The sequence below is a fragment of the Balaenoptera physalus genome, assembly GCF_965194825.1.
Source record: "Balaenoptera physalus genome assembly, chromosome: 17".
Taxonomy (NCBI): domain Eukaryota; kingdom Metazoa; phylum Chordata; class Mammalia; order Artiodactyla; family Balaenopteridae; genus Balaenoptera; species Balaenoptera physalus.
The window spans coordinates 29685841-29830019 of record NC_138895.1 but is presented as its reverse complement, the minus strand read 5'-3'; the positions used below and the strand labels follow the sequence as shown (position 1 = coordinate 29830019).

Sequence of the window (144179 nt, the reverse complement as noted above, 5' to 3'; positions counted from 1 at the left end):
CCAACACCTGAGGGCACAAGTGTGTTCATTAAAGAACATTTTTAATTAGTAAAAAATTGAAAACAACCTAAAAATCCACCAATATGGAAATAGTAAAGAATTTAAGTTGCAGTTATATAATGGAATATTGAAAAATTTTAAAGATAATTAGATGGCTGTATATGTACTAATATGATCAAGATGTATTGGAAGGTGAAAAAAGCAAGATTAACCGTGCAGGTGCACACACATACACACACACACACACAAATACATATATGTACACATATACATACCTCTCACAGATGCTTATATATGCATAGAAAATTTATGAAAGAGTATCAAAAAAGATGTTAACAGTAGTTACTTCTGGGGTGTGTGAATGAAGGATTGGCAAAGAAAGGGACACTTACTTTTTACTTTATGTGTTTCGGAGTTATTTATTTTACTTTTTATCAAAAACATATATAATATAATTTTTTAAAGAAAACAAATGACATAAGGAAAGGAATGAAAAAGAAAAAAAAATGACTTGTAAGATAGAGATAAAGATTATACAGCAGAGCTGAACTAGAACCTCCCCTAATTATAACCAACCAGGTTTGTAAAGGATGGGAAATCAAAGGAGAACAAGGGCTTCACTACTGGAAAGAAGTATTTCTGAAATGTGTCTGAAAATGGAAAATGTGTGGAGATATGACTTTTCAGGAGGAATAACCAACAATACCTTACTTAAAATGAATATTAAGTGAGGCAGGAGACATTTTAAAACAAGACCCAATATTATAGAATAACATTAAAGAGAATAGTGAAAAGAGCACTTGAGGCTATTTGAAAGGACTTTAAAAAATAGACTTTAAAGAACAGGAACCACTGATGATATTTCAATTTCATCATATTGAAAATATTTTACTGTTTGTTATAAGCCAGTATGTTGACGTGTTGGAGGCTCCCCTGGAAAACAACTTTGCCATAACCCTGGAGGACCCCTACCCCCAGGGACACAAGATCGTGTTGCACTCTTTCCACTGAAAAACTGAGAATTTTTTTTCTGAGTCTGAATGATCTATCCTAGCTTATATATCCTACATAATATGAATTGGATTCAGATAGGTTCTCATAGATAGTGGATAATTGTTTTCACTGATGCCTTTTATATCTACTGACTTATACTGAATTAGCGTTCATAAGATCTCTTCACCTTTAAGTAAAAAAATCACAATATTCTCTAAAGATTGGTCAATACCAAGGTTTCTCAATCTTAGCACTAGACATTTTGGACCATATCATTTTTTGTTGTTTTGTCCCATGCATTGTAGGATATTTAACAGCATCCTTGGCCTCTACCCACTAGATGCCAGCAGTAACCTCCTACCTTCTCAGTTGTGACAACCAAAATTGTCTCCAGACTTTGTCAAATGACCCCCGAGGAGCAAAACCACCTCCCCTGAGAGCCCCTGGTCTATAGTTTAGGCTAGTGCCCAAATGTCATAAGTATTTTAATCTGTGTGTAATTTATTTTCCCTGTCTACATGGTTTATTTTTATTTCTGTTAAGTATTTCAAATTGCACCATGATATGGGAACTTTGTGAGTCTCATTCCTGTGTCAGCAGCATTGCACCGTGATTTTTTTCACTCTGACTGTAATTATCAGCACTCTGTAAACTAGTTTTAGTTTAAGCACTCACTCAATCATCCATTCAACAAAATCAATTTATTTCACAAGTATCATTGAAAATTTACTCTACGTCTGTCACTGAATGAAGTACTAGTTTTATAGAAAGGAAATGATCTTTGCCCTCAAGAAGTGAAATTCCTCATCTATTGGGGAATACACATACAATAATAACTGGTTTGACAGAGCTAAAATGGACACATGCATAAGGAAATAAAGAGTGAAATTAAATGAAATTCAAATTTTTAATGACTTTTTAAATGTCCTGCTTTTATTTAAAAATAATTTTTAAAGTTTTATCATTCTCTTTTTAAATATATTTTCTTGTGTTCTGGTTTTTCTGCAGATGCTGTGGCTATCACATGGACTGATAGAGTTATCCCCTCATTAACATGGGTTATTCCTTTTGGTATTTCTGCCTCATTATTTAGCAACCTTCTGATTAACGTATTTGAATCATCAAGAGTAATATACATTGCAGGCCAAGAGGGCCAGCTGCCTTTGTTATTTAACATGCTTAATATTTACTCCTCTACATTTATATCTGTGCTACTACTTGTCATTATGGCGTCCATTGCGGTTGTCTTGAAAAACCTAATTGATTTGATAAACTATCTTTATATTGTAGTTTCTATTTGGTCTGCTTTATCAATGACAGGAATACTAAAACTGAGATACCAAAAGCCCAATCTACCTCGACCTTATAAGGTAAAAGTGAGTTTTCTAATATTTTCTGTGTGAAATCAAAGATACTGGGTGTAAATATATTGGAAGACTATATTCAGAATGTCTACATGTAAATCTTTTTATTACTAACAAATTGTGAAGCATGTACAGATAATTTGGTCTTAGATTTAATTTTGATTTTTATTGGGTAGATTTTACTCAATATAAAGTCTCCCAGGTTCTGTTCGGTTTATTAGAGAGAAGGATAGTCCTCTGGACTGTCAGACAAATCATTATGAGTCTTTTCAGCAGAGATTACTTTGTTTACTTCTGTAGCTAGCTACCACTGCATACCAGTATCTTCCACAGTCAGGGTCAGATTTAGCAGGTGAGAAATAAGAAGAGGCAAGTGCTGCTGTGGGGTCACAAGTTATAACATCTCCTGTCCTGAAACGTCAGCTTAACTTGATCACCAACAAATTCCATCCTTTCAATTCTACTTACATTTAAACTTACTTTCAGTCTGGATGAAGAAGGGTTTCACAGGAGTGCTCTTTAATCATAGAAAAGGAAAGAAGAAAAAACTGGACAGCGTAAGGAAACTATTGGAGAGAGGTGGCCTGATGCTTTGATTATCAGAATAGTAAAATAGTCTTGGTTGGCTCAGCATCATGTTAAAAGCTTTGCTTGGATTATCAAAATTATTTCTCTCAGTAATACAGAAGACGGATACTAGCGTTATCCCCATTTTACAGATCAGGAAATAGGTCTATAAAAGTTGTCACTTGCCCAAGGTCACACAGCATGGAGTGGAGCCAAGATTCAAATCTAGGCAGTCTCTTTAGGATGTTTGTCTCTCACTTAGTACAAAATATAAGAAAGAACTCTGGGAGGAAGCAATGTTCTAATCATCAGCTTTGGTTGACTTACAACCATCTTTTCTTTTCAGTTCCTTCTACTTCCATCCAACCATCCCCTAATTATATCAATTATTAAGAAGCCACTATGATTTGAGTACCTTGCTAGGTATTCTGGGTGCAGAAAGGAATAAGACTTGGCTTCTGCATTCAGGCAGACTATAATCTATCTAGACAGTCAGATGAACCAAAACCATCGTATGATCATTGCTACATGGTGGCCTCCAGAGTATGCTCAGAGAGTACATAGGGAAGGGGAATCTTCTTGTTTTTTAACCACTGATCCTCAGTGTCTTCAGACTTAAAATGGGAATAAATAATGCTTACCTCCTAAGAATGTGGGATGTATTAAATGAGCTAAGGCATGCAAACAATACAGAGCCACATTGATAGTTATTATTATTTATATTATTATTTGATATTCATTTGCATCAAAAAGGAAGGCAAGGGTAACCATAACGTAAGTGGTTGAAATTTGTCTCTAATGCCCACATGAATGCTCTTCTCTCCTCTCTCAGTTTTTGGATAACTGATAGTAAGCTCTGAGATGATAGGTTATCTTTCTCAGGGGTATTTTACCCATTAAAAGGAGCTTCTTAATGATTTAAACCTCAAATGAGTGACCCTCTAATTAAAGGGTTTAATAAATTGTGACTAGCTGTGTTATACTTTGGAGGTATAGATTCATATCTATCTCTTAAATACATTGCAAAAGTGACTGCCTACTGAATTTTCTCCCTAGGTGGGGTAATGTTTGGTGCAAAACACTTGCAATCCTAACACAAAGCAAGTGCCAAGGATAGGGATTCAAGGTTTTTGGCAAAAACAGAAACCAAAAATATCCACAAAAAATAAGGAGAATTGTTTTGGCCAAAGTATTTATTTTTATTTGTTTTGTTTTTAATATATTGAGCCTACAAAGCCATAATATTTACCTGTCAATATCTACTTGAGTAACATAGGGTCTGAGGATACTCTGTGTTATTGACGTGAATTTCCTACTGCCTTGAGATATTTTTCTGGGAAAATTGTTTTGACTTCCTTTGGGCCTTAGGAACTCCCTCTTAAAGAACTCATGTCTTCTAGACCAGAAGATGTTTATCCTACTGGCAAGTGGTCATGATTATTTTCACTCATGAACAGTCAAATGCTAGATGTTCATTCCCTACAGCCAACACCCTAACAATATGAATTTTCAGCATCTTAAATAGTAAGCCAGATTTATCTAAAGTCATGGATAATTTAGCCCATTTTCTATCAGTAACTTATATCTTATTTTTTGTTTATGTAAATAGGTAAGTACCTTAAATGGGTTTTCATATCTAATTTTTTAAAAAAATTTTGCTCTTTTCAGGTGTTTTTGTCATTTCTATTGGCAGCAATAGCCATCAGCCTGTGCTTGGTTTTGATACCTTTGGTGAAGTCTCCACATATGTATTATATCTATGTGTGTCTCTTTATTCTCAGTGGACTTCTGTTTTATATACCTTTAATATATTTTAAATTGAGGTTGCTTTGGTTTGAGAAGATGACGTGTTATTTACAATTGCTGTTTAATATTTGCATCCCTGAAGTGTCTGATGAACAGATGTCAGAAGTAGAAGTAGGAACTGTGAAAAAAAAAAATAGCCTTCTAAAAACACACCAAGTTCCAAATAAAGATTAAGCACATAATGGAACATTAATGATAAAGTACCTATGGTAACTTTCTTTCTCAAATGAGACAATATATACAGAAGTACACAAGACAGTACCTATCTTTAAAAATCACACAGAAATTGTTATGTGTAATGAAAGCTCTGTTGTTTTGCAAAAAGCTTAAGTCTTGGTTTGCATTGATATATTGATGATGTCTCTCCTACTCTTCCATTTTTTCTGCACCCCACCCCTTCTTTACTGAAGTTGTGGTTGTCTTGTAATAAAAGTTAACAGTTAAAAATAAAAAAGCATGGGAGTTCTCTGGTGGTCTAGTGGTTAGAATCCAGTGTTTTCACTGCTGTGGCTGGGGTTCAATCCCTGGTCAGGGAACTGAGATCCCACAAGCGGTGCTGTGTGGCCAAAAATAAAAAATAAAAAATAAAAATAAAATAAAATAAATAAATAAATAAAATAAAATAAAATTAAAAACCATTCTCTTCAACTTTCCTGAGTCCTTCTTTTGGTGCTGATTTGAATATAAAAAACAAACCCATTTGGAGAGGGGGCGGAGTCAAGATGGCAGAGTAAGAGGATGTGGAGTTCACGTCTCCTCACAAGTACACAAGAATGCATCAGAGCAATTCTTGCAGAGCACCTACTGAGCGCTAGTGGGGGACCTCAGACACCCATGGGGACTGGAGGAATCTCTGTGCAACTGGGTATGACGTGGAGGGAAGGAGGGGGAAAGAAAAGTGGAGGCAGGACAGGACTGGCGCCCCTGAAGGGGGGCTAGGGAAGAAAAGAGATTCCCACACTCAGAGGGCCCCACTCATGGTGAGGGGATCAGTGGGGACAGAGAGGGACCTTCAGGGGATTGGGGGATCAGAGGAGAATGTGGCAGCTGGTCTGTGGAGGGCGGGACAGAGTGGGACCTATGAGTATGGTCTGTGTCGCAGCACTGTGCACCCCAGCCTGAGTTGTGTGTGTCCTGGTGGAGAGAAGGGCTGGGTGCCGGAGAGTGAGGTTTGGAGGGTGGACCTGGGGAGGGGATGGCTGTTGGCGGTGGGGAGGCAGCCTGGGGCAGCAAGAGGGAAGGGCTTCACAGCTGGGAAGGTTGGCAGAGGAAGACCGGGCCACCAGGGAAGTGGGGCACCATTGTTAAGTGATGAACAAAGGGCAGGGCTGCCATTGCAGTGCCCTTCCCCACCTGCTGGCCTGGCCTCCTTGGGCAGTGGGCACACCTGAGTGGGCTCGCCCACCCCTCAAGTCAGGGTATCCTCCACCCACTCGGGCCCCAGTGAGCCTGCTAGTGTCCCGGGTCTGAGCCCTTCCCTGCCAGGGCCTCCTCTGGCTGCATGGGTCCCAGTGGGCCTGAGCACTGGCCCCCCAAAGCCTGCAAGGACCAGGCGGGTCCTGGCAGCCCACGCACCACCCCAACAAAGATTCCTCTGGACGTGTGTGTCCTGGGCCTGAGCACCGCACCCCTCAAAGCCTCCAAGGGCTGCACAGGCCCCAGGCCTGTGTCCCACCCCCACCAAAGCCTCCTCTGGCTGCGTGGGTACAGGTGGGAAGCCTGTGTCCCAGTTGGCCTGTGTGGGCACATGTGCTCTGGGCCAGCTTCAGGAGCAGATGCTGGTGAAAAGAACACACGCAAAGGTGGGGCTGACACAATGGGTTCAGAGACCTACCTAAAGGTCCTGGAGGGCCTCCTGGGGAAGTGTGGGTTTCACGGAGCTCACCATGGGGGCAAGGGCACTGATGGAAGAGGCACCATGGAATCCTTACTTTTATTTTTAAAAATTTTAAATTTATTATTTATTTATTTATTGATGTGTTTTGTTGTTTCATTTTTATTTTTTCTAACATATTTTTTATTTTTCTAATTTTATTTTACTTTTTCTCCTTTGTTATTATTCTGCTCTTTTTTGTTTGTTTAGTTTTTGTTTTTGTTTGTTTTGTGTTTTTGTTTTCTGTTTGTTCTTTTGATATTTTTGTGTTGTTTTGTTTCATACTGTTTTTATTTTGTTTTGTTTTTGTCTTTTTTAAAATTTCTTTTATTTTTTTATTTCTGTTTTTGTCCTTTTTGTGTGTTTGTCTTTTGTTCTCTTAGCTTTTCTTTTAGCTTGTCCTTTTGGTTTTGTTTTATTTTTTGTTTTCTGTTTAGTTAGTTTTGTTTTTATTATTGGTTTTGGTTTTTGGGCTGTCTTGTTTGTTTGGGTGTCTTCTTATTTTTTAATTTCCTTGTGGGTTTTTTTTGTTTTTGTTGTTTGCTTGTTGGATTGTTTTTTGTTTGCTTGGATTTGTTTTTGTTGTTTGTCTTGGGTTTTATTTGTCTGTTTTCTTTCCTTTTTTTGTTTGTGTGTTTGTTTTTGTTTGTTCAGTTTTGCTTTATTATTTGCCTTGGGCTTTGTCTTTTTTTTTTTTTTGCCATGTGGCTTCTGGGGTCTTGGTGTCCAGTCTGGGGGTCTGACCTGAGCCCCTGTGGTGGGAACACCAAGTCCAAGACACTGGGCTAACAGAGAACTGCAGGCCCCAGGGAATATTAATCAGTGTGAACTCTCCCAAAGCTCCTCATCTCATCTTGGAACCAAGACCTAGCTTCACCCAACTGCCTGAAAACTCCAGTGCTGGATGCCTCAAGCCAAACAACCAGCAAGACAGGAACACATCCCTACCCATCAAAAAAAATGAGATGACAGAAAAATACATTAAACATGAAGGAGCAAGGTAAAAACCTATAAGACCAAATAAATGAAGAGGAAATAGGCAATCTACCTGAAAAAGAATTCAGAGTAATGATAGTAAAGGTGACCCAAAATCTTGGAAATAGAATGGAGGCATGAATCGAGAAAATACAAGAAATGTTTAACAAGGACCGAGAAGAACTAAAGAATAAACAAAAAGTGATGAACAACAAAATAATTGAAATGAAAAATACACTAGAAGGAAACAATAGCAGAATAACTGAGGCAGAAGAATGAATAAGAGAGCTGGAAGATAGAATGGTGGAAATAACTGCCATGGAGCGAGTAAAGAAAAAAGAATGAAAAGAAATGAGGACAGTCTCAGAGACCTCTGGGACAATGTTAAACACACCAACATTCAAATTGTAGGGGTCCCAGAAGAAGAAGAGAAAGAGAAAGTGTCTGAGAAAATATTTGAAGAGATTATAGTGGAAAACTTCCCTAACATGGGAAAGGAAATAGCCACTCAAGTGCAAGAAGCACAGAGAGTCCCATACAGGATAAACCAAAGGAGAAACACACAGAGATGCATATTAATCAAACTAACAAAAATTAAATTCAAACAAAAAATATTAAAAGCAACAAGGGAAAAGTAACAAATAACATACAAGGGAATCCCTGTAAAGTTATCAGCTAATTTTTCAGCAGAACCTCTGCAGGCCACAAGGGAGTGGCAGGATGTACTTAAAATGATAAAAGGGAAAAACCTACAACCAAAATTATTCTACCCAGAAAGGATATCATTCAGATTTGATGGAGAAATCAAAAGCTTTACAGACAAGCAAAAGCTAAGAGAATTCAGCACCACCAAACCAGCTTTACAGCAAATGCTAAAGGAACTTCTCTAGGCAGGAAACACAAGAGAAGAAGAAGACCTACACAAACAAAACCAAAACAATTAAGAAAATGGTAATAGGAACATACATATTGATAATTACCTTAAGTGTAAATGGATAAAATGCTCCAACAAAAAGACACAGACTAGCTGAATGGATACAAAAACAAGATCCATATATATGCTGTCTACAAGAGACCCTCTCAGACCTAAGGACACTTACAGACTGAAAGTGAGGGGATGGAAAAAGATATTCCATGCAAATGTAAATCAGAAGAAAGCTGGAGTAGCAATACTTATATCAGATAAAATAGACTTTAAAATAAAGACTGTTACAAGAGACAAGGAAGGACACTACATAATGAACAAAGATCAATCCAAGAAGAAGACATAACAATTATAAATATTTATGCACCCAACATAGGAGCACCTCAATACATAAGGCAAATGCTAATAGCTATAAAATGGAAAATTGACAGTAACAAATAATAGTGAGGGACTTTAACACCCCACTTACACCAATGGAGAAATCATTTAAACAAAATTAATAAGGAAACACAACATTTAAAAGATGCAATAGACCAGATAGACTTAACTGATATTTTTAGGACGTTCTGTATGAAAGCAGCAGAATACAATTTCTTCTTAAGTGCACACAGAACATTCTCTAGGATAGATCACATCTTGGGTCACAAATCAAGCCTTGGTAAATTTAAGAAAACTGAAATATTATCAAGCATCTTTTCCAACCACAATATTATGAGATTAGAAATGAATTACAGGAAAAAAGAAACTGTAAAAAACACAAATACATGGAGGTTAAACAATATGCTACTAAATAGCAAGAGATCACTGAACATATCAAAGAGGAAATCAAAAAATACATAGAAACAAATGACAATGAAAACATGATGACTAAAAACCTATGGGATGCAGCAAAAGCAGTTCTAAGAGGGAAGTTTATAGCAATATAATCTCACCTCAAGAAACAATAAAAATCTCAAATAAACAATCTAACCTTACACCTAAAGCAACTAGAGAAAGAAGAATAAACAAACCCCAAAGTTAGTAGAAGGAAAGAAATCATAAAAATCAGAGCAGAAATAAATGAAATAGAAATGAAGAAAACAATAGCAAAGATCATTAAAATTAAAAGCTGGTTATTTGAGAAGATAAACAAAATTGATAAACTTTTAGCCAGACTCATCAGGAAAAAAAGGGAGAAGACTCAAATCAATAAAATTAGAAACAAAAAAGGAGAAGTAGCAACTGACACTGTAGAAGTACAAAGGCTCATAAGAGACTACTACAAGCAACTTTATGCCAATAAAATGGACAACCTGGATGAAATGGACAAATTCTTAGACAAGCACAACCTTCTGAGACTGAATCATGGAGAAATATGAGATATGAACAGACTGATTACAAGTAATGTAATTGAAACTGTGACTAAAAATCTTCTAACAATCAAAAGTCCAGGACCAGATGATTTCACAGGAGAATTCTACGAAACATTTAGAGAAGAGCTAACACCCAACCTTCTCAAACTCTTCCAAAGAGTGTAGAGGAAGAAACACTCCCAAGCTCATTCGATGAGGTCACCATCACCCTGATACCAAAACCAGACAAAGATATCACACACACAAAAAATTACAGACCAATATCCCTGATGAACATAGATGCAAAATCCTCAACAAAATACTAGCAAACAGAATCCAACAACATATTAAAAGGATCATACACCATGATCAAGAGAGATTTATCCCAGGAATGCAAGGATTCTCCAATATATGCAAATCAATCAATGTGATACACCACGTTAACAAACTGAAAAATAAAAACCATATGACAATCTCAATAGATGCAGAAAAAGCTTTCAACAAAATTCAACACCCATTTATGATAAAAAATTCTCCAGAAAGTGGGCATAGAGGGAACCTACCTCAACATAATAAAGGCCATATATGACAAACCCACAGCCAACATCATTCTCAATGGTGAAAAATTGAAAGCATTTCCTCTAAGATCAGGAATAAGACAAGGATACCCACTCTCATCACTATTATTCAACATAGTGTTGCAAGTCCTAGCCCCAGCAATCAGAGAAGAAAAAGAAATAAAAGGAATACAAATTGGAAAAGAAGAAGTAAAACTGTCACTGTTTGCAGATGACATGATACTATACATAGAAAATCCTAAAGATGCCACCAGAAAACTACTGGTGCTAATCAGTGAATTTTGTAAAGTTGCAGGTTACAAAATTAATGTACAGAAATCTCTTGCATTCCTATACACTAACAACGAAAGATCTGAAAAAGAAATTAAGGAAACAATCTCATTTACCATTGCAACAAAAAGATTAAAATATCTAGGAATAAACCTACCTAAGGAGGCAAAAAACCTGTATTCAGAAAACTATAAGATACTGATGAAAGAAATCAAAGATGACACAAAAAGATGGAGAGATATACCATGTTCTTGGATTGGAAGAACCAACATTGTGAAGATGACTATACTACCTAAAGCAATCTACAGATTCAATGCAATCCCTATCAAATTACTAATGGCATTTTTCACAGAACTAGAACAAAATATTTTACAATTTGTATGGAAACACAAAAGACCCTGAATAGCCAAAGCAATCTTGAGATAGAAAAATGGAGCTGGAGGAATCAGGCTCCCTGACATTAGACTGTACTACAAAGCTACAGTAATCAAGACAGTATGGTACCAGTGCAAAAACAGAAATATAGATCAATGGAACAGGATAGAAAGCCCAGAGATAAACCCATGTACCTATGGTCGCCTAATCTATGACAAAGGAGGCAAGAATATACAATGGAGAAAAGACAGTCTCTTCAATAAGTGGTGCTGAGAAAACTGGACAGCTACATTGAAAACAATGAAATTGGAACACTCCCTAACACCATACACAAAAATAAACTCAAAATATATTGAAGACCTAAATGTAAGACTGCACACTATAACACTTTTGGAAGAAAACATAGGCAGAACACTCTGTGACATAAATCACAGCAAGATCTTTTCTGACCCACCTCCTAGAGTAATGAGAATAAAAACAAAAATAAACAAATGGGACCTAATTAAACTTAAAAGCTTTTGCACAGCAAAGGAAACCATAAACAAGACGAAAAGACAACCCTAAGAATGGGAAAAAATACTTGCAAACGAAGCAACTGACAGTCAATTAATCTCCAAAATATACAAACAGCTCATGCAGCTCAATATAAAAAAAAAACCAAACAACCCAATCAAAAAATGGGCAGGAGATCTAAATAGACATTTCTCCAAAGAAAACATACAGATGGCCAAGAGGCACAGAAAAGATGCTCAACATTACTAATTATAGAGAAATGCAAATCAAAACTACAATGAGGTTTCACTTCACACCGGTCTGAATGGCCATCATCAAAAAATCTACAAACATTAAATGCTGATGAGGGTGTGGAGAACAGGGGACCCTCTTATATTGTTGGTGGGAATGTAAATTGATACAGCCACTATGGAGAATATTATGGAGGTTCCTTAAAAAATTAAAAATAGAACTAACATATGACCCAGCAATCCCACTCCTGGGCATATACCTAGAGAAAACCATAATTTGAAAAGATACATGCACCCCAATGTTCATTACAGTATTATTTACAATAGCCAAGACATGGAAGTGACCTAAACGTCCATCAACAGAGGAATGGATAAAGAAGATGTGGCACATAGATACAATGGAATGTTACTTTGCCATAAAAAGGAATGAAATTGTGCCATTTGCAGAGACATGGGTGGACCTAGAGACTGTCATACAGAGTGAAGTAAGTCAAAAAGAGAAAAACAAATATCGTATATTAATGCATATATGTGCGTTCTAGAAAAATGGTACAGGTGAACCTATTTGCAGAGCAGAAATAGAGACACAGACATAGAGAACATACTTATGGACACGAAAGGAGGAAGGGTGGGGTGGGATGAATTGGGAGATTGGAATTGACATATATGCAGTACTATGTATAAAATAGATAAGTAATGAGAACCTACTGTATAGCACAGGGAACTCTACTCAGTGCTCTGTGGTGACCTAAATGGAAAGGAAATCCAAAAAGAGGGAATATATGTATACATGTAGCAGATTCACTTTGCTGTACAGCAGAAATGAACACAACATTGTAAAGCAACTATACTCCAATTAAAAAAAAAATACCATTTGTCTTACTAGATTTCTCTGCTAGAAGTATTTATTCAACTTAAAAGTCGTTTTAGAAGCATGAATTTTTAGGTTATTTTCCTTTGTGCTCCTTTCTCTAAATTCTGAAGTGTCTTAGAGGGACAAATTTACTATGTCTTTATTTGATTAAAATCTGACTTATCTACAACTTTGTAGTTATGTGTATAAAGTGTAAGAGATGGCTAAGTGGATAGTATCCCGATAGTGGCACCCATCCAGTATCATTCAATATAAAAAATTCCTCTACTCAGCTTATTTTTAAAGGATTTGGATTTGGAGTTGTCCTTTCAGAAAGACAGAGGCAATGTGGGAAGTTGTTCTTGACCTTTGTTAGTCAACTCTGCTCCGCATCTCCTTTCATCCCTCATAGATGGTGGCCACAAATGTCAAAGGACTTGTTAAGTATGAAGAGCTATCCCTTGGTGTGATGAATAATTTTATGTGTCAATCTGCCTGGCCACAGTGCCCAGATATTTGGTCAAACATCATTTTGGATGTTTCTGGGAGGGTGTTTTCTGGATGACATTAATATTTAGATTAGTGGACTCTGAGTAAAGCAGATCACTCTCCATAATGTGGGTGGACCTCATCCAATCAGTTGAAGACTTTAATAGGAAGACTGACTTCCTCTGGTCAGGAAGGAATTCTGTCAGCAGAGGGTCTTTGGACTTGAACTGCAACATCAGCTCTCCAGGCTGCCAGCCCATCTTGCAGATTTTGGACTCACCAGCCCCTCTAATGGAGTAAGCCAGTTCCATAAGGGAAATCTCTCTCTGTCTCTCTGTCTCTGTCTCTGTCTCTCTCAATCTCTGTCTCTCTCTCTCTCCACCCCCGCTTTCTCTCTATGTGTATACATACTTTTGAGATATTGTGGATTCTGTTCCAGACCACTGCAATAAAGCAAATATAACAATTGAATCAGATGAATTTTTTGGTTTCCCAGTGAATATAAAAGTTATTTTTACATTATGTTATAGTCTTTTAAGTGTGCAATAATAGCATTATATCTAAAAAAAAAACCAAAACAGGGTACCTACCTTAATTAAAAATAATGCTGTTGGAGAGCTACATGTAAAAGAGTGAAATTAGAATATCTTCTAACACCATATACAAAAATAAACTCAAAATGGATGAAAGATCTAAATGTAAGACCAGATACTATAAAACTCTTGGAGGAAAACATAGGCAGAATACTCTTTGACATAATTCACAACAATATCTTTTTGGATCCACCTCCTAGAGTAATGAAAATAAGAACAAAAATAGGACCTAATTAAACTGAAAAGTTTTTGCACAGCAAAGGAAATCATCAACAAAACAAAAAGACAACCCACAGAATGGGAAAAAATATTTGCAAATGATGAGGCCGGCAAGGGATTAATCTCCAAAGTATACAAACCAGATGGCCAAAAAGCACATGAAAATATGCTCAACATTACTAATTATAAGAAAAATGCAAATCAAAATTACAATAAATGCTGGAGAGGGTGTGGAGAAAAGGGAACCCTCTTATGCTGTTGGTGAGAATGTAAATTGATACAACCACTATGGAGAACAATATGGAGGTTCCTTAAAAAATTAAAAATAGAACTAACATATGACACAGCAATCCCACTCCTGGGCATATATCTGGAGAAAACCATAATTCGAAAAGATACATACACCCCAATGTGCATTGCAGAACTATTTACAATAGCCAGGACATGGAAGCAACCTAAATGTCCATCAACAGAGGAATGGGTAAAAATGTGGTACATATATGTACAATGGGGTACTACTCAGTCATAAAAAAGAATGTAACAATATCATTTACAGCAACATGACTGGACCTAGAGACTGTCATACAGAGTGAAGTAAGTCAGACAGAGAAAGACAAATATCATATGATATCACTTATATGTGGAATCTAAAATGATGATACAAATGAACTTATTTATGAAACAGAAGGAGACTCACAGACATAGAAAACACACTATGGTTACCAAACGGGAAAGGTGGGGGCGGGGGGGAGGGTAAATTAAGAGTTTGGCATTAACATATACACACTACTATATATAAAATAGATAATCAGCAAAGACCTACTGTATAGCACAGATAACTCTACTTAATATTCTGTTAATAACCTAAATGGGAAAAGAATCTGAAAAAGAATAGATATATGTATAATTGAATCACTTTGCTGTATACCTGAAACTAACACAACATTGTAAATCAACTATAATCAAATAAAAAAATTTTAAAAATGCTGTTGGAGAAACAATGATGATACATTTGCTCAACACAGGGCTGCCACAAACCTTCAATTTAAAAAAATGCAGTATCTGTAAAGCACAATAAAGTGACGTTCAATAAAATGAGGTATGTATGTGTGTGTACATGTGTATATGTGCATTGCCAAAAGGTCTCACGTGAAAAACCATCACAAAGGGGAAAAGAACATGTTGTATATGCTTAAAATAAAGTATTAAGTAAAAATATTGCATTAAAAAACCTTAAAAGAAAGGGTACAAACTTCAGGATGCTTTTATGTCATAGACTGCGGTGTCTCCCTCTTGGCCTATAGTGCTTTGGGGGATCATCTAGTAGAATAATATATATATATATATCTATACAGCTCCTATTGGGTGTGTTTCTGTGTAGAACCCCAATTTTCTTAGGTAACTCAGATGCCCTATTTTTTCTTCCTAAGGACAGCTTCCCAGTTCTCCACATTCCATCCCTTTTTGGCATACTGATAAACATTACTCCAACTTAAACAATAACATATTCAAGTAAGAAGGATAGATACATCAACCGAGTGCATGGCAAAATAATTCTTGGGCTTTAGTTCCAGAGAAGTCATTTGCATGTTGCAGACTGAGGATCAGAACTTCAGGTTCTGGAGACCTGGGAAATATTTAAATTACAAGTAAGAAGAACCACAGATTTGTTTAACATTAGATTTAGAAGAAAGCTTAAAGGTCCACATCACCACCACCCCCTGCAAAGTAACACCTCTGCCTATGCTTGTATACTCCCTGGGGTAGAGGGGTCACTACTTGCCAAATATGCTGCTCCCATCTTTGGACAGCTTTGCCTTTCTAAAAGTGCTTCCTAGTATGAAGCTGAAATGTAACCTCTAACTATTGAATAAGTCTACCCTGTTTCACACTACATCCTTTCAGATTTTTGGTGATAGCGATCTCACGGCTCTGCGACTTCTATTCTTTAAATCCTCCAGTATTCAAGAGTTGTTGCTTTTGAGAACCTTGACCTCTCCATCCCTCACTAGGCATTTTTTATGTAAAGATATCCCTAAATTTTTATGCTGCACACACTGCAGACTTTCCAGATATGGTCTGACTACAGCAGGGTAGAGCAGAGTTGTCATTTCCCTTGTTCTAAATATTGTAATTTTGCTCACAGTTTTGGCACCACACTACACTTAAACTTCTTGAATCTTTCCTATCAATTATGGCTGAGACATGCCTATTCTAAGACTATATGGGGTACCCACTAGGCAAGTATAATAGATCAATACAACTTCTCAGGGAAATTTTATTTCACAACAAGATAAGAAAAAATTGGCTGATGGTAGCAAAAGCCAGGGTTTAAAAATTTGTCTTTCAAGGAAAATTGCAGAATGAATTTTTTAATAGTTTTTATACTTCTATATATATATATATATGTATATATATATATTTGAAAATAAGGCCTTCTAGGATATTTGTATAGCAAATATTCTGCTTTTTAATTCCCTTTGTATCACTACTGACCATCAGTGTTTTACCTTCCCTTAAGAAGACTAATATTTTCTTTAAGAAGAGTCTGTTTTGAAGCCATCTATCAAGAATTCCTTTGATGAACTTAGGCAAGGGGCTTATTTGCTGTACTCTGAAGTGGAGTTAATGACACTTACTTATTTGACCCAGGTGTACCATGGAGGCCAATCAGTTATATATGAACATACTTAGAAATACAAAAGTAATCTCACCTGTGTTGTACATCTAGAGCCTCAGAGATATGACCCCTTGTTCACTTCATAAATTTGCAAAGCAATGCCACTTGAGAAGCTTTTACTTCCCCTCTATCCAGAGTAGGTTTAGAATAGCTCTGAGAGGTGTATTAGTTTCCTGGAGTTATCATAACAAATTATCACAGATTTAGTGGCTTAAAAAAAACCCAGAAGTGTATTCTCTCCCTGTTCTGGTGTCCAGAAGTCCAAAATCAAAGTGTCGGCAGGATTGGTTCCTTCTGGAGGCTCTGAGGGAGAATCCATGCCTCTCTTCTAGTGGCTGGCAATTGTGACACTCCTTGGTTTGCAGCTGCATCACTCGAACATCTGCCTCTGCCTTCCCCCCTGAGTCTCTCTGTGTGTCAAATCCCTCCTTTGTCTTATGAGGAGACCAGTCATTGGATTTAGGACCTATCCTAAATCCAGGACGATTTCATCTTGAGAACCATAGCTTAATTACATCTGCACAGACTTTTATTCCAAATAAGGTCTCATTATGATGTTCCAGGTCTGTATGTCTTTAGGGGGCCACGGTTCAACCCACTAAGGCAGGTCTTCTTAGTTATCAAATTCAACTCCCAGTTTGTGTGGTAATCTCTTCCAGCCACAGATGCTTTTTCCTGAAGACCACCTTGATTTGCCATCTTTCTGTGGGTACCAACTCATGTGCATGCTAGAGTTGGAACTAAGTATGCAGTCTGGAAGGATCTCAAACACTACCCCAGGAAGTAGTGTGTGAGCTTCCACATTAGCAATGTCTCCTGAAAGGATGGGACCAGAACTTCAAAAGAAACTATAAATTAGACTTGAAGATAATAGCCAGGTAATCTCTAGAGCTGGATTATTATGATCCTGATGTCAGGGCGTTCCACCAGACAAAAAGAGCCCTGAGAAATCTTGACAAGCAAGAATCTTGATGTTGTTATTTATACCATGTTTTGTTGTGTTGACTAATGATGTGGCTGTGAAGGAAATAATTGTGCTTCAGTGGCTCTGCTGGTGTTTTTCCATTAGGCCTAGAAGATGGACTGGGAATCTCAGAGAGAACATTGCTTTGGAGTTGCTGCAGATTGCAGCTTTGTTCAATTTCTTGTACATGAAGCCAATAGGAAGAAAAGAAAAATCACTTTGCTTAAGTGTCAGCTCTATGACAGTGGGTTAGGCCTGCTGGGATATTTCCCAGAATATAGAGTATCTGCTCATTTAGAAGCATGAGAAACAAAACTGCCTGAATGTAGAGAAGTCACACAGTAATTTCTGCAAGGAGCAAAGTTTCAGGATTATATTTCTAAGTGCAATGTCAAAAGAACTCAATTTAGTTCTTTTGGACCATTTGAAGGCCCATTATGCTCATTCAAACTATTCTAGATAAGAGTCTAATCTTTCCATCTATTTTCACTTTTACTGACATAGCATTGATTGGACAACCCTCTTTTCTCATTTCTATATCTGAATGTCTCTTAATTCAGTGACTCCAAAACCTGACCTATTGTTCGAATCATGAAGATTTTGAAGAACATAGATTCAAGGCCCCTGGAAAATTTAATTTAGTAGGTCTGGAGTGAACCCCACAACCTTATTAGTATCTTTTCTTAAAATTTAAATTTATTGAAAAAGTAATATATTCTTGTTGTAAAAGATCCAATTATAAATAAATGTCTACAATAAAATGAGTAAGGAATTAGGAAGTCCTCTTCTATCCAGAGGTAAAATTGGTGAAAATATGTGGCATATAAACTTATAGTTCTGTTTCTATAAAATTAGGCATATCTCTACATTTTTACACATATATTCAATTTTTTAAATAAAAAGGACCATATTATTTGCAATACTTTGAAACTACTTTCTAATCTAATAGTATGTTATAACATAGACATTATTTAGTGATTTGTTTGTTTTTCCTCAATTCTGAATTTTGGAGATACTTCCTTGTCTTCATATGCCACTATGCTTTATTCTTTTTAGTGGCTGCTTAATATTCTGAACTATAGTTTTTTCATTATTTTTTAATAATTTTAATTATTAAAAATAATGCTAAAATCAGCAGCATTGTACACATGTATTAGCAATTTTTGTGGTGGGATAGATTTTTAGAAGTGATGTTGCTCAAAGTATAATATTAATTTTGAGATACTGCCTAATCAACTTGCAATAAGACTTTACCTACCCACTTAACTCTCATACTGATGTGCAGGTGTCTTTTTTACTCTAAAATTTAGCTACTCTGGAAATAATAAACTATCTGAATTTTGCCAAGCTAATGGCTCATATATATTTTGCATTTCTTTGTTTATTAGGGAGGATGACTATTATATATGTATACACTGCAAAGATTTCCTGCAAGTCTGTGGCTTTTTGTTTTCTTTTGTTTGGTTTTAGTTCATTGTTTGAAAAGTCTTTTCTTTATATGAATTGCTTACATTAAGTTCCTAATATTTTATGGGTCTGTTTCTGAATGATTTATTCTGTTCTATTGATCTATTGATCCATTTGCCTATTCTGTAATAGTATGCAGTTTCTAAAAATTACAAAGTTTTAGTTTCTGTACTAGGTTGAATACTGTCTCCCAAAATTCATGTCCTTCCCTGAACCACAGAATGAGAACTTATTTGGAAATCATGTCTATGCAGATGGAGTTAGTTAAGATGAGGTCATATTAGGTATAGGGTGGGCCCTTAATCCAACATGATGATGTCCTTGAAAGCAGATGAGCAGAGCCGTGCAGAGGGAAGATGTGTGATGGCACAGAGAGAATGTCATTTAACTACCGAGGCAGCGGTTAGAGTAATGCATCTGCAAGTTGGGGAAGGCCAAGGGTGGCCAGAAGCTTGAACCTTCAGAGAAGGCATGGCCCAGCTGGACTTCTAGTCCACAGAACTGTGGGAGAATAAATTTCTGTTTTTTTAAGTCACCCAGTTTCTTGTACATTATGGCAGTCCTAGGGAACTTACACAGTTTTTAATGCTCTTAAACAAAAACAGTGTTTGGTTATATGGTAGGGCATGTCAATTTTCATTGGTCTCATAAAAAATGTCTTAGTTATTATGCTTTTCATACACCATAGCAAATTCTGTTGGAATTTTTATTTTCATTACTTGGTTGTACTGATTAGTTCAGGAAGAACTCACATCTTTCCAATATTGAGCATTTCTCTTCAAGAAAATTATATTGCCATTTACTAAGTCATCTTTATGTCTTCAAAGAAGTTTTATAATTTTCTTTATAAAGATCTTACACAGTTCTTGTTTATTCCTGTATATTTCATGTTTTCTTTCTTGTTTTGGACAGAAATTATGAATGGGATACTTTAATCCCTCATTATTTTTTCCAACTGGTCATCGTTGGCATTTAGGAAAGCCATTTTTATTGTATATTGATCCTGTATTTGGTTACTTAATTGAATTCTCTCATTATTCCAATTATTTTTTAGATGAACATTTCTCATTTACTAGGAAGATAATTGTCATCTTCCGAAAAAGAATTTTGTTTCTTCTACTTTAGTTTTTAGATATCATTGATATGTTTTACCTTGTGGCAATGACCAATACCTCCAGAACAAGGTTTAAAATTGTTGTGTTAGTTGCATCCTTGTTCTGATCTTAACTTCAGTGGAAATAATTTTAATGTTTTAAAATTAAAAGTGACTAATATAAGTTTATACATGTATAAAAGCACATAGGAGAATTCTTATTCTAGCATATTTTTCTTCTACATTGCAGTTTACAGTGATCAGCTTTTGTTAAGTTGTTGGTTAAAAGAGAGACATGAGGCTTTAGTGTAACCCTTAATAGTAGGAACACATTTCTTCACTATATCATCTTTCTATCTCAAGCATTCCCATCATCACTGTGGACTCATAGAAAGAGATGATGGTTCCAGTGACTTTCACTGTGGTTATCTGTTCACTCTGGAGGATAAGATGGCTACAGATATGGGCCATTTCACTTTTCCAAAATATTTTCTAACATGATCCACCTGGGATTTCCTTTGCCAGTATTCTGGGGATTCGCTTTACCTCCCCCTGTTTCTTTTGTTCCATGTATTTCTCTTTTTCAGCTTATTCTTTTGTTTTGGAAGGGCATATTATTTTGTAACTTCATGAAAAAGGTAATGGGAGGCAAATATCATGAGTTATTGTAAGTATGTAAATGTTTATTTTATTTCCTCACTTAAATAGTTTGCAAGTAATAGAATTCTTTGGAAATAATTTTCATTCAGAATTTTGAAGGTATTTTTCCACTGAATTCTAACTTTCAATGTTGCTGTTGAGAATTTCAAAATCATTCTCATTTTTAAAATTTCTTTTTCTTGTCTAATTGCTCTGGCTAGACATTGTAGTATGTTCTAATTCCTAATCTTATATATGTGGTCAAAGACCTGTTTTTCCTCCCATCCTGAAAATTTTTAGGTTACTTTTTTGGTCTCCAGTATTTTAAAAATTTAATGGTAATGCATTTTTATGTGTCTCTATTTTCACCTACTGTGTTGGTCCTTCAGTGAGCCCTTTCAAAATGGAAAATATTCTTATTTGGTTTGAGGAAATTTTCTTGGATCATTTCATTGATAAATTCCCCCTTTCTATTTCTGTTGCTTTTTCTGGAATTTTCATTATTTTTGTGTTGAACCTCCTGAACTCGCCTTTCGATTTTCTTATCTCTTCTCTCCTATCTTTAATCTCTATTTATTTGTTTGTTTGTTTTTACTTTTACTCACTGGAGATTTCCTTATGCCTCCTTCCTCCTTTATTTTAATTATCATGTTTTTAATTTGTAAGGCCTTATCTGTATTAATTTTTAGTACTGTATTGTTTTTGGCTCACAAATGCAATATCTTCAAGGGTATTTCTATTTTCCATGTAGGATTAGAGGCTTTCCTCAGATGTCTTGTAAGCCTTAACTGTCTGCTCATAATTAATAATAAGGGACCAAAAAGTTGAGGGGAAACTCCAAATGTATGCATGAGGTTTACAGACTCTAAAATTGACTACTATATATATGGTGATGTGGGTGAACCAATTGTTAAGGAACCCTCAAAGTCAGAACCTGTAGATCTTTCATCTTGGGCTAGTCAGGTTCCCCAGAGAAGTCTTCTAAATCTCCTTAAAGGGCAGGACTCTGACTGCTGGGTACTGAGAGCTGAGCTGGGGACTGGGACTAGAGTGTGCAGTCTCGGCATTTAGTTATCAGTGTATATAAACTCATTAAATCTCTTATTTTCACATGGTACCTAGAACTTCAACTGTGCTGGTGTCTCCCAGAAATTAACCTGCAGTCTTTTGCTATGGTAGCGCAGGAGCAGTTCCCTAGGGGTTAAGGGTAGAACTGGGAATCTAGAAAACATTTCCACTTATGGAGTAAAGTAATCCTCTTTACTCAAGTGCTGTAACTGCCCCTGCCCCAATTGTGCTTAATTCCATTAATTTATATGATGCTTTTGAGCATTCTGTGGAGTAAATCATCTTGCTTCTCTGGCTTCTTCTACTTTTAGTTCAGAGACCCACATCTGCAATGCATCTTTAATGCATTTGCTTTCCAGTTTCCAATATTTTGTTGCTCTCCTCTTCTCCCCTTCCTCATGAGGTTATTTATTTTAAAATTTTCTTTGGTGTAATTTTACTGGGATTCCAGAAGAGGGGCTTAAATAGACATTTCTTCAGTGTGACATCTTAACCTAAGAATTTAAAAAAATGTGTTGCAAAGATTTGTTTTTACAAATATGTCAGTCAAGAAATCTGAATTGATAAGACAAATGCTGAATAAAGTTTAAAGGAAAGGCACTGAAAGAGATTTGACTTAAAAATCTTTGTCTCAGTGATTTTTTTAAAACAAAAATATAATTAGTCTACATTGTCTTGTTTCATGGTGTAGTGCAATATTTTCTTCCCTTTTAACGGCTGGCCTCATTCTCCGGCTAAATTTGGTGTCAGTAAATTTACATATGGCAGACAAGGCAAAAATCTCACAAGATGTCCTATAGTTTTATCGCTCTCCAGGTCCACATATTTAGGTTAATGGCACATTCAAAATATCTATCTTGGTTAAAGTCTTATGGAGGATGCTGTGTCTAGTGGCAAGCTAGAAAATTCTTTGTTACCTGGACTCTATGAACACTTTAATGTACAAGGGAGATCTGATAGGTTGCCCTTCTCCCTTGCTAATGAAAAGCTAATTTTATTCAGTTAAAAGGCAGAATCATACTCATCTTCAGGGAATGAATCATAACTGATCTTGGCCAATCCCTGTAATTTCATGCTTCTTGCCTGTGATTTGTTTAGGGATGGGTGAGACCCTGTTTTTGCCAATGAAATGTAAGGGAGAGTCTGATGGAGTTTATGAGAAAGATTGTTCTCCCTGATTAAAAAACAGAAACCAGAACAAGTTCTCTGCCCTTTCCTTTCTTGGATTTTGTCATGTAAATGTGGGATGCTTGAAGCTGTGCTGGCCATCTTGTAACCCTGAGGTGAAAGTCAGAACATGGAGAAATGGAACACTCATATGGTGAAGCTGAAAAATTAACCAGTTCTAGAACTGCTTGCCTCCAGACTTATTTTTATGTGACTTAATTTAATACACTTATGATTTAAGACAGTTTTACCCAGTTATTCTACTTTAAGACAAAAATATTTTAACTGGCAAAAGTGGTAAAACGCAGGGTGTTTGGTGGTCATCAAATGATGAGGTGGTAATCAATATCTTTAAACCTGTTTTATCATTTACAAATTGGAGTTAATACCCACGACTTAGGTTTTTTATGAGAATTAAATGAGGTAGTACATTTAAAATGAGGTAAGGTGATTTTTCTCGGTTACTGGCACCTGGTAAACTCTAAATAAATAGTAGTTAACATTATTTTAAATTAATTAAGACCTTTACCTCCTTTCATTTTAATAACTTTCTTAATAATACTCATTATTTGGCCTAATGAGACTATACACTTTGGAGGCAAGCACAACCTTATATGTATTTTTTCACGTCCAGTATAAGGCACATGATAAATACTCCAAAAAATTAATAAAACAAGTGAACATAGTAGGCATATGATACATTCATTAAATTAATGAATAATTCATTAAATTAATGAATAAAAGAATAAATGGGAGTGAGTAAACTGGTGAGTGTCAATTGTTTATAGTGACTATTGGTTGCCCTAAAATGTTAGAAGAAATGGTGACATGGTATCCAAATAAATTCTGTGAAAAATTTGATAAATACATTTCCTCTAGAGAACTTAGGATAGCACGATAATGTGAACTCTTCATAGAACACTGTGTCGTGTCTCTTACCACTGATAAAGTAGTTCATTGCATCATGGGGAATTATCCGGGAGCTCCTCATGGGAAATCTCTTTGAATTGTGTTAAGGACAGACCTTGTCTCTCACTCTATCTGGAATTTTATCAGAGAATCTTACAGGCTTATGTAGCATCAAATTTCAATTTATATAATACACATTTAGCATTTTGCCATAAACAGATCTCCTTAAAACAAATGGAATGTACCAGAGAGGTTTCCACAGAACAAGGTGTTCCTCATAAAAGCCTGTGACCTCTGTAATTCTCCTCCCTTTCTGAACTAATGGGCTCATTCTGGGCACCAAGCAGAGTTCCAACTCCAATGTCATCATCTGCTGGTCCCAATCTTATCACAACAGTTTGTATTTTTAAAGGAAATACATAAAATTGAAAGATAATATTCTTTTCTTTTGCTCACAGGAAACATGTATTGTGTTTTTCACTGAAAAATTCTGGCTCACATAATTCTTGACATCACAACTGATCTCAAAGCCCATTCTTGTTTTGGAATTTTTAAAAAGCTTGATTGCAAGTTCTGCAGAAATCATAATGTAAAAAGCAAGAACTCAAAACTTCATGATGTTTTTGATGCTGGTTCAACAGAATCCAAGGTACCACAGGTCAAAATAAAGGAAATGACTTAAACCAATGATTAAATTTGTGTAAAGTCTTCTGGAAAGAAGTAAGTGGTTTATGTCTAAATATTTTATGAACCTAAAGGCTGAATCTGAGAGAAATACCTTTGAAAAACCAAAGTCATCGAAGAATTAATGCTGTAGTTTCTTTGGTTGCTCTTCTGGAAAGCCATTGAAAGATTATGGGCATACATCTGTGGTTAAGGGAAAAAAGCCACTAATGGGACAGTGCCATACGATTTCTTCATCTTGTAGATGAGCTGAAAGATGGCACTTGTTGAGTCTTTAAGCCCCAGTCGTTGGAAGACTCATCTTGTGGTCTGATAAGGACAAATGTCTGTTCACAAACTTGTGAATCAGTAATGACAGAAGGGAGAGTGTGGTTGATTTAGGTAGAACCTGACTGCATTGAGGAAATTTTCAGTTGTGGTAAAACTAGTACAAGGAGGGCTTAAACTCTAGTGTGAGAGAATATTCAGCTGAAGAGTTTGTGAAGCAGGGTATGCAAAACGTATGAGAATGACAGTTTCACTCTCTGTATTGTAGTTGGAGATTTTGTTTGCATGTTCATGATGGAGGTGTGCATGACAATATCTTATCCTCCTAAAATTGTTGCAAAGCTTTAAGTGAAATTATGTCTATCATAAAGACTCAGTAATTGTCATTATATGTGCAGCAAAAATAGTTATTCTACAGAGGCAATTATTTAGATTATCTTTGGATCAGACAGCTATGAAAGGAGCAAGTCAGCCATTCTATCTCAGACATCGCTGATTTACTGATTCTGATTTTTATAATAAGATAGAATGATGAAAGAATGCTGACATTTAAAGACAGAATTATCTTTCATTCCACATCTATCAAGGCTTCTTTAAAAGCACTAGAAAATGTTCAGCAAAGTTGAAGACAATGCTGATCATTAGACTTAGAGTTCATTGCCATATAGTGCATCTGAGATTGTGCAGAAGTTACCTGGTGGCCTAGTCTGTCTCAAAAACTCTCCCTTCCACTCTTCTCCTCCCCATTACATCTTGCCATCTTGCATTCTTTCAAAATTTCCAACAAGGATTAGGTATGGTTGGCTACTTGAGAAAAAGTTGAATATATTAAAAGACATATTATTTTCAAAATTTGAAGGGGTACATTTTAGACAGAACACAGAAAAACAGAAAGAAAAGAAAGTCTTTCAAAGTTGCATGGAGGGGCACAGGAAGATATGAACCCATCTTCAGAAACAGGAATATAATTAACATAGCACAAAGACAAAAGCATCATCTGGGCCCCAAAGTCAAAAATAATACATTTTCTGAAAAAATATAAAGGTAAGTCTTTCAGGGACTCATTTAAAATTTATATTTTCTTCTTATCTTGGGAATGACTATTTTCTCAATTTGCTTTCTTAGTGGTGAAAATTAATTCCAAATGCTTGACTTTCTTTTAAAAGTTATCTATCTGATGGAGAGGACAAAATGTCAATGTGTCCCAAAGTTTTATTTCGTTTGAGCCAATCTCAAGAAGCAATTCTTTCAATCAGTATAAAATTCTCACCTGACTGTACCCTAATATTTCCATCTTCCTATCTGAGCTGTTGCATTTGGATATTTTTACTGGTATTTCAAACTCAGCATGTACAAGATTGAACATCTTCTGTATCAACTCTTCTCTACTTTTACCTCTCGGTAAGTGGCATCAATATCTTTCCAGCAATGTAGACTCACACTTAAGAGCCATCTTTGAGCCCTTCCCCTTCCCTCCCGCATATTCAATTGGTTATCTAAATTCTATTAATTCTACCTTGACAGTGTTTCTCACATTGCTTCTTTCTTTTCCGTTGCCACATCTACTTTCCTAGTACAAGTCCTTAACTTCTGACCACCAATTCTAGGGTGTTTTCCAACAACAAATTCTTTTTTTTTTTTAGCAGTTGCTGCAATATGCTTTTGTGGTATAATAGACAGATATTTGGTCGTTGGCCCCCATCCCTGGCACAGAGCTCCTAAAACCCTTGGAGTTTCCTGAGTGATAAGAGTAAAAAGAAACTTCTTTTGTTCTAATGAGGTGACTCTTAGAGATTCCTAGATACCTTCAGGATGGAGTTTGGTCATCAGAAAGACCAAGCCATGATTAGAAGCTTAGAACTTTCAGCCCCACTTTCCTAGCCTCCAGGGAAGGAAGGGTCTGGAGATTGAGTTAATCACCAATGGCCGATTTTTTAATTAATCATGCTTATGTAATGAAACCCCTAATTGATGGGGTTGGGAGCACATCTGGGTTGATGAACATATCCATATGCCAGAAGGATGCATACTCCAACTCTAAGGTGACAGAAGCTCCTGCACTCAGGACCCTTCTGAACCTTGCTCTGTGTGCCTCTTCATCTGGCTGGTCATTTGTATCTTTATAATATCTTTTATAATAAACCAGTAAACATAAGTCAAGTGTGTTTATTTATGAATGGCAAATAATTGAACCTGAGAAGGGGGTCATGGGAAGCCCTAATTTATAGCTAGTTGGTCAGAAGTATGAGAGACCCAGAATTTGCGACTGGCATCTGAAGTGGGAGTGGTCTTGTGGGTCTTGTGGGTCATATGGGTCTTCCTGCTAACACTCAGGACCCGAATGAAAGGGCACCCAATAGGGTCTACTGACCATTTCTAAATCTTTGAAAAATTTTCCACATATTATCCATCTTCATTTCACATAAAATGCCAAGAACCAGCACCCTGTGAATATCAGACTGGAAAACGATATACCATTGAATATGTATTATTGCTGCTGTACAGAAACTATAAAATAAATTAGAAATCTGGAAAAAAGCCATAATTAGATAACCCCTAAAAGTGTATTTATTATATATTCTACTAAATCTAGGCCATATATTGAATTCTAAGCTTGTCAGGCCTTTAACTTTTTTAGTAGCATTATTTGAAAATCCTTTTGGTTCCCTGGAATAGGCAAACTAAGATCATCTGGTTTTAATTAGCTTAGCCAAGACATAGTGAGTTAAGGTGGTCAGTGAAAATTAATACCAATTTTTAGGGAATAAAATAAATCATACTCTGGTCCTTTCCAAAATACCTTGTTTTGATAGTTATGACCGCAAACAAGCTAGTTTTCCTAAATGATTCAGTAAATAAACTTGATCTTACTCAAAGCTTCTCAAAAAATTTTAACCATGGAAATCCTTTTAATTGTACTGCTTATTAAAACAAATGATATAGAATTTGGAAACCCTACACATAAAACAATAAGTGAAAAATTTTGTCTTATAAAGTAAAGAAGAGACTCAGATGATTTTTTTATTCAAGGAATGTTTATATGCCCACTATTTGCCAGGCAAAAACTTTTCAGGACTTCAAATGTAATCTAAGGATGGAAATGGGAAATAATCTGATAAATAGGAAGCTACAGCATCAGAGCCCATTCAACATGATTAATCCTGTCTACACAGTGTTGCTTTCCTTGTACCTGGAGGAAATACCATGAATCAGTGTAAACTTTACATGATACAGTTTCAGTTGAGATTAAAGACAGAACTACCAAAGAGACCAGGTCAGCATTGTACATGTCATCATGTACAATGTCATGATGGTCCCATGTCATCATGTAGGACCAAACTTATCTCTATAATTGGCCCAGTTAAAAATTACTTAATCAATGAATATACTTAATATATTTATAAAAAGAGAATCCAAGGTTATTGACTTTAAGCTTAAGAGGAAAACTCAGATTAACTGGTTTTAGGTTCAAGAAACTTTTCACAACTGACTTCCCGCCAAATTGTTAATGAATATGCAGACCTGATCAGATACAAAAGTAGTGATTTTTCTGTGCAACTTGGTTTGCATTTCCCTGAATGTTAACAATGATGACATTGCACTGATTCATCTATCTTAACTAACCATTTTTTGGGCCAGAGAGCTTTTCAAGGGATGGGACCACATGTCACCTTCACAAGCAAGAGTCTTGGGAACTGTTCCTAACTGATGTTGATGGTGGGGTTGCAGAGGTGCTCCAGCCTTGCTAGCAATCCACTTCCAAACAGCAGCTGAGGAGCTACAGGCAGGGCCCTCCTTACAGCCCCTTATGCTGATTGGAGGAAGCTGTGGGAGAAAGCTTGGAGCAAAAGGAAGAAATGTGTAGGCTGATGAGGGGCAAATTCGACTTTGGAAGCCTTGAGATCTCATCATTGCCACTGGAATTCTGCCGTGGGGGGAAAATACATTCCTGCTGGATGAAAGAAAATGTTGAATTTAACTCATCTTAAATCCTACATTACCATTAGCATGGTCCTCATCAATGTGTAATCATTCAGTGCCTACTGGGTGCATGCCCTTTAACTAGGGAATATGCAGCTCTTATAAACCATGGAAAAATGATGGAGAATTTTTAGGAGACTTAACAGAGAAATGAGTAGTCACATATTAAGCATAAAAATTATATGTAAATACACACATCCATGTAAAATGAATGAATATTGATAGCCAAATGGCTATTTTGGCTTTGAATTAGTGTCCAGATTTGAAATGACACGTTCAAATTGAGAACAAGTAATCATCAGTTTATAGTTAAAGCAATACAATATTTTTTTAAAATTTAGTAATCTTTTTCAATAATTACTGAACTAATTACTGTTACATTAAGCTTAAGAAATAAATGCTATTTAATAAAGATGAGTTTTGAAGCTATTTTATGTCCTCATAGTGCTATGTTCTTTAAGTCCAGAGCATTATTATGATACTTTCTTCCCACCAGTGGTCCCATGAATCTCTGAGACCACTCCGATAACAGTGACAAACACAGTTGGTTAATATCTGTAGGCTCTCTGGCCTCTTACTTACAGGCAAACTCTTTGGAAATGGAAATACTAAGGACAAAGTGAACTATACTTATGGTCCCCTCAGAATTCTGGTTTCTAAACTTCTCGGCAAGTTAACTCAAATAAGATTCAAACAAGGAGGAGGTTAGAGAAAAATTATATGCCTTTTGGGGAAGAGGAGCTGCTTTCTTTAATTTGAAATCTTGCCTCCCCTCTGTCTGGGAGTTGTCCCCTTGTAACACCCCTGCCCTCCTCTGGCTCTATCCTAGGCCTGGTTAAAGGCCGTGGGCCTCTGCCAATGGTCACCAAGGTAGGTAAGTTTAACTAAGTGCAGGCTCACTCTTCTTTACTGCCACCCACCATTCAATATAGAGAATAGTTTTCTCAAACCTTGTTACACAGCTCGGTGTAATTTAAGAATGTTGCCAAATACACACCAAATATGACTTTTCCCAAGATCCAGAGAGATAGCACATAAGAAGCTAAAGCATTCCTGAAAGAACCCCTCTTGGACACATTCATGTTCCTCATCTGGCTCCTTCCATTCCATGTTTCATTTTTCTGACTTCTGCTTTGCAAATATATACCCTCCTTTTAGGAACCGTGCCTCTTAACCACAGAGGTCGATCTCCTCTCACAATCCATTCTTCTCTTCCACAGAAGTACATTTTTTTCAAATCTGAGACATTCATTTCAAAGTAACATTCTTGGTGAGTTGGGAGAGAGAGTCAATGGTCTGTGCTGACATTTACTAAGTAGCTTGGCAACAGCCAGGATGGGCATGAGTCCTCCAGGACCAGTCAACCTGAGAGAGCACTGTGAGTCCATGGAATGGCAGCTTCTTTTCCCAACTGTGCAGTGAGGAATATTTAAAACACTCACACACACACACACACACACAACCTCCCAAAGCACATCTCAATTCTGATAGATAGTGAATTTCAATTCTACAATAAAATAGAGAAATATTTTTCTCATTCATGACCATACTTCACAATTTTTTAGGCTAAGCAAAAAATACTATTTCCCTTCTTCCATTGTTTTAATGACTAATGCCTTTTCTTCACAAAGACCCTACCAAAGCTCAGAGATTTCTTCAGGTTTTCCTGGGGGTAGAGAGGAGGTTTTACTCTTCAAGTTACCTTTTATTTTTCCAGTTACATTTTTAGCACAATAACTTAGGAGATTCATTAATTCCTCACTCATTCATTGATTCATTCAACAGACATTTGTTGAGCGCCACTATGAGCTACTTGGTACTTGGGGGAAATATAAACATAAACAAGATATGCTTTCAGTCCACAAATAGCTCACAATGTAATTAACTATAATACCATGTGGAAAGTGCCATAGAATGTGCTAGGTGGGCATGGAGAAAGTTCCAATTAAATTTTCCTTGGAGAGTCATGGCCGTATTTCCCATTTATTTTCATTTGATAATGAGAAGTAGCAATTCATTTGTGAGAGAAACATTTCTTTTTTCATTATTATATATTCGTACTGCACTATCTCTCAGAGTTCATATCTGGATTTTGGAGAGGTATGTGTGTTCCCTTCAACAATCCTCTGTGTTCAATTGGAAGAAGAAATCGCCATGCCTTCAACTTAGAGTGACGGGTGATGCTGCAAAGGATGACTAGACTCGAAAGACCCCAGTCACCTGGGTATATTCTGAAACTTTTTCATTTCATCTTAAGGATTAATGATTCTTACATCATAAGTATCTGTTAATTTCATCAACTTCACGCTTGCAAAAAGTTGCTTCCTGTGGTGCACATACGACCACTCTCTCATTACTGTAACTCTCCTAGGCCTCCTGCTTTTCTTCTGGATCCACAGCTTTCTCAGGTTGGGAGAGAGGAAAGGATCAAATATGGGGAAAGGTCAGTGATGGTGTAAATGTAAAATCCATTCATCCATTTATCCATTTATCCTTTGAATATTTGTTAAGTACTTGCTATGGAGTGGGCACTGTGGTAGGCTCTGAAGATATAATGTTCAGTAATAACAAACACAGATAATGTGGCACACTGCTAGTTGTCCCCCTAGATTTAATCTCCCCTTCTTTCCTAGTATAGGTGGTTGCTAGCTAAAGCCTACATTTCTCAGATTCTTTTGCAATTAGTAGTGACCATGTGACTAAGTTGTGGTTGATAGGTTGTGAGCAGAAGCAAAGTTTTCTTCTTTAGGGAATCTCACCCATTAAAGTACTATTGAATGTGTGCTGCTCTGGTTCTTTTCCTCTTCTAATTGACAGAGAGATAGTAAGAAATTGGCAGCCCTTGAGTCAGAGATGGAGGCCTTGTGTTGAGGAAAGCAGAGCTATCCCACCACCTCCTGATTGCCTTCGTCTGGAATGTTATACAAAAGAGAAATAGACTTGCAACCTGTATAAGTTGCATTATTTGTGGTTCTCTTTGTTAAAGCATTTTAGTCTTTTCCTTAATTAACACCATCTCTGCCTTCATGGAGTTTACAAACTACAAGGAAACTTAGACATTAATCAAGTAATCTCAAAATAAACATATACTTACAAACTGAGATAAAAATTATGAAAGAAAAGAAAGTAGTATATAAGAACACATAATGAGGAGATTTGACAGTCTGAAGGGGTCAGGGAAGATGCAAGAAAGATCAAGAATGGAGTGAACACAGTCTGAATATTTAAAAAATAGTGATTTTACATTAAACCAGCTTTTGAAGGTCATAACCTAAATACTTTTCTGCATGAATTTTTCTGCCTGATGTGGTCTTTGGATTTGAGGGAGCAATTACAAATGTATATAGAATAGTTAAGTAAAGTAATGCAATAAAATGAAAAATTTTTAGCGTCTTCTAAGATACTAAATTAAGATGAATTATCAAACAACAGTGTATAGGTAAGTTGTATAAGCTATGTCTTATGAAAAGGAAAAAATTCTGAATTCTGAACAGAAAAACATTATTAGTATTTAAATTACAATGCTCCACTTAAAAAGAAAAAGCAGAGTAAAATGTTTCTATAAGGTAAATCTACATGGGCAAACATATGAGGATGCCTGAAGTACACAGAAAATCCAATAAAAAAAACTACAAGTATTTCTCTTATTAAGGAACAGAATGAGGTTATTTTTGGTCTAAGTTTTTGGCTTATTGTCTACAATGATCAAATGCACTGACAAACTGTGCAACTTTCTGTTCCTTTTGTGCAGACTTAGAGCCAGAGACTAATTACAACTCATAGTGTGTACAGACAGGGAAGCTGGCATCAAATTAGGACACTGCTTCATGGGAGAACAGGAAACACTTTTTGAATGACAGACACACAAACGACTTTAGTAAGGTAATGCACAGTTATGCAGTTTTACAACCAAGGGATATTGTATTGCTGGATGACATCAGACACAAAAATAAGAAAACCAGTGACCAACTCATTGATTAAGAGTTGAGCGTATCTGATTTTTCTAGTTTAATTCCATTGTGGTGTGAGAGCAGACACTGTATGATTTCTGTTCTTTTAAATTTGTTAAGATGTGTTTTATGGCCCAGAATGTGTTTTATCTTGGTAAATGTTCCATGTGAGCTTGAGATGATTATTCTATACAGATTTTTGTTTCTGTTATATCTAACATGTGGATAATTTGGACTTGGAAACAGAGGGAATTCACTAGATCCTCAATATTAATCTAGAACATATCTGCTTAATCACATTTGGTCCCCAAATTTTAAAAAAACCACTAGTCATTATGATAAAGAGTAGCTATTTACCCCATATTACTTTTATATATTAAACTGTTTTCCCATTTTACTCCATGATGGAGCATCTTCGTTTCACCGGATTAAGAGGTAATTGTGTAGAAGAAATAGATATGTCAAGTAAAACTGACTTTGGTAAAAGTATTGCCTTGGCTAATTAGTTCACATGCTAAATTAAATATGATTTTCCTTTAATGCTCCTGGGACAAAAGAAAATATTCATTGGGAGGAAGAGAGAAGCATGAAAAATATATGAATAGTTAAAAGTATTGATGTCGAAATAGCAATGAACATATTTATTTTCTGTATAAATGGAAAATTCTACCAGTGAATATAATCTTAATAATTATGATGATGATGCAATTTTCATTTTATTAGAAGTTACTGGAAGTGTTTTCCAAGAGAGTTCTGGTCATTTAAACAAATTTCTTTTGAGAAGAAATAGTTTAACAGTAATGTTAACTAACATAAGTTTTAACTACTCCATTGTAAAAGGAGGAATAATATGTGTTTCTGGAAAGCTAACTTTTAAAATAAGAAAGAAGAAATTTCAAAGAATTCATTGTAAATATCACCCTCATCTGTTCTGCCATAATTTTTTTATGATAGCAAAAGTCATATCTAATTCAAGTTAAGTAACATTAATATCACAGTTCAGTTATGACTATTTCACAGAAATAAAAATTCATCATTTTGGAAATGAATTGTGATACTATCTCAAGTGGAAAGTAGAAAAAACTAATAAAAATAGAAAGAAATACATTTGTTCAAGAAGCAAAACATATTTTTATACACTCAGTCATATTGACATATTGTTTTATCATTTTCGAGGCATCCTTATAGGCATCACATTGTTTTGAGACTTATAAAATCCATGTGAAAGCAGGTGTTTATTCAGTGGGTGCTTATGGAGCACCTACTCTGTGCCAGGCACTGCTAGGCATTGAAAATATGATGTTGGGTCAACAGAGTCACTGATATCTTGGAGTTTGTAGGAAGGAAGAAGAGCCAATATATTTGCTAGTTCTTAAATCGAAGGAAGTATGACTTATTAGAGGAGCTTAAAGTTGGTCAGTGTGGTTGAAGCACAGAGTGCAGGAGGGAGTCTGAGGCTGGAGAGAGGAATAGGCAGTGGTTTGATGGTAAACTTGTTCTCTCAGAAAAAAAAAAAAAAAGCTCTGCTTTGTAACATTAGCCAATTTCCATAGGTTACTTGTTCCTACCACATGCAACTTTAAAATACCAGTGGTTCAACAATCGGTTTGCAAAATTCCAGAAAATTTAACCATCTGCATGCTAGTGCCAGCCAGTATGAGCCAGCTCTGACACACCCCTTTTCTCATACAGGGGCAGATCTTTGAGGTCCTTGTATGCCATGATAAGGAGTTTATTGTCTTAAAAAACACATAAAGCCATAGAAGGAATTGTATTTTTTAAATGTAACTTTGGCAATAGTATGAAGAAAAGATTGGCGAGAAATAGGATAAGATGTAATGAAATAAGTTCTGAGGCTGTTGTTGCAGGGGCCCAAGTGACAGAGGATGATGGCTTGGACACGGGTGATCAGGTGATGGAAATGGAGAAAGAGAAATAGGGAAACTCAAAAATGTTTGAAGGTAAAATCAACAGGACTTAGTGATAGATTAGGGTATTAAAGAAGAGGATGGTGTTTAGTATAATATATAGGCTTCTGACTTGCAAAATTGGATGGGTGGTTTGGTGGTGAAATCAAGACAGAAAACCCTGGGGGAAAAGATCATGAAATCAATTTTGGATCTGTAGGTTTTGAGTTGCCTTTCAGATCTCCAAGTAAAATGTTGAGTGGGCAGTAAGATATGCATATTTGGAGATTAAGGAGAGGTGTGGGCTAAAGATAACCTTTTGGGAGTCAAGGGTTCAGTTAGATGATAATTGATACCACGTGCTTTTATTATTGCCTAGGAAGAAAATATAGAGTGAGAAAAATGAGGGTATCTAGGAATAAGCCTTGAGGACTTACAGCATTTGAAGATCAGGCAGAAGAGACTGAGCCAGCATGAGGGACCCCCATGGCCAGCAGAGTAGGAGAAAGGCAGGAGAGTGTGGTGTCACAGAAGCTGAGATAGAGACAAGGCTTCAGGATGAACGGAGGGAGCAATATTGCTGAATGTCGATTGAGGGAAAAACTTGTCCAAACTCACCCTGGGGAGTGGGAGCCAAGCATTCTCACTCTGTGTTAGCCAGGAACAAAATCTCAGTATAGTTAGGCCAAATAGAAAGAGAGATTATTACAAAGATACATAGATTTCATTAAGAAATAAAGACAGAATCTGGAGGATTGTTGGGAAATGAAACTGGAAGCTCAACTTTTATTATATGTCATTTTATCTTATTAGAAATGTTAAATTATATTTAATATATTACATATAATTATATTAACATTAATTGTTAGTTTACTATGGGTCAGACACTGTTCCATTTTACAGATGAGAAAATTGAGTTTTAAAGAGGTAAAGTAACTTGTGCAACGTCACGCTAGTTGATAAAGAGCTAGGGCTTGAGCTTAGGTTTAAATGATTCTGAAGCTCATACTCCTGAAGAGTATACAGGTTGGCATGAATCAAGGTAGCTACTCACTCCATTGCCCTCTCTTTCAGGGGTCCACAGTCACTTCTGCTTCTCTCTGTAGGAGTCCTCCAATCTCTTCTTTTTGATGGCTGGCTTCCTCAGCATTAGCTAGCACATCACCCATCATAGTCTCAGCCCTGACTCTTCATGAACTCAGTCTCTGCACAACTAAATTACAAACCCCACAAAAGAATAAGATCAGACCAGCTCATCTAGGATATAGAAGGAAGCCAGGTGCCCTTTCATGAACCAAACAGTGTGGCCAGGGATTGAGGTCACAGAACAGTAGGGATTTTAGGCAGGGACTGTTCCTTCAGAAGAGAGCCATGGGCAAATAGAAACAAGATTGTCATCGGAGATACATTCTCAAGTTCTCAGTCTTTTGGTATCTTCAACCTTTCTTTTGGCTTTCTTCCTGAAACATATAAGCATGATGCTCTCAGTATTAATTGAACACTTTTGATGGTAAATGACAGAAACCCAGCTAGAATTTACTTAAGCAGGAAGGGGATTTTTATTATAAGGATCTTGATAATCTCACAGATCTCAAGGGAAAGAATGTTGCTGGGTCTCAGGAACAACCAGAAGCAAGAATCTAAATGTTGCTGGTACACTGACCTTCTTTCCTTTCTTTCTGTCAATCTTTAATCTCTATATTCCTCTTAATCCTAACTTCATTTGTCTTTCTTATTGCAGGTTGCTTTTCAACGCATGATGAAAAACGTGGCTGCCAACTTATTTTACAGCTTATAGTTTCAACCGCTGGAATGAAACTGACTTGCTATTTCTCTGGTAGGAAACCTAAACCTCCCATGGTAGGGATACTGTGGCTCACTTTAGTAAATTAGCCACTCCTCATTCATACAAATGATTTGTGGGGTTGAGTTCTTTGGATCAAATTGGATTAGATTTACCCTTGACCAATTAACTCTGACCATGAAATGGGTTATATAAGAACATGACATCTCAAAAAACCCCCATAAAAACCAAACTGCTTTGGGAGGAGATGGGAAGAGGGAACAGTTTTCAGGAGAAGAAGTTTTCTCCATTGTCATGTTTCTGATGGGTGCCTCCCTCTGCTGCAGCTTGCACATGGCCCATCAAAGTCTGAGCCCTGACCCTTCATGAGCTCCATTCCCATGACAGTGCTGAGCTGACTGATTTCACCTCTCACCTTCACTTTCACAGCCCAGCTTGTTGAAAGCAAAATCTATATTCATATTCATTTCCCTTATCTAAAATCAGTTTTCTATCTACTGTAATTGGACTTATATTTTCATCACTCCAAGAAACTACGTTTGCCAAGGTTGTCACTGACTAATTCAATGAATACTTTTCAGCCCATATCTCACAAGAACTCTCTTTAGTTCATGTCATTGTTCACCAACTCCTGTGTGGCAGAAATTTCCAGTTTGCTTTCAGGATCTGTTTTCCCCTTCTTAGTAAAATAGGGCTCTATTTTCAGCTGGACTCATGGTTGCCCAGAATTTGATGTACATTTCCCAGCCTCCTTTAAAGGCAGATGTGGCCATATGGCAAAATTCTGCCAATAGATGGAAGAAGTGTAAAGTGTAGAGTAATGTCTTTCAAGGGAGTGGTGCTCCCTTCTTCAATGTGTCCTCCTTCCCCTGAGATGAATCTTGAGGAACCAAGTTGGACCATCAAGATGCTGGGCAGAATGCAGAAAGAGCTGGATTATAATGGAGCCTCCATACTGGTACCAGCTGCTTAGCTCCACACCTAGTTTATGTAAGAGAGAACTGTAACCTGCAGCTAAGTCTCTTCCTAACCAATATGTACTCTTCCTTGAAACTTTCTTCTCTTTCCTCTGTTTATTTTCTGTTATATCTGCTCTTTACTGGTCTTCCTCCTATTCTTTTTTTTTTTGAATTTTTGAATTTTATTTTATTTACTTTTTTATACAGCAAGTTCTTATTAGTTATCCATTTTATACATTCCTCCCATTATTCTTGATTTTCCAATTCAGTCTTCTTTTCCTTAGTCCATCCCTTAATTATAGTCTCCAGGGTTCCATTCTGAGGTCTGTGCTTATTTGAAATATTCTATGTATGAAACCTCATCAATACCCACACTCTGAATGGCTATCTTATGCTGTTGACTCAGAAATATCAATGTCTCTCTTCTGACTCCAGACTCATGTATGCACTTGGCCTCTGAATGGCTTCAACATTCTCTTCAGTTCCTCCTCCCAGTTAGTGACCCCACCATTTAGTCTGCTGCTTGAGAAAGAAGACTGAATTTCCCTGGACCTCCCTTTTCTGCTCTATTGCAGCTTCCATGTAGCAGATCTTCTTCTCTTGTTCATACTCTTTTCCACCTACTGGAAAAGACCAAAGTGGTCATTCTGAAAACAACATTGACATGTCACTCCCCCAAATCACAACTCCTTTACTGACTCTCTGTTGCTTAAAGCATCTGGTACATAGACCTTAATATTATATAATAGGAACTTCAGGGACGTGCCTTTTCCTCCAGACTTATTTTCAGCAACTTCCCCTTCAGATTCTCAAACTCCAACAATACTGAATTATTCACATCTCCCCAGTGAGCCACACTGTCTCTTACTTCTACCCTTTGTAAGTATTGTATGCTTCAAAATTGCGCTTTTTCTGTAGGGCATGCCTCTCATCTCCATTTCATAATGAATTCCCACTTATCCTTCAAGACTCAACTCATAACCTATAATGGAAAATAATCTGAAAAAAATTTATACATATAACTGAATCACTTTGCTATAAATTTGAAACTAACACAAGTAAATCAACTATATTTCAACTTTAAAAAAAAGACAACTCAAAGATTCTTTCCTCTGAAAATCTTTCCCTGACATCTTCAGGTATGTGTAGATTGATACTTTTCTTCAAAGCTTCTAATAATTTCCTAAATATGCACAAGCCTGAATTATATCTGTTATGATGCTAATCATTACTTACACATCTGCAGCTCTTACTGGAGAACTTACCTTTTTATTTTTTATTTATTTTTTAATAAATTTATTTATTTATTTATTTTTGGCTGCGTTGGGTCTTTGTTGCTGTGAGCGGGCTTCTCATTTCAGTGGCTTCTCTTTGTTGTGGAGCCCGGGCTCTAGGTACATGGGCTTCAGTAATTGTGGTACGCAGGCTCAGTAGTTGTGGTTAGTTGCTTAGTTGCTCTGCGGCATGCGGGATCTTCCTGGACCAGGGCTTGAACCTGTGTCTCCTGAATTGGCAGGCGGATTCTTAACCACTGTGCCACCAGGGAAGTCCCAGAACTTATCTTTTTATACCTGGAGTTTTGTCTTCTCCCTGGCACACTGTAGGTATTTAATAAAGTGTTGAAATTATTCATTAATTTAAAAAGATAAAAATATAGGAAAACCAATTGTCTGTTTATAGCTCCATGAATGTAGAGCCTGATTATGACATCACCAATAACAGTAGATGGAATGGGGTTGCTGCTCAGTGCACAATGATTCTCTGAGTGACCTTGACCATATTCCCTTCCCTTTCACTCTCTACGCTTTATCCTTGGCAGTGGCTGTTAATCCAAGGGTAGAGATGCTAACTGTGCCTGGGCCAGTAGGATGTTCCTTCCTCAGACATTTGACAGTGAATGGAGATCTGCAGACACTGAAGCTTCTCAGAGTAGAGTCACCTGATGTGAGTCCTAAGAGAGGAATTTCGTGAGCAGCCAACCTCGGTGATTTCCCTGGATCTGCTCTGATTTCTGTCCTCTGCAAGGTCTGCACTGCCCTTCCTTTGATTTTGTGAGCACCCCTTTAACACACTCTCCTAATTCATTTGGATTAGCTAGAGTAGGTTTCTTTTGCTTGAAAACGAAAGAATCTTAACCGAAGTGCCAACTATAAAAGTACTGAAGGACGGCAAACATGATTGGCAGGTCCTCTGTTCCGTGGGTTAATGATTAGGTTCTTACAAACCCACACAGTGAAGCTCTTTGAGCAGACAGATTTTATAGCCCTCTAAGAGATTAGATTTAGCAGAAACAAAAGGGGATAAATACCCAATAATCTTTTCCACAAACCATAATCAACTCAATTTAAATCATTTTTTCCTTTTCAGGTGTCCTATTCTCAAGTTTTTCATAAAAAGAATATATCTTTTCCCCTTCAAGAAGCTGACTTTTCACTTCAAATTTAAAACGTCGCATCAAGTTAGTAAAGAATTTTGGCTTAAATTGTTCCTAGAGATTAGGTCTACTTTCCCTCAATGCCAGTTAAAATGACATAGTCTGACAGAATGTAGTATCTGATGTTTCCATAGCAGCTGGCACTAAGCAGCTTTGCTTACTAATTAGCCTCACAGTACAGTCTGAAATACCCTCTACCCAAAGACCAGAGGTTAGAAGATACAGCCTTTTTGTAAACATAACTTTATATGACAGGAAACCAAAAAAACAAAATTTATCCGGACAAAACAGAAAGGGGAAATGTGCTCAGCCAAAGTGTTAAATTCAAGCGGAGAGTTGGCAGAACACTGGGAAGAAAATATCCTCTCCTGATTTGTTATCACACACATACTCAGTGGAATACTTAATAATCAGAAGGAATTAAAGGCTTGTTTTTGTAATGCAGTTTGGCAGTTGGCATCTCCAATACCCGAGGTCTTTAAATTTTGTCACAAGACATGATTTAACACTGATTTAGAGGACATATCCGTCTGCTGGTTCAGCGACACCACTTCCTGTCAACAAGAACACTAATATTATAAAACTCTTCATGTACCCAGTGGTTATTTAACAAAGTAAGCTCAGCTCTCAGGAAATAGAAAATAATCCATCAAGCCAAAGGGCTTAGTGAGAATTCAAAGCTGCATCATAACACCCAGGTACTTAAGCTTACCCTGAGCTCTATTACATATCTTTTGGACCCAAAAGATTGGTATAAAATTGGTATAAAAGTATAGTTTTATTGCTCCCCTTAGGTGAGCAGCAAATCAGATATGATAGAAAGAAGCTAGAGAAAAGTAATAAAAAATAATTTCTATTGCACTGACAGTGAGAGAAGGGGCAAGAAAATTATAGAAAAAGCAATCATAAGACTACAAAACATGGACTTGTCTGGAGTCATTTCAAAGAAAGGCAAATGGGCTTATTCAGCTTAGTAGCTCCCAAGGCAACTCCCAAGGTATTATTATTGTTTTTGGCCTTTTTTTTTACCCCTTATTATATTCTGAAATTATAAGGAAAGATACTTTCTAACAATAATAATTTTAGAATGGCAGCTGTAAATTTAACTCCTGGACATAAGTACATACTGTGCACTGAAAAAAAAAAAATGCAACAGCACCCAAAGAGAGGGCTATGGAGAGAATAATTGCACTTGGGTGGGCTCTGGTGTGAGGATGTGCCTATAAATATCAGGTGAGAGGGTTGGGGCACAGCAGAGCACATTCCAAATGCTGGCTGCTCTGTGGATGCCCTCACCCTTCCTCGTACAAGGAGGTGTTCTATGTCCTTGGAAACTAAGCAAGGGCAGGACTCCAGATGTCCAGGTGCCCTGGGACCTCTCTTCATCTCAGACTTTGTGACCCCACAGATACTTTCTAAAAAAGGTAAGTCATTAAAATATAAATTGTGAAGACAAGACAACAAAAAAAATGGAGAAGCAGGTGGTGGAAGGAAGGATCTCAAGTCACTGAGAAGAGTTTCTATCCAGTGTGGAGGCTTCTACTTAAGAACATAGGGACATATTTATGTAACTTTCTATTAGAATTTATTGTAAGACTGAGTTGAGGCATGGGGAGGGAAGGAGACTAAAAAAAGAAGAGCGATGAGTCCCAGGAAACATAATAGGTGACATGACTACGTACTAACTGGTATTGCAGCAGACATGCAGTGAAGGACTTGGAGAGCGAAGTGCAAGGAGAGCTGGAAGCAGTAACTGGAATTGCAAGACCAGAACACGAACTGCTCTAGGATTTGGGGGAAGGGAGTCCATGGACTGGAACCAGAAGAAATTACTGTACACGAGAGACCATATAGTGTTGTGCAGGTTGATATGGACGGTGACGGTCCTCACTTATTAAAATTAATTAATCTGGGCTTCCCTGGTGGCGCAGTGATTGAGAATCTGCCTGCCAATGCAGGGGACACGAGTTCGAGCCCTGGTCTGGGAAGATCCCACATGCCACGGAGCAACTAGGTCTGTGAGCCACAATTACTGAGCCTGCTCATCTGGAGTCTGTGCTCCGCAACAAGAGAGGCTGCAATAATGAGAGACCCGCGCACCGCGATGAAGAGTGGCCCCCACTTGCTGCAACTAGAGAAAGCCCTCGCACAGAAACGAAGACCCAACACAGCCATAAATAAATAAATAAATAAATAAATAAATAAATAAATAAACCCAAAGTTAAAAAAAAAAATTAATTAATCCGCAGCCAACCTGGGAATTAAGTAAAATTATTTTGGTCATATATCTGTATATGTCAATATCCAGTAGCAAAGTTTGATTTTATTTAAAAGCGTGTATGATTGATTTTAAGCAAACATTGTGTCGTGAACTAATGGAGACACAAAAGCAATTAAGAGATGGTGCTTTCAACCTGGTGACTGGGACAGTCACATGCACAAGTCATTCAAATGCAGGTCTGTCCAAAGGGGGTACGAATAGGACATTTACTGAGCTCCTACTTTTTGCCAGGTTGTGTACTAAACATTTAAACATATTATTTAATCTAAATTCCATAGCAATCTTAAGAAGTAGTTATAATTCTGTCACTTTCACAGAAGGGGAAACAATCTTAAAAGTTCAGTAACTTGCCTAAGGCCAAGAAGTTCTGGAAGCTAGGGAAGATATATTCAAATTCATGAATCTCATACTCGTTTACTCAAAGGTTTTTCTGCTCTAACCAATTAATTTCTTAGAGTCTAAGTGTGTTTGTTTGATGCCTAACAAGATTGAGACATGTATTTATGAGACTCTTGTCTGCTGTGCTCTGTCTAGCAGAGTAAAGATCTCTGTTTTGGAGGATGGCGCAATGATATAAAGAGGGAAGGACCTCCATGGAGGACAGGCCCCTCTCTGTTATCCTGAATGGTGACTATAGAGGATGAAGCTCACCTCTGAAATCATTTAAAACTTTGGTTTTTTAAACGCTCACTGCTTGCTGCCAGAAAACTACTAGAGCTCATCACTGAATTCAGTAAAGTTGTAGGATACAAAATTAATACACAGAAACTTGTTGTATTTCTATACACTGACAATGAACTATCAGAAAAAGAATCTAAGGAAACAATCCCATTTACCATTGCATCAAAAAAGAATAAAGTGCCTAGGAATAAACCTCCCTAAGGAGGCAAAAGACCTGTACTCTGAATACTATAAGACACTGATGAAAGAAATTGAAGATAACACAAAGAGATGGAAAGATATACCATGTTCTTGGATTAGAAGAATCAATATTTTTAAAATAACAGTACTACCCAAGGCAATCTACAGATTCAATGCAACCCCTATCAAAATACCAATGGTATTGTCACAGAACTAGAAAAAATAATTTTAAAATTTGTATGGGAACACAAAAGACCCTGAATAACCAAACCAACCTTGAGAAAGAAGAATGGAGCTGGAGAAATCATGCTCCCTGACTTCAGACTATACTACAAGGCTACAGTAATCAAAACAGTATGGTACTGACACAAAAACAGACACATAGATCAATGGAACAGAATAGAGAGCTCAGAAATAAACCCACACACTTATGGTCAATTAATCTATGACAAAGGAGGCAAGATTATACAATGGAGAAAAGACAGCCTCTTCAACAAGTGGAGCTGGGAAAACTGGACAGCTACATATAAAAGAATGAAATTAAAATATTCTTTAACACCATGTACAAAAAAAACACCTCAAAATGGATTAAAGATCTACTTGTAAGAACAAATACTATAAAACTCCCAAAGGAAAACATAGGTAGAACACTCTGACATAAATTGCAGCAATATTTTCTTGGATCTCTCTCCTAGAGTAATGGATATAAAAACAAAAATAAACAATTGACCTAATTAAACTTAAAAGCTTTTGCACAGCAAAGGAAACCATCAACAAAACAAAAAGACAAGCTACAGACTGGGAGAAAATATTTGCAATGATGCTACCGACAAAGGATTGATCTCCAAAATATACAGATAGCTCATACAGCTCAATATCAAAAAAGGCAAACAATACAATCAAAAAATGGGCAGACGATCTAAAGAGACATTTCTCCAAAAAAGACATATAGTTGGCCAAAAAGCACATGAAAATATACTCAACATCACTAATTATTAGAAAAATGCAAATCAAAACTGCAATGAGGTATCACCTCACACTGGTCAGAACGGCCATCATTAAAGAGTCTACAAATAACAAATGCTGGCGAGGGTGTGGAGAAAAGGGAACCCTCCTGCACTGTTGGTGGGAATGTAAATTGGTACTACCACTATGGAGAACAGTATGGAAGTTCCTTAAAAAGCTAAAAATAGAGCTACCATATGATCCAGCAATCCTGTTCCTGGGCGTGTATCTGGAGAAAACCATAATTCAAAAAGATACATGCACCACAATGTTCAATGCAGCACTATTTACAATAGTCAAGACATGGAAGCAACCTACATGTCCATCAACAGAGGAATGGATAAAGAAGATGTGGTACATATACACAATGGAATATTACCCAGCCATAAGAAAGAATGAAATGATGTCATTTGCAGCAACATGGATGGACCTAGAGATGATCATACTAAGTGAAGTAAGTCAACAGAGAAAGGCAAATATCGTATGATATCACTTATATATGGAATCTAAAAAAAAAAATGTTACATATGAACTTATTTACAAAACAGAAATAGACTCACAGACAAAAAACAAGCTTATGGTTACAAAAAGGGAAGGCGGGGGGAGGGATAAATTAAGAGTTTGAGGTTAACATATACATACTACTACATATAAAATAGATAACCAACAAGGACCTACTGTATAGCACAGGAAACTATACTCAGTATTTTGTAATAACCTATAAGGGAAAAGAAACTGAAAAAAATAGATATATATGTATGTATAATGGAATCATTTTGCTGTACACCTGAAACTAACACAATATTGTAAATCAACTATACTCCAATAAAAAATTGTTTGTTTTAAAAAAAAAAACCCACTCCCACATAGTATCAAAGCAAATAATGCTCTTTGAGGTATCCTTGTCTTAAAATAGTTCTCCATAACGGTGAAGTAAGTTCCGGAGAAAGGACTTCAGACAGATGGTCAGAAAAGCAACTAAATAATGAACAGGATGTGCAAAATATCTTCATCTTGATTACTTTCCTTCAACTAGGGCTGTATTTCATGTCTTCCTAAGTTTCACTAAGTTCAAGTATTAGGACTGTTGAACTGGTTTATTTGGGGAGTGTCTCTTTTGGAATGACGCATTTGAGAAACATTGGCAGATCAGATTTATTGTTTAAGCACCTAGGAGGAGCGGGTGTCATTGAGGAAACACAATGCTATTCCTCAGTGAGTGCATTTTCAGCATTCCTCACCTCGAAAAAGAATTGCATAAGGACAGAGGTTTCATGAGGTTTCATAAGGTTTCATGAGATCATGCGGCTTTTAGTCTGTGTTTGGGCATCGTTTACCTAACTTACACCTGAAGAAGACTGCTGTGGAACAGCCCTCCTTCTCTCCCCAAAGGTTCCACATTTAAGGAAAGAAAATTGTTTGTTTGGAACAGATGCCTAAATACCACCTAATATCAGGAAACTATACTAAGAGTATGTAATAAATGTGAACCCCCCAAAACAATTATTTCCAAAATCTCAGCTACTCCTTTAGTTGAAAGTAGCCTTCTCCGAGTGTCTTTCTGTTCTTGATGGGATGAATGGGGTGTGGCTTGGTGCCTGGTGGACAGAGAGACACTCAGTAACGTTTCAGTCATGTCGGGACTTTGCAATTAACCTTAAATTCCACCTGCAGTTGTTTGAGATAATTTCCATTCCTCTCCTTTTTCTAAATATCATTCATCTTTTTCCCTCTTAATATACCCATTAATTTTCATCACTAAAGTGGAATATTCTATGCTTTTGCTGTTATCTTTGAAGGAGAGAGATAACATAATTAGTTGAATAAACACACAGTGCATGGCAGAGTAAACCTCGTTTGATAATTCAGTCTAATTGTTTTCTCTTTTAATATGCTGCATAAATGAGGGAAATAACCAGTTCTTTATGTATTGTAAACCCCTGTGAGTTTCAAGTTAGATGTTAAGGGTAAGAGCAGGCAGGCAAATTGGACTGAGAGTAATTACCCACATTTACCTCAGTGTTCAGGCAACACCAGGGAGCAATTTTGGTTAATTTACCTGTTCCTCTGGTTTGTCCTTTGTGGACACCTGTGTTTGTAAGCCACAGGAGGTAGGCTCCATTTAGTTAAGCAGTTCTTGGCTGAAGTGTATTTCTGTGATTGAACTGCATTGGTTTCTGCTGTGGTTGCGCCAAATGTGACTGTAGGCAAAGATGGCAATCTGGCTGCTCTGGCTCTCAGCGCATGCTGTGCTTGGTGTGGATCCTGGGTCAGTTTCTCCCCTTTTGTTGCAAGGGTCAGGGGTGGATACTGATGCAATACCTGCCCCGCATATGGGTTTATTCATCAACAAATATGTGTTAGATGCCTGCTATGTACTGAAGATCTCACTTTGGTCCAGAGGAGCCAGCAGGGTCACCACCTTTGAGTGTGTTTCTGTTTTCACTGATTGAGGAGGTGACAGTCTTTCAGACTCAGATGTTTTGGCTTTTCTATCTTCCTGGGCACTGAAAATATCTGTGCCCCAAAGGAAATTTATGGATCCCTGGCCTAGTTATATTGTGGCTTTTCCTACTATTAAATTAAGTACACAAGGAGGACATTAGACTGAGATGGTCCTAATACCTTAGCAGCCTTTGTAAGCAAACCAAAATTTAGACGTGTAAATGCCTCATGGTTAAGAAATGAAAACCTGAGGGCAACGCATCACAAACAGCCAAATAAGCCTTCCCAAACAAGACAGACACATAAGTTATAGCCATTCGAATAATTTCCTTCCTTTGCGTCAGCCTTTTCTCTATAAGTCTTTCTCCTTAGCTGCTGTCAGTGGAGCATGCCTAATTACTTCCAGTTTGGAGCTGCCCAAGTGAAATCGATTTTGCTTAAATAAACTCTTAAAATTTTTAATATGGCTCAGTTAGTCTTTTAGCAGTTCTTGCTTCGAATCTATGAATTTTGCAGGTGGAAGAATTCATTCATTCATTCATTAAACAAATATCTATTAAGGGCTGCCATATGCCAGCCTCTGTGCCAAATACTGAGTATACAGCAGTGATCAAAAAAATAAATATCCTGCTCTCACAGAGCACAGTTGGGTGGGGGGGGGGACCAACATTACAAAACAAACAAATACATTTATGGTTACAAATTGTGGTAAGATTTAAAGGTAATGAACAGGGTGTTTTCAGAGGGACAATACAAGGTACCTCCTTAAGATTGAAAGAAGTCTTTGAGAAGCTGAATATGCATGATGGTTGTGTACTGGTGGTTTTCACAATTCCAAAGATATGAAAGGTGCCCACTGGAGCTGGGCAACATGGAAAAATATGATGCTAAAACCTGAAGGAAAGGAGCAAGCCATGTGAGAATCCAGTGGAAAAAGATTCTATGTAGAGAGAAGAACATGGTAACCCCCAAAAGAGGACAAGTTCAGGGTATTGGAAATCTGAAAGAAGGCCAGTGAGCTTGGGATAGTGGACAGAAGGAAGTCAATGGGAGAAGAGAATGGTAAAGCAGCAAACACCTGACCATTCTGGGACTTGTAGGTCGTAGTAAAGTTTTGATTTTATTTCAAGTGCAATGAGAAACAATGGAAGAGTTTTTTGTTTGTTTGTTTGTTTGTTTTTTAAAAAGGGTGATAAGGTCTTAGGTCTCTCAGTTGTAGTGGGGATAATGACAGACTAGAGACAGTTACAGGTTTATGGACCTAATCTATACAAAAGATGATGAGGGATTAGATTTAGGTGGTGGATTAAAGAAATATTTTTCTTAGTAGAATTGGGAGAATTTACTTACGGGCTGTATATGATGGGCGAGGGAGATTAAGATGTCATGATATAACTTAATTATTAACATTTTTATTTATTTTCTTTAATTTTTTGGCTGCGTTGGGTCTTAGTTGAGGCATGCAGGATCTTCCGTTGTGGCACAGGCTCTTCATTGCAGCACGTGGACTTCTCTCTAGTTGTGGTGCGTGGGCTCCTGAGTGCATGGGCTCTGTAGTTTGCAGTATGCAGGCTCTCTCTTTGAGGCACGTGAGCTCAGTAGTTGTGGCACTTGGGCTTAGTTGCCCCGTGACATGTGGGATCTTAGTTCCCTGACCAGGGATCAAACCCGTGTCCCCTGCATTGGAAGGCAGATTCTTTACAGCTGGACCACCAGAGAAGTCCCAATTATTAACATTTTAAATTTAAAACCTTAAAAAACCAAAGCTTTCATAACTAGCATTCCAAATAATTTTACGTATTTGGCACTTAGTGTTGAACGATGGCAAAATTATTTCCAAAATTACCCTGGGCATGATATGGCCTGGTATTCAGTAAAGGCTCAGTGCTTAAACGATTAAATGATTAGGTAAAATAGGTAGTGTCTCTACTATTCTAATAATTTATAAAAGTAAATAAACAAATTTTTAAAAAATGCTTCCTCTTTTCTCAAATATTAGTAGAATAACAAAAATTATAATTTCAAACGTTTATGTGAAATGCCTTGGCAGGTCAGTTGCTGTCAAATCCAGAACATTTGTTGCTATTGGACTAGAGGAACAGTTTCCGCTAGGCTGGGTAGCTGGTGCAATGTGACCCAGGGCTGCTGCTGGTCACCTCTGACCCCACATGGGGAAGAGAGAGAAACATTTTTTAATGAAGTCTTTGAAGCCCTGGGTCCAGTTCCATGAGCTCTTCAAATTCCCAAAGGCATGAGATGGTAAGTTTCCTTTTTGTATTTTAAGCTAGTTTGACAGGATTTCTGTCATTTTTCACAGAACATATTTGGACCAAACAGGAACCTCAGTCTTAAACTGGAGGCTGTAACTTAAAGAGAAAATAAAAAATGAAACCACCATGAAGAAATACATATATATTTATATTAAAAATATATTTATAAGATGGAAGAGACAGGACACTTGAGACCTAGTTTTGGCTCCTCTACTCTTAGCTCTTCTGACTACAGTTTCCTTACCTGGAAAACTAGTGTCCATTCTAGTTCAGTTGACTATACTTATAGGTCAGCAATTATTTTCAACCAACCTGCAGAGTTTTCACCTACTTTACTTGCAAAAACCCCAGTAGCATTATTTAATGTATTTGATGGATATGAACATCAATAGTTTTAAGTAGGGTTAGATGCTTTAGCCTATAATGAGAGCAAACTGACTGTGACCCCTGTCCCTCCGTCATCTCCACGATTGCCTTGACTGAACTTGCTGGCCAAGAGGGGAGCCCTTTCCACCACAGCACCAGTTTCCATCCCAAAGTTACTTGCTCAGCTGAACAAGATGCCCTTCTAAGAGATGAGAGGTGTACATGAGTATCTATATTTTATTCATCAAATTAAAATCCTTTCCCATCTATTACTTTCTAACCTGTCATTTTCATTCCTCAGCCTATGCAATGGAGGTTTCTAATCTGAGTTTATAGACTTCTAGGTTGCTCATGAGTGAATTTTACAGGATCCATAGTCTTTTCATATACTATGCAAATTTTTAGGTGAATGTGTAATGTCTATTATTCTAATGGAAGGTATCCACAGTGTTCATCAGATTCTTAAAGGGTTATTTGAACCCAAATGATTAAAGCCACTGTTAACAACTCATGTTAAATTCAGTGGCTCAGATAATCCTGGTGTTTCACAGAATTACCTCCAGCACAGGGAACAGTTGTACTGTGAACTGCTAATTCCTTATGATATGATTTATGTTTATTTATTTGTATGTGTGGATCTTGCATGACTTTCCTCTGATCTTTCTACTGAAAAGCCGTTCAGGCTCTGAAAGATTTATTCAATATAAACCACTCATCACACCACCAGGGTGAATCCTTGCACACAACAATGTGATCTGGACCCTGGGAGCTGGAATTGATGGTCACCCACCCTTCCATGCCTCCACACATCTTAAGAAATATATTATTTTTTAATAGATCTTTATTGGAGTATAATTGCTTCACAATACTGTGTTAGTTTCTGTTGTACATCAAAGTGAATCAGCCATATGCATATCTATGTCCCCATATCCCCTCCCTCTTGAGCCTCCCTCCCACCCTCCCTTTCCCACCCCTCTAGGTCATTGCAAAGCACTGAGCTGATCTCCCTGTGCTATGCTGCTGCTTCCCACTAGCTAACTATTTTACATTCAGTAGTGTATATGTCGATGCTACTCTCACTTCGCCTTAGCTTCCCCCTGCCACCCCTTGTCTTCAAGTCCATTCTCTACGTCTATGTCTTTATTCCTGTCCTGCAACTAGGTTCATCAGTACCGTTTTTTAAAATATCTAATCATGAAGATCACTAAAATATTAGCCATACATTTCCTTTTAATTTTCACTTACATTTGGAATCTAAAGAAAAAAAAAAGTCAATCTCATTAGAAGCAGAGAGTAGAAAGTGATTACCAAGTGCAGGGAGTGGTACAAATAAGGAGAGGTTGGTAAAAAGATACAAACCGTCAGCTGTAAGATGAATAAGGTCTTAGAATCTAATGCATTACATGGTGGATATAGTTGATAACACTGTATTGTATAACTGAAGTTTGCTAAGAGAGTAAAACTTAAATGTTCTCGCACACACAAGAAAAATGGTGTTAACCTGATGGGGGAGAATCCTTTCACAATGTCTATGTCTATGTATGTCAAATCATCATATTGTACACTTTAAATATCTTATAATTTTATTTGTCATTTATACCTAAAGGAAGCTGAAAAAATAAAAATTCCTGATGTTGCAGAAATAAACTGTAATATATTACTATTTCACTCATATTTAAATAAAAACCAGAAAATTAAAAATAAAGCCCAAACTGAAACAAAGCAAAAATTTTAAAATGGTGAACATCTTACACAATGAAATATGCATCTCAGCATTAACAGTTAAATAGAGAATGAACTGCTTTAATTTAAAAAAATCCTACAAAAGAAGAATGTATAAATGATTTAAAATCTAAAACTGCTATTTGTTCAAAAAATGACAAATGTTATAATGGTGTCACCTCTGAAGAGCTAGATTCAGTGTCAGTGAACCTGTTGCTGCCAAATCTTATTGGAAAACAAGATGCCACATTGTCACCTGGAGTTGCTTGTTCATATCTGGCCCTGAGGATGTCATTTCTGTCTCCGAATGGCATAGAGGTAGTCCCTCCAGGCCAGAGTCAAGACTCATTTGTAGGTGATATGTGCAGAAAACCACACCTGCCCCGACCACCTGCAAAGATGGCTGGAGAGTGGATGACTTAGGCAGGCCTTAGAAAGGACTTCAGAGAGGCCACAAAACCCTGTAGGACACATGCAATGGATGACTGCTGAGCACCATTGTTCCATTTGTACTACTGCATGAAAGTATCCCAAACTCAGTGGTTCAAAACAACTCTTTTATCAAGCTCAAGGATTCCATGGGTCAGTAATTAAGAAGGACTTGTCTAGATAGTTCTCACCTGGGATTTCCTATGCAGTTGCAGTCAGGTATTGGGTTTGGGCTTTAGTATCTGAAGGATTGACTGGGCCAGACATGGCTGCTAGTTGATACTATTGGTTGGAGCTCTCCTGGGACTATCATATTTGTCTATACCTGGCCTCTCCATGTGGTTTGAGTGTCTAAACTTGGCCTCTCTATGTGGCTTGGCTTCCTCACAGAATGGGAGCCTCAGGGAAGCTGGACTACTTACGTTGTAGCTCAGGACTCCAAAATCCAGTAAGCAAAGGAAACTGCATTGCCTTGGAAGTCATACAGCACTGCTTTTCTGGATTTGGTTTGTTGTGAGTTAAGTCACTAAGGCCAGTTCACATTCAAGGAGGAGGGACAAAGACCCCATCTCTTGGTGGGGGAGTTTTAAAGAATGTGTAGACATGTAAAGCCACTGCAACCAGTCTCAATGATAGCCCTCTCTATTGATTGGGAGCCTAGTTCTTGCTACCTGAAATGGAGACCTAATACTTTCTTATTTCTTTATTTAGTTATTTATTTTAAAAACTTGTTTCCAACTTTGTCAATAAAGGAGCCACACTGGCTGGAATGTTAACAACATTCCCAGGGATATCAGAAGTCTGCAGAGAGCTACTGATATACTTTTACAGCTTGTCAATGATCCTAGTCTTTAAATGACATTTTGTGGATCTGGTCAGAGTGATAATTCTCTGGGGACAATTCCTTTCTAATACATTGATTGACACTAGTTTCAATGTGCATCTTCTTAATGTATCTCTTTTCTTTCCAAAGAGAATTCCAACTTGACCAGCTGGATTTCAATTAGTGATCAAGCTGGTGGTGGAAGTGGAAAACTGCAGCACAAAGTGACTGAGGAGAAAGCGGGAGGAGGGTGGAAAAGTAATTGATGGGAGGCCAGATAGAATAATGAAGATGTAAAAGAGGAAAAACAGGATGGGAAATTGCTCAGGGCAGGTGGTTTGGCCTTTATGATAGTTTCTGCATCCTATTTTCATATTTATAAAGCTTATAGATTTTGTGACTATGCAGCAATCCAAAATGTCATCAAAACTCCTAACATCAGCTCTTGTGAGACATAAGGGATGAAATCACTAAGAATGATATGGTCTGCGGAACCAGCACCTCAGGATGAGTAAGGGAGCAAACTGCAGAGCCCATGTCTGCACTGGCCTAGGCCTGGGGTTTCAAGAGGGTATTTGGGTCCATTAACAGCAGATTAAGGCAAACTAAAGGAGAGAAACTCAACACTACCACAGCCAAGGCTTTCCTCCGCAAGGTCCCCGCTACATCCGCTGGTGTGAGTACCAGTGAAATTTTTAATTTGCACCATTTAGCAAGATGTGGACTTCGCAGGAATGAAGCCCCTTGTCTTGTTTACAGAAGAAAAACCTAGGAACGATGGGCAGGAGAGGAATATTATCTTGTCAGAGTTATTTTTAGGGATTTTGAATGACCTATCAATGATGTATGAAATTTCATATTTTTAATGAGGACTTCATGGGGCAAAGGAGAGGAAGGAAATATAACAAATGAGAGAATTTCATAGGACATTGAGGATATGTCGGTCTCTGATTTTCTATGAAATTTTATTTCACGTTGATACATTGTTCTGATTTTGACATGGAATAAGATACCAATATTAATTTTGTGCTTATTATTCTTATCTATCAAAATATTAATAAAGTTAGGAATTGGTTAATTTAAAAAAAAAAAGAATGATATGGTCTGATAATGTCACATATATTCCTCAGCAATTCTATTCCCCACATATTAGTATTAATGCCTCCATTTGTGGAAGGGAAGAGAAAATGACTCAAAATGACTGAAATGAATCAAACAATAAGGAGAATTTTGTCTGCTGCTGAAACTAAGACAAAACAGGGTGAAACTGCAATCGTATCCTTCTCATATAGCTATGTCTTACCTGTGAGATCTGACATTGACAGCATTTTTCAAGTGGTAGGCTAAAAGTTACTACTAATGAAACCCCTCAAATCTGATCATCACCAAGTCTTTCTTCACTCCACAAAGATGTATATCCCTTTCTCAATGTCTTATTACATTGCTGCCATGCCAATGGTTAACTCAACTCCTCCACTATCCAGCAAGTTAGGCTTAGTCCAAACTCACCCAGATTCAAAATGGTCATTTCCATTTACTCTCAGCATTCCTAAAGCATTGCAACAGATAAAAGGATGGCATTTTTTTTTCTCAGATATTCGCCAAATATCCTGAGAACTGCAATTGCTAATTTTGAATCCCCTAGCACCGCAAATTCTCCTGACTGCAAAACTTTCTTAGAGATTTAACGGGTTCCTGCCCACGGAGAGACTGATAAAGTACTTTCGAACCTTTGAGAATGAAGCTAAAGGGAGCTGGGTGAAGGGGAGGGCGTGGCCGGAAGTCGGCACCAGCGCACAGGCAGGATTGGCTGCAGACTGACAGCAATTTTGGGTATAGAATTCATTGGAATACAATGTTCCAAGACCAACTGCAGAAAATTATACAGGTGGAAATAGGACAGATTGATGAAATACTGCTGGGAGGAGGGTGGGAAAGGGATGGTAAGGAGCCTCAACTTCGATCACTTAGAAAAAGAAATACATTTTTGTCTCATTGTTTTCTACGTTGCTTTATGTACCTGATTTGTTGGCCTCGTTTTCTAGCATATGTAATGTTTTTCAATGTCCATATTCTCCAGTGTGGACCAGTTGCCTGAGGTAAGACAGAGAAGTCAGATCTCAGCAGCACTTAAAAGCTGTAAGTTCAAGGAAAGTTCTTCAAATTGCAGAGCGTGTATCCCCTTCTCTAATAGGGGCACATTCTACAGTATTTGCCTCATGAGGTTATAGGAAATTCGTCTCTATTCACACAATGGTTACACTTGGTGGCTAGGGAAAGGGTTTGGGGGATTGGTGGCTTCATTACTTATATGGAGGGAACAAGAGAAGTATCATCAGCCTGTGGCCTTGTGGCACATGAAGGGCCCCCACACATGTCATGCAGAGGTGGGTGGGAAGGGCTTAGTCTGAGAATCAACTTTCTCTAAGCTGCCTCTTTCCTGTCAACATCTTTGCTCTCAACCCTTAAAGAAGCCCAGGATTTTACCCCCATACTCACCCACCCCCACTGTAGACACCATGGGTGAAAATGTAAAATGTAGATGTCTCCCGGCATCCAGGCCTCAGAGTGGAAGACAGCAGCTGCATGCAGGGGCGGGAACAAGTCAGGGAGGATGCTTTCCAGACCAGAGGCTGTACATGGGAAGCAGACTCCCTGGGTCCAGCTGATGGATCTGCACAGGAGCCCTGTGCCAGCTGCGGCCTCCCTGCCATCAGAACTGGGGTGTGGCCTAGGCTTCTTGCACAGCTGAGAGGCTAGGCACTTGGCTTTCTTTCTGGCGGTATGAGCCGCTGTTTTTCCTTATGCTTAAACATTCCTATCACTAAAATTATGAAAATGTTCTACAAAAAAATTTCTGAAATTTTGCAGAAAAATTGATTTACTTCTTAGTCTTTGTGCCTCATTCTAGTTACCAGTATATGTATATTCTCTGTAAATATTCTCACTTGAAGAACTTTCAAATATGTTTAATTTTTAAACTATAGCAAATACAGATTTTTCTATTTAGGAATATTTTATTTTTGAAGAAAGCACTAGAGCAGTGTTTGTCACTTTTTCTTTTTCTGGGTAGCTCTCTGCACCAGTTCTACTGAAGTTTTATAGAGAATCCATATCCTGTAAACCGAACCTGTGATTTATGCTTCTGAATGAATAAAATACAACTAATGGAGTTACTTTCTTCTCAGGCAAAGTATGAAGAAACTGGAAGAAAGAGAGGTATACCTTTTATTTAAAGAAAGTTGTGAGAAAATTAGTTATAAGTGGTAGCCTTAATAACAAATTTAACACTACCTGCATCTATGGAATATGATTTGGAATTATGTACCTTTCCCAAGCCTACCAGGTCAAAGTGTATTAGAAAAAAATAAGGTATTTTCCACCATATGTGGTCCATGTTGGCTACGTACAGCTCTGGATTTTTGTGGACCTAGGGAAGGGATGGACAGTTAAAAAATAAAGCAGACACTCAGTATTTGGGCCTGTGGAGAATCATGGGAAAGCAAAACACTTTTAAAAGATTTGATTTTTAAAAGAACAAAAATAAGAATACGAAAAGTACCATAGGGTTAATTAAAATTAATGTCTAAGGCAAGGTGAAGAATGAGACATAAATGTGGAAGCAAGATTTAAGGCTTGTGGAAGAAAAAGAAATGCTTTGTTTCAGGGTTGGCTTGCTGAGTTTCCGGTCGGTCTGCAATTGATGAAGTGCAGTGTGGCTTAGATTTGTGTGATCTAGATAATATAACACGACTCTTATTTCCCTCAGTAACTTCCTCTTAGCATTTATGATTTTCTGCATTTCAGGCCCGTCACTGGGTTATAAGATTGGAATGTAACTGTTAATTTTAGTTCGATGTCTTTGTGAAATGCATTCGGCTATCCACACGACATTTCTCATTTCTTGTTCCTTCAGCTTGGTGTACGCATAAAACACACCATAGTGGAATTGCCGGTTGAATGCCAGCACGTTCATCTGTACCTGGGGAAGGAAAAAAAAAACATGGACCATCAACTCTTCTGGAACATACTACTTTAATGAAATAATATTAAGCTACAGACTGATTTGTGCTTGTGTAGTGCTTATCTGTATTTAAATAGACAATTTCTAAATTGTGTCAAAGAAAGGAAAACAGTAGGAAATTCAGCAAGTCTAAAGGGAGAGCGTCACTCTGCAGAGAAAGGCAGACAACAGTAGTTTAAAAAGTAAGTTTGTAAAATCATAAGACAAGCTCCAAATCTCAGCAGCACTGCTAGCACCAAGATTCCTAGGAGGACTTTGGGGTGTGTGTGTGTGTTTGTGTGTGTGTGTGTGTGTGTGTGTGTGTAACTTTGTAGTGATATTTATTTGGCTTCTAGCTAGTAGGCTTGTCTCATTTAGATGAAGTATTTTTCCTTGGCCACAATTTTTAAAATTTTAAGGTGGTTTTTGGGCTATTGAACTGCCTTTCAGGGTAATGTCACAGGCCTCTGGAGTTTGGACCAGGTGATATTATGAGTTTCCTTAGGATGCTCTGCAGCAACTTGACATACAGTTGAATAGTTTTTTTCTGCAGAAGGCAGATCAGTAAAAGAAAATTTTCAAAAACATTTTTTTAACTGGGTTGCAGTCTGAAATGGAACAATTCCTTTATTCTTTTCCATTTAGAAGAAAGGAGAAGAGGTACTGAGTCCCACATGTAATTCTGAAAACCTCAAGCAAAGCAGTCAGGAAGGGGAGGCCCCCGGCTCTTAGAAACAGGCACACATTTTTCCTGCCAAGGGCAGCTCCTTTAACAGCCGTCTTGGCAGCAGAAGGGCAATAGTGTGGAATTTTAAAACATCCCTAATATATGGGAATACTTGCATTGTTTTTACTTCTTTCTAGAGAATCGTTGGAAAATGTCTAGAGTAGGACTTACAGGAAGACCCCCCATACTGCTTTCTCAAGCCAGTCTAACCCTAAAGTGTGGGTGAATTTCAGGGTTCTCCGTTAGTTCCAATCAGACTGACATGGAAGGACCAGTGGTTTTAGGGAAATGAATAAAGTACACTAGAAAAAAGTCTCCAGATTTGGGGGACTTTACCTGGCTACCCTCCCACAAAGTCCTCTTGTTGCATACTTCAGTAGCTCAGGAATTGGCTATAAATGGATCAAGTATTCTTCTGCCTTTTCAGGGAAAGAGAATAATCTAGATGGGATGGATTTCCATGCAAATAATTCCTAAGTGTTCTAATTGTGCACAGAAGTGATAAATCCTTCTTGAAAAAGGGGTGGATTCGAGTGGGATGCACTTAACAGGGTGTGCCCCCTGGGAACAGTCAATATGTGATCATGAGAACATCCTAGCTTTGTTTCTCTAGATACTTACAGAATGGCTGCCTTACTTCCAGAGCTTTGCTATATGCACATCTGTCTGGATATGACAATCCCACAAGAAGCCATCATATGTGAACCACAGTGCCTTGACTCTCCAAGGCAGAGATACTAACTAATACACATTCAAACTATGAATGTACATGATCAATTGGCCTGATCAACTGTAAAAAGAAAACCCAAGTAAAAAAAAGGAAATACTAAGACCCAGAGTATGAGAAAAAGAGCATATAAGTTAGCAGCATTTCCATTTACATCATACCTCACGCTCATAAAATACATCCTCCAATGTCTTTCCCCCACTGCCATCACCTACAGCCTCAAACAAAGGCTTGTATACCTGAAAAACAAAGACAAGAAATTGTTTTTTTAACAAATTTTCATTTTTTATAAATATAAAAACTGTATTTTTCCAGCAATATAGAAACTGTGCACCCATCTTAGAAAATCTATCCAGAAGGCCTGGATTTTTTTTGTAGGTTCTTTGGCTTCTTGAGGAAATACCAAAAAATCCAAACAACGAGAGTACAGATGGCATTCTATCCTATTGGCTTGTTCAGGCCTACAAGGTAAGAGGCAAAAGCAGTTCTACTTTCAGTGTACACTGAGCTGATTTCCACATTTGATTCTTAGGGCTAGTTAGACACATTATAGAGGCTAAATGAGTGCTTGTGGTTTAATCAGTATGGCTTCATGGGTTCTTTGAGATGACAACTGATTAAAATTCATTATGGAATTTCAAGTGAGGAAGGGGTGGAAATTGGGGAGAAACTCAAACTTTAATATTATGCTAAAGAACCTCTTGCAGTGACACAAGAGATGTCACAAATGTTCACGAATTGTTTGCTGGCTTATCTTTCCTGGAGGGTTTCGGAAATCCATAGGCAAAGATAAGAGGAGTGTCATTCCAGTTCTGGAAAAGCTACCTGGAGGGTCTGTATGTTACTGTCTGCAGGTCAGAAGGAACGGTACCAGGGGATGAGGTTATAACCTTGAGCTGAGAAGCTTCAGGCTCTCTAAGAGCAGTTGGGTGCTGGAGTGGGAGAGGACATAGCAGCCCTCTTTTCTTTCCCGAATCCTGGCCACTGAGCAAAGGGAGTGGTATAAACAGTATGTCCATATTTTACCCTGTCCTTCAAGTAGACAGTCTGTACCTAACACTGTTTGCCCAATGGGCACTTGAAAGGATGGCTGGGTCAGGCTCTTTTACATAACTGTGGCATGAGCTCACATTTCCAGAACACTGCACCAGTCCCTTGGGGAACTTGTTTTATCAAGCACTTCAAAAAAAAAGGGCTCAAATGACCATTCCTTGGAGATTTAAACAAGTAGTTGCTTGGCAGGAACCTTAAAAAACACCAATAGCTTGGGTTAGAAACTCAGCGTATTTCTTTGGGAGAGACATTACAGCAAGAGATACTGCTTTCTATTGCACAAACATTATAAATGTTTTAGATAAGAAGTGTAAATGTGATGTGCGGACTTCTAAAATACACGTGATGAAATCACACAAGACTTTTCAGGAACCTGGGATAAACACATACTCCATAATGGTCCGCTACTCTCTTCATTTGCTCGAAGTCCTCTGCTTGGGCCAGCAGGCGCAGTCCCTCAGGATAGAGCTTGCCACAGGTCGGGTAGAGGGTCTCGCGGTCCTCTTTGCTCAACTCGGTGCCAAAGGAGTTAAGAGTGATGATAAAAGCACGTCTGTCTGCCTCAAACTGAATTTGCAAGACAATAACTCAGTAAAATTGAACCATCTATTAAACGCTCTAGACAAATTCATTTCCAAAATGATTTGCTTTCCTTTCCTGATCTATGTCTAATTATAATACAGACATGTGTTATTAATGTTCCCATAATCTCTTCCTGTAACGGAGTAACTCTGCTTGCCAGAGAAGGATCACACAGCAGTGACAACAGCCCAGGAGCCCAGGACCTCCCACTAAACTTCAGTTCCCAGGCTCTCTGTTATTAGTTACTCATGTGTCTCTCTCATGTAGGCCACTAGAGTCTCAAATGTGTCTTCCATAATAATTGGAATAATACCTGCTTGCTGGGGTCGATTCAGAGATAGAACAAGGTAATGTAAATAGAAGGGCCTAGCAGAGTGTTTAGCACAAAATGTGCATGTCATACATGTTAAACATCCCTTTCTGCTTGATGTCAGTAGGATTTTTTACATAATGAAACTGTGCTACTTACCATTTGTTTGTACTTTCCTGGTTTTGTATTTCTTCTTTAAAGTTCTAGGTTAGATATCAGTAAATTTAAGTCTGTAGCTAAGGATTACAGGGCTCGGGACAAGTGATCTTCCTCTCAGGGCCTCAGTTTCCTTATTCGTAAATGGTGGGGTTTGGCTACACGATCTCTCAAGTGGGTCACATGTACTCCCGGCCTGTCTTCTCTGTGTTGAGCACCACTAGGCACCCGAGCCTCCCAGCCCCACGTCAGGCCTCTCTGTCTTATCTAACCACGGAGTCCTTCTTGAAATTGCCTTCTCTTCCTTTGGACTTCTCTTAGTTTTTCTTCTACCTACTCTGACCATTTCATCTCAGTCTGTCCTCCACGGGCACCTCCTCTGCCCACCATGGGAGTTTGCCATGATGTCCTTGGGCTAAGAAAGCCTTCTCCATCCACCCAAAGCAACCTGCACTTACCACATTATTTTAAAATCTGTGCAAGTGTCTTTCACCCCACCACACTCTAAAATCTTTGAGAGATCATGTCTCTCTTGTTGATTGTTCAGTTTTGAATATCCAGTGCCTGACACAGGAAGATCTTAACTGTTTACTAAATCCAATGGAATGGCCCACGGTGCTACTATGGTTCTACTATTTAAAAAATTCTCTAATATTCTCTACAATGTTGCTATCCAAGGTGTGTTTCAAGGATTAGTAGCTTTGACATCACCTGGAAGTTCGTTAGAAGTTCAGAATCTTAGACCGTAGTCCAGACCTGGTAAACCAGAATCTGCATTTTAACAAGATTCCAAGCTTATTCATATGCACACGAAAGTTGAAATGAATTGCTCTACAATACTATGTTTGACTAATTAATAACAAATCCAGACTTGCAACAGATTTTACCGGAACTCTTTTGTTAGAACAGGTGTTTCCTATCAGTACAGTGAGAGTTGGTTCCTTCTGATACTTTTGATTGCTCTCATGGAAATTATGGGTGTGCCAGAAGCGAGGAGTGGGCTTATCTGGAAGCAAAGGCAGCTGCCTCTGGCTACTGAATATAACCAGTCCTTCCAGTAATTTCAGACTTTCCAGGGATAAAAGAAGAAATGCAAGAGGGAGATTTCATGGCAATAAAAAAACCTTGAAATAACAAATAGGGCAGGAGGAGCAACAATGGAGTTAATTGTCCCAGATGATCTTCAACGTCCTTCCTAGTTATAGAATGTTAGAATAATAAGGAGAGAAATAGGGCCAGGTAGGCAGCACTGCAGGCATGCAAGGCAGAGGAGGAAGCTGCATGGAGTAGAGCATGACATTTTGGAGGAATGGCCATAGCTCCAACCCTGGGGAAGCAGCTGGAGAGGCAGGATTGACAGGTAGCTGGGGAGAGAATAGGAGAGGCTTCACAAGCCATGCCAAGAAGAGAGGACTTTGACTGATGCGGCCGGGTATCTGAACACGCCACACACTTTCCAATTTCTTGTCCTGGTTAATACTTGTTCCCTTTGCCTGCAGAGCACACACTCCATTCCATAACTCTCCAGGTTGAAATCCTACCTGCATTTGAGGGTTCCATCCAATGCAATCCTTTTCATAAGAAGCTCTTCTCTTTCCTCTCTAATTGGATATGATTTCCTTTCACTCCTTATTATACTTTAATTGCCCTTTTATTATAACTGTCTATCTGCTTTACTACTTCTAGCCGAGAGGCTGTGTGTGTGTGTGTGTATGTGTATTCTCTTAGTGAAAAGAACTGTAATTTTTGAATTGTAAAGGAGCTATTCTGTCTTTGACCATCCCTAAGCAGACAGTTTGCTATGACATCTGATTATGGAGGAGAGTAGATGGGGTGGTACTAGTTTCCTGTAAGCCCCGTATCATTTTCAGAGGGCAGCCAGCCTGTGTGGTACAGTGTACGTCGGATGTCTTTCCTTTCACTCTACCCTTCAAACACTCATGCATTTTAAAACCATAACTTATTTTTTGTTGTTGTTGCAAAAGATAACCATGCAGTGTTGATGTATTCAAAACCATTATCCGTTGCTCATGATGGAGTTGGGCTCATTGAGTCAAAAATTCTGGCCAGTTCCTTACAGGAGGAAGGGTCTCCCTGGTGGGAGCAGTGGATAGAGGGGTCGATGGCAGTGGAAGAGAGTGAAGTGAACTGGGACCAAACCCAGCCTTATTAGCATGTGTACTGACCGAGGGAGATGAAACAAACATATTCTGTGCTTATTTTTCACTGCTTCATTAACCTTACAGACTGTCAGAAGAGCAGGAATAAGAGGCAAACAGTATACTGCAGCACATTTGTCTGGAACATAAGTCAATTTCTTTTTTTAAATATGAAGCTACAGTCTTGTGATTAGGTCACATTTTAACCTGCAAGCCTAGGTTAATGCCCTCTTCCACTGTATTCAGTCTTTTAAAGTCTCCTGTCAAATGAGATCAAATGAGAATATGGAAGAACTTCAGAAACTCTAAGTGCTCTATAGTTGCACAAATAAAAGGGGAAGTAATTACATGATCTGGTGTATTTATATAAAACTGACAAGCCTCTTCCAATCATATCATTAGAAATGTTATAACTGCATAACATACATAACTGATATTTTTATATAAATGTACAAAGATAGTTAAATGGATTTTTATTTTTAACACAGCTTGAAAAAAATCTAATCTAATAAAGTAGTATCATGGGTATAGGAAAGGGACAAAGAGAACACAGGGTATGTAGTACTTTGACCAAATCCTCCTGGTGATAAGTATTCTGCTAATACCGTGCTATCCTTTTTACATTTACAAAGACATAATTCTTATTTACTTCTGATTTTTGTAGCACATGCAGTATGATCTTGCTTAAGAATTAGCACAGAAGAGCAGTTTTTATACAAAAGAACTGTGCAGGTGAATTTGATGTAGATGTAATTTAACGTAGATAAACATATAAGAACTGGAGCCAGACTACCTGTATTCAAATCCTGACACTACCACTTACTAGCTGTTTGACATCAGGCAACTTACTAGCCTTCTCTGTGCCTCAGTTGTCCCTTCTGAAAATGAGGTACTAAACTACCCATCTCATTGTGCTATTTTGAAGTCCAAGTGAATTTGTGTATATAAAGCACTTAGGATAGTATCTGGTATATAATAAATGTTAGCTATTAATAGTGCCATTGTATACCTCTGTAAGGTTATTATTATTTTTTCTTTTTTTTATTGAATGAAAGATTCTTTAAATACTAAGTGCTTTACAATTTTGAAGTTTCACATTTCATATAATCCCAGAATAACCCTTTTTTCCCCCTACACCTATATTACCCCTCCCCCCCTCCCTCTCCCCACTGGTAACCACTAGTTTGTTCTCTATATCTGTGAGTCTGCTTTTTGTTTGTTTGTTTTATTCGCTGGTTTGTTGTATTTTTTAGATTCCACATGTAAGTGATATCATACAATATTTGTCTTTCTCTGCCTTATTTCACTTAGCATAATGCCCTCCAATTCCATCCATGTTGCTGCAAATGGCAAAATTTCATCTTTTTTTATGGCCAAGTAGTATTCCATTGTATATGTGTATCACATCTTCTTCACCCATTCATCTGTTGATGAACACTTAGGTTGCTTCCATACCTTGGCAATTGTAAGTAATATTGCTATGCACATTAGGGTGCATGTATCTTTTCAAATTAGTATTTTTGTTTCTTTTGGCTATATACCCAGTAGTGGAATTGCTGGTTTATATTGCTGGTTCTATTTTCAGTTTTTTGAGAAACCTCCATACTATTTTCCACAGTGGCTGCACGAATTTACACTCCCAACAACAGTGTATCAGGGTTCCCTTTTCTCCACCTCCTTGCCAACATTTGTTATTTGTATTCCTTTTGGTGATAGCCATTCTGACAGGTGTGAAGGTTATTAATTTTAATGTTAATCTTTTCCTACATATTTTGTAGGTATAAACTACATGAACCATTTCTAAACCACAGGAATTATGCCATGTAGAAACTACATTTTTGAGCCAGAGATAATGTGGCTTTTTATAGTGTGGCTAGTAGTTAAATTTATGAACAGAAAGGGAGGAGCTTCATAGAGTCACTAGGTTGCTTGTGTTGTTATGTTATCAGCATGTCTGGAAGAGACTAACTCACTCTCTGACAATTAGCATGCCATGAAAAAAATGTTATTTATCGATGCCCACTCTCTGTATAATATAGATAAAGACAAAAAATATTTTTTGGAGTTCTCCAAGGAGTTCTTACTTCAAGGACTGCTTTGACCTTAAAGTTTTAACAGTATCTTTAACTGTAAAATGTTAATAATTAGATATTTGAGGGGAGCTAATTTTATCAAATGCAGTTTCAGAACATTTGGTTGAAATAGATGCAGATGAGGTTATTTCAGGTTTTTTTCTCTTCTTACCCAAAGGGTAGTTCTTATCAGGCTTTTCTTGAAATCAGAAGTCACTGAACAGCTTAAATATCTACCCACCAGTGTAGAAGCCACTGTAACAGATAATCTAATGGTTAAAGATATTCTTTAGACAAAACTTTGTTTCACAGGGCAAAGCAAGAGATTTTTAAGCCCAGAATGGTTTTTTTTTTTTTTTTTTTTTTTAAGATCCAAGTGAAATAGGAAGCCAGCAAGAGCGATCTATGTCAAATACTCAGTGCAAACTATGCCCAGAATTCCCCTCAGACCATTCTGATCTCTGGCCTGAGTCCCTCATGCATGTGCAGATTGACATTGCAAGCAAGAGGGCCTGTGGGCACAGATGAAATCTGTGATGATAAAGAGGAATTAAAGAGAATATAACATCAATTAGAGAGGTTGGAACCAATGGTGGCATCTGACACACTGTGAGGTTTAAGTGGGCATGGCAACTGTGAATCACTACCCATAGAATCTTCTTGCCAAGAGCGGGGATGCTCAACGGTTGTTTGGGGCAACCTTTATTTTAGGATTTATATAAGGAACCATGCCCACAGTAGACTTTGTTGCCAAGTTGTGGGGGTCCCCAGCTGCCCAATTTTGGGAGGGAAGTTGGTGATTATTATAAGAGTACCTATAGTGCACCAATTGTCCAAAGCATGCTAAATTTTTAACTAATTATAATCTACTTTCTTCATACTACATCAAAGTGAATCATGATCAAACTTCTATCGAAAGCATTCTTTTCTAATTCAAAGATAGCTCTTCTATGTAGAAAACTAAGAAAATACCTCTTTTAACTGAAGACATCAAATGATATATGTATAACAAAATATACTGCTATTTTATTTCTAAATAAAAGAACTTCTAAGATTTAAAAAATTGGTAGGATTATATAAATGAAAAGTGTATAAGCACATTATTTGACATAAAAAAATTCAAGGACTCTTTCTTACCTCAAGAATGGGACACATAATTTCTGCTGTGACATCACCATGATTCTTACAGAATTTATAGAATGCCTCGATGTAAGACTTAAAAAGAAGAAAGATCATAAGGCAAGAAAATGAATATATTTTCCTTTTGGAAATTTCTAGATCAGCTTTTCATGGGTTATTAAACTCTTTAATGGAAATTGAATTACTTCTCCCCTAGAGAGATATTTTATAATAAATTTGGTGCAAACTTTCACCTTGAAGCACATTGCACAGCCTAAAAAAGGAACTCCATAAAAGAACAAAATTGTACTTATCATAGCTTATAATTACTCAACAAGCACTTTTTTGCATGCCTCTTGGATTATTTCACACTGTTGATTCTTGCTATTCTAACAAGAGTGCCAAACTCTCTTATGAGCTCTGCAAATAAGTCTAGATTTGGTCCTATGATGATATTTAATGTCTCCTAGTGCTCAGGAGACACATTTGGGATGGCATTGAGCATGGAAGATACACTGGAAAGGCAGAGTCTAGGCTGTAGAGGCAGCCTGTGTTTGAATCCCAAATCTGTTACTTACTACCTAACTGACTTCTGCCAAGTAAATTTATCTCTCCATGCTTCAGTTTTCTCATCTGAGAAATGGGGATGGCACATAGTTTTGCTGGGTGGATTAAGTGATCTAATGCCTATAAATGCTTAAAACAGTGCCTTCTGTTAGCTATATCTCAGGGATGCTTCCTCTAAGCCCGTAAGTCTTTATATAAAAAGGAAAACTGCTGCAATGCAATGCTTTTGAGAGACCCACATGTTTCAACATAAGAAGCTAGATATACAGCATGGCAATGTATACATATATGAATATATATAGATATATATATATTCATTCAGGTACTCTATGAGAGTGTCCAAAGATGCTGCAGTGGTGTGAGTGAAAATGGATAGATTTTGCTCAGCCCTTATTACACAGAGTGACTCAAATGGCGGCAGCATAGTCCAGACAGACAGCTGGTCAGGTTATACAAAGTGGTGCCCATGATGTTGTGTCCACAGATGGTCATCTTGGTATGCTGCACACTGTCAGTAGATTATAATTGTGTGGACAGGTTAACTGTGAAATTCAGGGACTCTGTTAACAGGATTGAGGACAGAGATGGACACTACATAACACAAGGTTCACTATGTATGCTGGTTCTTCTGAAATGGATTCATATGGTTCACCGCACTCATCTATCCACCCACCCATCATCCATCCATCCATCCATCCATCCATCCATCCATCCATCTATCCATCCATCCATCCAATTGACACCTTTTATGTTCCAGGCACCATGTAAAGAGTTAAGGATACAGAGAAGCATGGGATCCTCTCAAAGATCTTGCTGGCTGGGAGAAGTTGACATACATGTATTTAACTAGAAGACAGGCCAGGACTAAAAGGACTTTGTCCCCAGTATGCCTAGCTTCATAATTCAGCAGCTGGCTAACAAGCAAGTAACATTTAATAAAGAACTTTGGTTATGATGTATTATGTAATAAAGAAGAACATAATATTGGGGGAAACAGTTACCTTGTACAGTTTATTGCGCAGTATTTCAATATTCAGTTCATCTAGAGTATTTTCGGACATACAGTCTTGAAAGAACGGAGCTGAAAGCAGAAATTATTGTACAAAATAAATTAATCAAAACATGATTATAAACTGTAGAAAATGTCTCCTGAACGCACCACCCTCTGCCCACCCCTAACTAGGACACTGTGGAGTGGCAATCCACAGACTTGGTGAGGCTAACAGTGATGGTGACAAGAAGGGTGATGACTTAGGAAGCATTTGCTCTGTGCAAGCCGTCACCAAACACTGGATATACTTGAACTTATTTAAGCCTCACAACCTGGAACTACTCACTTTATGGTTTACTTTTTGAAGCCCCCCCGACACCCGCCTTTAGATAACAGTAATATTTACCATTTGCAACCTTACTATATGCCAAGCATTGAGTTGTATTAAAACCATCTTAGTTTTCAAAACTCTGTTATAGTAAGATATTATTGTTTTTAAAATGAGCAAACTGGAGTGAAATGAATTGTTACAAGTCACCTGGTTGGTGGTGGGCAGAGCCTGTCATGCTTAGGGATATCTGCTTTCAGACCCATCCTCTTTCTGACATACTATGCTCCATTAGCACTGGATACTTAATAATGATGTAATTTTTTTCTTTTTAAAATTTGTTTTAAACAGCAACTATTTTGATGAATGATCAACAGTGAATAACTATAATCCAGGTTTCCTGACAATAACTGTATAAAATTATCCCATTAGTATTTTAAATGCTACAACTGTTGTCAGTGCCAAATTATAATGAAATTATTACTTATTTCATCATTGCTTCAGGTCATTAGACAGACACTCCTGAGCATCTCAGAAAAATGGCATTCTTAAATTTCCTAAAACAAAATGTTTCCTATATGCAGCCTTATTAAGACAGAAATTTAAAATGAAAAGATAAGGAACTAAACATATAAAACCCAGCTAGAAAATTAATTTTTTGAAAAATTACAAGTTCTATCATTTATTTGCTATGGTCAGGAACAAAGTACAGGGGTTTGGAGGTTGGGAGATGAGCCCTAGCTCCTTCTCAGCTACAAATGGTTTGCATGTGATCTGGTATACTTCATTGTCTTGATCTGAAAAATGAGGGAGCTGGACCAGATGATTCTTTAATGTCCATTTCACTTCTAGGAATCTGTATAGTATGACACTATATTCATGGAGAAAATTGTGAATTGAAAGTGCATTTTCTAATACTGTGATAACATACACAAGCAGCTGTGCAATTATTTATGCATTCATACCTAATGGTGTTTCAACCAGAATGGCATTAAAGAGATCAGAAGGTGTCTCTGCAATGTTGACTGCTTCCATTTCTGTGAAACGGCCCAACGGGTGGCACTTCACCAGAATTTCTTTCACAGATTTTTTTTGCAATGCACCGTTCATCAGTAGAATCACATTGTCTATCATGTAACTGCACCTGGTGTAGAAGAGGGCTCAATCATTAAGAAAACAGTTGCATGAGAATAAGAAGCATCCCTCAGGTAAAAAACAAAAAACAAAACAAAACAAAACCCCCACATTTCAGGCACACACGCTTTCATTAAGGAAATATATCTCTCCTTTTATTTTAAACTCTGGGTTTTGAGAGATGTAGGTGAGGTAAAATATCTGACTCTCAGAGGGTACCATAGTTTGAAACACCATGTTCACAGTTATAACACCTGACTGGTGGGACCACACAGAAGATGACCCTTACACAGTAATGGCCAAATGTGGTGGGTGGGGCAGAGAGTAATGAGGGTGTTAAATTGTTTGGTTTCTCATAATGGCCTATGGGCTTAAAAAGTTGAGAAACACAGACCTAAAGGGTTTCATTCTACTTCAAAAACTGACTATTTAAATCTTTGATGAAGCCCATCGTTGAGTATTCAAAGTTTTAAATATTTAAAAATAAATAAAAATAAAAATATTTATTAATTTTAATATTAAAATATTTTATGTATTAAAAATTAAAATATTCTGGGTTTTTTTTCCTCCTATGAGAGCAGATAGTCAACTTTCTAGCCTTTTCCCCTCCCAGAACCCCAAGAGTCCATAGGTTGACACTTTACGTGATTTCTCTATTCAATATAAGCTCTACCCAGGATATTCCAAGCAATGAGGTCAAGAAGTAAGAGAGACACAGTCGCTTCCTTCACAGAAAATACAGTTTAAGGGAGGCATTGGTACACTGCAATGCAGCATACAGGCTGCATAAAGGAGATTACAGGGTGGTGTGGGGATTCAGAGCTGGGCACTAAACCAGTCTGGGATCAGACTTCCTAGGGAGTGACATTCAGGCTGCAACTTGCAGAATGAGAAGGAGTTGTCAAGGCAAAAGTGGTGGCTGGGAAAGAGTGCTTCCAGGCAGAAGGGAAAGCATGTGAAAAGCCCCAGAGACAAGAGGGCCAGGAACAAGGATGTTCTTTTGCCTGCTGAGCACTGGAGGTGGGGCCCAGGCTGAACGTGCAGGGTCCTGAAAGACAAGATGAGGAATTTGGATTGAGGGCAATGGGAGATGCTGAATACTTCAAGGACAGGGGGAATTATGATCTATGTAGATAGGATATGCATTAAAACAGGATAAGAGGCAAGCCAACACTTAAATAGTAAAGTGCTTTACAAAAGTTATTTTATTTAATCATGATAATTACACTGTGATGATGATAGGTACTATTATTACCTCCGTTTTACAGATGAGGAACTGGAGGCCCAGACAGGTAAAAATCTCACCCATAACGACACAGCTAACAAATGAAGAGGGCTGAGAATCAAACTCAGACAGTCTGCTTCTGAAACTTTTCTCTTAACGCTCAGATTATGCTGTGTTTAGTTGTCAAGGATGACACATAGGTTTCTAGGTTTAACAGTTAGAAGCTGGAGCCATTTATTGAGATGAGAGCACTGGAGGAAGAACGGGTTGTAGTGGGAGCTGATGTTTTGGACCGAATGAGCTTAGATGCCCAGGAGGAGATGCCAAATAGGCCTCGGACATCTAAGTCCTGAAGAGACAGCTGTGGACCAGAGACATTTAGGGAGCGGGGGCAGGGGGTGCTAGTTTAAAGGTGGAAGCAGATGTCTTGGGAATGCTTGAGACCACATTCTAGAGTGTATGTCAAGAGTTCTGTCCTGAGAACTCTGGGGAACCCCAACATTTAAGGACCTTGATAGAACCTGAGAAGGAATGACCAGATGGTAGGAAGAAAACCAGGGAAGAGAATTCTAGGAAGAAGAGGTTAAAGGCCACAGGAAAGTCAAGGTAGACATTGAAGCAAGGTGTTCTCAGAATGCAGCCAATAAGAGGTCATCTGGCACCACAAAACATGTTCAGTGGAGTTTGCTTGTGGAAGGGAAAGGGGAGAAGCCAGAAACCTGACCACTGTGCATTTAAAATGAGTGGGAAGTACAGAGGTTTTTGGTTTATTTAATTGTTTTGTTTTTTAAAAGAGTTTAAACTATAAAGCAGGGGAAGGTAACTGTATGGAGACCTGGGGGCCAGAGGAGCTTTGGACTTTCAGTTTTGGTGGTTTTTTGGGGTTTTTTTTGTTTTTTAAGATGGGAGAGAAGAGAACACGTTTAAGAGCTGAGGGGAAAGAGGCGGCCAAGAGGCTGAGGTGGCAGCTCAGAAGACGGAAGGGACAGCCAAGCGATGAGACAAGGTCCTCCACGTTTGGCAGTGATGGGACTCAACCACTGCACAATTTAGGCTTGAAAAGAACACCTTTCACTGGATGAAAATGAACCTGGCCACTTAGAAGCACTGTCACTGGAGTCTGGCTGCAAGGGTTACTGACTTCCTGTGTAAGAATGCATTTCCAGCAGGATAAGAGTCTCCTGCATTGCAATTGAGCTTCTGCAATGTACCCCAATAAAATTTTTAGCTAAAGAAGTTTAGAAGAAGGCAATTATCCCTTTATAAAAAGCACATGGGGGCTTTCCTGGTGGCGCAGTGGTTGAGAATCTGCCTGCCAATGCAGGACACACGGGTTCGAGCCCTGGTCTGGGAAGATCCCACATGCCATGGAGCAACTAGGCCCGTGAGCCACAATTACCGAGCCTGTGCGTCTGGAGCCTGTGCTCCGCAACAAGAGAGGCCGCGACAGTGAGAGGCCCGCGCACCGCGATGAAGAGTGGCCCCCGCTTGCCACAACTAGAGAAAGCCCTCGCACAGAAACGAAGACCCAACACAGCCAAAAATAAAAATAAATAAATAAACAATGCGTTTAAAAAAAAAAAAAAAAAGCAGATGACTATAAAGTTTCTTCACTCCCCCAAACAGCAGTACCAAATTTGGACATTATGGAATTTGAGAACTCTTTTTATCTCTTGAAAATGATATTAAAATGGAAGTGCTTATTTAACTGTCCCCTTATGGCTCAAAAGCTATTACCTGAGAGGGGAATTGCCAGCACTTAATAATCCTTATCAGACTCCAGATGTTTAATTGTTCCCCCACAGCACCCCGGTAATGTAAGAGCATATGAGCCGCCAACATTCCCAATGTGCAGAGGACTATGAGACCAGCGCTGACGGGGGCAACCAAAGTCAATGTTGTGAGAATTTAGCCCACACGTAACACTCAAGCCTATGCTTGTACAGTGTGTGTGGGGATGTGCACATGTGTATGTGTGCACATGTGTGTCTGGAGTGCTTTTTTTTTTTTAAAGTTAATAGAGAGGCTAGGCCCTCTATTGCAAAGAGTAAGGGCTATGGAGATTGAATTGTTTTATTTCAACTCATTTAAGTGGCCTTGTTTCTAAGATGGGACAACAGTAGCAGTTCTCATAGTTTTGTTCAGAAAATGAAGTGAGACTCAGGATTTGGCCCATGGCAGGGGAGAGGGGTATCTTTCCTGTCCCTCCCTCATCTCTGTCACATAGGCACCAGGTATATAATTATTATTGGCTGTTTGGGATGGCGGGGGGATAATGTGCCCAGAAGACAGCTTGCTCTTTCCAGAGTATAATCTTGATAGACCTCTAGGGCCCTGCCTCCAGTGGTTAGGGAGGAAATCTCTACTGGCGTTGCTTGAGTAACGTTTGAGTTTAAAGACATCTGGGTGCTCACCTAGCTCAAACTCCTCATGTTTTAAATAATTGTGCTTATCAGTAGCAACAGAGCCAAAACTAGTGCCCACTCTGTTGGGTTAATTTTTCTCCCACTCATGGTCTAGACAAACATCTTCACTTCTAGCCCCTTCTAAATATTTTCTTCTGTAACTTTGATATTGGCACCTGTGAAAATCATGAAGTCACCTGAAATTGTAAGAGTAAATGACTCTGTTTCAAAAATTTTAGGTTGTAAAAATAATAATTTTTAAAAATGCCAACGCTTCTTGAGGTTGTTGCTATGTGCCAGGCATTACATGCATTACACTACATTACATTACATACATGCAATACATTATATGCATTACATGCATGTTCCCATTCAAGCCTCTCCACAAGTCAGTGCTTTAAGGACCATTTTTACCACCACTTTACACATGAGAAGCTGAGGCTTTGAGGGGTTCCATGACTCATCCAAGGTCACACTGCTGGAAAGGGGCAGGGCTGGGACCCCACAGCCAAAGCCCCAGCTCCATGTTGGATTCAGATAAAGCAGCTCCAGCCAGAAGATATTTTAACATTTCCTTTTGGAGTTAGCACTGACCTTTTTCCTTTTGCTCCCAAACTTATTTAAGGATCTTGAAGCTAACTAAATTACATTTCTTATTTGATAACTACCACATTCTGGGCTAATATAACAGTTGCTAAATGGTCAGATAATGTAGAGACATAATTTGGTGAGTTAGAGGAACTGTTCTATGGATAAAAATTTTAAGTACTTAAGTGTCATTAGCAACAGCTGAGAAACGACCGTCATTCCCTGAGCACTTTGGCACGATATAGTTAGACAAAGAGAGAGAGGTCTTCTGAGAACACAGGTGACGTTAAGTGCAGAAGAAAGGTGTCAGGTCCTTTCTGAAGACACAGCTACAAAGATAGTGGGCACAGGTAAAAGCCAGAGAATTTTACAAATCCTTTTAGGATTCTCTCGTCAGATTTTGGGCTGAGCATATACCTGCACTATTTGACCCTCCCCAAACCATATTAATATTCAAGGTATACGAAAAGGAAAACATTCATCAATACAGTGACGTAAGGGAAACAGATTTCAATAAATTTCTAGAAGATCTCAAACAAATAGAATCTTATTGATGGATTAGAGCAAAAGAAGTCACTGATCAGAATGTACACGTGATAAAGCAGCGCAGAGCTGGGAAGTTATCAAGAAAAGTATCAAGCTTGGATTGGTTCAGGAACAGAGATAAGGATTGGGCTAAATGCAAGGGGTCAGGGTAATTAACTACAATGACTTTCTAGGGAAGTGACCTCCCAGGTGGGGTAAGGCAGCAAGTTTGAAGAGCATTGCCCTGGAACAACATAAAACAATTGTTGAAGCTATGCACTAACTCATTTAAGTTGATATATAAAAACTTTTATTATAAGTTTAAATACTGCAAAAATATTTCTGGTATATTGTGAATGTCAGTATTTAAAATGAACCTGTTAAATCAGTCAAATTATCCAATGAAGTATCTGAATACCCACTTGCTAAAGACAGATTTTTGTCCCCCTAAAATTCATGTTGAAGCCCTAACCCCCAATGTGATGGTATAAGGAAATGGGGCCTTTGGGGCTATTAATTAGGTTTAAGTGAAGCCATGAAGCACGGGGCCTACATGATGGGATTAGTGTCCTTATAGGAATAGACACCAGAGAGCTTGCTCTCTCTCCCTCTGCTACGTGAGGACATAATGAGAAGGCAGGTGTCTACACATGAGGAAGAGAGCCTTCACCGGGGAACCAAATTGGACGACACCCTGATTTTGGACTTCCATGCCTCCAAAACTGTAAGAAATCAATTCCTGTTGTTCAAGCCACCCAGTCTATACCATTTTGTTACAGAAACCCGAGCTCACTAAGACACTACCACTATTCAATTACAAATACATAAACAGAAGGAAATTATGTTGTTCCTTATTTTTTTTTTCTGGAAATGTTATTTCTATTCCAATTCTCTGATGAAATTTTACCCTAATATAGCATTTATGTCTTTATGTTGAAAGTCTTTTATGGCTCTCTATATCTCTATGTACATATAATAGAATATTAATTTTTCATTTCTTGTGATCACAGGCTTCAAATGTTAGAAGAAATTTTATGAGTTATTATTACGATTACTACTACGTGGGCACAACAGCATGGTATAAATTTTTAAAGCTTTTTATCTTGAAATAATTAGATTGACAGGAAGTTGCAAAAATAATACAGAGAGGTCCTATGTACTCTTCACCCAGTTTCCACCAGGGGTTACATCTATATAGCTGTAGTGAAACATTAGAATTAGACAAGTGACATTGGTACTCTGTGTGTGTGTAGTTCTGTGTTAGTTTATCCCATGTGCCTATTTGTGTAACCACCACAACAGTCAAGGTAAAGAACTATTGTATCATCCAAAGATCTCCAATGTGCTACCCCTTCACAGTCACACCCTTCTCTTCCCACCCACCATCTCCTAACCTCTGGCAAATACTAATCTGTTCTTCCTGTAACTTTGCCATTTTGTGAATAATATTTAACAGGAATTGTATATTATGCGACATTTTGAGACTGGCTGTGTTAATTCAGCTTAATTCCCTTGAGACACATGTAATACATACAAGTTGTTGCATGTAAATAATTTGTCCCTTTATTGGTGAGTAGTATTCCACAGTATGTGTATACTTGTTTGTTTAACCACTCACCTATTTAAGGCATTTGGTTTTGGGGGTTTTTTCCCCCCAGTTTTTGGCTATTATAAATAAAAACTGTTATGGAAACTTGTGTCAGTTTTTACATGGAAATAAATTTTAATTTATCTGGGATAAATGCCTAGAAGTGCAATTTGAGTTGCATGGTAAGGGTATGTTTAGTTTTTTAAGAAACTGCCAAACTATTTTCCAGAGTGGCTGTACAACTTTTAGAGAAGTGTATAAACCTTACCTCTTTTAAAATCTCCTTACCTTCCCTATTTATAATAGAATTGTCTTAAATATTTCCTCTGCATACAGAAAGGACCACATCAGACAAGTATTAATTTTTGCTTCAACTGTCAAATATAATTTACAAAATCAAGAGGAGAAAGTCTATTGTATTTACCCATATTTTCCTCCTTTTTTATTGTTCTTTTCCTGTTGTTTCAGACTCCTTTTATCACTTCTTTTCTGTTTCAAGAACTTTGTTCAGCCATTATTTTAGGGTAGGTCTATGGGTCACAAATTCTTAGTTTTCATTCATCTGAGACTGTTTTGAATTGCCCTTCATTCTTGAAAGATATCTTCATTGTATATAGAATTCAGAGTGGACATCTCTTTCCCTTTAGCATTAAAAAAATGTTACACCCCTTCTTTCTGAACGCCATGGTTTCTAATGAGAAATCCACCATTGTTCACGTTGCTTTTCCCCCCACAAGTGTCACAGCTTTCAGTCATTTTTGTCTTTGTCTTTCAGAAGTTTGACTATGACGTGTCTTGGCTTGGATTTCATTGGGTTGTTCTTGTTTGGGGTTCACTCAGCTTCTTGAATCAGTAGGTTTGTGTTTTGCCAAATTTAGAAAATTTTAATTACTGTTTCTTTGAATACATTTTCAGCCTTTCCCCTTTTCTCCTCTCCTCCTGGGACTCATTGCTGCTGTGTATTTTGAGTCCCAGGAGTGAGGGAGAGAATGGAGTTGGAGGAGTCTTAATCTTAAAGGATGTAGAGGGAAGAACTGGAAGCTTGAGATCCAGAAGCTTGGAACAGGGCTCTGTGCCCACCTCACCCCCCCACCTCCCCAGTCACCCCTGCAGACTACTTCTGCACTTCCACAAGCTAAGCAGAAGGAGTCACTTGCATCCCATCATATCAAAGGTACATACTATTAGCATAGTTTATGACTGTGCTGATCTTGATCACCTGGCTGAGGCAGTGTTTGCCAGATTTCTCCACACTGAGAAGGTACTGCCCCCTCTTCCCATATTGTACTCTTTGGAAGAAGTCACTATGTACAGCCTACCCTTAAGAAGTAGGTAATATGTTTCCCCTCCTTGAGGATGGAGCATCTACACAAATTATTCTACAAGGGAGATTTGTCTCTTCTCCCTCATTTATTAAGTTATCCAATCATTTATTTAGGCCAGGATGGTCTCATAAATATTTATTTTACATTTATTTTGTATTTGGGGTGATAATTCAGTACAACTTCCTTTGTTTTGTTGCTCAAATTGTTCCAGCTTTAGCCACTAAGGGCTCTTGCAGTTTGCTCCTGTGTGCTCCTTTAACATACCCAACCATTGCAGGTTTTTTGTTTTGTTTTTTTCGTTTTTCATGTCCTCATATTCTGGCATTACAAGACAGTTTAAGCTCATCTTGTATATTTCTTGCCCCAGTCCTAGAATTAGCTTTTTCTCCAAGGAACGCTGATTCTCTTTATGGGAGAATGGTATTAGAAACCAAGATCTGGGCATTAGGTGGGGTATTTACTAGTGTGGTTTTTATTATAGGCATTCTCAGCTAAGAGCAAAGAAATGTACACACATCTACTAAGCAAGGATTCCATCAGAGTATTATTCTCACTCAGTAGGTCCCACTTCAAAAACCTTATCCATGGCCACACTTCCTTCTACCACGTAGAAGCAGACTATTTACAAATCTTCAGCTCCAGGCAAAACCTCTTTCGCCAGCCTCAGATCCATATTCTTTCACTTCCTTTCTGTGAATATGACTACCTGATTTTCTCATAGGCACCTCAGTCACACTATCTCAAAAATCTTATTGCCCCTAATCTTTCTCCTTCTTCTGGAATCTCTATCTTTAACAGCAACCTCACTACTCTTATTCCTAAAAATCTCTCAGTGGCTTCCTTCTGCCTTTAGAATGAAACACAAGTTTCTCATCATTGTATGCAAGGCCCTTCATTCGTTGGTTTCTGATTACTTCTCTGGCTATTGATGTGAATGATATCATTAAAAAGAAAGTATATATTTTAGAAGAGAGAATAGAACAGACCCCAAAAAACTTTTAAAGGGTGGAAGAAGACTTTGCAAGAAGAATGAGGAAAGGCCAGGATGGTAAAAGGAGCCCAAAGAGAAAGTGTCATCACAGAATGCACAGGATGAGGACATCTACTGTGAATACTGTGCTGAGTTATGAAAAAGCTGAAAATATATCCATTAGACTTAGCAACTAGAGTGGTTTCGAGGGCCTGGTGGGGTAGAAAATAAGACTGGAGTGGGTTGAGTAAATAAGTGAGAATATAGGAGTAGAGACTATCCTTTTTAAGAAGCTTGGCATCAAGGGGTGGGAAAGGGTAGAATACCATTATCTTCATGTGGTTGCTGTGTAAATTAAATCAAATCACACATATGAAAACAGTTTGGAAATCATAAATTGTCACAGTAAAAGGAGCCCAATCTTTGAAACAGATAAGTCTAATTCTAAGCCCAGCTCTGTTACTTAAAAACCAGTTTAACAAGAGCTTCATTTCCTCATCTTAAATGGAAATATTTATTCAACTTGAATGGTTGGCACCAGGATTAGTCATACATATGAAAGCATTACTGCAGTGCCTCCTGCAAAGAAGGAGGGTCATACATCCTTAGAGGAAGTTAATTCTCTATAAACCGGACCTTGGAGGAAGAGGAGGAGAAAATTTTAAGCCACATACATAATCTTTAGAGTAAAAAATTTGCAATGTTCATACTCTTTCATCAAGTCTGAGATTTCTACATCTCTGTACTTTTACACTTAGTTCTAGTTAACAGAATCCTTTCTAAATTTACCTATTGCTCTTAGAAGATAAGGATTTAACCCCTGGTATGGCGTGGAGACAAGAAGCTGAGTGGTACAGTCATTTGGAAGACAGAACATCCACAAGACCATAAATCATAATACCTGTTGGGATACTCACCCTCAGGTCTGATTTATACCTTTCATAAAATCTGTTACCATCCTGTTCTACATCTTATAACCCTAGAATTAACCTTGTGTGGTCATTATTTTATATGATGTTTCCTTTATGATATCTGAACTTCAAAATATTTAATGTTTTCTCTTTGGAAATATAATAATTAATCTCAAAACAATGCTGGTTAACTCATCATAAATGATAGCTGCTTTTATGTATAAAAAGGTCTGAACCCCTTTGTTAAGATGGAAGCTCTTCATGACTCAGTCTGAATTCTCCTTTCGGGCACGACTGGATAGGAAATAACTTGGCGAATTTGGAGACGACAAGAGATTCATCATCTCCAAGCATTGTGACTAAGGTCTGGCTTCATCACGTGAGCCACATCCTGATGTCAGGACTGGTTCCTTCTACCTAAGTGGCTGGATCAGCATCCTTTCACCTGCAACACATAACACAGTGTTCTCAGTGATAACGATGATGTTTTAGGTGAGCAGTACTGTGATATGATTCTAGGTCACACTTATACATGTGGAAAATACAAGATCAGGGACATAAAATGCACGATCAAGAGTAATTGTTCATGGAAAGTATAGGGGTGTGTGTGAAATACATTAGGTGTACTTAAGTTATTTCATTCCTGAATGAAACTCCTCAGTGAAAGGTGCCGATCCACCCTTAACAAGCCCACCAGTTATTTACTGTCACATGGACAACAGGGCCATGTTTTTATTCCCATTTTTTAAATAGAGGAAGTGAAAATTAAAACCATTTTTAAAAGCAATTAATTTTGCTGTCGCACTCATTTTTTTTTTCCTTCCTGGAAAATAAAACACTGAGAAACTACTAAGAAGTCAGCATTGCTGTAATAGCACATTTAGAACAAAAATGCTTATCACTATGCATTTCCCAAACCCTTAGTAGCTCTGGAATCTTTAGAAAACTCTTTTCTCTGGTACTTAGGATTCTCTACAATCTTGGTCTAACCCATTTGTTTGGATTAAAAATTCTTCAAACTTATTTGTCCTTTTCTCTATCAGTGTCTTTGTTCCTACTCTTCTCTATATGGATAAACCATCCCTTCCCCACCAACTGCTAAAAGCTGAGATCTTTCCCATCCTTTAAGGCCAATATTCAAATATTCATTTTAAGCTTTTAAAATGTCTCTAGCTAGAAGTGGTATCATTTTTTCTCTCTCTAAATTTCTGTGTTCATATTTATCTTGGTGTGAAATTAATTTTCAATATACATTGGCAGTAGCAATGGTGAACATGAGCAACAGTTAGCTCATTCATTCACAAACAGTTATTATATATCTAAAGAGCCAAGACCTGGATTCCTGCACTAATTTTGCCACTAATCAATTGTTCTTGGGTAAGTGATTTTACATGTTCAAGTGTAATTATTTACAGACAATTCCTACTCATCTTTATTACTTATAATATCCTTAAAGATAAGGACTTTGTTCAGTACATTTTTTGTACTGAGGCCTGAACCATACTTGCACAGAACAGGGACACACACTGATGATTTTTTTCAATTGATGAATAAATTTTTCTCTATGTTCAGACAAATATGTTAATTCTGATATTCCCTGAGTAAACAGAATCAAGAAGATAACTGGCATTTTTTCTAGGGGTCATAGCTGCTTATTCCTTGCTTTCTCTGTACTTTTCTACTGAGGAGAATAACATTAGTGAGATTGCTCCAGTGTTGTCCCTTCTCTAGCACTGTATGTAAATATTACAGAAATCCATAGGAACACAAATGGAGTGATACTTCTTGCTCATTAGGCAGTTAAACATGCTGTGTCTATAATAGCCTGTTCTCCACCTAGTCAAGAACAGTGACTGGTAAATCTCATCTTTATTATACTCAAAACACCAGTCACAATAAATTTTGGAGAATCTTAATTCTTCCAATGAGGAAAGAAAAAAAGAAACAGCTGAGAGGACAGGGAGAGGAACAAAATTTTCATACATTGTTGGAGCATGAGAGAGCAACCTGCTAATATCTATCAAAATCTAGAACCTGCACAGCTGTTGACAAAGCAATTTCACTTCTGGGAATCCAACGTAAGGAAATTCTGGCATGAGGAAGCAAATATATATGTACAATGATGTCTGTTGTAGCATTAGTTGAAATAGCAAAGAAATAAACTATATGGACAAAAGGGGGATGATTAAATTATGGTACATCCAACACAATGTGATACAATATATGCTTTAAAATAATATATATCTATATATACTTATGTAGAAAAATCTTAATAGATTACATAAAAAAGACAAATTGTAGGCAATACATAGTATAATCTCACTGTTCTAAGAAAAATAAAACCAACTATGTGTATTTATATTTATTGGTTTAGATATAAACATATGCATATATATAAAACTTTTTTCACATAGAAAGAAATTTGGAATGGCATGCATAAAATTTATGAGTGTTTGCCTCTGGGCTTTGGGAAATGGGTACTGGAATATACTCTTTGCTTAGAAAATCTCTGTTCCGTATTTCTAAAAAGCCATCTCATAGGATTGTTGTGAGAATTAAATAAATTTAATACATGTAAAGTGATTATAAAATTACTGGCTTGTAGTAAGCACTAAATAAATTTTTTAATAAAAACTCTTTAAAAAAATATGCACACGTGCCTCATTTTCAATTTAAAAAAAACAAAATAAATGAGACAAAATAAAAGACAACTAAGGCAGTGGTTATCTGGATAAGTACCACAATGGATTTCAATCTCTCCAGGTTATGGGACAGCCTTAAGTCTTTTACTAAACAATTGCTGGGGAAGGAACAATACTCTGGAAAACAGGTTGCTGGGATCAATCATGCCCCCTGGTGGTAGATTGCTGCCTAGCCAGAAAGTTGGCAAAGCAGAGGAAAGAACCTGTCCACCTTGGCCCTGATGTATCAATATTATATGTTCTGTGGCATCCATTACCTTAACATCGTTAACCCTCAGACACCACTTTTGCTGATGTCAAGTGGCATTGGCAACCCAACAGCCATACTGGTTAAGCCTGTGCTTCTGCTCTCTCTGCTGGATTTGCCTCCTGCTCATGTACAAACAGGGTCATTCTTCAGGCCTCAGTCTGAGCATCACCTCCTTTATGCAACCTTTTCTCACTTTCACAGGTGACTAGACCCCAATGCATAAAGTTAGCTACATTTTTTGAGTATATGTGGATATGCTGTATGTGTGTATTTATTTGTGTATTATATATGTGCATATTTTTCAATCAGCTAGTTTCGTGGATGCGAGATTTGTATAGTCACACAGGATTCCACACTTAGTAGGGCCCTGTGCTTGGTTTAATTCTCTGCTGTTGTTCTCCTGAAATTACTAAACATTAAAAAAAAAAAAAAAAAAAAAAAACTAAACATTTTTTAACAAGGGCCCTGTATTTCATTTCACTGGGCCTCACAAAATAATGTTCTATTTTCAATTAAACTCACAACTCTAAATTTAATATAATAATTATTATTTTAGAGGAGGAAACCAAGGTTTAGAGCGATTCAGGAACTCTTTTCAGGGTCTCACAACTGGTGTATTGTAGACAGAGAACCTACCTACTGGCTGTAAGAATTTCTCACGTGCATCAGGGTCACCTGATTGAAAGGCTCATTGAAAGTGCAGATTCCTAGATCACAGTCCAGAACCTACTAAAACATAATTTTTAGAGGAATGGTCTTGGAATCTGCACCTTAAGTAACTCTTCTACTGGCTTAGAGAACAAAGTCTATATTCAATTCATCTCTAATCTTAGAACCTAGCATAGGCCTTCACTCATAGCAGTAACTTAATAAACATTATGCTGATTAAGTATCATTCAGTTACAGATCGACCAAGCATCACTTTTGCAGAAGAGCACCAGTGTTTTTCCATTCAAGTGCTTGAGAGTTTTATATGAGGAAGGCTTTATCAGCAGCTAGAGTTGAGATATTTTTGCCCTGCACTTGTTCCCCATTGAACATTCACATGGATAGAAAGCCTTTAAGTTGGTGCAATCTTTATATTTCAGAACTTTTCTGGCCAAAGAGTCAGAATCACAAATGCATAGTGCTGTCAAATAGTCAGTCTCATAATATTATTGGGAATTTGATTCTTGAAATCAGAATTTAACAAATTAAATACTATGCAGACTTGGAGGTAAGGAAGACACAAAACATCTAGAATGTTCATGACCAGATGGAAGGCTATATAAACATTTAAAAATATTAGAGGGGGAACGGGGTGAGGAGAGGAGAGGAGGTGGAGGAGGAGGCTTGGACTCGTGCTGCTGAAGTCCACTCACTCGCTGGCCACCTCCTGGCAAGTGGAAGGGATCTGCTGCGGACCAAGGAAAGTGGAGGAGCCTGGTGGCAGCCATCCCTTCTTCTGCACTTCCCTGCACTCTCATCTCCCTCGGCCTTGGCCTCTGACACGAGAAAGAGATGCTGGTTGCAAGTTTTGGAGATCCCTGTTTTTTATGGAACACAGTTCTGTAAAATTTTCGTAAGATTCCTTGGCAATAACATACATTTGTGATGGACCCTAGAAATACTGCTATGTTAGGATTGGGTTCTGATTCCTAAGGATTTTTCAAGAAAGAGTCCCTCTGCCATCAGTACTGGCACACTGGTCAGCAAGAGAGAAGTACAGCTAGAGAACAACACAAAGGAAGAAGAAGACCTTCGCAAGTGGAATCGGGAAAGAAACATCGAAGCAGGGAAAGATGATGGTTTGACTGATGTACAGCAACAGTTTTCAGTGAAAGAAACAAATTTTACAGAGGGAAATTTAAAATTGAAAACTGGTCTTCAGGCTAAGAGAACTTAAAAACCTCCAAGGAACTTTTACAGAACTATGTATGTCGACCTGCCATAAAAACAACTATCAAGCACCCAAGAAAAGCACTTAAAAATGGGAAGATGACAGATGAAAAGAATGAACATTGTCCTTTAAGTGGTGTCCTCTGATGCACAAACGTTTTCAATTTTGATGAACTCCAATTTGTCTATTTTTTCTTCTATTGCCTGTGCTTTGGTGTCATAGCCAAGATATCACTGGCAAATCTAACATCATGAAGATTTTCCCCTATGTTTTCTTCTAAGGGTTTACAGTTCTGGCTCTTATGTTTAGGTCTTTGAGAGATTTTCAGGTATCCATCTCACCCTGAACTTGCTCCCTGAATTCAGAAACTGATTAAGATAGCAAGGCATACTTTGGACATGGGAAACTGTTATAAAAAATGTAATGTATAAGCTATGGATATTGGACTAGCAACTATTATTTTGATTAGGTAATACACTACTATGATTCAGAATTTAAAAGATAAAAAAGGAAACAATAAAACATTGTTACCATCATTACCCTTCTCTCCCCTGAGTACTCAAATCCATTTCGGAATCTCCTTTTAGGCAATCATGTGATAACCCCCTACTAACTATGATAGCTAGTTAAGCAGAACAACAACAACAATTTCTCAGCCAAAATGAAGAAAAGTGTTCTGTATATTGAAATTGTCTTACTTGGAAAATAAATAGAAACAAATTGTTTGGAACCAAAATTGGTGCAAAGAAACTTCCAGGAGCATAACTCCATCAGTGCCTTTGATATCTCCCACAAATATATATATGTATATATATATATATATATATATATATATATATATATATACACACAAACAAGCAAATACATGCAAAACCCCCCCATTTAAAAATATAAATGGTACCATACTGTAAAAAAAAATAAGAAAAACTTTTGACTTGAAAAAAATGCTGATAATAGATATTTTAAATTAATTAAATTATTTTTACATGATTTTCTTTTAAAATGTATAGAAAGAGTATAAAAATATGTCAAATCATGGTGAGATTAAGAATGATTAATTTATTTATATAATTTTATCTAACTTAAATGGGCTTATTCTTTTTGATTAGAAATAACAAAATCCTTTTTCTGACTTGCAAATTCTTTCTTCCCTTAGCTTAGAATTCCCAGGAATCATTGACTGTTTTCTCTCATTCGTCATAAATCAAGATACTAAATTCTGTTGTCTACCTCTCAGATGCATCTAACCACTGTCCCGTCCCTCCTAATTCTACTATCAGTATTTGCACTCTAAACTTTAAAAATAGCTTCCTCTATGGTTTCTCTGCTTCAAGCCTCATTTCTTCAACACATCTTTCACAATACCAACAGAATCATTTTCCTAAAATAAGTATCAGATCATTAACCCTCACTTTTCAAGGCAAGAAGAGTTGAAAAGTAAAAACAAACAAAAAAGTAAAAGTAGCACCTTTGAAATGCTATTTGGAGAGCCCTGATGTAGCATCTTAGCATCTCTACTACTTCCCAGCTACAAGGACTTGGGCACTTGAAGCATGAAATGGTAGCACCCTTTCTGAAAAGCCTTCCTTGATTGTTACTTATAGAGACTTAGGCCAGAGCCCTAAATCAGGCCAGGCTCTTGTCTCTCATTCCCCAGTCCATGCTCTTGCTCTTGTGTGGGCTCCAGCCACACCTGAGATGACTTATCTCCAGATACACAATCTTATCATGCCTCACTGATGTACATGTATTCCTTTAATCAGATGCCCACAGAAATACTGGTTCAAATTCTACTTTCTCTGTAAAATCTTTTAAAACCAGATTTAGTTATTTCATCCTCCAGACTCCTCTAATTGAATTTTCAAGTCTCTATTATAGCTGTTGCTTGATTCTGTCATCTTTTCACCCTTTGTGGACACATGTGTCTGCTCCATTAGAATGTAAGTTCTTAGTGACTCAGAATTATGTTATTTATGTTTTGACTAACAAGTGATGGGGTAACCAACTCATCCAGTTTGCTGAGGTTTTCCCTGGTTTGAACATCAAAAGACCTCATCCTGAGAAAACCTTTAGGGCAAACCAAGGTATACAGCCTCCTAATGTACAGCACAGTTCAGAGCCTACAGAAGGGTTATAAGCTGTCACTGGAATAGTCAAGAACTTTGGTTATCTTTCATAAATGAATCTTTCTTCACTGTGTGGTCCTTAACCTACAATTTTTGGTCGATGTTACTGTGAAGTATTGAATATTATATTTCCTTGGTCATCCTATATTGAGAAAATTTGATTATTTAAAGAGATTAAAACAATCTTAAAATAAAAATTAGTATTTTGAATATTAAAATGTTATTCTAGTCAGATGGTTAATCTCAAAAGATAGGAGAAATTGAAATGCTGCTGGAAAGTGTTGAGTAGGAGGGAAGAAAAATAAAACAATCCAAGCCTATATTACATAGTCTCTTCATTAAAATGTTATTGGATTCATTCCTTTGTTTCACATCACTGTGTATAATTATAGTACATAAAACCTCCAGATCTTCCTGCTATTAGGCATTTAAAAATATCCATTCCAGATTTTCAAAACAAGTTTTACATATACAGTAATTATATCACATGCATGTGCAATGCTTAGATTATATTTATCATACCACCTTAAATTTAGACCATCTCTATTAGGGTTGACTTAATCATTTTCATAATGATGCCCTGGGCATTTCCTAATAGGGCAGGAAGTAATCCTATTTGATGGGAGTTCACAGGCGCTAGACAGACACTTGACTTTGCAACTTGTTCTAAAAGAGAAATAAGAAAAATAGTTTCAGAACTATTGGACACCTGTCCTGCACACATAACTTTGTTACCTTTTGTTATGGTAACACATCTTTAGGCTCTGCAGAGCACAGCTGGATGCTGCCAGTGTTGGCAAGTCACACGACATGGTGGAACAAACCACGGATTGAGATTCAGAAGACCTAGGTTTCAGTGCAGTTGAGCTTTCTGGTCTCTGACAAGGAGATAATCCTATCCATGTAATTAACTGTGGTGAAAAACTCATAAGAATAATTGTGAAAGTGACTTCCAAGTCATAAAGTTGAGGCACCATAATTAGGGGTGCACATCAGAATAACCTGCATGCCTTCCAAAATACAGGTGGGCCCCACTCCAAGGCCAACTGGATCAGAATCTCCTGGGATAGGGATCAGAAATATACTTATTTTTTAAAAGCCCACAGATATTTCTGATTTACTTGCCTTTTTTATAAACTATTGGGACAGTACAAGATCATTAGTTTTCTAGAATGATGGACCTGAAATCAAATCCCTTCCAAATCTCTTAATAAAGTTGTGACTTTGAAATATACATTAATATGTTGAGCATCAGTTCCTCTAGTCTGAAAATGAGATATAAACACTTCTTTGTGTAGAGATGTAGGTAAAACATCTAGGTCAGATGTCTGATAAGTAACCTAAATACCTGAAGATCATAAGACAAATGGGAGTGTTGGCGACTGTGGCTAATTGGAGAATGCAAGCCTTAATTAAACATATTTTAAAAAATTACTGTAAAGACTGACCTGGTCACACAAAATGTATCTGCAGGCATGACATTTGGTTTTTACCCCTAACATACTGGCCAGTAAATAACCAATTCTCAAGTACTATATAAAATATAAAATCCTGAACTGTCTGAAAGTATGTTTCTATATGTATGTGTAAGATACTGCTAAATACAGGATTATATATTGATTCAGCAAATATTCAGTGCCCATTATGTACTTGAAAGTCCAGATAGAGATACTAAAAGAACTAATTCAAAGAGTTTACAGCTGAGAGACAGAGAGACAGAGAGAGGCAGAAGATAAATTAAAACATGTCCATTACTAACAATACTGATACTACCAAAACTACATTTCCACATCTTATTTTTTATTAACATTCTACCCAGGTATTTGTGACTGTCTGAATTCTTATATACAGTTTTTAAACATCGCTAATGACTAGAAATATTTGGAATTTTAAGTAATTGTTTTTAGAAACAGTATATTTTAACTAGATTGGCATGGTAGTTTGTTGTGAAATAAGAAGGCTAATTAATGCTAAGGCTCCTTCCAGTTTTAAGATTCTATAATTAGGAAGCAATAAATCGTGGAATCATCATGTAAGAGGAACCACTGACCAAATGACTCAGAGTCATTCTTAGAACTGGAGCATTTCTTCACATATTTGGGGAAAATTTTCATCATGTGAGATCGTCTTGCAACCTAAAATGTACAAAGCCTGGCAGCTTTCTCATTCAGTTAAAATTGGACTGTCCCCTGTCATCATCACAGGTCAGATTTTCCAAACTCAACTAAAGTCTGAGCAAAATAATTTTACAAAGCCTACTGCTAACACTTATTTCAAATCATGACTCCTCCACTTTTTAGATCTGTGACTTAGGCAAGTTAACTGCACTTAAGTTTTCATTTCCTCATCCTTGAAATGGTGATGATCAGAACTGAATAAGACTTGTCATGAGGGTTAAATGAGACAATGTTTGTAAAGCACTTAGCAGAGCCTTGGCATATAGTAATAGTTCATAAATGGTGTCTAGCATTTGGACTATCAGTTTTACTGTTACACAACTATGGCCATGTTGTCTTAAAGCTTAGGAGTTTTTAATGTCTTCATAATTACCCATGCCAGACATTTTTGCAGGAGGCTTCCCTGCTTGCAGATCCTCTCTCACAGGTGGCCATTCAAGATTAGATATAAACTCGGATCTGACTCAGTCCAAAGCTCAAGTGCATTCTACTTCACCCCAACTGTTATGGAGAGGAATAAATCTTGGGAACAAACCTGGCCTTTTCGTTTGTCTCTCCTACATTTGGGGTTTCTGCTAAAGATTTTATTTTTAAGGAAAGGTCTTGCAGATACCAACAAAACACACGCACACACACATACACACACACACACACGAAAAATACTCTGATGTGATAAAGGCCAACTTCATTAGCCTGCCACTGAAGACTCCATAATCTGGTTGGAATTTACTTCTCTAGCCTCCCTTCCCCATTTCTCTCCTTCCCTTTTTGCACAGCCTACTCCAGCCAAAACTGACCAGTTATTCCTCATGCAGGCAGAATCCTTCCCTCTTCATGCGTCAACCACAGATGTTCAGCCTTTTCCCGAATCTCCAAATTCTACTCCATTTCCAGGCTTGGCAACAATGTCAGCCCTTCCAGAATTCTCAAAAAAAGTGCTTGGGCTTTAGACTGAGTCAGACCCGAGTTCATATCTGATCTTCATCCCTGACTAGTTGTATATTAGTGGAGTCTTTAAAAATGTCAGCATCTGTGTCTTGACTATAAATAAAATTCTATACTACAGTGCTGATAGGAGGATTGACTGCACAAACAAGGAACATAGGCACTAACAACATGTCTCAGGGACATCAGTGGTTACTTCCTGCCTGGAATTATGATCATTTCTTCTACTTGCTTATTTACAGAAATGGTACAGAACAACTGGATCACTATGTGGGAAGAACAATTTGAGCTGGATCTCTAGTCTCATTCCTTACACCAAGATAAATTTTAGATGAATCAAAGTTTTAAATGTAAAAAATGAAACATCAACAACAACAGCAAAAAAATGGAAGAAAAGACAGGTGAGTTTATTGATGAGTTGGAGTGGAGAAGGTCTTTCTAAGCAGGACACAATAATCAAAAGATTGTACAATGAAAAGACTGCTGATTATAGCTAATTAAAATTTTTCAATGTTCCTACAGCAAACAAACAATATAAAAATAAAAATAAAATTATGTTATCAAACTGAGAAAATAAATTTTCAACCCATATGATGAAAGGATAACTTTCTTAATTTAAAAAGAGCTTTTATATATAAACAAAAAATGCTGAATACCCCAATTAAAAAAAAAATAGACAAAGCATTTGGTCAGGTAGCAAATAAAAGTATTTGATCAGGTAGCAAATACACATGACTAGTTAAGTGTGAAAAGATGCTCCCTTTTGCTAATAAAAAAATACAAATTAAAGCAAAGAGACACAGTTTTTAACCTATTGGAAGGGCAAAACTTTAAAAGGTAGTATGTGATGTTGGTAATGGTTAGGGCCGCAGGCCTTCTCATGTGCTGTTGTGGGGATGGTTCAACGTAGAAAATTTTGTTAAGATAAAAACGGGACATTCATTTGATTCACTACTCACACTGCTAGAAATTTAGCTAGAAATAAATTCAAGACCTACACAGTAATAAGCTAGCTGCAAAACATTTTGTAATTAAAAAAAAGTTAGTTCGTTGTTAATAGATGCCTGATAAATGGAGTCATGATACATACCAAACACGGACTTCCACGCAGTTATTTAAAAAATATGACATTGACGAGGATTATTTCTAACAAATATTAAGTGGGAAAAAACTGATTCCGTTTGTATAAATTGAAAACGTGGGGGTAGTGTGGGTTGAGTGTGCATCAATATACATACACAATGTAAATTTTTTTAGAAAAATAATAAGACACTGAGAAGTACCTACTTTTAGGGAGTGGAACTGAGTGGGGAAGGAGGGGACATGTGGAATAAAGGGATATTTTTATTTTATGCCTTTCTCAACCAGTCGAGGGCCTGGATCTAGTAATCATAACTTTGTATATTGCATCTAAGTTGTATATACATGATAAACATCTCATCTATTGCGGGCATTTGTTCCCAGTTTGTCAGCTAAGACAACTAGAGAGGCCCAAAGTTTTGAGCACTGGATATAATTTATTAACTGGATTAAGAAATACAATTTGCTATTGTGTGTTCAAACATTTTTTAAAAAGAAGGGCCTTCACACTGAAAGACTGGAACCACTGGTGACGGAGAGGGATAAAAATAAAACACATATAACCGTGATGGGAACTCCTTATGCTGTTGAAGAGGAATCAGGAAAGGGTAGGTGTGGCTTTAAGAACGATTTGTGATATTTCAACCCCACCCTGACCAGCGATCCGAAAATGTCGCATAATATCTACCTTCACGCATCAGCAGTACTTATTTTTTAGAATGAAAACTGAAAACACTGCTTTACACGGAGGCCATCGCCACCTACCTAATCATGTTTATAAATAAATGAAATCTATATTCTAACAGTGAAAATGCAGCTCTGTGAGCTTATCAGTTGCTCAGATTTGAATGTATTCAAACCTACAAACAGTAGAAGAGGTCTTAAGCCTCATGTCAGCCTAACAACACCCCACCTGTTAACTGTTCGGGGTTGTTTGCACAATCACACTGGGGAGGAGTAGGGCCTCCTGCTACCACTTACGTCATGTATGTGAAAAAGGTGCTCAGGGGCTCCAGGGAATGATTCCGGAAATACTCAAATTCTCTGCATAGCTTTTTTCTCATCTCCGTGTCAATAATGGAAACAGTAAGAGGATTTGTTTGGTTAGCCAAGAAATTGCCATAATCAGTGGTCTGGAGATGAATTTTCAGATCTGAAATTAAATGAAACCCCAAATCAGGTTAAATTTTGAACATGCATGAGTAACCTTTACAACATTAATTGAAATTTTGGTAACTTTATGACAAATGCATATTTAATTATTATCTTATTAGACCTTAACATAAGGTCTACATATGATTTAGATTTGAGCATCAATCTCTAAAGCAATAAAAAATTCATGTTAACACAGTCTAGTACAATGTAACAATTTTTAATTACCTGAAAAAAATCTAGAATTATTTAGCACAGCTCAAAAGAACATAAAAAACCACCTAGTCCGGAGATTGCAAATTGGTTTTACCTGAGCCAACTTGTCATTTGAAAATAGTGCTAGGAAAACTGTTTGAGGACACTAAGCCTCCATCTCAGCTTGATGGAAAAGAAACGTTTATTACTAATATTTACCACGGGTATGGGAGGGCAGCCACCAATATCCTTTGACTACAGATGAAGAAGTTGAGTTTCAGCGGGTCTAAATGGGAGTTATATAGTAGTGGAGCTTAAACTAGGAGATGGGTCTCCTTACTCTTGAATTCCAACAACATTTCCATGGGACCATGCTAGATGTCCTTTAAATGGCAATGTTTTTGGTTGTCAGATAATTTAATTGATTTCCAACTTCATTTACTGTCACTTCATCCTGAACAAATCATTTGTTTTCCAGCCTTACACTTCTGTTAATACTGATCCCACCTAACTCTATAGAATTGGCCCGCTCCCCTCTTCAGATTGCTCATTATAATGTATCCTTCAACATTAAAATAATAGTTACCAGTGATTGAGCGTTTATTGCATATCAGGCATTGTATCAAGTGTGTATTATCTCATTTACTACTCATGGCAACCCTATGAGTTAGGAATGATTTTTAGCCCCTTTTACAGATAAGAACCCTGAAGCTCAGAGAGCTTAATAGCTTGCTCAAAATCACGTTGATAAATGGACTCAAAACCAGCCTCATATCTTAAAAATCTGTAATTTATTGCCAATCAGTTAAATCAGATTTTCAGTTGTTCTGTAAAGCCTTAATTCTGTCTGGCAGAATTATTCAATCTCACGCTGAATTTCAAAGTACTTGGATAATATTTCTAGCACAGCTCCTGTCCCAGGATATTATAAAGTCTTAATATGTTAACTCCAAAAATGCAGTTCTGCTTTCTTAGTTATATCTTTTATCTTTTAGTTCCTTGTGTAGTACCCAACATATAAGTGTTCTTAAATATCTGAATATCAAAAATGTCTTTGGCACCATCTAGCACACAACCGGAGACAATATAGCATCCTGGAGCTTACTGTATTTTTCATTCAAATATTTATTAAGCATCTGTTATGTGCTGTTACCACAGGAGGCCCAAAATGGACAAGACATATTCCTCATCTTCAAGGAAACTCACAATCTGGTGGAGGTAGAGGCACGGCAAACAGATGACGCAAACAACTAAGTTCAGTGATAAAGATAAGAACCTTGATTTATGGGAACATAGAAAATAAGAGCAAGATGCATAGGGATGAGAGCAAAAAACCTAGGAGAGTTTCCAGAAGAAGGTTAAGCCAGAGGTGAGCCTTAAGGTGCTATGTAAGAGCGCAAGGAAGGCATTCCATGAATTAGTATAGGTATGGTGGGTGCAAGAAACTCAAAACAGTTCAGTGTGGTTTGAAGCACTGAATGGGAGAGAAGGAGGGGTAAGAAGTGAAGACAGAGAAATAAGCAGGGGCTGTCCCCAGGAAGGCTTGGTGTGACTTCCTTGATCCTGAGGATAACAGGGAGCCCCTGTGGGCTATGAACTAATTGCTCTGGAAGCTGGGGGGAGGGTGGATTTGCAGTTAGGCACTCAAGTGGTTCTTGAGTCTCTGAGATTCAGCAAACAGGCATTCTTCCTCAGTGTCTGGAGTAGATCATGCACCAGAAATGCTCTTCATCTGATTGACTGCAGAATTTATTTGCTCAATTACCTATTTAATTAACTTAATTTAAAAAAATCATACTCTTTTGCCATGTCTTCTTTGGCTTTTATTTTGACAGTCAGATTTTTATACAGTTTGACAGTTTGCATTCTCAGCACTGAGGAATATTTGCCAACAGAAGTGACACAAATGGTATTTCTTCCAGAACCATGGTATATTGCTCATGTGACATATGTTTCTTTTAAGCAAAATAACTTCCAAACCTTTCCAGCTGCCAGTGAGATTCTGAAATTAAATGTCTCAGGTGTTTCAGGGCTTCCCTGGTGGCACAGTGGTTAAGAATCCGCCTGCCAATGCAGGGGACACGGGTTCAATCCCTCGTCCAGGAAGATCCCACGTGCTGCAGAGCAACTAAGCCCGTGTGCCACAACTACTGAGCCTGCGCTCTAGAGCCCGAGAGCCACAACTACTCAGCCCGCGTGCCACAACTACTGAAGCCCGCGTGCCTAGAGCCCGTGCTCCACAACAGAGTAGCCCCCACTCCCTGCAACTAGAGAAAGCCCGCGCGCAGCAATGAAGACCCAATGCAGCCAAAAATAAATACGTAAAATAAATAAATTTATTAAAAAAAAAATGTCTCAAGTGTTTCAGACCCTGTAAGCAATCTTGTAATACTGTGCTTGGTGGAGAGACAGTTGAGATAGAAGGAGCCCTGTCTCACCAGCCCCAAGATGATCCAAGGGACACTTGCAATCAGATCCTAAGAAAATTTTAAGACCTGAAATATTTGCTGAGATAATATCATTATCTGTCAGTAATGACAATAATGCTTATAGTTTTTAAAATAGGATCACATATTTTTCCTTGCATTTCCCTAAATGCTTATCTAAATAGGTATGTGTGAATAGAGCTTTGTGGTCAAATACATTTGGAATAAACAGGCTTCTTAACTGTAGGAACTGAAAGCCTTTAATACATTAATTTGAATGATTTCTTTGGAGAGAGTATGGTACAGAACCTCCCAAGCCACCAGAAATCAACGGAGCCACCCACAGAGCACACTTTGGAAAATTACACTCTTTTTTTATCCAGAGTAGTGTGTCAAGTGGCATTTTTTCTTTTTTTATTCAAATGAGGAACTGTGAGATCACTACCAACTAAATCAATTTTATAGGTCCCAGATGTAATAACATAAAGGGAACAGATTGAGCTATTATAACAAATATCTGAGTATATCACCCAGAGTAGTGTATATGCAATGTGCCCGCATGTGTGTACACAGGGTCATAAAGTAAAAATGCATCTTCTGTGTGTTGCAGTCACTGGGTTCAGGGAATTATCTGAGATCTCTTGGCCAGTGAGGCAGGACAACTATCTGGTTGCTATCTCTTCTTTATTAATTTGTTGGATAGATCTTTTTTTTTTTTGTGCAGCTTCCTGTTGATACTCTATAAAAATGAACGTCCAGACCTTTCACACTCCAGGTAGGTTATGCCAAGGAAGCACCTTCAGAGGTACCTGTGAAGGGTGCTATCTTTGAGCAGCCCCCCGCCTCTTCACCACACTCTGCCGGCGCTGAACTTATGAAAGTTATTTGACCTTTCTGAACTCAAGTTTCCTCATCTACAAAATAGGTATAGAAACTATGCTTTTGGGTTGTTGTGGGGATTTAAAAAGATGATGTAGGTGAAGAGCCTTTTTTTCCCTCACTTGTACCCATCTACTTCCAAAGTAATTTGCTTTAGTTGGCTAAGACTTTGATTTTTATTCTCTAAACCAGAATTTTCTTAAATAATATATTGGAATCTACCATCATATAATTACTCAGATTTTAATAAATATATCAGGATCTATAAAACCAGACGCTTCTTCCTCCATTTTTGCTAATGTACTGCCATTCTCATGGCGATAAAACTTCAAGTCCTCTTTGATGCTTTATTAACTCTAAATCCCCTGCATTGTTCCTTAATATCTTCCTGGATTTCCTCTCCTTATATCCCCCGTTTAGAATGACCATATCATAAACCTAGCTCACCGTGGCAATCTCTTAATAGATTCTCCCAGGCTTGTTTCTCTTCATGTACTCCATGCCTCAAAAAATATTTCCTAAGAAATATTTTGATCTTATAATGATCCTATAAGTAGCTTGGAACTACTGAGTTTTAGGCAGATTAAAAGCAACTTGCATAATATTGGCAGAGTATTTTACCACTGACAATGATTTTAATATACATTATCTCTCAACCTTAACAATAATCCCCATTTCATAGATGAAGAAACCGATGCTCAGAGAAATAACTTGTTCATGTTTTCTATGCTTACAAGTATTTGACTGAAGATTCAAATGTACCTCCTCCTCCAATATTTTGAAGCTCCATAATTAGACTTTCAAGGGTCTTCAAAAAATTTCCCAACCTAAATTAAATTCTTGCCTTATTCTCCAAGTATGCTAGTATTGCAGCCAAACTGCTTTACTCCTCACCCATATGCTTTTATTGTTTTCTATCTATAGTTCACTAATTCTCCCCAAGAACCTAGAATGTCTTGCCATATCAACTCCCCTCCACCCACCTCTTATTCCTTATCTAACTGGCATTTTCCCAACTTACTGTCTTTCAAGATTTGGTTCACTTTCAAATATATTTTCTATCTATAGGTTTAAACTCTTCTTATATTTTTAATTGTTTTGTTTATTTATAGAATGAATATTTCCAAAACAAACCAGTGCTTTTGAAGGTGAATAGAATCAGCTACTTAGAATCATACACCAAACACCATTAACCATAACCAAGAAATGGAAGGATTATTTTAGGAATTCAAAAGTCCAGCAGAAGAGGGTAAATTAATTCTTGTTGTATATACACTGCAGTTCATGGGGTGTTCTTATGACTTCCCAGGAATTCTTATGGTTTACAGTTTACAAAACATCTTCAGAAATTTCTAATTCCCCTGGTAACTGGGAGTTAGGCCAGGGAGATACCATCTAAGTATCAGATAAGAAAGTACCATGACTAAAAGTTAAGCAGCTGGCTTAACATCCCAGAGCCAGAAAGTAGAAGAGCTAGGACTTAAACTCAAACATGCAGACATTTCTAATGTGTATTTTCAGATTCTTACTATGTGCAAAACATAGCCTTGGGCTAGAGAAGCTAGGAGACAAAAAAGTATAAGGTGTGGTTTCTACCCTTAAAAAAAAAGTCTTTTTTTAAAAAAATTCAGTTTTATTGAAGTATAACCAACAAATAAAATGGTAAGATATTTAAAGTGTACATTGTGGTGATCTGATATACATTTACATTGTGAAAGGATTCTCCCACCTAGTTAATTAACACCTCTATCACCAGACATATTTATAGTTTCTGCCCTTAAGGCTTAAATTTAGGAGGGGATAGATTCATTTATTCATTCAGGAGGTAAGCCCTTAACTGATAATTCAGGGGACTAGATAGATAAACGAGACAAATGTCCTGCCCCAGGGTGACATACTTACGCAAATATCACAGATGCTACACAGAATTAGGTCCATTACAAGGTACAATATAGCACAAAATTGAGATTAGTCAATTCTGTCCCAATAGGGATACAGTAGAAAAGGTTTTATAGAGAAATTGACTCTGAAGTGGAGACTTTAAAGAGGAATGGGTGTTCTCCAGGCAAGCAGGATGGAGAATGGAATTTGTGGCTGAAGGAATAACTGTAGAAGGGCAAAAGGGTTCTGAGGAAATGCTTACCAGGTAGAGATAGGACAGACTGCTCCAGCTTTTAAACTGAGTGAAGTTTATCCTGCCTGATGAAAGTATTTTTGAACAGAAAAGTGATGGTATTGTATATGCATTTTTAATACAAGGCAGAGAAAATAAGTACTATAATTAGAGGTACTCATTAATTAGAGGTACTTATTAAATAATGTCTAAAGGAGCTTGGTGAAAGCCCTTTGAAATAAGAGTCTTCCTTCTATATGAAGTTTTTAATTTAAAAATAGGTAGCAGGGGGCTTCCCTGGTGGCGCAGTGGTTGAGAGTCTGCCTGCCAATGCGGGGGACATGGGTTTGAGCCCTGGTCTGGGAAGATCCCACATGCCGTGGCGCAACTAGGCCCGTGAGCCACAGCTACTGAGCCTGCGCATCTGGAGCCTGTGCTCCGCAACAAGAGAGGCCGCGATAGTGAGAGGCCTGCGCACCACGATGAAGATTGGCCCCCACTTGCCGCAACTAGAGAAAGCCCTCACACAGAAATGAAGACCCAACACAGCCATAAATAAATAAAATTAAAAAAAAAAAAGGTAGCAGGTATAAATACAGGTAAACAATGAAAGGTCTCCTACTTGCCACCTACCTATCCACCACCCCCACCACTCACTACTAGCCCCAGTAAATAACGAGTTTTAGTTTCATTTGAATCCTTTCACAGTTTCTTTGTATGGAGACAATCATATAGAAAATATATTTTAAATGTATCTGCCTTTTTCAGTAAACAGTATCCGTATGCTACACAGTTCTTCCCCTTGCTTTCCTCATTTAATACATCTCAGCTATCTTTCCATATCAGTCCTCTTAGAGTGTGTGTGTCCTCATGCTTTTTTCTTTTCTTTCTTTCCTTTTTTTTCTTTTCTTTCTTTCTTTTTTTCTTTTCTTTCTTTCTTTTTGTAGCCGAAGAATATCCCATTACGTGACTGTTCCATAATTTATCTAACCAGTTCCCTGTCAATGGACGTTTGATTTGTTTTTCATTTTCTGCTATTCCCAACAATGCTACATGAAGTACCAGGTCAAGTGTACATGCATTTGGAATTTTGAGGCCCAATTGCTCTCATTAAGGGGTTCTTATTTTTTCAATATTTTTATTCTCTAGAGTTGGAGCCCTTCTAGGGCAGGGACTATTTCTTTTCCATCTTTACTTCCTCAGCTCTAATGAGAAAGTGCTTAATATATGAATTAATTCCCATGTGAAGGCACAGTTGGAAAGTAATGAAGGACATGTCCCTTGAAAAGAAAGTAATTGTTCATGAGCTATAATCACCTCCTCTCATCCCCTTCCCATAAATCATGGCAAAGAGGACAAGGTAAAGGCTGGGTCCAGAGCGCTCCTACCACACCCTGAGAGCCAGAGATCACTTTCACCATATATTTTAGAAAAGGCTATTTCTTACTAAACTTTAAAGCTCTGAAGTATTCATTTTACCACTTTGTCCTTTTTTTGAAGAGGAAAGAATACTTACAAAAGTCTTGTTTGTAATTTAAAAAAAAAAATCTGATGAAAATAGCAGTGTTGCCATGAAAAGACATGGAGGGGCTTCAAATGTATGTTACTAAGTGAAAGAAGCCAGTTTGGAAAGGCTGCATACTTACTGTATGATTCCAATTATATGACATTCTGGAAAAGGCCAAACTAGGGAAGCAGTAAAGTGATCAGTGGTTGCTGGGCTGGGGGTCAGGGAGGGGGAGAATAGAGGAGTTTTAGGGCAGTGAAAATACTCTGTATAATACAATAGTGGTGGATACACGTTATACATTTGTCCAAACCCATAGAATGTACAACACCAAGAGTGACTGAAATGTCAACTCTGGACTCTGGGTGATTACCATGTATCAGTGTAGGTTCACTGATTATAACAAATGCACCACTCTGGTGCGGGATGTTGATAAGGGGGAGGCTATGCACGTGTGGGAGTAGGGGTTATATAGGAAATCTCTGTCTTTCCTCCTTAATTTTGTTGTGAACCTACAACTGCTCTAAAAAAAGTTTTAATTAAAAAAATTAGCAGTGTTAATTCTTCTAAAGACTATTTTATGTCCCTTTAACATTATTATTTTGGTTCAAGTTAATTTTAAAGAACTTGTTTTAAAAGTTACCTTTTAAGAATTTTCTATGTGAATATAGCTTCCAAGCAGTACCAGAGACACAGGCCATGTGAACTGGCTTCCTCTCCTGTCCCCTGGAAGGACTGAGTCACAGAGGGTCCTAATGACTGGTTCGGGTCACTGTTAGTCAGGGTCAGGCCTTGGAGTGGATGAGTATTTCTGACCACACTCACACAATCATAAATACTAGGATTTTTCAAAGCTTTTTTGGACAATTTTCATATTTCTTTCTTCCAAATTTACCTGAAACCTTATATGTTCCTGGTAAGTGGTTCTAAAACAACTTGTTGGTATCAGGACACTTTTCTTTTAAAGACTAGAGGACTTCAAAAGACTAAAGGCAAATGTAAGCTTTGCCAAGTTAGCTTTCCTTTACAGAAAATGCCTGATTCAACACATAGTACTATCCTGACACTGTTTTACCTACTCTTCTTTACCCATAATTTGTATGGTGCATATTATGTGAGAAAGTAAACAAATCCTAATATCCTTAACTTCTGTCCCAATGAGTGTCCTTGAGTTCTTCTCTTCGTGTCTTAAGCCAGCTCGGAAGGTGGCTGGGTTTCTCTCAGTACATTCACAGATGCAACAGTTGCACTGCTTTTCACAAGTGATTTATTTTTTATTTTTTTTTAAATTTTATTTATTTATGTATATATGTATGTATGTATGTATGTATGTATGTATTGGCTGTGTCGGGTCTTCCTTGCTGCGCACGGGCTTTCTCTAGTTGCGGCGAGCGGGGGCTACTCTTCGTTGTGGTGTGGCGGCTTCTTTTGTTGCGGACCACTGGCTCTAGGCGCACGGGCTTCAGTAGTTGTGGCTTGTGGGCTCTAGAGCGCAGGCTCAGTAGTTGTGGCACACGGGCTTAGTTGCTCCGCGGCATGTGGGATCTTCCCGGACCAGGGCTCGAACCCGTGTCTCCTGCATTGGCAGGCGGATTCTTAACCACTGCACCATCAGGGAAGCCCCACAAGTGATTTATTTCCCAACATCTTATAAAATAAACAGGCAGGGCAGACATTATTTTCTATATCAAAATGGAGCTGAGAACAACATGGACCTATTCATGTATCTTCCATTCATGCTCAGGAGGCAGACATTTTAGTGGAAAAGCAGATGCAGATGTCTGCATACCCCACCCCTGACAAGGTGGTTAGATTAGTCACAGCCACTCTAAGCCTCAGAGTCCTCAACTGTTAACTGAGGACATGAAACCCTTACTTTATTTAGATTGATTTTCTCATTCATCATTATAACCTATAGTTTGATGGCTCATATTTGATATTCCTAAGAGTCTCCAACAGATTGGCAACAGATTCAAACACAGTTGTAAAACGAATGGTTGAAAAAATATATATATTAATGGGAGGAAAGAAAGGTAGAAACCATGAGATACAATGACAATAAAGCAATGGTGTATATAAGAGGGTTTCTTACTCGGGGTGCAGGATGACTTCAGGTGGTCCATGACCGCCTGATGTTATATGGAAAATTCTATGTGTATGCACCTGTGTGTATTTTTCTAAGAATTTCATTCTTCGGGTCTTCAAAAGGGTCTGAAACCTTTCCTTCTCCCCCAAAGTGAAGCTGAGGGTGGTTTCTCTCTGAATTCTTTAGTGTGCTGGCTAAACCTTGCTTTGTATCATGAAGACTTTTCATGTATTGTTTATGTTTAAATTTGCATTCCTCAGCCCATTTAAAAGCTTGACTGAAAACTATTTAGAATTCATTCAAATGGCTTCTCTCAGAAGCAATCACTATGCTCTGTGTTCACTAATTTTTTCTACCTTAATTTATGCTGATTTTATATATATGATTAACATTCTCCGGACACCAAACTCCTAATTAAATATGCTGAAGTGATTTAGGATTTGGGATTATATTGTAATTATTTGTAGCCAACAGAATTAGTTATCATCTACAAGATTTGTCTAGCTGTTTCCATTGCTAATGAAAGGAGAGGGTCTCCCTCAACTTGGGCAGTTCTGCCTTAACTCTGACTCTGGTCAGAACCATAAAGTGACCTCAGGACCATCAGCCCTACTTGAGAAGCCTGCAAAGTCACCTCCGAGTTTTTGTTTTATTTTGCCTTCTAATACTCTTCCTGGCAGTCTTGATCCTTATTGCTTTCTTGCATTTTCTAGAATAATCTAGAAGTTTTAAAGCACCCTATTATTGACATTATTATATTAATTTTATAAGCATGTTTCAAAGTAAACAAATGTAGTGTTTTTAATAATAAAAATACTATATATTTAAATGTGAAATCTTTGGTAAGCCTTTGAAAATACTGTAGCTTAAAGATAATTTCCAGGAACTTTCCTGGTATTCCAGTGGTTGAGAATCCATCTTGCAATGCAGGGGACGCTTGTTCAATCCCTGGTTGGGGAACTAAGGTCCCACATGCAGCGGGGCAACTAAGCCTTTGTGCTGCAACTACTGAGCCCATGTGCTCTGGAGTCTGTGCACCACAACTAGAGAGAAACCCACGTACCGCAACTAAGACCCCACACAACCAAAAAAATAATAAATAAATAAATATTTAAAATAAATAAATTTTTTTAAGAAAAAGATAATTTCCAGAGAGGAGGGGGAAATGGGGAGAAGGGTACGAAGTGTTGATTATACACGATGAATAAGTCCTAGAGATCTACTGTAGAGCATAGAGCCTATAGTTTACACATACACACACACACACACACACACACACACACACACACACACACACATATAGTAATAACAGAGGGCAGGAGGAAACCTTTGGAGGTGATGGATTGGTTTATGGCATAGATTGTGGTGATTTCCCAGGTGTATACCTATCTCTAAACTCATCAAGTTGTATACATTAAATACGCACAGCTTTTTGCATGTCAATCATACCTCTAAAGTGGTTAAAAAAAAGAGATAATTTCCATTTGTAGAGTGCTTCACAGTTCTTAACACATTCTCTCATGTACTGCCTTATTTATTTCTCCAAACAACTCAGCAAAGCAGGCGTTACCATCAAGTTTTACAAATAAGGAATCAGGCTCAGAGGCTTTCAGCCCGAAGTCACCTACCTATTCCTGGCAGAGGTCAAAGTCAGGACTTTTGATTCTAGGATGGCCTCACCACATACCATGTCTCTTGATTTTTTTCTTAAGCTCCATTAAAGACAAACCTCAAATATACATACTCTCGTGTTAATAGATACTGGTAAGTAGAATAGAATAAAATTCTCTGGACCAAGGTTTAGGGTATTTTATTTTTTTTGGCCATGGATCCCTGGACAGTTTGGTGATATCTTTCTCCAAATAATATTTATAAATATGTAGAACGAGGGACTTCCCTGGTGGTGCAGTGGCTGGGAATCCGCCTGCCAATGTAGGTAACATGGGTTTGAGCCCTTGTCCGGGATGATCCCACATGCCGTGGAGCAACTAAGCCCGTGAGCCACAACTACTGAGCCCACGTGCCACAACTACTGAAGCCCATGCGCCTGGAGCCGGGGCTCTGCAACAAGAGAAGCCACCACAATAAGAAGCCCGCGCACAGCACCCAAGAGTAGCCCCCACTCGCTGCAGCTAGAGAAAGCTTACACGCAGCAACGAAGACCCAAGGCAGCCAAAAATAAGTAAGTAAGTAAATAAATAAATAAATAAATAAATAAGTAGAAACGAAAATACATAGTATTACAAAGGAAACCAAATATTTTTAAATATAGCTATTATTTTTAAATGTGTAATAACATGATTCTTTATTAAGACATTAAATATCAAGGATGAGTGCAATATCTAGTATAATTTTGAAATAGTGAAAACATAAATGATATCTCAATGTATCTGCAAGAACAGTATGAGGATATGAAAACACTGAATTTCTGTTGGTGACAAAGTACTAACCGCCGTGATTTGTTGCCTGCATTCATAATGAAAGGAAATGCTACATTTTACTTAGAGAATACTGAAAATAGAGATGTAATTTTTTTTTCCTCGTCCAAGTTCATGGACCCCTGAAGTCTGGACACTGGGCCTAAGAACCGGCCCTGGACTCCCAGGACCCTGGTCCGTGCTTCCAGTGGGCAGCATCAATCCCTTTTTTCCTTTTTAAACTGCGAGAAGAGCGGCACTTACCCTCCAGGGTCTCACACTGGACCAGGTTGATGTAGTCCTGCTGGGTCAGGAGGCCGGCTTTGCATCCTCGCACCAGGCCCTCCAGGTAGCCATGGTCCGCGTTGAAGTACAGCTCGGCGCCCTCAAGCATGGGGGAAGCGGTCGCGGCCGAGAGAGGCTGAGACAGCTCTGCGTCCCGGGCAGACCCCGAGGACGTGCACCGGTCTGGAACGAGTGCTAGCAGTTCTCCGGAGTTACCGGGAAGCGACCTCTCAGCTGATAGTCGGGGTTTCGTGACTAGTTTCCTCCGCTTTCAGTGGCTTTCAACATAGCCTGCCCAGCCCTGTTTTTACATCAACAGTGAATCAGCTAGATAACCCGACTGCACCCGGGAGCAAACCCTTGCTGGGAGAGGAGGGTCATGAGAAGGGGGGTCAGGGCTCTATTCCCTTCGAGAGCAACTGGCCCCTTCCCCGCTTTGCTATTGGAACCCTTGCTACAGCAGAATGTTGTGTAAACATTCCTTCCCCATCTGAGCTTCTGAGCTTTCAATTGTAAATTACATTTGTCCTAAGTGTCCTGAGGACTATCAATAAGAAGAAAGAGAGGGCTTTTTTTTTTTTTTTAATTAACTTATATGTAAATAGAGCAAACGTGAGCAGGCAGTTTGGAGAACCCTGAGAAGCTCATTCAGCAGCACCGTGTGTGTAAAACCAATGACTAGTAATGCCTTAACCTGGTCAAAGGTTCGTAGCTGCTTCCCTCCCCGCGCCCAGTCTTTGGGCAGAGAACAGAAAACAATCCTGGGAGTTGATACACAGTGTTGTGATTCTTATTAATAAGCCACTACCTTTGCAAAATCTGACCTTTTACAAGGTGCTCTTCGTTTTCTTTTTCCCATTTGGATCTCAGGATACTCAGGTGAGTATCTGGACTGATAGTATTACTACTCAAATCACAAATAAGGAACCAGCTCTCAGAAGTTGGGAGGCAGCTCAAAATGCACAGCTTAATTAAGCCAGGACGTAATTGTTGTTTCATGCTCCCAAAAGGAATGCTGGTTCTCCCTTACACTGAGCTCTAAGATTCTATCAAATACCCTGAACACTATTTTACATATGTAGTATTTCACTTTCATATATACTGTGTCAAATTCTTAATTGAAGTTAAGGTGCCAGAAATTCTCCAGTCTCTTCTCAGTATTTCCAAGACTGTGATCCACGTGGCAGAGCAGTTCTCCCGGGTTCCCTTACCATGCTACTCTCTGCACAGGTGCCGCTTCCCAATAAAATCTTTTGCTTTGTCAGTACGTGTGTCTCCTCAGACAATTCATTTCTGAGTATTAGACAAGAGCTCACTTTCTGGCCCTGGAAGGGGCCCGTCCCCCTTCCTGTTACAGTTACATTGTGAATTGCAAAAAATTTGAAGAAATAGTCTTTCAGTATTCGAAAAACTGTTTTATTCAGCAAAGAAGCCACGCACATTATATATGACTTCATTGTTTCATTTTTGTCCTACTCATTAATGTAAATAAAAATATCAACCAACAGTCATTGGAACTATACTTGTTTGTCAATTGCAACCATAGGTTGGCTACAGATTCTAGAGTTGAACAAAGATAAATGAAAGCATACTGTGAAAATCAATGGAGCATATGGGATTTGTAAGAAAGAGTATTATTTTATTGTTATTTGTAAATTGGGTAATATGCATCCTTTATATCATAAAATTTATGATAAACATATATACATATTTTGAGGGGAGAGCCAGTTGTTAAATATTTAGAGCACAACACAAAGTCTTCATAGTTTTGCTGAGAACTAGCCCTGAATGTCCACATGCTCAAAAAAGAATGGATTTTGTGTGTGTGCGAAAAACTTAAGTTTGCCATATTTTATATTTATAAGCAGACAAGTTCCAATGTTTCTTTAAAATGATAGGCATCTACTTTCTCCACTATTATGAAATTAGTGGATGAAGCAGGCAAAGTATTTCTTTTTCTTCACATTACTCTTCTAACCTAGCAAAAGCAAAAATGTCTCATTCCTGCTAAAGGTACTTATCAAAAATGAGATCAAACTCATGGGATATGAGAGGAAACCCAGCACAGTGACAATAATCTGGAGCTTCTTTGTAAATGGGTCCTTCTGGTGAAAATGTAATAAAAATGTTCATTTCAGGGCTTCCCTGGTGGCGCAGTGATTGAGAATCTGCCTGCCAATGTAGGGGACACGGGTTCGAGCCCTGATCTGGGAAGATCCCACATGCCGCGGAGCAACTAAGCCCGCGTGCCACAATTACTGAGCCTGCGCGTCTGGAGCCTGTGCTCCGCAACAAGAGAGGCCGCGACAGTGAGAGGCCCGCGCACCGCGATGAAGAGTGGCCCCCGCTCGCCGCAACTAGAGAAAGCCCTCGCACAGAAACGAAGACCCAACACAGCCAAAAATAAATAGATAAATAAATAAATTTATTTAAAAAAAAAGAAAAAAAGTTCATTTCAGTGTTTAAACTACCAATGATGTTTAGGAGAGTGGGCTTTGGAGTGTGACAGAGTATGAGTTTAAATGACTTCCTCTCTCTGAGTGCCAGTGTTTTCATGCGTAAAATGAAGATAATAACACTCACCTCAGTTTGCTGTAAATATTAAATGAGATACAATCCTTAATATGCTTAGCAGGTATGGGCTTGTGTGCTAAGAAGTTACTGCAATGGCTTCTCTTCTTCCTCCTGTTACTACAAACTATAATCCTAATTCATTAACTACACTGAGTTCCTGAAAGCCAGGAAGAGTATCTTATCATCTTTCTGTCTCTCAAGTGCCTAGTAGCATGCCTTGAGGGTGAGCAGAGACTCAAATAGCTGTTTGCTGGATAAAATTACTCTTACAGAGTCTTTAGTTCCACATTTCTCTAGGAGACATTATATTTGGTAATTGTATCCAAAGAATGAAGGTATTGCGGTTTTGTAGCATGCTAAACATATATATGTATATGTGTATGTATGCTTAACTATATAGAATATATAGCACTTATTACAAATTTCTGTCAGTTTTAAGAGTTCCCAAGAGTCATTAGCTTCATAGCCATTCCGAGCCAAACAGTCCCTCGGAGTGTCTTTGGAGGCAGTGTTGTGTAGGATACACCTTGGAGTGGGCCCAGGATGCCATCCTCAGTGACAAAGTCAAAGGCCAAGTCAAAGTCCTTTCCTAAAGCTATCTGCACTTCAAACAAACAAACAAACTTTAAACCTTTTTATTATGGGACATTTCAAACATATATAAATGGAAACAATACTTTATAATTAACCCCCATGTATCCATCACCCTGCTTCAATAATTATTCACTCATGGCCAATCTTAGTTCAGCTTTACCAGGCATCAGGAAGGTTTTTCCCCATAGGGCCAAATAGTAAATATTTTAGCCTTTGTGGGCCATACAGTCTCTGTTGCGACTACTCAACTCTGCCTTTGTAGCAAGAAAGCAGTCATAGATCACATAAACAAATGAGCCTGACTGTGTTCCAATAAAACTTTATTTACCAAAAACATGGGACTTCCCAGGTGGTCCAGTGGTTAAGAATCTGCCTTCCAATGCAGGGGACATGGGTTCGATCCCTGGCTGGGGATCTAAGATCCCACATGCTGCAGGGCAACTAAGACCACGCACTCTGGAGCCCTCCCGCCACAACTAGAGAGAAGCCCACGCGTCGCAGCTAAGACCCAATCAGCCCAATAAATAAATAAATATTTAAACAAACAAACAAACAAGCAAACAGGTGGTGGGCCAGATTTGGTCTGGGCCATCATTTTTGGCCCTGCTCTATAACATTGCCCACTTCCTCCCTACCCTTAATTATTTTCAAGTAAATCCAAGATATCATTTTTTATCTATAAATATTTCAGTTATCTCTAAAAGATAAAAATCCTTTAATAATAATATAATATTGTTATATATACTGTATTATATATTATAATATAATGACTCCATTGTACTTGAAGTTATTCCTTAATATTAAATATCCAGTTAATGTTCAAATTTTCTCAGCATAATTTTTTTTACACTTGGCTTGTTGGAATGAGGAGACATTATAATTGGGTTACATGTCTCTTAACTTTCTTTTAGGTACGCCTTCCCTCCCACTAGCCCTGCTTTTTGTTTAAGACACTTGGTCTCAGGTTCTGGAGAGTCTTTTACAGTTTGGAATTTGCTGATTACATCCTGAGGTGTCATTGAACCTGTTGGTCTATCTCCTGTTATTCCTATAAGTTGGTAGTTAAATCTGGCCACTAGATCACTTTCATGTTAGATTTTTTGCAAGAACACTTCAGAGCAGTATTGAATGCTTCCATCAGGATGCATGTAACATATTTCTTTTATTTTTTTAATGTCAGATGCCATTTATGATTACCACTTAGGTCCACTGTTTCATTTAGTCACAAAATGATTATATTTTAGTTTATCATTCCTTCTTCATTTATTAGCTGGAGAACTATATAAAAAGAGACTTTTCAACAACAACTGTTGGTTACCCTAGTTTACATTTCATATAAGAAAGCAGGATAAATGCTTAACTCGTTCCATTTACTTACCAGTTTTCCAAATAACAAGTTGGCTCTTAGCATCCTCCAAAAGTGACCAATAAGGGTTTTTTTTTTCAAAATAAAAAATATTATTATTAACATATGGATTTAAGCATAGTCATCCTGTTTTCTGATATAACCCCAGTAGTCTTTGACAAATTGTTTTCTTGTTTTCTGTAGACAGGCTGTTCCATGCTCATTTTGTTCAATTTTTACCCTGACCTGGAATTGGCTATTTCTCCAAGGAGCTCTGGTTTAACATTGTAGTTCTTAATGAGTTTTCGCAGAAAGGCAAAGTCTCTGCAGTGGAGTGGGCAGTTCAATAAGTGGTGTGATAGCCCTGCACTGCTCACTGGAAGCTAAGGTCAGTACATGCAGGTGGCTGATTTCTAAGAGCACATGTGCCCAGTAGAGACAGTGCCTTTGTAGATGGGTTTGTGGTTACCTCTCCTTAACTGTTTTCTCCAGTACTTAAGTTTTCTGATTAGAACATATCAAAACAGAACAAACCTCCCATATCAGTCCAAAAAAACACATTATGCTGAAAAATTGAGTTTTAAAGCCACATGAACTTAAATTCCGTGTACGTTCTTCAAGAATCCCAACTTGATTAAAGTGGGCTAGAGTGAGAAAACCCAGCAAGCATGTGACTGAATTCAGGACAAGAACACTGCAGGCAAAGCAAGACTGCTCCCTTGACATTGATTCAAAACAGCTATCACATTGCTGAGCCAGAGTGTACTCCTGGTTAACTCCTTTCTTATAAGCCAGAGTATTTGCCAACTGTCATCGGCATCACTGACTTTCTGGGCCACTTTATGCTTTGTTGGTTTTGGATAATTTAAAGTTTTAAGGGTGTTTTAATACTGTCTTCTTTTTTAATTATTTATTTTTTATTTATTTATGGCTGTGTTGGGTCTTCATTTCTGTGCGAGGGCTTTCTCTAGTTGCGGCAAGTGGGGGCCACTCTTCATCGCGGTGCGCGGGCCTCTCACTATCGTGGCCTCTCTTGTTGCGGAGCGCAAGCTCCAGACGCGCAGGCTCAGTAATTGTGGCTCACAGGCCTAGTTGCTCCGCAGCATGTGGGATCTTCCCAGACCAGGGCTCGAACCCGTGTCCCCTGCATTGGCAGGCAGATTCTCAACCACTGCGCCACCAGGGAAGCCCTAATATTGTCTTCTTGCTAAAGAGAATACTAAAAGTACTTCACATGTTGGCTGGTGATGAAATCTGTTTTGTCAGTGATTTGTAATGTGCTGTTTGCCTTAATGATTCAGCTTTTATACTTTATCAAAATTATATTTTTGCTTTTATATGTTAATTAAGGCTGGACCTGATACAGTATGTGTCTTCCTTCATAATAGCTTATTGTTCTTCAGTGACCCTATTTAATTTCTTATCACAAAATCTGTTCTAGGGCAAAAATTTTAATCTGATTAGAAAAGTACAAAAACCAATCATCACTCATAATACTTAGATAAAATATTTATGTAAGTATAACTCTAAAGCAAAGGTAAAAAGTTCAAAATCCTGTTTATTTAAAAAGATTAAGGGCATTAATTTACTTTAATCCAAATTCTATATTCTGGCTTGCAGAGAAATGAATATCTACCTGAGAAAGATGATTATTTTCCCTTATATTTTGTTTAGTCTTTATCGTTTTCTGCTCTGCTTACCAGGGCAATGCATACTTTTTGCAAAAATTTTAACTATTACAGGAATATATGAGATGAAAGTCCCTCTAAAACCACTCTGAAGAGATAACCACTGACAATAGTTTGGGGAACATTAAAAGAATGTTATTTAAACTCCAAGATATTTGCTGCTCATGGTGCCAGGATTAATTTTTCAAAGGGTCATTTTGGTTTTGAACCACAAGGGGTCATCATAACATTACAGCAAGCACCTTTTCACTTAATTTACCTGTCAAAGAACAATTCAACAGAGTAAACCTGATGGTATAATTGGCTTTATTCAACAATTCATGAACCAGGAAGCATCCCATCTGGTAACTACAAGAGCGCTCCCAGGAGTGGTACAGGCAGAAGGCTTTTATAGAAAGAAGGGTCGGCGGGGGAAAGTCATTAGTAAAAGAAAAGAAAGGATTATTTTGGGCCAGGACAACTTATTTTTGGAGGGAAGAGACCCAGAGGGTTTTATCATGCAGACTGCGTCCTCTTCCTCTGGGATGGGGGGTGGGGGTGGGTTGGGGAAAAGGCCAACACGCTGACTAGAAAATTCCAACTGCGTGATTAAGATTACATTTCTGAGGCAGGTTGAAACTGCAGTTAGGTTAGGTATGAAATCTAGGTGGTATCATGGGCTTTAGCAAAAGTGATGCCATTTGGGGCCTGTGGTTTTTCTCTTTAACATACATTACCTATAAATTTTTCATTTAAAAAAGTCGCGCTGCAGCTTACACAAGTGACTTCCTGTTGTATATGTTAGATGTTTTTGGACACCTCATTAAGTGTCAAGGTGTTCTCCTACTCCCTATCTCTTGACGGCTCACCAAACCATCACTGGTCTTCACCATAATGCAAGCCCTTCTTTTCTTCCTCCTAAATAGCATTTTTTTTTTGTCAATGTTTTCATCTGTTATTTCACAGTCTGGTTCCATTTACCCTACATGTTCACTGCAATTTATCTTGTTTTAAGGGTCTGTAAACAAAAAGAACAGAGTGTCTGTTATTTATCATCCAGTTACACAAAGGGATAAGTTGCAATCCACTGCAGTCACCCGCCGACTGTACGCTCTGAATTCAGGGAATTCAGGATGGCAAAAACAGGATGAAACATTCTGTGTTTCGGATTACTGTCCCTAGATAGTTAAGATGCATATCTAAGGAAGAATTTCAGTGACCCCAGATTCTTGCACCTTCCCATACGTAGAAAAGCGCTAAACTCATTGACGTGAGATATCTGCTTTTGTGATTAGCAATAATTTCTTACCAAGATGTACGCTTGACTACATATATTCCCCAGCCCCAAATTCATATTTATACTGGCTCTTCCCCTACCTCTTCAGAGCTATCTGAGAGGCTCTCTCCAGGCTATAGTCCTCAATAAGGTTCCCAAATCAAATAAAACTGAGCTTTCTCCCCTGCTGCCCTTCGCACAGCTTCCCGCTGGACTCGGCAGTGCACACGAACTTGCCCGCCCGCCGCGTGCCCGCGGGCCTGGAGAAGCGGCTGTGCGCGGCCACTGCCGCCACCCTGGGCAAGCCTGAGGACTTGCACATGGGCAGGGGAGCACGGTGTGGGAGGAAGTTGGCTGACCTGGGTCGGGCTCTGTCCCCGCCCCGGCTCCCCCACCGTGAGCCCGACCCTTCCGCGCCCGCCCGCCCCGCTGCCCGCCGAGTCTGACCTCCAGCTCTCTGTGACCTCGCGGCCCCGTCCCCCACATCCGCTCCGTGTCGCCTTGCCCAGTCAGGAGCCCGACGTGACCTCCAGTAACCCCGGCCGGTGCCCCCAGCTCTAATACCTTGGGGCCCGCGCATCTCCACCCCGAGCTCCCGCACTCCGCGCGCCCCGGTCCTCAGCACGATCCCGACCTACACCGGCTTCAGTTTAAGCTTTCGTGTCCCCGCAGCGCGTGAACGTGACGGTGCGGTCCGGCCTGGCCACAGCGGTGAAAGACTTAGCGGATCCCGGCGCGCAGCCGCTCGTCTCCTCCATCGGTGTGATGGGCATCCCGCCTCTTCGAGTTCCTCACCAAGGAGCTGGAGCTGGCCCAGGACTGGTGCGTAGGGGCAGGGAGAGGACCCTCTTGGGACTGCTGTGCGGCCGGGAGCAGGGATCCCACCTCAGGCCCATCCTAAGTTTGGGGAAAAAATAAGTTTCTCACCCTGTGCAAGAATGATCTGGTGCCCCAGGGCCCACTGACCCCTTGCCCTCCCCCCCACCCGCCGTGGTGGAGCCACCTTGAGAGTGGTAGTGGAATTGAATGAATTCCTGGCTCTGCAGTGGTTCCTATGACACCTGGGTAAGGTGTGGCCTCTTGGACCTCAGTGTTTCCATCTGTGAAGTGGGAAGGCTGTCCTTTAACCACTCCCTGGGGGCACTGCATGACACGGCACTATACCGTACCTGCCCTGGCACCTGGCAGGGTAGGATGTTGTTACCCTGACAAAACCAAAGCCACTTATCATCTGCCTTCAGACTTTTCCACATCTTAGGAAAACAGGAGTAATTTTCTAGAACTTCTCCAAGCAGGTCAGGAGGAATTCTGGGTATGTTCTGAGGCAGGGACCTTTGGGTCCCAGGTAAGGTTCCCAGGAGGGCCACAGAGTAGTGGAAAGAGCATTGGCCTGAATGTCTGGAGACCTGGGTTCTGGGTCCCGAGCAGCTGGGGGATCCAGACAAACCTGGAAATGAACCATCTCTGGTTCGTAGCCTTCTCTTCTGTGACTAGAGAGGCACGGATTAAGTGATTCCCAAGAAGCCCCTACAGTTCCCAAACCTGGGATTCTGTGGCAAGGTTAAAATTTCTTCCTGGGTGAAAAATATTCCTGAGCCAAGTCCATGCCTACGAAGTACTAAGTGCATGAGAAGCTTGAAAGAACCTTCCAGAATGGAGCCTTCGTTGGTCCAGAAAGGCTGGTGAAGAATGGTCACTTCTGGGAGGTGCTCAGGCCTGGTCCTCAAGCTGGGGAGCGATAATAATTCTAACAATGATAAGTAATGCATAATTTACCGTGAGCCAGATACTCGATAGGTAACTCACATGCATGATTCCATTTGATCCTTAGAAGTTTTGTTCCCGTGTCCACACCCCTCATGTGGACATGCCATCCCCATGAGGTAGATACCTCCATTATGCCTATTTACAGATGGGAAAACTGAGGTTGTCACATATACCTCCTTGGCCCCAGGCTATCCCAAGTATCCTGTTTCTTCACAAAGAACTTCCTATCACTTCTGTGAGAGAGGCACACTCACTCCACAGACATTACGGGGGTGGGGGTGGGAGTAGGAGTCACCCTGTGCTTGGCCTTCTTGAGCCAGACTTTGCGAAAACAGGCGGCTGGAGCACTGCATATGTCCCCAGGGGGCCTGCAGTTTGGAAGAGCGAGGGTTTCTCTGTGAACCCACAGATAGCATACAGTGACCACGGAGGCTGCCGTGTTGAGAGTCTGTCCTGGGAGGGCGATGATGATGTGCAGTCACCATCCCATCCCTGACATTAATGGGGTGAGGCAGGCTTGCAAAATGCCCGGGGGCTAAGGCAGGCTGGCCTGGGAGCCCGTGATGGGAGTGCCTGTCTCGGGGTCTTGGAATGTGAGGCATTAGCCCAGGAGCTGATGACATCTTTTTCTCTGTCCCCTGAAGGATCATTATCCGCTTTCTTCCCCTGGATCCCAGGCAGATTGGCAAGAATGGGACAGTCGTGACTTTTTTGTGATTGGCATGGAGGGTGTCCAAGGCATCTGTGAGCTGGCCCCTTCCAGGGAGGCCTCCTGACAGAGTGAGGGCCTGGTGGATACTAGCTTCTGGCACCCCCATGTGCAGACATGCCTGTGACCTCACGGTCCTCTTCCCCATCCTCATGACAAATAAATGAAGAGAGCTTTGCCTCTCAAACATGAAAAAACTAAAAACTAAAATAAAATAAAACTGAAACTTACTGCTCTTAAGTTGTGTGTGTGTGTTTTCTTTTCAGTCGACAGTTTCATAAGAGATGTTCTGTGGGGGTAAAGAAAAGCTCTGTGAAAAAACAGGTTAGACAGTACATCCCACCCTGGACAAAGTGCATGTTAACATACTGAAGTCTCTGAGCAGTCCCTTGGTGATTAGAGCCACTTAACTTTAAAACAGCATTTTCCAAACAATTGCTTGGACAATGACTCCCTTTGTTTGGGCAATTAATGTCTTTAACAACCTGAAGAAGTAATATTCTTTGGAATAGTATTTGAGAAATTCTGATTTATAACATTAATTTTAAAAAGTTATAAAACTCATATATTATACTATTGTATAAATATTCATGTTTCACTTGAATAAATTATATATTTTTGAATTCACATGTATTTTAAAATGTAATAACCTTACAATGTTTTCTTCTGCCCTCCAAATGTTTCTCATTTTCATTTTTTTCTGTCTATCTATTTATTTATTCATTTTCGGCTGCGTTGGGTCTTCGTTGCTGCAAGCAGGCTTTCTCTAGTTGCAGCAAGTGGGGGCTACTCTTCATTGCGGTGGGCGGGCTTCTCATTGAGGTGGCTTCTCTTGGAGCACAGGCTTTAGGCGTGCAGGCTTCAGTAGTTGCGGCACCCGGGCTCAGTAGTTGTGGCTCATGGGCTCTAGAGCACAGGCTCAGTAGTTGTGGTGCACGGGCTTAGTTGCTCGGCGGCATGTGGGATCTTCCCAGACCTAGGCTCGAACCCGTGTCCCCTACATTGGCAGGTGGATTCTTAACCACTGCACCACCAGGGAAGCCCTATTTTTTTCTATCTTGATGGCAGAGATCCCAGGACCTGTCTTGCTACAGCAGTAAGCTTGTATGGTAATTACATGAACTAATGATGGAAAATTCACCAGTGGGAATAATAAATGGCATTGTTATGCTGAGAACACTGTTTCTATTAGAAAATATGAACTAAGAAAAATGAATTATTAGGTAGAAAGGTGATTTTACATTATTATAGAGGTCATTATTATACATTATATTTACATTATTAAAGATGTCACAGAAGAAAGATTTGTAATCAGAGAGAGTTTTATACAAACAAACCTTATAATCTTAGAATAGGAAGGGATATTATCAGAGATAATTTGATAGAATGTCATACCAACTGAAGAAATAAGGAGGCATTCATGGCTTTTTGTGTCTAATCATTAAAGAATCTGAAAAAGAAATTTCTTGATTTAAGAGTTCTCCAAATGCTACATATAATAGAATTGTAAAACGTATTGAAAATTATAAAGAACTTAGGAACATCAAAAACAGCCTTCTTACCTCAAAGAAAGGGAGCCCCAACTTCAAAAAGTTAAGTAATTTTTTTTTAAAACAGATGTTACAAATCAGTAATTGCAGATCTGGAGATAAAACAAAGATATTCTGACTCTAGGTTTATGATTAATTCTACTATTTAAAAAGTGATTTATAAACTATTCATATTTTTATACAAATATATGGAGTGACCTTAGAGCTGTATTCTGAAATGGGATTATTCTTTAGGGAGGAAATACCTGTACTTCTCCATTTCAACCACTAGATAGCAGGCTACTGAATAAAACACAGTATGGGATTTCATAGGTCTAGAGTGGTAAATAGGGTCAATGAGAAGAATGGCAAATTGCAAAGTCACAAAAGACAGGAAGTTATAAAGATTTGGATGAGTTGGGATTTACTTGAGGAGAATGAGGCCGTAACTTTCCCCTACTTCTAACGTAGTGAGAGCCAGGTCTAATGACTCTTGAACCCTGAGATATAAGTTGCTTTGGTGATATCAAATCAGTGTGGTGGGTAGAAAATGAGAAACTGTTCAATCAAAAGTACAGAGGCTGATTACACAGTGCATTTCAACATCACAATGTATCCAATGTAGGAGTCCTTTCTGAGTTCAATGCAAAAGGCAGAAACAATAAAGGAAAAAATTAAAAGACTTATCTCAAATATTTAAAATATCTATGTGTTGAAGGGGATGGTGGTGGCACATCCCATGTCCACAACACAGTGGGACTGAATATTCAATAACAAAAGAATATTTAATTAAATTGTGGAATATCTACATGATGGAATGCTGGTTAGCCACTTAAAATCATCTTTTAGATAATTTTTTTTGACATGGGAAATAAGGATACTGATCAGTGGAAAAAAAATTACATTGCATTATATATACCATGATATTTTTAAGAAATAACAATACACAAATATGAAAAATAAGGATATTTATATACATCCATAAATTAAAGTTATTATTAACAGTCAGCTTTCTTATAGTGTTTTCAGAAAGGTTGCGCTAATCATGTATTACCTCTGAAATTGGAAAACAACGAAACTAAACATTAACAGAAGGGTTGGTAAAGCAACTCCTTTGCCGTAATCAGTACCCGATGCTCCCCTGCTGTCCACTGTCCAAGCCATTCAGAGCTTGCCCAGCGCTCTTGCTCCCTCTCTCTCTCTCCCCTTCTCCTGGAGGTGGCTATCTCATATCTGTTTTCCCTGGAGGTGATGGCATTTGGGCGGGGTCTATGAATTTACTGTTTAGGTGCCCAGTTTTGCCATTTATGAGTAATAGCACTGAATATGGTTATGATTCTTTGATTTAAATTTTAATGACTTTTAGATTTGAATGTCTAAAACAATATTTTCAAATTGTGGTTTACAGACCACTTTACGCTGGTTTGTTAAAAATGCAACTTCTTGGTCTTTTTCCCAGGCTCAATGAATCTAAAATTTTGGGAATAGTGTTCTGGAATTTACATTTTTAACTAGCTCCCTGAGTTTGCTTTTTTGTTTTTTTGTGTTTTTAATTAACGTTTATTTATTTATTTATTTTTGGCTGTGTTGGGTCTTTGTCGCTGTGCGTAGGCTTTCTCTAGTTGCGGCGAGCAGGGGCTACTCCTCATTGCGGTGCACAGGCTTCTCATTGCGGTGGCTTCTCTCGCTGCAGAACATGGGCTCTAGGTGCACGGGCTTCAGTAGTTGTGGCTCGCGGGCTCTAGAGCTCAGGCTCAGTAGTTATGGTGCGCGGGCCCAGTTGCTCCGCGGCATGTGGGATCTTCCCGGACGAGGGCTCGAACCCGTGTCCCCTGCATTGGCAGGCAGATTCTTAACCACTGCGCCACCAGGGAAGTCCCCTGAGTTATTTTTATGCACATTAAAGTTTGAGAACCTTTGGTAATGGCTGAGATCAAGCGTGAGAAAAATGAGAGTAAAAATATCAAACTAGTGAACGCTTTTAAAGTCTGAATATTTATCAAACTCCTCATCTGAGCTATTTTTCTAGCAGATGCTTATATATTCAATATTTTTAAAGGCACAAACATATAGGGACAAACTAATAATAATAATTTTAATAATCTAAGCACTCCCCCACCACCCATCAAAAACTTACTACTTCATGAAAGCACCCAGTATGTATGTGGCAATTGAAGTGAATAAACCAAGAAGCAATGTCTTAAAATATAAAATGAAACAAAACAGCATTTCAGAAATAAAGCTTCACATAATGGAGGAATAAATCTGGATTTAAACATTCTCTGCTATTCCTGACGCCAAATGGCACCTGACAAATTTGGACACCAGAGGAGTTGATGACAGGGTGAAGAGATTAAGTCTTGAAAGCTTTCACAGCTGGCTTTTCAGCTTGACCATGGGCTCTGAGACTAACATTTGGAAGGAAACTGTGACCTCCAATTTCAATCCATAGCAGGTTTCTCCAAAACGTTGGAGAGAGAAAATTGGTCACAGACTAACAGTCAGAGAGAAAAGCATTGCCAAGGATGCAGTTGATGGTGTCCTAGGAAGAGAAAGCTATTTCCCTGGAGAGAAAGGCTTGTATGGGAACAACGGATATAAGAGAAGCATCAGGTTGTGGAAATGCCCCGAAACCGCAAGTCAATCAAAAACCAAGGTTCTTTTCTCTGTTAACTTTTTCTAGAGTCTTGTTTGAATTAAACATGGTAGCAGGGAAATCCAGGGCATGTTTCAGTAAATTGTAAAAAATGCTGATTTATTTAGGTTAGAAATCAGTCTCTAAGCCACTGGTTTTTGAAATGTTTATGAAAACTGTGCAAATATTTTTGGAATAAAAGTTTTGATTTTTGTTTGTTAAAATGCTCATTAAAAACTAGTTAATCTAGCTATTCAAATATGGTTTTCTTTTCATAACAATTGTCTTGATACTTGACTGTGGCAGCCATGAGAATTGCACCTTGAGAACTTCTTACTAGAGGAAGCTGACTGACTGAGGGCCCAGCCAACTGTGCATTTTCGCAGAGGTAACCTCTCTGATGCCCAAGTGTGGTGGGCATACTCAGACCTATTATTGAGAGACAGGGGATGCTTCTCAGCTCACTTTGTTAAAGTTTGAAAGCTACTAAATTCAGGGGAGATTTGTTATAAAACAAGAGATAAGTAATACAACCCCTTAAAGCCATTTACTTATGTTAGTTTTTAAGTGAACTATGTAGTTATTATATATAATATATTACAATAATGATATTTATTGGGCATTTATAATGTTCCAAGTACTGTTCTAATTGCTTTACATGAATGGAGTTATTCACAGCAACCCTATGACATTTGTGTTATTATTATTTCAAATTCATAGATAAGAAAGCTGGAGTGATGGAGAGGCTAGGCAACTTTCCTAAGGTCACAGCACTGGTAAGTGGTGCTAACGGGACTTGAACTTGGAAGTCTACTTTCAGAGCCAAGCTCTCCTGAGGTGGCAGTCAAGCTGTCATCTGGGGCTGTAGTCATCTCGAGGCTCAGCTAGTGTTGGAGAATCTGTTCCCAAGTTCAGTCATGTAGTTGTCAGCAAGTCTCTGTTCCTTGCTGTTTGATTTTTGGCCAGAGGCTTCCTCCCACACCATGGGAACTTATCTCATTAGTGAGATTACAAATGAGATCATACTATATAGAGTTTGGTTTTTTTACCCCACCCTGAAATATATTGTAAATATTTTTCCATGTAACTAAATCTATTTCTAATCATCATTTTTTTTAAGGTTTGGATGCAAATTGTCAACTTGAAAAGGCAGAATTCTTTTAGGCAAATCAGCTAAAATATCCTGGAAATACTCTCACTTTATCTTCTTTGATTTATGCACAATATCAGGGAAACTTCACTCATCAGTTGGCTGTCGACTTTGAGTCATTACTATTAAAAAAAGCAAAATTTGTGTTTTTACTTGACAGCAGAGATCTTACCTGCAATTTATTATTATATACTAACATTTATCTTCTTTTTTTGCAATTATAAGATAACTTAAAAAACTTGAAATTCTACAAGAGCTAAATACTCTTTTTTTCAGTGCTAAATGTAGAGCTATGCAAATTAACAGGAATGATTCACTACTATAGTGGAGACAAAATATTTTCAGTAACTGAAAATTTCTTACTGACTTGTCTGAATTGTTATGGTTTTTTTTAGGTGTTATGATAATGAAAAATAGTCTGCCAAGGGTAGCAGGAACGTTTCTCTCATCTCTGAATTTCACACAAAGGCATCCTACTTAGAGGTTCTTTATTATTGGTTTATGAGAAGAAAGCTCAGAGAGGAGCTTTGCACTGTTGGTTCCACACTTCACTTTGTATGTGAAATTGGCTTAAAAGAGCCCCATGCTAGTTGTCATTACAAACACAAACCCTGCACCTTGGGGAAAAGGAAGTCAATAAGATGAACACCTACACCTTCAAACTGATGTTTCAGGCATGAGATCACTCTAGAGAAAATTAATCCCAGTAGGTGGGATCTAAAGAAAAGGAAAACTTGAAAAACAACAACAAAATTCCAGCTATTCCAAGAAGAACTCATTCCAAATGAAGCAAATTCTTCATTTTTATCTGTTAAATATGCCTTTTGGTTATATTTTTTTCTTCTTAATCTAAAGAAGAGAGTATAGAATTGTAGGGCTTCCCAGTGTATCACTCCTTGTGACCTCCCTAATTTCTTGCGTTGCTCTCTTTCTTTCACTAAGTGTACTAAATACTTACAATAGAATAGAATACAAAAATTCATAATATTTTTCTGTTTTCCACCAATATTATTCATGTAAGAGAGAAATGAGTTTTCCCTAAATGATCGTCTAAGTCTTTAATGAGTTTTAGATTTGGCATAATTCTGTATATCCTTTCAGTGCAATATTCTTTAGGGACTGGATTATAATTTGTTGAGTATATCTTTCACACACCAAGTTACTTAGTTGACTCAATTTATGACATATAAGCCAGAGCGTTATTCTAGGAAGTTCCTATGGGTTCAGAATCTCTATTGCCTAGGACTCAATGTGCCCTTCTAACTCTGTTTTTTAAAAACTGGGTATAGGAGGGAACCCAGCACTGAGTGACTGGAGCTATGCGCTCCATATTGTTTTGAATATTATGGCTGACTATTTAATGAGAATTTGTGACTTTGGGGTAATAAGTGGGAGCTGAGGATGAGGTAAGTTCTTTTTCTTTAGAAACTGGAGGTTCAATTTATTTAATACTCTTCAGAAAACACCACTAGAGTAAAGTTTAGCACAGAATCAGATGTTGAACACCATTTTCATTTCTTCAACTGGTGTGAGTGTTACAGGAAGCCATTTATAAGCATTAAACACAAGGACATAAAAATAAAAGTTCATTTAAAATGGGCCTTAAGTCTAAAACTTACTTGAACAATTTTATTACTTCAATTAGGATAAAATATATAATTTAAATAATTATAAATAATTAATGTGTAAATAGCATGTGGTCCCAAACAATGTTTGCGTGGTCTCCAAAACAATGAGGCAATTATGCACAATAAAGAGAAATACACACAGGAGACCCTGCAGTAGGATGCTATTCTGCACATTACTGATCCTTTTGGAGGGGTTAGTTGGGCTAAAAGAACACACTGAAGATGTGTGGTTAACATTTTAACATTTTAAAGCTTGGTGAAAACCCTTAAAAGTTTTGAATGCGTAAGTAAATTTTGTCTCCTGGAACGGAATTTATAGTCAACAACACTTCCATTTAATAGTTGGTGCTTTCCAAAAGAGAACTAACCAGTGGTTTCTATTTACTGTCTTCATTTCTAAAGAGCTTAAAAACCAGTGATTGTATTAGCCAATTTTCAAGGAAAATTCAGGCTTAGCAGGAGGCTCTTGACAAAGCTCTCCCTGCTGGACGGCCAGCTGCATAGAGGGACTGCCTCGCGGGACTGAGGCAGGCCGTCACCGCTGCCCAGGGCCAGGATTCACGGTGGACGCTTCCTATCTGCTGGGCCGCATGTATCCTCACAACCCTGTGCTCCCTGAGCAGGAGAGCTTGCTCTTTGAGCAGCACCCGAACGTTTTACTTCTCTCCATCTCCTCCCCTTTCTTCTCTTTTCCATTCTGCTTATTTTGCCTATTCTGAAAATCAGTTAAAAACTTGAGACATAAAAGCACGAATTCTTCACCTGCTTACAACCAACTTTCTTTGTTTCCCAGTACCTGGCGAATCTTGAGGGTTCTTTTTCATGAAAAGTCTATTATTTGGTACTTAAGCTCCCTTTGCAGGATGGGCTCATTTTCTCTAAGCTAAACCCAAGTCGTATTTTAAATTTTCCTTCAAAATACAGTTCTTCTGGGCAAATCCATGACTAATTGACTCATCACAGATGGTCTCTGTTAAGCCAAACTAAACATTAAACAAAATTAGAGGCCTTCCCTGGTGGCGCAGTGGTTGAGAATCTGCCTGCTAATGGAGGGGACATGGGTTCGAGCCCTGGTCTGGGAAGATCCCACATGCCACGGAGCAACTGGGCCTGTGAGCCACAATTACTGAGCCTGCGCGTCTGGAGCCTGTGCTCCGCAACAAGAGAGGCCGCGATAGTGAGAGGCCCGCGCACCGCGATGAAGAGTGGCCCCCGCTTTCCACAACTAGAGAAAGCTCTCGCACAGAAACGAAGACCCAACACAGCCATAAATAAATAAATAAATAAATAAATAAATAAATAAATAAAATCCCAATGCTCAGTCTAAAAAAAAAAAAAATTAGAAAGGATATGACCATTGAAAGAGCACTAGACTGGGAGACTTGGACCTCACTTCTGGCTCCACAGCCTCTGAGGGGTACCTGATCTTGACGTGCCTGGCTGGTTTTGGCTGAATTTCACTCCCCACGCATCAATTATATAAAATTTATCAATGTAAATTATACATAATCAATATGTTGATATCTGACCAAGACATAAAATATCATTTACTAAAACGATATGTATAACATATATACTCATGTATAAATAATTATGAATACAAAGATGAAATAGATAAAATAGATTATATATTATATAATAATTGCAATTAATAATTAATATTATACATAATTAATACTATTTTTTCCCCCACAGATTTTACCCTTGTATTTGCAAAGTGTATTAGGCTGGGTTCTAGACAGAGTTTTTCTGTCTCAGATGCATCACTCAGAGGGTGAGGCTCATGTCTCTTACAGATGTAGGAGGTAGCGGAGTGCCAGACACAGACTCGTGTGCTCAATTAAGGCAATAGAGTACAGTGATATTTTATACTTTAAATATTATAAGCTCTTAGAGTTTAAAAAATATTATATTTAATGTTCATATCATCTAGATATGAGTGCGCTCTGCCTTGGAGACATAAAAGTCCTTTAGAAGGAAGATCTCCTTTATAAACTATATAACTTTATATGTTCACGTCCTCATTTCACAGATGAGAAAACTGAGCCCTTGAGAATTAAGCCCAGGCTCCTGACTTCTCGCCCACTTTGCTTTTACCACGTCAAGCTCTACTATGGATAAGTGGTCAGTGCGGATCAAGGCGGCCGGACTGTAAGCCGGACCTTCTTCCTAACGAGGGCCCCTGGGCGGGGGGGCTCAGTTCTGCCCCCTCTGCTAGCCGGGGATAAGTGGGCACCCGCACCGGGAGCCTCGGGCCCCGCTCCCCGCCGTGGCCATGGGTTGTGGCGCCAGCCGCCCGCGCCGGCCCGGGTCGAGCGGGAGAGTCAAGGCCAAGGCCGCTCCGGAATCTCGAAGGATGCAGGTGGCCCGCCTCCGCGCCAAGTTCGCCCCCCGGATCCTCGCCAGGTAATGCGCGGCGTGAACCGCAGGCGGAGGGGCTGGGCTGAGCAAGGTGAACCGCTGAACGAGGCGCCCTTAAAGTTCCCCTCGACTTGACCGGACCTTAGGCTTCTTTCTGATCAAAGGCCCCAGACCTCCCTAAATCGTCTCTGCCCCTTTGAGGTGTAAATCTTTTACAGCCCAGGAATGTCTTTCTCAAGGACCTGGGCGCCAACCTTTTGAAATGTAATCAAAGAAAGATCGAGGCTCTATCTACCAGTCTCTGTGGGAGGGTAGGAATCTCACTTCCATGACACCCCTTCCTACCTTTAGTAATTTCCTACAAGCTCACTCCAGCCTTACAACTCTCTTGCCTTGTGTTTCAACAGTTGAGTTCAGTCTCTCCCATCGCAGTAGTTTTGACCCCTCTTGCAATAGTCTGGAATAAAGTCTTCCTTGCTGTTTTTAGCAAGTGTCCAGTGCAATTTCTCTTTGAAAGAGGGGAGGAGGGCAGAAGATAGGGAAAGTCCAAGACTGAAGAAGTAGAAGGAGCCGCAGGGAGTAAAGGGAGAGAATCCCTGACCTCAGAGCCCTGGGAAGGAGGAAGGCCTCCCACCCGCACAGCGCCTGGCGGGGTGGAGTTGGGGGGGCTTGCCATAGATACACTGGGGCTGGGGTGTGTGAAGGATCTTCTGTTACATTCTAGAAAAGGAGATCATAATTAGTGGAATAGAAACAGGGCTTTGAATCAACCAGACCTGAGATCCATTCCTGTCTTTTCTATTGTGTGTCATTGGGAATGTTCCTTAGCCTTTTTCCTTGCTCAATTTCAGCCTCTGTAAAATGGGAATAATAATAATAGCTGCCTCGTAAGAATGCTGTGAGGATGATTAAGTAATATATGTAAATGATGCTGTACAGTGCATGGTGCAGATCCTCATGTAGATACTATTATTGTCTTCATAAGATGACCATGTAAGAAATGAGCAAGGAAGTCTGGCCGGTTGGTTGGCCTGAGAAAGAATTTCCTCAGAGTGCCCCACGTTGGCCAGGTGGAGGAAGGACATCATGGAATCCCCTCCACTCTGCAGCGTTTGGTTGGACACAGTGGTAGGTGGCTTGACCGGATTCTCAGGGACACTTCTAGTCTTAGGATTATACACTCACCTCATCACACTGTTCTGACCATAGTCTATGCAGAGCGATTTCCTGGCATCCTTGGGAAATTCTGGTACAAGGATGAGTTGAGAATTAGTCTAGTATCTGCTAAGCTTAGAGAAGAACAAAATTGGTTGATGCGACTGAGCTTGAATCAGAGGGGATATGGGGTCTTGTCAAGACTGAATTGATTGGGTGGCATCTCTGGTCATCTGTGGCCAGGAGGTCTGGTCTAGTCTTTATCCACCCTCATAACCTCCACCTCCGGGTTAGTCCCAGGCCCTTAGATTATGACAAAGTCATAGACGTAGAGGATCTCAATATTGGAAAGCTTTAGAGACTAACTAAAGGCTCTTCTTTAACCAATGAGGAATTGAGCCCTAAAAGATTAAGTGACTTATCCAAGCTGGTGACAGAAATGGGTCTAGAACACAGTTGCCTTTCCTCTCCATTGTGAGCCCACAGGATAGATTTAAGTCTGACTATATTCACTTTCTTCTTGGGAGTTCATTACAATTGCTTCTGTCAAACCAGTTGCAATATTATTATTGTTTCCATGTTTTATTTTTTTAATCATGTTCAGTTTGTGGCAGCGGAGGTCAAAGTAATAATTTTGTTTCTTATAATCTCTGGGATGATGTAAAATTGCATGACCTACAAACCTGACTTTGAGGCTGCTTTGTGAGAGGGTGGGAGTGGAGGGTGGAAGTGGAGGAGGTGGATTGGCCTTGTAGATGCATACTCCCATGCCTGATTCCATTCTTAATGTTTTCAAAATAAGGCGATAATTTGGAAATAGTATTCATTCAGTGAATGATCCTCTCATTCAACATTTATTGCTGTGCCAGGCACTACACAAGATATAGCCACCCAAGTCACAAAAATAGTCACCATCGTCATAAAAATTGTCACCATCCTCATAAAAATAGTCACCATCCATGGCCATCAAGGGCTCGCAAGCAAGGCCACAGCTTCAGGCTTTTCTTGTGGGACATTTGTTATCTGAAAGCATTTATTTGCACTACTCTAAATTTTGGCTTAAAGCTTACTGTTTCTTCCAATGCCAAATTACTGGCATTTTTTCAAACATTTGGTTTATGAAGGCCCATAACAATGTTGAATAACACTCCTTTTATTTGAGTGAGAGTGTAGTTCCTCAGAAATGGTAATTCGTCTGATAGCTGATGATTAATCCCATGAGCAAATGAATTTTCCTGCAGTTTTGAGGGCATAGTGATAAATTAGTATTTGCAAAGTGCTTTCATCCACATTAGAGGTAATGTGTTGGTCTGCAAAGCAACAGAATTTGAAATGCCTGTGATTATCTTCAAAATCACACTGGGAGTGCATGTGAATGAAAAAAGCAGAGTTGGAAAGAGAAGAGGGGACAGAATCCATTTAAGATTACTAAATTGCTATCTATTTTGATAAGGTAATTGGCCAAAAAATTAAATGCACCGTATAGAACAAAGCTATTTTCTGTAAGCTGGTACAGCCAAATGCCATTTGTATTCAGTAAGCACAGGAATATAAGGAATAAGTAAGTAGACAAATGAAAAAAAAATACAGGAAGAATAAATTCAGCAAAAAGAAGTAAGGCTGTTTAAAGTACAGATTGATATTTGCATTTGAATCTTTGGTATTCAGTATGTGACTTAAAGAATTACCTTCTCCCTGTGTCCTCCTTGAGTACATTCCATTCACTGGCATTCTTACCTGGGAGAAGTTTTAGTAAAGTGGGAAAAGCACCAAATTATGATGCAAGTAAGGAGACCTGGGTTCTAATCCTCACTCCACAAATTAAACAACCAATCAGCTAACATGATCTTCAAATGTCTTCATTTGTAAAATGAGGGGTTGGATTAAATCATTCTCTAATATTCTTTCCAGCTTAAAATCATGATTCTAAGTCAAGCACTTTCTCAACATTTCTTAAATAAAGATAGAAGGTTAAATTTTGATAGGATTCTTAAATTTACATAGACATTAACACAGGTAACTAAAGTTTAAGATCCCTAGCCTTTGAAATCCTAGCTGACTTCCTGGTCTTTCTGAGAGATGATTACTTTACACATTACTCACATACATCCCAGGTTAAAATTTTGTTGGCTGTGTAAAATTGCAAGTGCAGTGGCATCAGGTAGGGGGAACTATGAGAGCTGCTGGCTACAAGGCGGTCCTGACACCACCACCACCCGTCTTCTGAAAGCTGCCCTTATAATAGTGCAACCATGTTGACTTTCACAATGGTACATCTACTGAGGAGCGATTTAGGGCGATACCTTGGGTGAGATGTGAGTTATGCCTGGGACTGAGAGCTCACAGTCTAGTAACCTGAGGAAGCCTACTCTTTGTACCCTGTCTCCTGATATGGTTTCCTCCATCTTTGGAGAAGTTATAAATAAGACTAAGCTTCTTTTTTATTCTCTCCCCCTGGTTTGGTGGTTGCTGTTGCAGAATGATAAAAACAAGAGTTGGAGGGAGGAAAGAAAATGGTAGATGGAGGTCCCAAAATTCTTCAAGAAAATTTTGGAGAAATGCATTTGAAGGAATTGGATTTAAATCCCATCTATTGCAACTATCAATACAATCTGTATGGCCTTGGGAAATCACTTAACTTTTTAATATCACCCAGCAGGAATTTTATAGGATAGGATTTAAAAAAAATAAAATTCCTGGAGCATAATAAATGTGTAATAAATGGTAGCTATTGTTATTAAGATTATTTGTCTTTCTACCAACGAATTACTTTTATATCACTTGCCTCCATTTCAAAAGAGGATTTGGTGTGACTTTCAAAAATAATGAACACAGTTACGCAAGGAAATTGGATAGGGGGAATATAAAGCTAGAAAAGATGATATAAAGCATCTAATTAAATAATTTTGAAAATCATCACTTCAGAGGGTAACAGATTTATTTGGGTTTTCTTCCAACAGATATGATATCAAGGCTCTTATCGGGACAGGCAGTTTCAGCAAGTTTGTCAGAGTGGAGCAGAAGACCACCAAGAAACCTTTTGCAATAAAAGTGATAGAAACCAGAATGAGAGAAGGCAGAGAGGCGTGTGAGTCTGAGTTCTCCATCCTGCGGTGGGTTAGCTATCATTACATTGTCAGCTCCTGGAGATCTTTGAGGCCCAAGATCAAGTTTACATGGTGATGGAGTTGGCTACAGGAGGGGAATTCTTTGATGGACTCATCTCTCAGGGATACTTTACAGAGCAGGACGCTGTCAGAATCCTCCACATGGTTGCTGATGGCATGAGATGTTTGCAACGCATTGAAAATAACTCACAGGCACCTAAAGCCCGAAAATCTCTTATGTTATCACCCAGGTGCAGAGTCAAAATTTTTTATCACAGATTTTGGTTTGGCACACTCTGGGAACAAAAGTGGTGACTGGACAGTGAGGATGCTCTGTGGGACCCCAGAGTAAATAGCCTCCGAGATTTTGCTAAGGAAACCTTACACCAGTGCAGTTGACATGTGGGCTTTTAAGGCCTAATCACATATGTTTTACTTAGCAGATTCCTGCCTTTTGATGGTGAAAGCCATATGAGACTTTACAGGAAGATTCTGAAAGGCAAATATAATTATACAGGAGATGTAAGCTCTCACTTTCTTTCTATTGACTTGGTCTTGAATAGAGTTTCTCAACCTTAGCGCTACTGCCATTTAGGGCGGGATGACTCTTTATTGGGGGTGGGGTGGGAAAAGGTGATGGTGTGGGACTGTCCTGTGCATTGTAGGATGTTTAGCAGCATCCCTGGCCTCTACCAACTAGGTACCAGTAGGTATACTACTAGCAGATACTGGTAGATACTGATTTCTAGTAGCTACACTAGATACACACCTTCCCCCAGTTGTGACAATCAAAATTGTCTCCAGACACTGTTTTTTTTTAAAGAATTATTTTTATTTTTATTTTATTTTTTTGGCTGTGTTGGGTCTTTGTTGCTGCGTGTGGGCTTTTCTCTGGTTGCAGAGAGCGGGGGCTACTCTTCGCTGTGGTGCACGGGCTTCTCATTGCAGTGGCTTCTCTTGTTGCAGAGCACTGGCTCTAGGCACGTGGGCTTCAGTAGTTGTGGCACGTGGGCTCAGTAGTTGTGGCTCACAGGCTCTAGAGCGCAGGGTCAGTAGTTGTGGCGCACAGGCTTAGTTGCTGGGATCTTCCTGGACCAGGGCTCGAACCCATGTCCCCTGCATTGGCAGGTGGATTCTTCACCACTGCGGCACCAGGGAAGCCCTGTCTCCAGACATTGTTAAATGTCCCCAAGGGGGCAAAATCACCCCTGGCTGAGAGCCACTGGTCTCAAGGTAGCAAGAGCCCCGATTACTGAGTTGTCTGTGGTTAGCACATGACATTGACAATCACGTAGATGAGTGAGTTTGCTGTTGTTTCTTCAATCATCATGCAGAGCCTGAGCCAGCTGAGTAGATTAATGTGTACTCAGAGGCTCAGCATGCTGCTTGGGTGTTTGATGAGAGATTTTCTGCCTTGATTCTAGATGATCCACACCCTTTTTGAGATGTAGTGTTTCCTCAGTGAAATGTTTAACTTCACAGTTTGTGTAAAATATTATCCATTGTTTAAACTTGGAACTCCCAGTGTTTATGAATGTGTTAACTTTTTTGTTTTGTTTAAGGAAGGAAAGTAACCAATACTTCTCTGTGGGAAGCCTGACAAAATAGGAAATTCACTTCATGTTGAGGAAATTTATTTTATGTTTAACTATAAAAGGGCTTTTTTCCCCTCGTGAAGAAAAGTATGGATAGTTTGATTTTACCTACTTAAAGTGTAACATCTATATGTATAACATCTTAAGCAAAATTGAAAGCTAAATAACAAATTGAAAAATAATATTGTCTATACTCTGACAGATTTAATATCTTATAGTACGTGTATATGTTTAAAAAAAAAAAACTGATACAAATTGACAATTGAGAACTGAGACTTACATAGGGAGATAGGAAAGGATGGGAAGAATTCACAGACAATGTAAACCACTGATTATTAAAAGCTTGGAAAAAATGTCTAGCTTCACTAATGACCAAAGAAATGCAAATGAAGACAACAATATCTTTTTGTCTTTCAAACTGATAAAGATTAAAAAAAAAACACTCAATTCTACTCATTGCTGCTAAGAGTACTAAGAGATTAACCCTGTTATTCACTACTGGTAGAGGATGAATTGTAGATTTCTTGGAAAGTAGTTTGAAAAGATACATCTAAAACTTTTAAAAGTTTATGTATTTTGATCTACTAATTCCACTTTTAAGAATCTAAGGAAATAATCTCAGATGCAGCAAAGATTTCAGTGTCAAGAGGCTCATCTGGGCTATACTACAAAAGTGGACAATTGAAAAGAACGCTAAGAGAATGTTTGAATAAATTATTGAACATTTATACGATAGTTCCTAAATTATTCATGTTTAAAAATTATAAGGGTAATGGAAAATATTTCCGATATACTGCCAAGTAAAAAAAAAAAAAAAACAAAACAGAATACAAATTGTGTATACAGTATTAACACAAATCATGTAGGAAAATGTATGCATAGGAAAAAGTCTTTGAGGAAATACAGTGTAATGCAGTATAATGTTAACAGAGCTTATCTCCCAGTTTACGGATTATGTACCATTTTGGTTTTCCTCTTTATAGTTTGAGTATATCTGTATTTCTGTTTTGGTTTTGTTTACAAAGAACATATATTTCTGTTTTGGTTATCTATTGCTGAATAACAAACCTTCCCTAAACCTAACACCTTAAAATAACAACCATTTTATCATGACTCATGATTCTGTGGGTTGACAGGGCTCAGCTTGGTGACATTTCTGCTCCACATGATGTTGCAGCCATCTGGTTCTTGACTGGGATGGAATAGCCTTGATGACCCCTCAAATGGCTGACCTCTTGGTGGGATGGCTGGAAAGCTGGATTAACTAGGTCACTGGGACCACTCGGCCTTTTTCTCTCTCCTCTCTCTGTGCATCTCAGGCCCCTTTTCTCTTCATGGGGTTTCTCCACGTGGTCTCTTCAGCAGGGCAGTCAGACATTTTACATGGTGGTTTAGGCTTTCCAAAAGGCAGTATTCCAAGAGGGAGACAAGAAGTCGCCAGTCCTCTTCAAGGCTGGGCTTGGAAATGGCACAGCATCCCTTTTGCCTCATTCTATTGGCAACTGTGAGTGCTAGGCCAACCCAGATTCCATGTGCAAGGAGACCACATAAAGTGTGGCTCCGGGGGCCTGGTCCATTGGGGCCACATTTGGACTAGATATCACAATGTATTTTTTAATGTGCAAAAATAATAAACAATTATTCTATTAAGAGGTCCTTTTGTCAGGTTTAATTCAGAGGATTTCTAATGTCAGGTTCCTCAGAAGGCAGCCCTGAGAAGAGGGTTCTTGTACAAGTAATTTATTAAGGATAGACTCCCATGGACACAGGTGAGGGAGTGAGGGAACCAGGATGGGTAGGGGAGGAGGCCAAGGCCATGGAGGTGAGCCTCATCCCACAGCATTGTTCCAGCCTGAGGGCGGTGAGCTGGGTCTTCACGCCCACCCATCTCTGTTGACCCGTGGGGTGGTGATACGAATGCTGTGGCAAATACTCACTGCTCTCTGGGATCAAGGCAGAGTGACCCCCGAAGCCCAAGGGTTATGATGAAAAAGATCGGGGTGCTGCATTTCAGAAGCAAAACACTCCAAAAGAGAAGAGTATACGCACATACCAAAAAGAGGGGCTCAGCGGCAGGATGGAGCACTGATATCTCCATGATGTCATGCTCTGTTTCTTGAGGAAATGCCTGTCTGTAGCCCCAGAGTACTGAAAGCAATACCACAGAACAGAAGTGCAACTGCTTTTAATAACTTATTGGATTTATATCCCCTTGGCCTTCTTCCCCATGCTTGTCAGCTACACATGTCTACATATTAACATTTTCTTTTAATATTACCAAGTGTCTTAGTCATCTTGAGCTGCCATAACAAAATACTACAGACTGGGTGGCTTAAACAACAGAAATTTGTTTCTCACAGGTCCAGAGTCTAGGAAGTCCATGATCGAGATGCCAGCAAGGTAGGTTTCATTCTGAGGCCTCTTCTCTTGGCTCACAGGCAGCTGCCATCTCACTGTGTGCTCATTTGACCTCTTCTTTGTGTACATGCAGAGAAAGAGAGAATGAACTCTCTGGTGTTTTTTTCTTATGAGGACACTAATCCTATCAGATCAGGGCCCCACCATAATGACCTCATTTAACCATAATTACTTCCTTAGAAATTTCATCTCCAAATACAGCCACACTAGGGGTTAGGGCTTCTATATATGAATTTTGGAGGGACACAAACATTCATTCCATAACACCAAGGAAACATATGTCGATAGACTCAGATAAGGGTATCATCATGTTTTCTCTGTTTTCTCTGTTTTCTCTGTCATAATATTGTTGTCTATACCTATCAAGAAATCTAGTAATTTCTAAATGCACCAATTTTATTTAAAAACCGGGTGACCATCAAGTCTGGAAGCATAGGTGTGATAGACAGAATAATGCGCCCCCGCCCCCGCCAAAGATGTCCACATCTTAATACCCAGAATCTGTGGCTATATTACTTTACAGGTCAAAAGGAAATTTGCAGACGTGATTAAATTAAGGGTTTTGAGATGAGGAGATTATCTTGGATTATCTGGGTGGGCCCAATGTGATCACAAGCGTCTTTATATGTAACAGGGAAGAAGAAGGGTCAAAGTTAGAGGACATGTGAAGACAGAAAGATAGGTTGGATTAATGTGTTTTGAGGATGGAGGAAGGGATCACAATGAACCAAGAAATGTGGGTGGTCTCTAGAAGCAGGAAAAGGCAGGGAACAGATTCTCCCCTAGAACCTCTGAAAGAAACACGGCTTTGCTGACACCTTGCTTTTAGTCCGTCTCTAAGAGGAACACGGCTCTGCTGACACCTTGATTTTAGTCCCTAAGACCCATCTCAGACTTTTGACCTGCAAAACTGTAAGATGATAGATTTGCATTGTCTTTTTAAAAAGTTCTGTTGTCTATAACTGAAATTCCAGGTGTGACACATTGTGTGAATCACTTCTTTTCTCTAGAAGTCAGATGGAAGAGTGAAATAAATAGGATCAGAACATCCAGAGATCTCTTATGGTGAAGAAGAGAGACATGTTTAATATAAATAGCTGATATTTTACTAGACACCTGGCAGATCTGTACTCTAGTCTCACCCATGTCTAGGCAAAAAATTAGCTATAATGTTAATGTTTAGTTTTTCTTGATTTTGGTGTGAAATACATTCCTTTTCATGAAGCTTTTATGACCATTCCACTGTTGTTCTTTCCTTTTCTGAATACTGTTTAGGATTACCATAAATTTCTTTTGTTTTGACATTTAATCTATGTGTCATCTTTCTAAGATATTGTAGGCTCCTTGAAGGCTGAGATTCTGTCATATTTTTCGACCCGTCTCCAATATGATATCACAAAGAGGTAAGCATAGACAACGCATTTCTTAAAACTAAATTGCTTTTAAAAATTGAGATTCTGATTTATACCTACATGAATAAATGGATCTCAACCATCACTGCATTGAGCATAGAATACAAATTTTAATTTATGGTATGGTAGACTATTAGACAACTCATATTTTTAGTTGCTGAATTTATTAGATTCATTCTGGAATATTCGGGTGGTTTAAAGGCTGCATTTATTTTACTAGGTTTTGCAGGATAGAGGTGGGGGTTCCCCATTCCAGGTGCTCCCGGCAATGCCTGAGGAGCAACCAGGGTAGCAAGACACAGCACATGGTGGAAAAGAGGTGGAAGAGAGCAAAGAGTTCCTCCCCACTGTGTGAGGGAGACCTTTGCTTATCTACTTGGTCACCAATGCCATCACGATGGCTTTCAGCATGGTGGCAGGGCTCGTGCTGGAGTCTCATCCATAATTCTCCTGGAGACCGTTTGACGCATGCTTGTGTGTCTCCACCCCTTCCGTCTTCCTGGTTAGGCCTTCTTCATGTCAGGAATCAAGCTCAGCTTGGGGAATACCCACATGAAAAATGCTTAGTGTCCCTGCTCTTAGGGATCTAGTGCTCTTGTCTGACAGTCCACGTATTACTATGTATCTCTTCAAATATGAAGGCTGTGATACACATGGGAAAAAAGTCTCAAAATCCATGGAGCAAGGGAAGAGAGCCTCTCACTGTGTAGGAAAGCTGGGTCAGATTTCCTGGAGAAGGGGACATTTGTGCTGTGACTTGGTGGAAGAGTAGGAGTTTCTGAATGGGAGATGAGCACATTCTAAGTAGACAGAACAACATATGCAAAAGCACAGGAAACGGAATAAGTTGACTAGTAAAAAATAAGACTTTTAGAGCATTTGTGTGCATGTGAATACATATTTATATGAGTCTTTTGTAAAGTAGTGTAGTGTAAATGTTAAGAGCTCAGTCTGGAGCGATACTGGCTGCCCTTCACTCCCAGCTCTGCCATTTACTAACTGTGTAACTCTGGCCTTGCTTCTTAATTTCTCTATATCTCAGTTTCTTCATTTGTAAAACAGAAATAATGCTAGTGTCTGCCTAACAGGGTTGTTGTGAAGATCAAATGAGCTAATAGATGTAAACTGCTTAGAATAGATTTATATGTTAGTACATATGTAGTCAGTGCTATATATGTGTTGGCTATTTCTGTTATTATTACTATTAATATGGGAAATATTGGGACTGAAAATTTGAATTTTGCTTAAGCAATATATATATATATGTACATATATATATATATAGAGAGAGAGAGAGAGAGAGAGAGAAAGAGAGAGAATATATAATTATCAAGTGTACCTGTCTCACCTTTTAAATGGAATAGTGAGAAACGTGTGGTGTTAGCTTTTTAATATTCATGATAAATCAATTACACCTTCTTGCCAATGAGTTGAGAATCACATATTTTGCCTAATTATCTCCACTATATAGCAGTAATCTTTTTTTGGTGTGAAGTAAATTGATAATAAAGTGAGTCATAACCATATTAGCTAGCTGACAAGTATAAACACTGGTATTAAAAAGATATATATATATATTTTTTTAATAAAATTATTTTATTTATTTATCTGTTTTTGGCTGCGTTGGATCTTCGTTGCTGTGCTCGGGCTTTCTCTAGTTGTGGCGAGTGGGGATTACTCTTCATTGTGGTGTGCGGGCTTCTCATTGCCGTGGCTTCTCTTGTTGCGGAGTACGGGCTCCAGGCGCACGGCCTGCAGTAGTTGTGGCTCGCAGGCTCTAGAGCACAGGCTCAGTAGTTGTGGTGCATGGACTTAGCTACTCTGTGGCATGTGGGATCTTCCTGGACCAGGGCTCGAGCCTGTGTTCCCTGAATTGGCAGGCAGATTCTTCACCACTGCACCACCAGGGAAGCCCTAAAAAGATATTTTAAAAATAACCCACATGGACATTAATAGAAAGTGGTGACCATCTGCTTAGATTCACCTATGATTGCTGTACTGTTAGGAAAAAATTTACTGATATGTTCCCTTGGAAGGAACAGATCTGATGAATTATGCTCACCAGCCATGACCCCAGTTTCTTTCTATCTCCTTATCTCCACTAGTTTCTCACATTTCTTCTTTACTGTATTTCTTCTCTACTCAGATTATTAAGTAGGAAAAAAAGGAGAGGAGAGCAGAAGATTTGGTCCTTTAACTCACGTTCATCCTCTTTCCATCCTGACTAGAATGCCAATAATGAACATTACACTGTATCTCAGGCCATAATTCTTGTAATTTGGTTCCCATTCCTGTGTTTTAGTTCCTAAGTACTTCTGATCACAAAAAAACTGGTGCTCAATATTTTTTTAATGATATTTTTACTTTAAAAGTTGTTTTAAAGAAAATAATTTAAAGATTATAAATCTTTCAAATTGGACTTCATTTTCTGCTTGTCACTTTCTTCACCTCTTCTCTTACTTACCTTAAATTTAATGTATGTATATCTTCCTTTAAACTCAATCACAAAGAGTGAGTGTTTGTAAGAATTGAAACAGAGAGGAGCTTCAAGATGGCGGAAGAGTAAGACGCGAAGATCAACTTCCTCCCCAGAAATAAATCAGAAATACATCTACATGTGGAACAACTCCTACAGAACACCCACTGAACGCTGGCAGAAGACCTCAGACCTCCCAAAAGGCAAGAAACTTCCCACTTACCTGGGTAGGGTAAAAGAAAAAAGAAAAAAAGAGACAAAGAATAGGGACAGGACCTGCACCAGTGGGAGGGAGCTGTGAAAGAGGAAAGGTTTCCACACACTAGGAAGCCCCTTCGTGGGCGGAGATTGCAGGTGGCGGAGTGGGGAAGCTTCGAAGCCACGGAGGAGAGCACAGCCACAGGGGTGTGGAGGGCAAAGCGGACAGATTCCAGCACAAAGGATCAGTGCCGGCCGACACTCACCAGCCCAGGAGGCTTGTCTGCTCACCCGCTGGGGCGGGCGGGGGCTGGGAGCTGAGGCTCGGGCTTCGGTCGGATCCCAGGGAGATGACTGGGGTTGGCTGCGTGAACAGAGCCTGAAGGGGGCTAGTGTGCCATAGCTAGTCGGGAGGGAGTCTGGGAAAAAGTCTGGAGCTGCCAAAGAGACAAGAGACTTTTTCTTGACTCTTTGTTTCCTGGTGCGTGAGGAGAGGGGATTAAGAGCGCTGCTTAAAGGAGCTCCAGAGACGGGCGCAAGCCGCGGCTATCAGCGCGGACCCCAGAGACGGGCATGAGATGCTAAGGCTGCTGCTGCAGCCACCAAGAAGCCTGTGAGCAAGCACAGGGCACTATCCACACCTCTCCTCCTGGGAGCCTGTGCAGCCCGCCACTGCCAGGGTCCCGTGATCCAGGGACAACTTCCCCGGGAGAACGCGAGGCACACCTCAGGCTGATGCAGCGTCATGCCGGCCTCTGCCGCTGCAGGCTCGCCCCGCCTCCTCCGTACCGCTCCCTCCCCCCCGCCTGAGTGAGCCAGAGCCCCCGAATCAGCTGCTCCTTTAACCCCATCCTGTCTGAGCGAAGAACAGATGCCCTCAGGCGACCTACATGCAGAGGCGGGTCCAAATCCAAAGCTGAAACCCCAGAGCTATGCGAACAAAGAAGAGAAAGGGAAATTTCTACCAGCAGCCTCAGGAGCAGCGGATTAAATCTCCACTATCAACTTGATGTACCTGCATCTGTGGAACACCTGAATAGACAATGAATCATCCCAAATTGAGGAGGTGGACTTTGGGAGCAATGATATATATATATTTTTTCCTTTTTCTCTTTTTGTGTGTATATGTATGCTTCTGTGTGTGATTTTGTCTGTATAGCTTTGCTTTTACCATTTGTCCAAGGGTTCTTTCTGTCCATTTTTTTTTTTTGTACTTAAAAAAATCTTTTTCTCCTTAATAATTATTTTTTATTTTAATAACTTTATTTTATTTTATTTTATCTTCTTCTTTCTTTCTTTCTCTCTTTTCTTCCCTTTATTCTGAACTGTGTGGAGGACAGGCTCTTGGTGCTCCAACCAGGTGTCAGGGCTGTGCCTCTGAGGTGGGACAGCCAAGTTCAGGACACTGGTCCACAAGAGACATCCAAGCTCATGTAATATCAAATGGTGAAAATCTCCCAGAGATCTCAATCTCAACGCCAAGACCCAGCTCCACTCAGTGACCAGCAAGCTACAGTGCAGGACACCCTGTGCCAAAAAACTAGCAAGACAGGAATACAACCCCATCCATTAGCACAGAGGCTGCCTAAAATCATAATAAGGACACAGACACCCCAAAGCACACCACCAGATGTAGACCTGCCCACCAGAAAGACAAGATCCAGCCTCATCCACCAGAACACAGGCATTAGTCCCCTACACCAGGAAGCCTACACAACCCACTGAACCAACCTTAGCCACTGGGGACAGACACCAAAAACAATGGAAACTACAAACCTGTAGCCAGCGAAAAGGAGACCCCAAACACAGTAAGTTAAGCCAAATGAGAAGACAGAGAAACACACAGCAGATGAAGGAGCAAGGCAAAAACCCACCAGGCCTAACAAATGAAGAGGAAATAGGCAGTCTACCTGAAAAAGAATTCAGAATAATGATAGTAGAGATGATCCAAAATCTTGGAGATAGAATGGAAAAAATACAAGAAACGTTTAACAAGGACCTAGAAGAACTAAAGAGCAAACAAACAGAGATGAACAACACAATAAATGAAATAAAAAATTCTCTAGAAGGGATCAATAGCAGAATAACTGAGGCAGAAGAACGGATAAGTGACCTGGAACATAAAATACTGGAAATAACTACTGCAGAACAGAATAAAAGAAAAAGAATGAAAAGAATTGAGGACAGTCTCAGAGACCTCTGGGACAACACTAAATTCACTAACATTTGAATTATAGGGGTCCCAGAAGAAAAAGAGAAAAAGAAAGGGACTGAGAAAATATTTGAAGAGATTATAGTTGAAAACTTCCTTAATATGGGAAAGGAAAAAGTTAATCAAGCCCAAGAAGCACAGAGAGTCCCATACAGGATAAATCCAAGGTGAAACATGCCAAGACACATATTAATCAAACTATCAAAAATTAAATACGAAGAGCAAATATTAAAAGCAGCAAGGGAAAAACAACAAGTAACACATAAGGGAATCCCCATAAGGTTAACAGCTGATCGTTCAGCAGAAACTCTGCAAGCCAGAAGGGAGTGGCAGGACATATATAAAGTAATGAAAGAGAAAAACCTACACCCAAGATTACTCTATCCAACAAGGATCTCTTTCAGATTTGACAGAGAAATTATAAGCTTTACACACAAGCAAAAGCTAAGAGAATTCAGCACCACCAAACCAGCTTTGCAACAAATGCTAAAGGAATTTCTCCAGGCAGGAAACACAAGAGAAGGAAAGGACCTACAATAATAAACCCCAAACAATTAAGAAAATGGTAATAGGAACACACATATCGATAATTACCTTACATGTAAATGGATTAAATGCACCAACCAAAAGACATAGACTGGCTGAATGGATACAAAAACAAGACCTGTATATATGCTGTCTACAAGAGACCCACTTCAGACCTAGGGACACATACAGACTGAAAGTGAGGGGATAGAAAAAGATATTCCATGCAAATGGAAATCAAAAGAAAGCTGGAGTAGCAATTCTCATAACAGACAAAATAGACTTTAAAACAAAGACAATTACAAGAGACAAAGAAGGACACTACATAATGATGAAGGGATCAATCCAAGAAGAAGATATAACATTTGTAAATATTTATGCACCCAACGTAGGAGTACCTCAATACATAAGGCAAATACTAACAGCCATAAAGGGGAAATCGGCAGTAACACAATCATAGTAGGGGACTTTAACACCCCACTTTCACCAATGGACAGATCATCCAAAATGAAAATAAATAAGGAATCACAAGCTTTAAATGATACATTAAACAAGATGGACTTAATTGATATTTATAGGACATTCCATCCAAAAACAACAGAATACACATTCTTCTCAAGTGCTCACGGAACATTCTCCAAGATAGATCATATCTTGGATCACACATCAAGACTTGGTAAATTTAAGAAAATTGAAATCGTATCAAGTATCTTTTCCGACCACAACACTATGAGACTAGATATCAATTACATGAAAACATGTGTAAGAGATACAAACACATGGAAGCTAAACGACACACTACTTAATAACCAAGAGATCACTGAAGAAATCCAAGAGGAAATCAAAGAATACCTAGAAACAAATGACAATGGAAACACAATGACCCAAAACCTATGGGATGCAGCAAAACAGTTCTAAGAGGGAAGTTTATAGCAATACAAACCTACCTTAAGAAACAAGAAACATCTCAAATAAACAACCTAACCTTAAACCTAAAGCAATTAGAGAAAGAAGAACAAAAAAAAACGCCAAAGTTAGCAGAAGGAAAGAAATCATAAAGATCAGATCAGAAGTAAATGAAAAAGAAATGAAGGAAACGATAGCAAAGGTCAATAAAACTAAAAGCTGGTTCTTTGAGAAGATAAACAAAACTAATAAACCATTAGCCAGACTTATCAAGAAAAAAAGGGGGAAGACTCAAATAAAAAGAATTAGAAATGAAAAAGGAGAAGTAACAACTGACACTGCAGAAATACAAAGGATCATGAGAGATTACTGCAAGCAACAATATGCCAATAAAATGGACAACCTGGAAGAAATGGACAAATTCTTATAAATGCAGAACCTTCTGAGACTGAATCAGGAAGAAATCGGAAATATGAACACACCAATCACAAGCACTGAAATTGAAACTACGATTAAAAATCTTCCAACAAACAAAATCCCAGGACCAGATGGCTTCGCAGGCGAATTCTATCAAACATTTAGAGAAGAGCTAACACCTATCCTTCTCAAAATCTTCCAAAATATAGCAGAGGGAGGAAAACTCCCAAACTCATTCTACGAGTCCACCATCACTCTGATACCAAAACCAGACAAAGAGGTCACAAAGAGAGAAAACTACAGACCAAAATCACTGATGAACATAGATGCAAAAATCCTCAGCAAAATACTAGCAAAGAGAATCCAACAGCACATTAAAAGGATCATACACTATGATCAAGTGGGGTTTATCCCAGGAATGCTAGTGTTCTTCATTATACACAAATCAATCAACGTGATATACCATATTAACAAACTGAAGGAGAAAACCGTATGATTATCTCAAGAGGGGCAGAGAAATCTTTCGACAAAATTCAACACCCATTTATGATAAATACCCTCCAGAAAGTAGGTGTTGAGGGAAATGTCCTCAACATAATAAAGGCCATATATGACAAACCCACAGCCAACATTGTTCTCAATGGTGAAAAACTGAAAGCATTTCCATTAAGATCAGGAACAAGACAAGGTTCCCCACTCTCATGAGTATTATTCAACATAGTTTTGGAAGTGTTAGCCACAGCAATCAGAGAAGAAAAAGAAATAAAAGGAATCCAAATCGGAAAAGAAGAAGTAAAGCTGTCACTGTTTGCAGATGACATGATACTATACATAGAGAATCCTAAAGATGCTACCAGAAAACTACTAGAGCTAATCAATGAATTTAGTAAAGTAGCAGGATACAAAATTAATGCACAGAAACCTCTTGCATTCTTACACACTAATGATGAAAAATCTGGAAGTGAAATTAAGAAAACACTCTCATTTACCTTTGCAACAAAAAGAATAAAATATCTAGGAATCAACCTACCTAAGGAGACAAAACACCTGTAGGCAGAAAATTATAAGACACTAATGAAAGAAATTAAAGATGTTAAAAATAGATGGAGAGATATACTATGTTCATGGATTGGAAGAATCAACACTGTGAAAGTGACTCTACTACCCAAAGCAATCTACAGATTCAATGCAATCCCTGTCAAACTACCACTGACATTTTTCACAGAAGTAGAATAAGAAATTTCACTATTTGTATGGAAACACAAAAGACCCCGAATAGCCAAAGCAATCTTGAGAAAGAAAAACCAAGCTGGAGGAATCAGGCTCCCTGACTTCAGACTATACTAAAATGCTACAGTAATCAAGACAGTATGGTACTGACACAAAAACAGAAATATAGATCAATGGAACAGGATAGAAAGCCAGAGATAAACCCACGTGCATATGGTCACCTTATCTTTGATAAAGTAGGCAGGAATATACAGTGGAGAAAAGACAGCCACTTCAATAAATGGTGCTGGGAAAACTGGACAGCTACATGTAAAAGAATGAAATTAGAACACTCTCTAACACCATACACAAAAAATAAACTCAGAATGGATTAAAGACCTAAATGTAAGGCTGGTCACCATCAAACTCTTAGAGGAAAACATAGGTGGAACACTCTATGACATAAATCACAGCAAGATCCTTTTAGACCCACCTCTTAGAGAAATGGAAATAAAAACAAAAATAAACAAATGGGACCTAATGAAACTTAAAAGCTTTTGCACAGCAAAGGAAACCATAAACAAGATGAAAAGACAACCCTCATAATGGGAGAATATATTTGCAAATGAAGAAACTGACAAAGGATTAATATCCAAAACATACAAGCAACTCATGCAGCTCCGTATCAGAAAAACAAACAACCCAATCCAAAAATGGGCAGAAGACCTAAATAGACATTTCTCCATAGAAGATATACAGATTGCCAACAACACATGAAAGAATGCTCAACATCATAAATCATTAGAGAAATACAAATCAAAACTACAATGAGATATCATCTCACACCTGTCAGAATGGCCATCATCAAAAAATCTACAAACAGTAAATGCTGGAGAGGGTGTGGAGAAGAGGGAACCCTCTTGCAATGTTGATGCGAATGTAAATTGATACAGCCACTATGGAGAACAGTATGGAAGTTCCTTAGAAAACTGAAAATAGAACTACCATATGACCCAGCAATCCCACTACTGGGCATATACCCTGAGAAAACCATAATTCAAAAAGAGTCATGTACCAAAATGTTCATTGCAGCTCAATTTACAATAGCCAAGACATGGAATCAACCTAAGTGTCCATTGACAGATGAATGGATAAAGAAGATGTGGCACATATACACAATGGAATATTACTCAGCCATAAAAAGAAACAAAATTGAGTTATTTGTAGTGAGGTGGATGGACCTAGAGTCTGTCATACAGAGTGAAGTAAGTCAGAAAGAGAAAAACAAATACCATATGCTAACACATATATATGGAATCTAAGGAAAAAAAAAAAAGGTCATGAAGAACCTAGGGGTAAGATGGGAATAAAGACACAGACCTACTAAAGAATGGACTTGAGGATATGCGGAGGGGGAATGGTAAGCTGTGACAAAGTGAAAGAGTGGCCTGGACATATATACACTACCAAACGTAAAATAGATAGCTAGTGGGAAGCAGCCGCATAGCACAGGGAGATCAGCTCTGTGCTTTGTGACCACCTAGAGGGGTGGGATAAGGAGGGTGCGAGGGAGGGAGATGCAAGAGGGAAGAGATATGGGAATAGATGTATATATATAACTGATTCATTTTGTTATAAAGCAGAAACTAACACACCAATGTAAAGCAATTATACTCCAATAAAGATGTTAAAAAAAAGAAAAGAAAAAGAAGATGTGGCACATATATACAATGGAGTATTACTCAGCCATAAAAAAGAACGAAACTGAGTTATTTGTAGTGAGGTGGATGGACCTAGAGACTGTCATACAGAGTGAAGTAAGTCAGAAAGAGAAAAACAAATACTGTATGCTAACACATATATATGGAATATAAAAAAAAAAAGAAGAAAAAATGGTCAGAAGAACCTAGGGGCAAGACGGGAATAAAGACGCAGACCTACTAGAGAATGGACTTGAGGATAAGGGGAGGGGGAAGGGTAAGCTGTGACAAAGTGAGAGAGTGGCCTGGACATATATACACTACCAAACGTAAAATAGATAGCTAGTGGGAAGCAGCCGCATAGCACAGGGAGATCAGCTCTGTGCTTTGTGATCACCTAGAGGGGTGGGATAGAGAGGGTGGGAGGGAGGGAGATGCAAGAGGGAAGAGATATGGGGACATATGTATATGTATAACTGATTCACTTTGTTATAAAGCAGAAACTAACACACCATTGTAAAACAATCATACTCCAATAAAGATGTTAAAAAAAAAAAAAAAGAATCGAAACAGTGGTGCATCTCACTTTGGCTGTGTAGATGTTACCCTTGGCATAAGGGATAGTGATTAGAGTGGAAAATAGCTATTGGCTTCCTTGATTATGTTGCACTTCTTGACCTTGATCTTATCAATGGAATTCATGGAGTTGAGGAGAAAGAACTATTTGCATAAAGTTTTCATAAACTTAGAAATATATGGATTTAATATTATATTTATATTATTTATATTATGGTTTATGAGGCTTATAATATAGGAACTAGTTCTAAATGTATGTTATGTATGGAAGAATGGGTTAACCGATGATTTAGCATTCAAAGGCCAATTCAATTTTTTGTTATTTTTCTTATCATCTTTTTTTGAGGATAATCTCTGCCCAATACTTTTAAAGTTTCAGCACTTTCTTTATGAGTGAAGAACTAAAACCATCCCTCCCCCCATGTCAAGGGCCTCAAAATTATCTTATTAACTTATAAAAATATATTCTTTATGAGCCTCATGTAGGATTAATTAACTCTTTTCCATTTTTTATTAGATGTCACATATAATAACTTGTGAATGTCTATTCACTTTTTCCAGGGTTTACAAATGTCCCAACAGATAGAGCATTGTGACATAATTAGTCAAATCTTGACTTTGAGCAGTTTCAGCTTTGGCAAATATGAGACGTAATTTGAAGTCTTCTTTGAATATTGGGAAGAAAAAAATCTTAACTATCTATGACATAAAGATTATGTACAGAATCTCTTGTTTTTTGAAATGAGGAACAATGATTTTGCCCAGTCTACTGCTAACAAAGTTATGGAGAGTTGTCATTACTTTGGGGCACATTTTCATAAAATTTAATTGCAAAGCTTAAGTGAAATCCTACCAAGGCCATAAGGCTAAAGTTCAAAGAAGGAAGGGAAATGCTAGTCGGAGGGTTATCACCAGTAGAAATTTTAATAAAAACTATAATTTTTGAGGGGATTAATATTACTTTGAGTGCTCCTAGTCCAACGATTTGAATGATAGCTTAACCATCTACCTAGAAAAATAGAAGTTTGTAGTTTTATGAAAACTTATGATTAAATCCACCAGTAATTACACTTTACTTCTATAAGCTCTATATTTATCAAGTTTCAACATTAATTATAATCCTTAAATTTTTTTCTTCCAGTTTTATTGAGATATCATTGACATACCACACTGTATAAGTTTAAGGAATACAGCATAATGATTTGACTTATATACATCATGAAATGATTGTCACAATAAATTTAGTGAACATCCATCATCTAATAGAGATACAAAATAAAAGAAAAAGAAAAAAAATATTTTTCCTTGTGATGAGAACTCTTAGGATTTACTCTCTTAACAGCTTTCATGTATAACATACAGCAGTGCTAATTATTAAATCTTGTTGTATATTACAACCCCAATACGTATTTATCTTGTAACTGGAAGTTTCTACCTTTTAACCACCTTCATTCAATTCCTCTTCCCCCTTCCCACCTGCCTCTGGTAGCCAAAAATCTGATCTCTTTTTCTATGAGTTTTGTTTGTTTTTGAAGTACAATTGTCCTACAACACTGTGTTAATTCCTAGTGTACAACATAGTGATTCAATATTTCTGTACATTAAAAAATGATCACCATTACAATGTTTAAAATTTAAGACATTGTATCCAGAATTTTAGGGACTACATCTATATTGCATGTGCAAGTGCTTGTGGTGTCTAGCTTTTAATAATGATCTTTAATAATGATTCTCTGTGGGAATGCCTCAAAGGAACCAAGAAATATGAAAGGTTTGACTAGTCATATGAATATTATTCATTTTTTAAACTAGTTATGTAGTCAGTTTTTGTATATTTGGTAACCTTCTTCTCAAGCTATTACATTGCCTTTATTAATCAGTGTTCATTAAAAGAAAAGAATTAACATGGGAATCTGGAATGTAGGACTCTGTTGTCTCTTGCAGGGGGAGCTGGGAATCTCTATGGCGACTCCTGGGGCTCCTGCGGAGGAGAGTGAAGGAGACTATAGGATACAAAGCTGTGGGCGACCCCTAGGTAAGAGAATCCTGAACAAATAATTTAATTTGGGAGCTGATGCATAAAATTAGAGATGAAAGTAGGGCCTGGTTGTCAGAACGAGGAAGAAGGGCAGGAAGCGATGGGGTGGAGGACAGAGCCAGTGAATGGAACACTGCAGAGAAGGTCAGGGAGCACCAGATGAAGGGCAAGCTGGAGGACTCTGCTGAACAATAAGCCAGCAAGAGCCTCACTGGGGCAGGATCCAAGAGAGCCAGACTCTTTCAAAGGCCCTGCACTTGGGTCACATTAAGAGAAAAGTATTCATCAACAAATTGGAAAGCAATAAACTACTATCATTCCCTACTTCTCTGTTTAGAGGCAAAGGAGTCAGGACATCAATAGAATATGATACCATCCTTCTAAAATTCTTTAATTCCTCCAAAGCTAATAGTGCAATTGCTAGTATTGAATTTTACTTTTATACCTTCTGTTGTTGTTGTTTTGTACAGTTTAGCTAGTTTCTATTACAGAGGCCAGAGAAATAGGCAGAGATGAACAAAGGAAGAGAGACGAAAGCGGAAAAAGGCCCATATTGTCCACAAATATTACAAAGTACTTGTAACTAATTGGATGAGCTTGGGATAAAAGAAAGTGCTGTCTTTCTTTTTACATGGTTCATTACCGCTTCACACAGAACAATTTTTTTTTTAAGGACACATATTTATCATGGTAATAATAAGTGGAATTAGTCTGAGAAGTTTTGGATAATTTGCATCTTCTGGTCCTCTAAATATTGTTAGTGAGGTGTCTGTAGACGTACTGAGGAGGAAGTTACATTGTGATTTAATAGTAACCACGACAAAAGCAACAACACTCTACCTAATATTTTATACTTTGAAAACCATTTTTCACATACTTTATTAATTTGGTCCTAATAGGAGATATGATGATCCCCATTTTTCTGATGAGGAAACCAAGACCTTGAGGTTTAGAGCTGAGTGTGGCCAGTCAGCCTATCTGGTCCAGACCCACTTACCTCAATCCCCAGCTCTTTCCACATTAAGACGGGTTAACTGGCTGGCTGACAGCAGTGTCTCCCTGAGACTGTGGAGAAAAGCCAAATGGGAATTTTCAAGTCAAAGAGTGGGAGTGGCCATGTCTAAGAAGAGAAATTGTGAGGAAAGCCTCATTGGACATAACGTGGATGTGAAAGCTGCTGACAGAAC

General features: G+C 38.5%; 3 protein-coding genes and 2 long non-coding RNA genes across 6 annotated transcripts in view; 3 read left to right on the top strand and 2 right to left on the bottom strand.

The window, feature by feature from the left end:
* Positions 1-6063, top strand: part of SLC7A13 (solute carrier family 7 member 13) — a 14592-nt gene extending 8529 nt beyond the window's left edge. Inside the window, 2 exon segments of the mRNA XM_082434063.1 lie at positions 2002-2363; positions 4593-6063. Of these exon segments, the coding sequence (XP_082290189.1) occupies positions 2002-2363; positions 4593-4904 (674 nt within the window). The 3' untranslated portion in view covers positions 4905-6063.
* Positions 6064-55126: 49063 nt separating this feature from the next.
* Positions 55127-104026, bottom strand: ATP6V0D2 (ATPase H+ transporting V0 subunit d2). 2 transcript variants are annotated; one of them, XM_082434017.1, is made up of 8 exons: positions 101793-104025; positions 89735-89906; positions 67889-68067; positions 66606-66685; positions 65056-65133; positions 59030-59206; positions 57748-57825; positions 55127-56111 (listed from the first exon to the last, which is right to left on the bottom strand). In XM_082434017.1, the coding sequence occupies exons 1-8, from the start codon at positions 101920-101922 to the stop codon at positions 55950-55952; spliced, it is 1056 nt and encodes a 351-aa protein (XP_082290143.1). In that variant the 5' UTR covers positions 101923-104025; the 3' UTR covers positions 55127-55949. The 2 variants fall into 2 exon arrangements, with proteins under 2 accessions (XP_082290143.1, XP_082290144.1); XM_082434018.1 differs by lacking the exon at positions 65056-65133 and having other exon boundaries at positions 101793-104026.
* On the top strand, positions 68077-70871 carry LOC309647081. Its single transcript, XR_014255776.1, has 2 exons — positions 68077-69219; positions 70185-70871. It is a non-coding gene; the product is annotated as an uncharacterized lncRNA (long non-coding RNA).
* A 16936-nt stretch (positions 104027-120962) lies between the features above and the next one.
* Positions 120963-126154, top strand: PSKH2 (protein serine kinase H2; the record flags this gene model as incomplete). Its single annotated transcript, XM_082433316.1, is given in 6 exon segments — positions 120963-121093; positions 125113-125336; positions 125339-125499; positions 125501-125659; positions 125663-125722; positions 125725-126154. Coding segments are annotated over 6 exon segments (900 nt in total). The 3' UTR covers positions 125890-126154.
* Positions 126155-140484: 14330 nt separating this feature from the next.
* LOC309647094 overlaps positions 140485-144179 on the bottom strand; it is an 11638-nt gene continuing 7943 nt past the window's right edge. The window contains exon 2 of the long non-coding RNA XR_014255789.1: positions 140485-144179. This exon is cut by the window's right edge and continues 7232 nt beyond it. This is a non-coding gene — a long non-coding RNA (uncharacterized lncRNA).

What these genes read in the sequence shown, in the direction of transcription:
- ATP6V0D2 (XM_082434017.1), bottom strand. Translation starts at nt 101,922, where the DNA reads ATGCTTGAGGGCGCCGAGCTGTACTTCAACGCGGACCATGGCTACCTG. An exon ending in TTATGTGTCCCATTCTTGAG is followed by an intron (nt 59,207 to 65,055) that starts GTAAGAAAGAGT and finishes TTGCAAATTCAG; the next exon opens with TTTGAGGCAGACAGACGTGC. An exon ending in GAGTAGCGGACCATTATGGA is followed by an intron (nt 57,826 to 59,029) that starts GTATGTGTTTAT and finishes TTTGTTTTTCAG; the next exon opens with GTATACAAGCCTTTGTTTGA.